Source organism: Oncorhynchus mykiss, chromosome 28 (assembly GCF_013265735.2).
Source record: "Oncorhynchus mykiss isolate Arlee chromosome 28, USDA_OmykA_1.1, whole genome shotgun sequence".
Classification (NCBI taxonomy): Eukaryota; Metazoa; Chordata; class Actinopteri; order Salmoniformes; family Salmonidae; genus Oncorhynchus; species Oncorhynchus mykiss.
In genome coordinates, this window is record NC_048592.1 from 23023721 (window position 1) to 23143619 (window position 119899).

The following is a 119899-nucleotide window of genomic DNA, read 5'->3' on the forward strand; positions in this document are numbered from 1 at the left end:
GACTAAAGTTGCCTTGTGAACTGAACAAATATGATCATGTGTATGAGGTGTGAAATTCAGATTTTCAAGCTTTGTCTGTTCTTTCACCTGGAACTGACTTGTGTCCCTTTTTATGGTGTTATTATGCTTCGCATGGTGTTCCCCACCCAAAGTCGAACAATACCGTCCATATGTTCAAACACGAAGTGGGTGAATCATTCTTATTCTGGATTGGTAAATAACTGCCAACCCTTGAGGGGATGGAAACAAGCATTATTACTACGGTGAATGTTCTATACAAAGTGCTGTTGCTCAGGAACAAATTTACGTTTCCAAATAAACAGACTGAAGTGATGTTGGCAGATGATAGGTATTGGGTTGAACAATTTCCAGGCTGCGTGTTAAATAGGTCTTCTGACCTCAATGGGACTTCCTGGAATAAATTAAATGTTTATATAAATAAGAGGGGGGGGGGGGGGGGGGGGGGGGTTGTTGCACATGGTTTAGCTTGATTTAAGCAATCAAGTTGATCCTGATATTGAAAACCATTGCACACATTGAAGAAACTTACAGCTTTCACTGTTTGCTTGTGATCTTCAATTTTCACAGTGTTCTAGGCTATTCTGTTGTCATCATCAGCAAAACGATAACAAACCTTTTAAAGGAAATGGCAAATCATATTTTTTCTATCGTGGGGTGTTCTCTTAATTTTGCATTGTAGACATATTGAATATTATTTGTAATTATGCTTTTGATGAGAAGGTGAAAATACACAAGCATAATCCAGTTGTATTCACTATTCTAGTAACACCATTAGGATACATATTTCTGTTTAACTTTTTCTATTTAAAGTCTTCACTTATTCATGTAACATATGGGAATTAGATCTTCTAGATTCACATTTTGAAATCTTCCTTCGAGTATGTCTCGTTAATTGTGAAGCGGATGTAAACATTTCTGTAAAAATCCTGACTGAGCTTTTTCATGCTGCGTCAAACAACACTTCTCTTTATTCATGTCTTGACAATGTCCATAGCAGTGATACAGAGCCAGACATTTCCTGTGAGAGTGGGCACAGCCAGTGTATGGCCTCTGAATCACACGTGAGTAACCTTCCAGCTGTGAGACTGTCCTCCACATGCCACAGCCTGCCATGGGGAGGTGTTAAAAGAAGCTCACCTGGGGGATGTTGAGCAGAAACATCAGGTGTAGCCGGCCTGATCAGCCTGTTAGTTTGATTGTACTTATATGAGAATTTTGATCTACTTAATTCCCGTTCGATTTTCTGTGACAATGATGAGCAGTTGGATATTTCTGTGTGGACTTTCTCTTTGTACCTGGTCGTCTATCCAAGGAACCTACAGATATGGAGGATGTGAGTGTCTACTAACTTTTTACCTAATGAACAATATCAAAATCCTAAATTGTAGTTATGTCTGCATTTATAATCAGCCTTCAGCATTTTAAAATTGGTTGTTGCTTTTGAATTGGGGACATTAATTTAGAATTATTTGACCTCTTTCACACTCGGAGGATAGGAGGTAGCCGACAGAACACAATTTTAGCTAATTGGGCTACCTGCAGCAGTTGTGTTCCTGTAAATCTGTGTTTGTGTATTCTGTCTTTGTAGCTAAAGTAGAAATAAAAATTACACTTTTGATCTAAGGATATTTACCACAGGTATGCTTTTAGGGGAAAGGGGGTTTATGATTTTAAGAAACATGATTGTACTACCGAGTTACATAACTATACTACCATATTACATAACCATACTACTATATTGCTATACTATAGTCTATGAAGGTCTCCGCAGATCTTGATATTAAACTGGATGTTTACTTGTAGTACTCTTAGCAAAGATACATCCTCAACACTTTCCTTACTGTGTGGTGCGGTGGTAAATGTATCCAAAGTGACTTAGCCATGCGCCATACAAAAACTTAGCCATACAATTTACATATGGGTGGTCCCGGAAATCGAACCCACTATCCTGGTGCAAGCACTATGCTCTACCAATGGTGCTACAGAGGACCACCTGTGATAATTTGCTGAGTTTAGAATTGTAATTTTTTTTTTTTTTTTACTTTTGGACAACGATACTGACCTGGAAGGCTTGAGTCACTGCATTATTGATGGCTCTTCCCCAAATGGCAGCCTATTCCTTAGTGCACTACTCTGAGTCCCACACAGTAGTGCACTATATAGAAACAGGGTGCCATTTGGGACACAGACAATAACTCATGTCTCCTCTTAGGGCATGACGACTTGATGTTCTGAGCTCTGTACCTTTCTATATTACCCCATCGACAAAAACAGCTACAAGCTGCAGCCTGTCATTATCACAGGAACTCCTCAGAGTTATCATTTAGTGTGCGAAAGGAGAATTTGATATCCTCAGGCTAATTTATGCTTGGTAAAATGGTCATCAAATAATTGATGACAGACAGTATGTGTTGACTATGATTGTACAAAACATTACCAAAGAAAACAGACAGATATTTGCTTGATTGCAAACAGTGTGTTGCCCACAGTGGGTGTGCTTGATATCAGAGTGAGAATCTTTCGTCTCTCATCGCTTGGGAATGAGGTATTATGAGATCTGGGTCTGCTGACAGTGGTTTAAACTTCACACCACTGTGAAAAAAGACAGGCTATGCAATTCCCAACCCCTCCTTACATTGTATAAAGATAATAGCCTACATAATTATACATTTTTTCTGTGTTGACTGTCAAAGGACTATACTTAACTCTTCATGGTCAAGAAGATTTGTGAGGGGAAGACTGTTTATCCCATAGCCTGAACAAATACACCCAAATTTAATGTTTTATGATTTTAGAAGGTCAGATCTCATCTAAAACACAGTTTTCAATTCACAAATGTCCCAACAATGTATATTTCACCCCTGTAGCAGACATCTGTAAATGCAATGGAAAGTCACGTTATTGCTTGCCTGACTCTGGGGGCCTCCATTGTGTGGACTGCCAAGACAACACTGAGGGAAGGCATTGTGAGAGGTGCAAGGAGGGATTCCACCACCAGAGGGCAGGAGACAGTTGTGTGCCGTGTAACTGCAGCTCAATAGGTGAGTGAACAGAACAGGATGGAGCAAGAAATGATAACCATACCTGGGCCTGTATTCAGAAGCGTCTCCAAATATGAGTCCTGATCTAGGGACAGTTTAGCCTTTTAGATCATAATGAGTAAAATGACACGGGTAGAGGGACCTGATACTAGATCAGTAGTCCTTCTCTGAGACTCGATGAATACAACTCCTGGTATATTTGATAGTGGTTTCCCAGATGTCCAAGAGGTGAGGTGATGTATGGTGTTTCTTCCAGGTTCTGTAGGCGCACACTGTGACAGTAGAGGACGCTGCAGCTGTAGAGCGGGAACACAGGGGGAGAAATGTGACCGGTGTCAGAATGGAACACCTATCAGCTCAAATGGCTGTGCTGCTAATGGGTAAAACTTTTTATCCACACTGTGTATTCCCTTAACTAAACCTTAATGTTGAGCTTTGGATTAGACAGATGACTGACTATTAAATGTGTTCATGTATTTCTTGTGCAGTGGCCAGCTCACTGACAACTCAGTGACAGCTCAATCTCTACCTTGCTTTTGCTATGGACACTCGACGGAGTGCTCCACAGCCAAGGGATACTCCGTTCACACGGTCACCTCAACCTTTGACAATGGTAGGTTTACACCCATTCAGCTGATCAGAACATAAACAGCAGTAATATAGTTCATTTGGTTTAGTATCAGTAGGTTAAATGTCTGCCAATCTTCTGTTTTTCAGGGCCAGAGGGGTGGCGAGCTGCCACTGTTCACGGTGTGACCCCGTCTCAAGTCCACTTCCGCTGGTCCCCCACTCATCATGACATTGAGGTCATCTCCAAAGACATCCTGCCTGTTTACCTCTATGCCCCTGGTGAGAGCTGCTCTCTCTGCTCCCTGCTCTTAATATTGATCCCTCACTGCCTTCCTTAGGAGAAACTGCACTACTTTTGACCATAGGGCTCTGGTCAAAAGTAGTGCACTATATTGAAAATAGGGTGCCATTTGGACGCACCCTATGCTTTTTCCCAACAAACAAAAAAACAAAGGGTGCAGGTATGAAAGTATGCAATATTATAGTGAGTACTGGATGTGTTACACCACACGCCTCACCATACAGTCACCATTCATCTATTAATAATCTGGTTTTCTGTCTTATTTTGTGATGACTAGACTCTTACCTGGGCAACCAGGAGCTGAGCTACGGTCAGAACCTGTCCTTCTCCCTGAGGCTGGACCGAGGGATTCGCCATCCGTCCATGGCTGATGTGGTGCTGGAGGGATCTGGGCTGAGCGTGGCAGCTTCCCTGGGAGACCTGAGGACCATCGTTCCCAGTGGACAGAAGATTACTTACACATTCAGGTTGGAATCAGCCAGAGCACTGTGCTAGACAGATAAGCTTGATTTTAGCTTTAGGCAAAATGTAACGTTATAAACCTTTTTTAAACTATTGTTCCCTGAAGGAAGGAAACAAGATAAAACACACAGCTATGGGGTCTCGCGAGAGCGATAGCGTATTCCCGTAGCTGTGTATTCCCGTAGCTGTGTATCCCCGTAGCTATGGGTTGTACCAAGTGTACTGACAGTCTCAGGGCAGGTACAAACATAATTTAATCTGCGGGAGATAAGTATGCAGGTGTGGTGGATAGTGAGATGGATGCCAAAGACATAAAAATTGAGAAACATTAGAGACGATTTCACATCGTGGATGTGAAGGGGTCACTGTTTATCTCACTCAGCTGGATGTAAACGCTTAATAACAGTTAGTAAGCCAGAGGGTCATCTGCTTGTCTGATTCAAATTAATTCAAATTAAGTGGAAAATGGCTAGTTGCCAAGCAGTTTATCTCTAAATGGTCAGATCCAATCCTGTCTAATACAACAAACTGTACTATACCATTACTGGGGTCAATTCGAGTTGAATGCAGTAATTTCCGAAAGTGATTTCAATTGAACAAAAACTAAAAATGTAAAAATGTTTTAAATAAATAGATTATACTCCTCAGTTTATTGAGAAGTCATCGACCATACACCACATTATTGTGACCAATATAGTAGCCTAATGCACACTGTGTTTTGTTTCCATATTTATTCTCATATTCATCATATCTACATAATAATTGCAGGAATAATTACACCGTAGCAAGGACAAGGTGGTGTAAAGTGTGACTGTGAAATACATAAGTATAATACTCATGTTTCCTCAGGCTTTGTGAATCTGTGCACATCTTCGGTAAACATGCTGTGTCTTTCATTCTCAGACTGGATGAGCAACAGGGCAGTGAATGGAGGCCCCACCTTTCATCTTTCCAGTTTCAAACACTCCTCCACAATCTGACTGACATTAAAATCCGTGGGACATTTGGAGAAAATGGTAAGTACTTAATTTTGTATCCCTCAGACTATAAGATTGGTTACTGTGTACATCAACAGATCCTTGGTGTTACTTCTTCTCCTGCATATGTTGTAAATAAGTACTTTGGAACCGGTTTAAATCTCATTTATTTTAGTTTTTTTTTTATGTGATCTTTATAAATAAGTAGTACACATTGTCATCACATTGCCTTGTCTTCATCTTTTGTCAGTCATTCAATGAAAAGCAATGCCTTACTGTCCTCTAGGGCGTGGTTACCTTGACGACGTGCGCATGGAGTCTGCCCGTCGAGGTGCCGGGTCCCCAGCTGCATGGGTACAGAAATGTAGCTGCCCAGTGGGATATGAGGGCCAGTTTTGTGAGAAGTGTGCTGCAGGGTATAAAAGAAGTTTGCCAAGCAAAGGTCCATACAGCTCCTGTGAGCCCTGCAGCTGTAGAGGAGGAAGCTGTGACTCTGAAACAGGTCGGTGACATTTGAACTTTGTCCAAGTGTTACTGTATGTTTGTCTTAATAGATTTAGTTATTTTGTTGTTAATGATGAGATTTGGGACAGACCTCATTTTGCAATATGCACTTCCCTGGATAAATTATAGTTATAGACATGTTCAAATCAATTATTGAAATATAATGTTCATTCGTTGTGAAAATGAATTTGAACATGCCCAAAAATATGTGATTTTGTGTTGTTGTTCCACAGGAGACTGTTACTCTGCAGATGAGACCCCTGGTCGCCAGATCTGCCCACCAGGGTACTATAATGATCCTGCCCAGCCACAGTCTTGTCAGAAGTGTCCCTGTCCCAATGGAGGTGCCTGCTCTGTGAGCCCAGGTTCCCTGGAGGTCAAGTGTGACCTCTGTCCACCTGGCACCACTGGTGAGTCATAGTCACAAATGGCATCCTATTCCCTAGATTGTCCACTTGGGTCCTGGTCAAAAGTAGTGCACTATATAGGGAATAGGGTACTATTTGGGACACAACCACTGTCACAGACCATGTCTGTTAGATGGGATAGACTATTAGGGCACTGATCTTTTAATGACAGCTATTTGCATATTTTATATATATACTGCATATACAGTACCAGTCAAAAGTTTGGAAACACCTACTCATTCCAAAATAGGCAAATCTGGGTCTTTCTTTCCTGTTGTGGTCCTCATGAGAGCCAGTTTCATCATAGTGCTTGATGGGTTTTGCAACTGCACTTGAAGAGACTTTCAAAGTTCTTGAAATGTTCCTCAGACTGACCTTCATGTCTTAAAGTAATGATGGACTGTCGTTTCTCTTTGCTTATTTGAGCTGTTCTTGCCATGATATGGACTTGGTCTTTTACCAAATAGGGCTATCTTCTTTATACCACCCCTACCTTGTCACAACACAGCTGATTGGCTCAAATGCATTAAGAAGGAAATAAATTCTACAAATTAACTTTTAACAAGCCTCATGAAGCCGGTTGAGAGAATTCAAGAGTGTGCAAAGCTGTCGTCAAGGCAAAGGGTGGCTACTTTGAGGAAACTCAAATATAGAATATATTTTTATTTGTTTAACACTTTGTTGGGGTACTACATGATTCCATATGTGTTATTTCATAGTTTTGATGTTGTCACTATTATTCTACAATGTAGAAAATAGTAAAAATAAAGAAAATCCCTTGAATGAGTGGATGTGTCCTAACTTTTGACTGGCACTGTGTGTGTGTGTGTGTGTGTGTGTGTGTGTGTGTGTGTGTGTGTGTGTGTGTGTGTGTGTGTGTGTGTGTGTGTGTGTGTGTGTGTGCGCGCGTATATATTTATTATATATATTTTTTTTCATGTTGTACCTACCTCTTCCTCCCTCCTCACTCTCAACAGGCTCACATTGCCACACCTGCCAGGATGGTTTCTATGGCGATCCCTTGGGTGAAGATGGTATCCAGAGGCCTTGTCGGCGCTGCCAGTGCAACGGACACATGGACCCGAACACTGTCCGTAGTTGTGACCCACAGACAGGGCAGTGCCTGAAATGCCTAAAGCATACCACTGGCTTCTTCTGTGAGAGCTGTCTGGAGGGCTATCACCACAGCATGCCATCAGAGGCATGCAAACGTAAGGACAGCACCTTGTTCGCACCCCATATCCAGCTCCTTCACACTTAGACACGTGACACATAGCTCCTCCTTTAGATTCCAACAGTTAAATATTGTCTACAATTTTATATACATTTTAACAATTGTTTTCATTTTGCATTCTAGCTTGTGGCTGCAATTCTCAGGGCTCTCTGTACAACAAATGCAGTGACCAGGGCCAGTGTTCTTGCAGAGAAGGCTTTGAGGGTCTGAAGTGCCAGCGTTCCGCGTGTCCCTCCTGCTTCAACCTTGTCAAGACTGAGGTAAAACCCACTGGGATTATTTGATCAATGCCTCGTCTTTCCATTGAGGTCAAACATGTCACAGTGCTCTCTCCAATGCTTAAATGGCAGCGCTTGGTGTTCATCCCTAATGGCACCCTAATCCCTATATACAGGCCTTGGGAATAGGATGCTGTTTGAGACGCAGACACAATAACTGGACCAGAAATTAGGCTACAGCAGGCATATTTGTCCTGGCTCACCCAGTCGCTGATTCAACATCCTTATACAGTAGCTTAGTGGGTTAACGAAGGAATAGTTGGAATTTTGTTACGAAAGGAAGAGGTTTACAGAGTTGTGATCTTGCATCAGTATTTCTTACAAGATTCCTCTCAGTACATGTAGCCTACTACCACCTGGGAGGGGAAAGTACTTACCAGATAAATGAAAGAGTTGTGTTGGTGTGCAAATGCCACGTAATCTGGAGCTGCTGGCTTTGCTTCCCAAATGGCACCCTATTCCATATATAGTGCACTACTTTTGACCAGAACCCTACTAAATAGGGAATAGGGTGACATTTGGGGTGCCCCCTATCCTCAGGATGTAGTGTGGGAGGAGGAATTACTAGGAGCACTATGTGAAGCATTGAAACACAATAGTTAACCTTTGAAGTTATGTCATTATCATAACGAAAACCTTGCAGGGTTTGAATTTACTGCTCCATCTCACAAATCAAAATCAAATCAAATGTATTTATATAGCCCTTCGTACATCAGCTGATATCTCAAAGTGCTGTACAGAAACCCAGCCTAAAACACCAAACAGCAAGCAATGCAGGTGTAGAAGCACGGTGGCTAGGAAAAACTCCCTAGAAAGGCCAAAACCTAGGAAGAAACCTAGAGAGGAACCAGGCTATGTGGGGTGGCCAGTCCTCTTCTGGCTGTGCCGGGTGGAGATTATAACAGAACATGGCCAAGATGTTCAAATGTTCATAAATGACTAGCATGGTCAAATAATAATAATCACAGTCAGAACAGTTGAGACTGGAGCAGCAGCACAGCCAGGTGGACTGGGGACAGCAAGGAGTCATCATGCCAGGTAGTCCTGAGGCATGGTCCGAGGGCTCAGGTCCTCCGAGAGAGAGAAAGAAAGAGAGAATTAGAGAGAGCATACTTAAATTCACACAGGACACCGAATAGGACAGGAGAAGTACTCCAGATATAACAAACTGACCCTAGCCCCCCAACGCATAAATACTGGAGGCTGAGACAGGAGGGGTCAGGAGACACTGTGGCCCCATCCGATGATACCCCCGGACAGGGCCAAACAGGAAGGATATAACCCCATCCACTTTGCCAAAGCACAGCCCCCACACCACTAGAGGGATATCTCACACTTGCTTCTAATTACACATTCTGAATGTACTATCTTGTCCTACGGTATTAGTAATGCAGAGGTGTGCGTGTGTGTGTGTATATATACAGTGCCTTTCGAAAGTATTCGGCCCCCTTGAACTTTGCGACCTTTTGCCACATTTCAGGCTTCAAACATAAAGATATAAAACTGTATTTTTTTGTGAAGAATCAACAACAAGTGGGACACAATCATGAAGTGGAACGACATTTATTGGATATTTCAAACTTTTTTAACAAATCAAAAACTGAAAAATTGGGCGTGCAAAATTATTCAGCCCCCTTAAGTTAATACTTTGTAGCGCCACCTTTTGCTGCGATTACAGCTGTAAGTCGCTTGGGGTATGTCTCTATCAGTTTTGCACATCGAGAGACTGACATTTTTTCCCATTCCTCCTTGCAAAACAGCTCGAGCTCAGTGAGGTTGGATGGAGAGCATTTGTGAACAGCAGTTTTCAGTTCTTTCCACAGATTCTCGATTGGATTCAGGTCTGGACTTTGACTTGGCCATTGTAACACCTGGATATGTTTATTTTTGAACCATTCCATTGTAGATTTTGCTTTATGTTTTGGATCATTGTCTTGTTGGAAGACAAATCTCCGTCCCAGTCTCAGGTCTTTTGCAGACTCCATCAGGTTTTCTTCCAGAATGGTCCTGTATTTGGCTCCATCCATCTTCCCAACAATTTTAACCATCTTCCCTGTCCCTGCTGAAGAAAAGCAGGCCCAAACCATGATGCTGCCACCACCATGTTTGACAGTGGGGATGGTGTGTTCAGGGTGATGAGCTGTGTTGCTTTTACGCCAAACATAACGTTTTGCATTGTTGCCAAAAAGTTCAATTTTGGTTTCATCTGACCAGAGCACCTTCTTCCACATGTTTGGTGTGTCTCCCAAGTAGCTTGTGGCAAACTTTAAACGACACTTTGTATGGATATCTTTAAGAAATGGCTTTCTTCTTGCCACTCTTCCATAAAGGCCAGATTTGTGCAATATACGACTGATTGTTGTCCTATGGACAGAGTCTCCCACCTCAGCTGTAGATCTCTGCAGTTCATCCAGAGTGATCATGGGCCTCTTGGCTGCATCTCTGATCAGTCTTCTCCTTGTATGAGCTGAAAGTTTAGAGGGACGGCCAGGTCTTGGTAGATTTGCAGTGGTCTGATACTCCTTCCATTTCAATACTATCGCTTGCACAGTGCTCCTTGGGATGTTTAAAGCTTGGGAAATATTTTTGTATCCAAATCCGGCTTTAAACTTCTTCACAACAGTATCTCGGACCTGTCTGGTGTGTTCCTTGTTCTTCATGATGCTCTCTGCGCTTTTGACGGACCTCTGAGACTATCACAGTGCAGGTGCATTTATACGGAGACTTGATTACACACAGGTGGATTGTATTTATCATCATTAGTCATTTAGGTCAACATTGGATCATTCAGAGATCCTCACTGAACTTCTGGAGAGAGTTTGCTGCACTGAAAGTAAAGGGGCTGAATAATTTTGCACGCCCAATTTTTCAGTTTTTGATTTGTTAAAAAAGTTTGAAATATTCAATAAATGTCGTTCCACTTCATGATTGTGTCCCACTTGTTGTTGATTCTTCACAAAAAAATACAGTTTTATATCTTTATGTTTGAAGCCTGAAATGTGGCAAAAGGTCGCAAAGTTCAAGTGGGCCGAATACTTTCGCAAGGCACTGTATATATATATATATATGTGTGTGTGTGTGTGTGTGTATGTATATATATATATATATATTTATTTATATATATATATATATATATATATATATATATATATATATATATATATATATATATTTATATATTTATTTATTTATTTATTTATTTATTTATTTATTTATATATATATATATATATTTATATATATTTATTTATATATATTTATTTATATATATTTATTTATATATATATATATTTATTTATATTTATTTATATATATTTATTTATATATATATATATATATATTTATTTTATATATATATATATATATTATTATTATTATTATTATTATTATTTTTATTTTTTTGTCAATCTTTAATTAATGTCGCTAACCCAGAGCCAAATCTTTTGTGAATGCTGGCCTCCAGCCAGCTAACTTTTTGAGGACTCCCTAAAAACACAGCACTTCAATACAGCTATGACCGGAAGTGACTTTTCATAGCAGGTTAGGAAATCATTTTTGCTAACCCTAGCCCTTTTTCTAACTTTAACCTAATTCTCCTAACCTGCTAAGTTAATTCTCCTAACCTGCTGCGTAAGTTATCCTAACGGGAAAAATCACTTCCGGTCGTAGCTGTATCAAAGTGCCATGTTATTGGGGAATGTCATATTTTTGTTTATCACCAGAGATGAACCTTTCATAAGCTCTTTTTAAAGCTTTCCTATCCCGTTGGTTCATGTGTTGCAGATGGAGGGGTATAGTCGTAAACTACGAGAGATAGAAACTCTGTTTACGGGCATGGAGAGTGGCAGTCTACCAGTTAACGATGCCCAGATGGAGAAAGCCATCAGAACAGCAGAGGACATAGTCACAGACCTGCAGAGAAATGCACAGACACTCTCTGGTAAGTCATTCATAACTGGTTATACAACATAGATAGTGTCAGAGGATCACTCATTTGCTAATGAATCAACATATATTAAAACAATTCAGGATGGTTATCAGGCATCTGAAACATGGTGAAGCAATGTCCATGCACTGTATCTCTGTCATACCCCAATGTATCACACTCAGTTTGTGAAGCAATTGGTTTAGAAAGTGCAATGCAGATCTCATGTTGGTGGTTTGTTTTGTTCTATTGAATAGAATCAGAGAAAGACTTACAGGCCCGGCTCTCAGACATCAGTGCAACCCAGCTGAGTGAAGGCAGAGACATCCAGGCGATCTCCAACACCGTTGACAACATCAAGCTGCAGGACCAGAAGTACCAACGACAGGTATCTGATGTCCAGACACTCATCAGTGATGTGCGGCGCAAACTTGAAGAGGCAAGATTCAACATCAAACAAGCTGTGAGTAGTGCAGTAGTATTCTACTCTGTAGTATTCTACTTTTGTCACTGATGTCATTGTCATCAAATAAGGAGAGAGTAAAGGACAGATGAATATATCCAAATGTATGCTTGTTAATAATCCATTTCATTAGTGTTTACCTTCCACCCCCATGTTAGGAATTCCCCTTAGGTGATGCAGGGGTGGGCACGGACACCCTCTCTTCTCTGGTTCAGAGAGCAACAGACCTGGCTGAAAAGTTAGTACTGCACCCCTCCATGTCACATTTATACAGACTGGAATATCCCATGTTAGAAAATGACTTGTGGTGCTCTGAATAACTATGTTGTGACTGTTTATTAGACAGCAGAGCAAATCGGAGACAGTGGAGAAGACAGCTAACGGTGCCCTTGCAAAGTCAGAGAAGTCCCTGGCACTCATGAGATCGGTCATGACAGGGGAAAACAAGATCAAGGAGCTTATCAGTGATCTTAAAACCAAGTAAGAAACTCATGTCTTCGTACATTAAGATACCCATGATCTCCTGTGAAAATACAGTAGACGATATATCCTCTACTAACAGCCATGTAATGATCTGCATAATAACATAGTTGATGAACCGTTGTTGTTAGATTGATGAGATGAACCCTTGAATTTTTCTCTGGTCAGATATGATGAGAACTCAGCCCAGGTGAAGGCCATGGAGAGCCTGGCTACTCGCCTGAGCAGCTCTGCCCGAGATGAGAGCAGGATGGCAACTGACACTCTGGAGCAGATAGCCTCCCTGGAGCCAGGAATCCCTCGTCCTCTCAAGGTACTGAGCAGAGCAGGCCTCTCATCAGGCTCATTTCTCTCTGGTCTCTATTTGGTGACCACTTTCAGGTCAAGTCTTCTGAGATACCTTAATCATAATAAACATACATTGATAGTTAGTGTCTGGGTCCTGGAAATGAAGGAGATAAAGACATTCAATTTCAACACCTTTCACTATGAACGCCTTTCACTATGAACAACTATTGGCAGCTGAACCTGTCTCAAGGCATGTCTGTCAAGCTAGATCTCTAAATCGTTTCCTTGCTAAGCTACATTTAAACACAACAAAGGAATTAATGATCAAGAACATGAGTCAGCAAAAAATGCATGGTGGGACGACCTAATTAAAACCTGGCTGGTGAGGAATCTAGGGCAGTTCCCCACAGATTTGTGAGCATATGTAATTACACTTGCACAACACACTGAGTCTGACTGAGCTTATTTTTCTGGCAGAAGGACATTGACAGTGTGTTGGCTAAATTGGATGGCCTGAGAGAACGGGTGGAGAAGAACCTAACAGCGTACCAGGCACTGCAAGAGGACACCCAGGAGGACAAAGCCGCAGTAGAGGATCTTCTGGCCCAGGGGAAGGCAGCTCAACAGGTACACTAGAGGCCTTTCACTACTAACTTGTCATCATTTAGACATCTTTCTGTGTAGGATTGGTAGTATATTAAATAGTATTACTTATATTCCAACCTCAAAGGTTTCTGAGAACTGTTGTCATGTAACCTCTGAAATTCACTGTTAGATTATCCAACTGAACTATTTCAAAAGTGTCACTAATGACTTCACTAAACCTTATGAATGGTAATAACTGACACAATGTTGATTGTTGGTGTTTCTCCCCTACAGAAATATGACCAGCTTCTTGGCAGAGCAAATCATGCGAAGGCTGACACAGAACTGGCCCTGAAGGATATCACAGATAATATTGATGGGGTGGATAATGTACTGGAGATGCTAAGAGGTATGAAAAGCCTTTCATATTTCTATAGGTATCATTCCCACTACAGCACAGTATAAATAGGAAAAAACTATCAGCATTATATCTGACAAGGCTGGCCCATATATTAGAAAAGCACAGTCACACAGCAACTGTAATTATGTCTGAGCTTTTACTATTGAGTGTACAAAACATGAAGGACACCTGCTCTTTCCATGATATAGACTGACCAAGTGAATCCAGTTGAAAGCTATAATCCATTATGGATGTCACTTGTTAAATCCACTTCAACCAGTGTAGATGAAGGGAGGACATAAACATTCAAACATAAAGATATAAAACTGTATTTTTTTGTGAAGAATCAACAACAAGTGGGACACAATCATGAAGTGGAACGACATTTATTGGATATTTCAAACTTTTTTAACAAATCAAAAACTGAAAAATTGGGCGTGCAAAATTATTCAGCCCCCTTAAGTTAATACTTTGTAGTGCCACCTTTTGCTGCGATTACAGCTGTAAGTCGCTTGGGGTATGTCTCTATCAGCTTTGCACATCGAGAGACTGACATTTTTTCCCATTCCTCCTTGCAAAACAGCTCGAGCTCAGTGAGGTTGGATGGAGAGCATTTGTGAACAGCAGTTTTCAGTTCTTTCCACAGATTCTCGATTGGATTCAGGTCTGGACTTTGACTTGGCCATTCTAACACCTGGATATGTTTATTTTTGAACCATTCCATTGTAGATTTTGCTTTATGTTTTGGATCATTGTCTTGTTGGAAGACAAATCTCCGTCCCAGTCTCAGGTCTTTTGCAGAATCCATCAGGTTTTCTTCCAGAATGGTCCTGTATTTGGCTCCATCCATCTTCCCATCAATTTTAACCATCTTCCCTGTCCCTGCTGAAGAAAAGCAGGCCCAAACCATGATGCTGCCACCACCATGTTTGACAGTGGGGATGGTGTGTTCAGCTGTGTTGCTTTTACGCCAAACATAACGTTTTGCATTGTTGCCAAAAAGTTCAATTTTGGTTTAATCTGACCAGAGCACCTTCTTCCACATGTTTGGTGTGTCTCCCAGGTGGCTTGTGGCAAACTTTAAACAACACTTTTTATGGATATCTTTAAGAAATGGCTTTCTTCTTGCCACTCTTCCATAAAGGCCAGATTTGTGCAATATACGACTGATTGTTGTCCTATGGACAGAGTCTCCCACCTCAGCTGTAGATCTCTGCAGTTCATCCAGAGTGATCATGGGCCTCTTGGCTGCATCACTGATCAGTCTTCTCCTTGTATGAGCTGAAAGTTTAGAGGGACGGCCAGGTCTTGGTAGATTTGCAGTGGTCTGATACTCCTTCCATTTCAATATTATCGCTTGCACAGTGCTCCTTGGGATGTTTAAAGCTTGGGAAATCTTTTTGTATCCAAATCCGGCTTTAAACTTCTTCACAACAGTATCTCGGACCTGCCTGGTGTGTTCCTTGTTCTTCATGATGCTCTCTGCGCTTTTAACGGACCTCTGAGACTATCACAGTGCAGGTGCATTTATACGGAGACTTGATTACACACAGGTGGATTGTATTTATCATCATTAGTCATTTAGGTCAACATTGGATCATTCAGAGATCCTCACTGAACTTCTGGAGAGAGTTTGCTGCACTGAAAGTAAAGGGGCTGAATAATTTTGCACGCCCAATTTTTCAGTTTTTGATTTGTTAAAATAGTTTGAAATATCCAATAAATGTCGTTCCACTTCATGATTGTGTCCCACCTGTTGTTGATTCTTCACAAAAAATACAGTTTTATATCTTTATGTTTGAAGCCTGAAATGTGGCAAAAGGTCGCAAAGTTCAAGTGGGCCGAATACTTTCGCAAGGCACTGTAAGTGCCTTTGAACGGGTTACGGTAGTAGGTGCCAGGTCAAGTGCACTAGTTTGTGTCAAAAACTACAACACTGCTGGGTTTTTTCACGCTCAACATTTTCCCAAGTGTATTAAGAATGGTTCACCACCCAAACGACATCCAGCCAATTTGACACAACTGTGGGAAGCATTGGAGTCAACATGGGCCAGCATCCCTGTGCAGCGCTTTTGACTCCTTGTAGAGTCCATGCCCCGACAAATTGAGGCTGTTCTGAGGGCAAAAGGGGGTGCACCTCAATATTAGTAAGGTGTCCTTTATTTTTTGTGCACTCACTGTATTTCTCAGTTTAATTAATAATGATTTACTTCAGCACTACCGGCAGTTACAGTAGGTGAAAATGAATCATTCAAATTTTGTTTTACTTTTCACCAAATACAATGATTCTCTCATCTAGAAAGCATTTAACATATTTATGACATACTATCTACGACATAGCAGGGTAGATATATTTAAATAATCATTGTAAATAATGATACACTATTCATAGGTTGCACCTCCGTCACATCATTTCATTGCTATGAATGTTCTCCGAGCTGCGCTCTACCGGCGATGCAATAGTGGCGCCCTAAAGTCGTGATATGCCCAGTCATTCTGGATGGAAGCTAACGACTGTTTAGTCTAAATTACCATTACAATTGCCTGGAAATACGATGACATTGTTTAAGTAGTCAAATGTTTACTAGGAAACAACATTACCAGCAATATCATGTTGTCAAATTTACTTTAGACAGATGGCAATGTTGTTATTAACTAGCAAAGTTTGTAAAAAAAAAAAAAAGCTAGCAATACTAATGTTAGTTAGCTAAAATCCTCCCCTCAATCTTAGCTAACTAGCTGCATCTATACTGCGTCTAAAGTCAATCTGGTGACGTCAAAAGGTTGTCGTTCTAATTATTTGCTTCCTTTTGAATGGAATTGTATTTCCAAGGCACTGTAATGCACTTTTGCTGATGTCTCCATCAGCACTCATTGACAATGCATTGAGTAGAATTCATCAGTAGAAGGCATCAGTCCAAAACGAACGTTCAAAACAATATTGTGACGAAACATGTAACCCTTGAATAGACACACATGCCAGAAATCACTGATGCTTATGTCTGAGTCTCTTGTAATTATGCAGGGTTTGATGGCCAGATCAACAAGAACAAGGCATTGGCTGACGAGGCCATAAAGAAACTCCCTGGCATCAACGCCACCATTCATCAAGCTGTTGGCAACAACTCAGAGACCCTATTCATCATAGGCAGTGTGTCTGGAGACTACAATGATGCACTGGGCACTGTCAGCAGCCTGGAAGCTGTGGTCTCTCGACTGGAGGTACCTTAACCGACCCCTTCCTTTCAATAGAAATATCCAACTGGGGTTCATATGCTAATCCACAGCTTGTGCCTTTAGCTAGAAGCTCTAGAAGGAGAATGTAAGTTGGGCAAAACAATGAGGTTAATGTCTCGAGTCACTTACGCTTATGAGTCGATTTGATTCCAGACATGGCCTATTCACAACCAACATTTTAAGCTACCAGGCGTGATTCCAAATGTATTTTGCCAAGCATGCATGGAAACTTCGAGATGAGCTCATTTTACTTTGTTGATCTCCACAGGGAATGTCCGGCTCTTTACCAGTTCCTCCTGCTGGTCTGTTGAAGGACGCCACCAAGCTGAAAGAGGACATGCAGGGTCTGCAGAAGCAGGCAGTGGCCACTGTGGCCAAAGTGGCCGCAGAGAAGGCTAACGCTGAGATACAGAAAGACAGAGCAGCAGAGGTCCGTTTCAGTGCGATGCTCTCAGACATGACATGTTAAACCTAAACAAACCTGGGTCAATGTAAAGGATTGACGTGAAACACTCCAGTACACCAGTTCAGCACACACACATGGTTCTTAAAATAAATATATTTTTCCCAATTAAAGGTCTGTAATGCTTTGTAATGTTCTTTCCTCCTCAGGCTTCAATTGGAGCAACTGGTGCTTACAACAATGCCAAGCACACCAGAGACGCTGTGGGAGAAACACTCCTGGTCATCAATAACCTTCTGAGCATGATCGGTATGTTCCACTAACAACTACAAACAGCTAACTCGCACCAAACAAAATCACATGTTTTTTGTCTTATTGCCGCACCATCCCATCTTCATATGACCACTGTTTTATGACATTATTATGATGTTTGTTGGTGCTGACAATTGGTACTCTCCTAAAAGGTAAACCTGGCAGTGTGGACGAGGAGAGGCTAGGGGAGTTGGAGCAGTCCATCAACAGCGCTCGTGGCCAGGTCAACCTACAGCTCCAGCCTCGACTGCAGGACCTAGAAGGGAAGGAGGCCAGCCAGAGGACCAGGTTGACTGGCCTCAACCTAGATATCGATATGATCCTGGACGACATCAGGAACTTAGAGGACATACACGCGAACATCCCTAAGGGCTGCTTCAACTCCCCACCTATTGAGAGACCTTAATCCCCACTTATTGAGAGATCTAAGTTTACGTCCCAAATGGTACCCTATTCCCTATATAATGCACAACTTTTGACCAAGGTCCATAAGACTAGTCAAAAAAATAGGGCACAATATAGGGAATAGTGTTCCATTTGGGACTCAAATATATAGGGAATAAGGTGCCATTTGGGACACAGATTTAGTGTCTGAATGTAACATGGTATTATGTAAGAGAAAAGGAGTGTTTAACTAAATGTATGCATAACTGCCTGCAACAACAAAAAAATCTGTGAAATGTTCAAATACAAGGAGCAATATTTTGTCAATGGTAATGCGATATTTTCAGTGATCTACTAAGTGTTAAAAACAATGTATTTTCTGTTGTATTCTGTCAAATAAACTTCAATATTTATTCCTTAACAACACAAACCAGGTGCTACTAAATGCAACACACAATGTGGATGTGTTTCACGTGAGAGAAAAAAGCTATCCTTTTGCTTTTCAACTGAGGAAATGACTAATCATGTAAGCAACTACAACATATCTATTGTTACACACTTGGTTTATTATGGAGGTATTGAGAGACTGAGGATGTTATATTGTGTCAGCCAGTCAGTCCACAGTCTAAGATGCCAAAATACAAATCATTTCCAACCCAGATCTGAAAGTGGAATTGTAGCTCATTTTACATAGGATTCCAAAAAATGTATGTTTTCAGGACTCCTTACCAAATAATTCAATGAACAGAATCAAATATAAATCAAACATCTCTTCATATTATATCTATAAATCATCTACTCATACAATCTCCTCAGGTTCTATGAGACCTTCTCTCCCACTGGGCAAACACTGGTTTAATCAAGGTTGTTTCCACATCAGTTCAACAACACAAAATCAATGTGATGACGTTGAATCAACGTGGAAAAAATATTGGATTTGCAGAAAGTCATCAACGTATTGGAATTTAGTATTTTTTTCACCCAACTTTTCACCTAAATTTAATGACATGGAGATTTAGATTTTTTTTACATTTCGTGTTGAATTCACGTTAGTTGACAACTCAACCAAATTTAAATCCAAACTAGATGTTGAAATATCTTTGCCCAGTGGGCTGAGACTATTATACTAAACATTGCCCTATTACTAGGACCACGACGATGCTTATTTTATCAGATTTTCCACATCTTGTTTATCTAAACCAGTCTTTAAAGAATACCAAATAACTGATGTCGTGTATTTGATAGAAAGACTCTAGGGATGCATGTATAAAGACCATCTGCTTGAAGGGATATTGGACCCAGTACAGTTTGTTCATTACACTCGGATGACACATAAAGAAGCAATATTGTTTGTCTAGAACATCTTACACACAGTGTACTATTGATAGTCTTGCCAGGCTTATACAACGCTACAATATTGACAACTAGTAGCACTTGTGTGTCCATTTCTTATAAATGATGAACTGTGAGATTGCAGGAAGCAGTGGAATGTATTTAGCTTCATCTGATATTAAGATTGAATAACCTAATATTCTTAGCCAAATTGACACTTGTAAAGCTATATATGAATGCAAGTTGCTTTGGTAACATTTAGACACTAATTAAACCAAATAATCGTCATTATTTTGCATTGACCAATTGGGCACAATGTGCACCACAGGAGGCTGCTGAGGGGACGACAGCTCATAATTGCAGGAACGGAGCGAAAGGAATGGCATGGAAACCATGTGTTTGATGTATTTAATACCATTCCACTTATTCCGCTCCAGCCATTACCAAGAGCCCGTACTCTCCAACTAAGGTGCAACCAATGTCCTGTATACACCAATACTGTATACACCCTATTACCCTGTGAAATCATTACTGCACAAATTAATGGTTATACTCAATGCCCATTAAACTGAACTGTCTAAAGAGTCCTGGCACTGAGCATGAGAAGCTTCCTTAAGAAACTATTGATCAAAGGCTATGTCCCCACTTCCTTTGCAGAACAACATTAGAGCTCATTTTATATCAGGTTGATAATATTATGACAGTGTTGAGTGCAAGGGAGCGGGAGACTTATATCTGTGAATTCATCCCCAGGCACATGGAATGCACTTCTGTAGTTTGTGCTGTTGTTTTTTCCACTATACACATTTTTGTAAGAATCTCAAGTAACTAGCTACATAGCACATAGTAAGAAAGAGGTTCATTGCATTTGCTTTGGGAGTCGCGGTAATTTGCTTAGTGACAAGCAGGAGAAATGTGCAAAATCCTTTGCACACAAAAATAAATCAATGCACAAATCATTGTCTTATGTGCAAACAAATCTACATTTTGCACGAATGCCCACTGAAGACAAAACATTTAGGCATTGATATGCAATCACAGATACATCAATACAGATACTTCTGTACATACAGTAGAATTATAGTGAATAGAAAATGAAGTGAGAGGTGGGTACCCACTATGTTTGTCTTTTTGCAAACACTTTCACAACATATATCTACGAAGTGAATAAGTACTCATGCCAAAACAAAAAAAACGTTCTAAGCATGCAGTCTAAGAATCGACAGATTTAAATCAAGCAGCAAAGGTCAACATTCATCAGGTAACAATCTCTGCACCCTCTCTTCATGACACCAAGGTTGCATCCCAAATGGCACCATATTGAATAAAAAGTGCACTATTTTTTACCAGAGCCCTATAGGCCCTGGTTAAAAGTAGTGCACTATATAGGGATTAGGGTGCCATTTGGGACAGACAGAAACACTATCCCATGCAGCCTACACAAAGTCAGTTGTGAAGGTGGTCCACTGTACACACAGCTCTTAAGCACCTCGCTGTACAGTACATCCACAGGTCCGATGAGTCATTATGATACAGTAAGAAGGGAAATGCATATCTAATGCTCCTTCGAATGGAAAAGCAGTAGCTCAAGAGGAGTATACATTTTACATGAGAGACAGACAGGGACAATTTGACAGTAGGCCGGAGCAGTAGTTTCTATCCAGAGGCATTGATGTAGAGCTGACTCTGCAGGATGTAGTCGATGACTGTCTGGTTCAGGTAGTCCACCACATGACCGTCCCCGTGCTGCAGGGCCAGTCTGATAGAAGGGACATAGAATTAGAATGTGATATGGGAACAGCTTAGTTCAACTAGAGCTGGTTTCCCAGGAGTAGACAAAGCCTAGTCCTGGACAAAACAGTAAGCTTAATGGAGAATTTCCATTGAAAAAGCTTTTTAGTCTAGAACTATGCTTAATCTGTTTCCGGAAAACAGCCTCCTGATGTTTAGCAAATGTTTTGGTTAGACCGAAGAGCCACTAAACAGCTACTGAAGTGGTACATTAAAGGGAAAATCCACTCAAAAACTATCTTTTGGTATTTTGCATCATCATGATGACGTGGCAAGTGACACTTTGCTTTTTGAAAGTCCAATATCTTGAAATCTTGAGCGCTGACATGCAAAACATTTTGGAATTGTATCAACATTGGACTATTGAAAAAAATAGCTAAAGATTGTTTTTGAGTGGATTTTCCCTTTGACAGATACGTCTTTGTGAAAAAGAACCAATCTTTACCTGAGTCCACAGTGAATAAAAGACAGCAGATTCTATAATTATGTATTATTATTTATTAAATAGGCCTAATGGAGGCCCAAAATAGGATGGTTGCTAACTTATAATTCACATTTACCTGCTCTTGGTTGAGCTGACAATGGACATAGGGTGGTTGGCATCATCTTTTACTACTGTGATGTTATCCTGGAAAAAACACACATAGAGAAAGTTTTACGTTAAAAAATGTATCAATGGATATTTATCATTTTTTTATGGTACAGAGTTGGTACCATGTTAAGACATGAACATAATAAGCTTTAACAGATTACATTATCAAGCGTATTGGGTTTCCACTTTTAACCAAGCTCATGACTCATATAGGCTCATAATGCAGATACTACCTTGTTCTTGCGCAGCACAGAGGAATGGTTCATTATCCTCTCTGTATCAACTCCATCCCGAGGCACAACAACAATCCCAAAGTCTCCCACAATCACCTCCATCTGCAAACCATTTGTATGACACATTGCAGTATTGCCTTATAATTCTGATTAAATGGGTCACTGTAATAGTTATGGTAAAGTGTCTCGGATACAACATTATGCATATTAGGATATTAAATCATTATCATTCATGTCCCTACGTGGAGACTATATAGATTAAAATGTCAACATTATTCAAAACTATTAGTCTTCCAGTGTCCCCTTCGGCCTCTTTAGAGGCCTTACTATGTCTGCTTAGAACTCCAGGGCAAGCCATTAGGACAAGTATGTACTGTATACTATGTAAAGTATGAAAATAACTAGAAAAAAAACAAAAGTGTTAATATTTTCTGTGAGAATGACAGTCTTACAACAGACTTAAGAAGACAGGGAAGTGAAAGAGTGAGAGGGTCTACTTACATCACTGTCTTTCCATAAGCCAGGGATGCAGAATGACTCCAGGAGATCACTGCCACACAGAAGCAAGATGCGCAACTCTGGACAATAGACATGAAGACAGAAATTAGACACCCAATAAACAAAAAGTACATGGATAACATCCTGTTCAATTATTCGATAATGAAGAAAGTTATTTTGGTTTGTGAAGGGAAAATATAATGACCCAAGTTAAAAGCTTTTGTATTCTGACAATATATAGTCGGTATGCAATATTGGTAGTACATCAATCTTATGGAGACATACAAAAGAGTGTTAACTCACCAATTTCCTCATATCGCATTGCAGGGCCAAGGTTGGCATTTTCATCTTTTGATATAAAAGAAATAAAGATAAAATAAAGGGTTATTAATCAATCATTGTGAACTTACTGTACCATACAATTACAAATGTATGATTTTCAGGAAGTTGCTTGTGTAGCATACTACTTACCCACAAAGGTAAAACGATCAATGTGGGGGCGAACACAGCAAATTTTGCCCAAGCTCTCACTCATCTTCCCCCAAAGCTTAACTGTTTAGGTATGAGGAAGCAAACATCAGACATTTTCTAGTAACAAATTACATCCCTTGGATAAGTTATAGAAAGCAGACAATCCATTTCTTAGTACATTACAACAACCTTTCCTCCTTCTCATCAATCATAAATTATATTTCAGATTCTGAGCTCTTTATTGTTAACCTAATGAAAATGGCACGAATGAGATCTGAAAGACATTTGTGTAGCATATATGTACATAATCCCTCACTGGCAGTGGGCTTGTTGTTCATTGTGTTGTGGTTCTGATAGATGGCAGTCTGAGTCTCATTCTGTGGTTGGCCGATCACTGGAGTTGTAGACGGTGTGTTCACATTGGACAGAATGCACCCTGTGACTCTCTGTGGACAGGAAAAATAAAAAATAAACATAAAACTATTTTTTTAACCTTTATTTAACTAGGCAAAATACCATGATTGGCACCTTCAGTCCCGTTAAATGGCATTTGATCCAGCTTAGGTCAGCACCACAAATAGATTGCCCACATTCTGATGGAAGGATTTGTCACATATTACAGCAGTGTTTTGATATACTGTAGTGTTCTAAATACGGTAATGTTTTGTTGCCATGGAAACAATTGCAGCATACAGTAATGTTATAGGCTATTATTAAAAACAGTTAAATTTGCCCTGTCTTTATTAATATTTAGTGGGCCGTGCATGAATGTATCATCTATGAATAAGTTCCATACACCGTAGCTAATTCTGTTGCATCCAATGTAGGCTACCTTGAACTCTCCTCTCTGAACTACCACAATTTTATCTTGATATTATCCTTCACTGCTAAATGTACAGCTCATACAATGTACAAAGCCGCAGGAAGTAGAGGTGCTGAGGGTTCCCCTGATAAATAAAAAAATATACAGTACCAGTCAAAAGTTTGGACCCACCTATTCATTCAAGGGCTTTTCTTTATTTTTACTTTTTAATAATAGTGGATAATAGTGAACACATCAAACTACGAAATAACACACATGGAATCATGTAGTAACCAAAAAAGTGTTAAACAAATCAAAATATATTTTAGATTTTAGATTCTTCAAAGTAGCCACCCTTTGCCAGCTTTGCACACTCTTGGTATTCTCTCAACCAGCTACACCTGGAATGCTTTTCCAACAGTCTTGAAGGTTTTCCCACATATGCGTAACTCTTGTTGGCTGCTTTTCCTTCACTCTGCGGTCCAACTCATCCCAAACTATCTCAGTTTGGTTGAAGTAGGGTGATTGTGGAGGCCAGGTCATCTGATGCAGCACTCCATCACTCTCCTTCTTGGTCCAATAGCCCTTACACAGCCTGGAGGTGTGTTGGGTCATTGTCTTGTTGAAAAACAAATTATTGTCCCACTAAGCGCAAACCAGATGGGATGGCATATCGCTGCAGAATGCTGTGGTATCCATGCTGGTTAAGTGTGCCTTGAATTCTAAATAAATCACTGACAGCGTCACCAGCAAAGCACCCCCACACCATCACACCTCCTCCTCCATGCTTCACGGTGGGAACCACAAATGCGGAGATATTCTGTTCACCTACTCTGCGTCTCACAAAGACACGGCGGTTGGAACCAAAAATCTCAAATTTGGACTCATCAGACCAAAGGACAGATTTCCACCAGTCTAATGTCCATTGCTTGGGTTTCTTGGCCCAAGCAAGTCTCTTCTTCTTATTGGTGTCCTTTTAGTAGTGGTTTCTTTGCAGCAATTCGACAATGATGGCCTGATTCAGGCAGTCTCCTCTGAATAGTTGATGTTGAGATGTGTCTGTTACTTGAACTCTATGAAGCATTTGGGCTGCAATTTCTGAGGCTGGCAACTCTAATGAACTTATCCTCTGCAGCAGAGGTAACTCTGGGTGTTCCTTTCCTGTGGCGGTCCTCATGAGAGCCAGTTTCATCATAGTGCTTGATGGTTTTTGCGGCTGTACTCGAAGAAACTTTAAAAGTTCTTGAAATTTTCCGGTTTGGCTGACCTTCATGTCTTAAAGTAATGATGGACTGTCATTTGTCTTTGCTTATCTGAGCTGTTCTTGCAATAATATGGACTTGGTATTTTACCAAATAGGGCTATCTTCTGTATACAATGGTATCAGGTGTGCGCCATACCTTGTCACTGTAACGATGTGCGCTGAGAGTCGGCAAGCAAGTTCAGGGAGTGAGTGTTTTAATAAATAAATGCAACGTAATACAAAACAAGAAACACAAACAACGCACAGGCATGAAACAGAAAGAATGACGCCTGGGGAAGGAACCAAAGGGAGTGACATATATAGGGCAGGTAATCAAGGAAGTGATGGAGTCCAGGTGAGTGATGATGCGCAGGTGCGTGTAACAATGGTATCAGGTGTGCGCCATCACGTGCAGCCTGGTGACCTAGAGGCCGGGGAGGGAGCACATGTGACAGTCACAACACAACTGATTGGCTCAAACATATTAAGAAGGAAAGAAATTCCACAAATGTACTTTAAATGTACACCTGTTAATTGAAATGCACTCCAGGTGACTACCTCATGAAACTGGTTGAGAGAATACCAAGAGTGTGCAAAGCTGTCATCAAGACAAAGGGTGGCTACTTTCTCAAATATAAAATTGTGTTTGACATTTTTTGGGTTAATACATGATTCCATATGTGTTATTTCATAGATTTGATGTCTTCACTATTATTCTACAATGTAGAAAATAGTACAAATAAAGAAAAACCCTTGAATGAATAGGTGTGTCCAAACTTTTGACTGGTGCTGTATAGATATATTTAAAAAAAGATATACATACTTTTACCTGGTCACAAAATGAGTGAACTAGGCCTTCATTAGTCCTGTACTAGTGGAGAAAAATACTCCCCAGCCTGAACCCTCCGCCCCCCAACCCCGGCTTACCTTCATGAGGTCACGATGATGCTCCAGCACGCTGCATGTAGTCTGCCATGTGTCCTGGTAGCACTCCCAGGGATCCACTCTGCATGAAAATAGCACATGATAGATGAACAGCTGTGTACTTCTGGGCCCCTATTTATAAAGCGTCTCAGAGTAGGAGTACTGGTATAGGAGCAGGTCCCTCCTGTAGATTCATCATAACCTAAATGGCAAAACTGATCCTAGAACAGCACTCCTACTCACGCATTATGAATACGTGCCCTGATCTCTATCCTTTTCCCTATATAGTGCACAATGGAAGTGGTCAGATGACGCGGATACTACACTACAGGACTGTTTTGGAAGCACAGACTGGAATGTGTTCCAGGATTCATCCAATGGCATTGAGGAGTACACCACCTCAGTCATCAGCTTCATCAATAAGTGCATCGACAACGTTGTCCCCACAGTGACTACACGTACATACTGTATCCCAACCAGAAGCCATGGATTACAGGCAACATTTGCATCGAGCTAAAGGCTAGAGCTGCCACTTTCAAGGAGTGGGAGGCTAATCCGGGCGCTTATAACAAATCCCGCTATGCCCTGCTACAAACCATCAAACAGGCAAAGTGTCAATACAGGATTAATACTGAATCCTACTACACCAACTCTGACGCTCGTCGGATGTGGCAGGGCTTGAAAACTATTACAGACTACAACGGGAGATCCAGACGTGAGCTGCCCAGTGACATGAGCTTAACAGACGAGCTAAATGCCTTTTATGCACGCTTTGAGGCAAGCAACACTTAAGCATGCATGAGAGCACCAGCTGTTGTGGATGACTGTGTGATAATCCTCTCGGTAGCCGATGTGAACAAAACCTTTAAACAGGTCAACATTCACAAAACCGTTGGGCAGACAGATTACCAGGACGTGTACTCAAAGCATGCGGACCAACTGTCAAGTGTCTTCACTGACATTTTCAACCTCACCTATGTGAGAATGCTGTTCTTTGACTTCAGCTCAGTGTTCAACACCATAGTGCCCTCGAAGCTCATCACTAAGCTAAGGACTCTGGGACTAAACACCTCCCTCTGCAACTGGATTCTAGACTTTCTGACGGTCCGCCCACAGGTGGTAAGAGTAGACAACAACACGTCTGCCACGCTGATCCTTAACACTGGGGCCCCTCAGGGGTGTGTACTTAGTCCCTTCCTGTATTCCCTGTTCACCCATGACTGTGTGGCAAAACACGACTCCAACACCATCATTAAGTTTGCTGACGACACAACAGTGGTAGGCCTGATCACCCACAACGATGAGACAGCCTATAGGGAAGAGGTCAGAGAACTGGCAGTGTGGTGCCAGGACAACAACCTCTCCCTCAATTTGAGCAAGACTAAGGAGCTCATTGTGGACTACAGGAAAAGGCGGGACGAACAGGCCCCTATTAACATCGATGGGGCTGTAGTGGAGCGGGTCGAGAGTTTCAAGTTCCTTGGTGTCCACATCACCAACGAACTATCATGGCAAGCGGTACCGGAGCGCCAAGTCTAGGACCAAGAGGCTCCTCAACAGCTTCTACCCCCAAGCCATAAGACTGCTGAACAATTAATAAAATCGCCACCAGACAATTTATATTGACCCACCCCCCCACCCGTTCCCTTGTGTACACTGCTGTTACTCGCTGTTTATTATCTATGCATAGACACTTCACCTCCACCTACATGTACAGTGCAAAGTACCTCAACTACACTGACTCGGTACCAGTGCCCTCTGTATATAACCTCATTATTGTTATTCTTATTGTGTTACTTTTTTATTATTACTTTTTATTTTAGTCTACTTAGTAAATAGTTTCTTAACTCTTCTTGAACTGCACTGTTGCTTAAGGGCTTAAGCATTTCATGGTAAAGTCTACACTTATTGTGTTCGGCGCATGTGACAAATAATGTTTGATTTGATTTGAACAAAAGCAGTGCAAAATGTAGGGAATAGGGTGCCATTTGGGACGCAACCTTGTTGTTCTGGGCAGATAGCCACTGACTCACCTGATCCAGTCGGATGACTGGACTGCCAGTTGACACATGGTGAGACGATGTCTGCTGGGGACGAGGCCCTGTGAACACATGGTGGGATTGATAAAGCTTTCAAGCAGTCATTGTGTTCATTGTGTGTGTCACATTGTGTGCACCCTATTCCCTATATAGCGCACTATATCTGGTCAAAAGTAGTGCACTATGTTGGGAATAGGGTGCCATTTACAACTCATACATTGTGTTTATTCAATTTATTGTATGTCTCTGCATGGTAATCCACTGGTTTGACATGTTTTATTTGTGAGGAATATAAAATGCACATAAGATTCATGATATGACTGAAAAGGCATTTCTCGTACATTTATTATTCATGTTTTCTGTTTCTTATAGAGAGAGAAACTGGGAAAAGCTTTTCATTCATTCCAGAAACGTCTCGGGAGAATAGATGACGATAGTATTAGAGGTGCTTTATGTAATCTGAATGCAACATGAACACTTACACAGGAGGACCACACAAAAAGGTCACACAAAAAGGTCACATTCATAAAAATAACCACAAGCTATCACTCATGTGCTTCATTACTGTAATTATACTCATGTCAGTCAAATAAGAAATGGGGATTCTTTGTTAGTTACTCGAACTTCATAGATACCAAACAAAGCCGTCTGTGAATATACTGTTAAAGAAGTTCTTACCGGTTTGCCATAGGAGTCATGTACAGGTGAAATGATACCCCCAATCACAATGAACTTCCCTGTTTTGTGCAGGTATTCTCTGGCTTTTTCTGTAAAAGCAAATACAGTATGTAACTGTCAACATACTTATCATGGTTCATAGTGTGCATAATATTACAGTTTTAATCAGGTAACCTGTTTGCCATCACCAAACCCCAAAATAAATTAACCCTGGCTTGCCAGTATACATGCAAATGAATTTGTACATAATATCTCCAGGGAGACCAATAAAATAATTCCAGAAGCCATGCTTTAGTTTAAGCTACAACTTAAGTCTATAATAACAGTTGTTTTCAATTGGAAGTTGATTGATGAGAACTTTTTGTTTCAACCACAGGGCAAGAATTAATCTATTCATCTATTCACTCTATTGTTGTGGAGTAACGTTACTGCCTGCATGCCACCAATAGAGAAACTCATGATATGAGTCCTCTTCAAGCAAGCCTGTCTGTGGAAACTTACTGAAGACTATATGTTGCAAGTATACCAGCTCAAAGTGTATGATCTACAATGCCTGTGCAAATTGAGCAGAGCCACTACAGATAGAGTCATATACATGAATATGATTAGAGAATGTATTATTAATGCAATAAGACGTTGTATGAGAGAGGAAAGTAAGAAAGCTATGTTTTGAGTTGAATGTTAATGAGAAAGTCAGAAATCTGGGGTTGCCCTCCAAATCAGATGGATTGAGGCAACAAAACAAAAACAAAAACAAGGCAGCATCCTAAATAGTACCCTATTCTCTATGTAGTGTGCTACTTTTGACCAGGGACCATAGGCCTCTGGTCAAAAGTAGTGCACTATATAGGAGTGCCATTTGCAACACAGACAAGGGTTCTAGTGAAGACATACAACTATTGAATGAGGTGATAATGAGCTACAAGCGTCTCACCCTTACATTCTCAAGAGAATCACAATTCTTCTCAACAAGGACTTGAAAAATAGATTAAACTGAATCACTATTGAAATGCATGATCTGACACCATCCAAAAGTCCTAGTCCTTGGTATATGCATGTATTTGCTTCATCACTTTCTGTTCTTTCATGTAATCCTACTGTGAGTCAGAAGGGCTCACTGGGGAGTTTCCATTGCTCCCTATGAGCCACTACAGTACTTTCATTTTTCCAGAACTGCCACTCCAAGACATGCAGAGAGGTGGTGTGAAAAATAGGTCATGGAAACATGGATGCTTTCCTCCTCTGCCCCATAATATTCCAGGTTCACTTACTACTGCTGCAGCAGAATGATTTCACTCAAGCTATTCTTATGACTATCTCTTAGGATTTAGTTATTTGTCAGGGTACTAGCCTATGGTGTACCCTAATTTTGTATGACAGTCATTTAACTATCTTTTATGATAACGGTTTGTATTATAAAATAGAGTACTTTACTAGTTCTTCTGTGATTGTTTACATCAATATACTGATGCATCTGGCTGGCTGTTGAAATGTGAAATATCCCTAACTGTGGCACTGTGCCATTACTGAATTGTGTGTACTGGATCAGTAGCCTAATATTTAAAGCAACAAGAAAACCATGATGAAATAGTCCACAGATATTTAATTGACGAAATGTTCGTTGAAACTGATAACAGGTAAGGCAAAGACAATAACGCAATTGTCTCTATGGATCAATCAAATTGCAAGTCTGCAGTCACAGAACATGAAAAAGAAAGGATATACAGGACCACACATGTCAAAAATGAGAAAATATTTAGTAAGAGATTTAGATTTGCCATTTGTGTTGGCTTGATATTTTACTGCATTTCCATGAATTGGTGAATACCTGTTGTGTTTAGCCGATTGTTTTACATTATTGCTCAGCTTCACAGTAAGATTGATTGTATGCTATCATGATTTGAGATACGATTTCTCATTCGTTATGAGTGACGCAGTATGTGCAATCAGGCAACCAATGCCCAAACATGCTCAAGATGCCCCCTGTGTCCAGTGGCTCAACATCCGTATGCTGCAATACATTCTCAAAATAGCCTAGCCTACTTTATCAAAATCCATTTGCTATTGTTTTTAGGGCTGGTCGGGCTATGCAGCATACACCAACGTAGACGACACTGAAATGATACTGTGCGCTCAATATAGTAATAATAACCTGTAGATGGAATGGTTCTGGTGTTAATTAATGTAATTATTTTAAACATACGTGGTGTTTTAAAACACACAGCAAAATAAAAAACCCCGCGTGAAATTCAATGATAAGACTTTAACTTAATTGACATAATCATATTTCCGTCACTGAGGCCGTCGCCCATTTCAGCACCCCCCTCGTGGACAGCGAATACCATAAAGGTCTATGGCAAAACGCCTACCCAACATCACCCAATTCTGACATTATAATACTGATATATAGGTTAATTGCCATAGTAATGTAGACCCCTGAACGCCTTCTCATTCTTAAACTAATATCCTACCCACAACATCTGGGGCACCAAACACCCCTTCAAAATATACAGAAGAACGCATAGGTAATGCTTACCAAACATATGAATGTGTCCTTTAGTGATGGGGTTAAAACTTCCACATGACAGCAAAATAACGTGCGTTTTAGTGTTGTCCGTCATGATATGATTGGATATGAGTCTCTTTTTCTGCAACTACCGATTTGTTCTTCTTTGTTTTGCTGTTAGCGACCGCAGAGAGGCGAGGTTAATTTGGATGCGGCAGTGTCCAAGTCTCCTCGCAGGATACAGAGCGTCACTACACTCTATATTAAAGGCACAGGACCAAAGGCACTCACAGCACTGGACATTTGAAAATGTTTGATTTTACAATACAATTTAAAACAATAGGTAGGCTACATTAGCTTTTATTATAGACTTAGTGTGGCCTCTGGCAAATTTGCCACATAATGGGGCATGCCACTGATCGAAATGTTTCTTCCGTTTTTCAATTAGACCTACTACTCCAGTATTACTTTGCTTCTGACTTGAGTTTAATTAAGTGAGAACACTGAACTAACTGTTGTTAAAAGGGCTGATGGCCTTAGTCTTATAGGCTTACCTTATGTGAAAACTCCACTCAAAAACTATATATTTATATATGTTTTATTAGTCCACTGTTAATACAGTCCCAAAATGTTTTGAATGTCAGCAGTCAAGTTTTCAAGATATTGGACATTCAAGAAGAAAAGTGTCACTTTGTCACAAAATGCATAATTTGATGTGGCAAGTGGGTTTTCCTTTAATGTAAAGAACATTCCATCCTTTCTGCGCTGGCACTATACCCTCAAGTTGCATTTACGGTTTGTGTGGCCCATGGACAATTTACCATTATAATCATAATAATTAGGCCTATACATTTGCTGTGATAGCTTGACATAATATACAGTATATCATGCATTTAATAATTCAACAAATAATTGAGTTTATGTTAATTGGTTATATAGTGAAATTAAACGTATTTTCCTCATAGACTCCATGTTATCTTTAAAATTGGTCTGGTCTTGGGCTCCCTGGTGCTATGCTCGCCCCATAACAGCAGGGTCGCTGGTTCAAGCCCCATTCTGGCTGTTCCGAATTTGATTTGTCTTTTAATCACTACATTGGTGGCAGAGGTGGGATAATTCTGCTGCCTTTTTAAGGTTGTGATCCCCTGTTGTGTTCCCCTGTTTGCATTGGGGTTGGCTGTGTGCAGTATTGCAACCTCCCTGTTGTGAACGAGCATAGACCTAATATATCTGCCAAGAGGTCAGGACCCTTATGGCAAAGTTGACTCGACTTGTGATGTGAAAAAGGCAATCGAACTGTAAATGTCTGGGTGATTCCATTCTAGTATAGCCTATAATTAACCTCTTAGTTAACCTAGGTGAACCTAGTTAGCCTAGGTACATGTTGATAATTTTCCTAATTCCGCCCAAGGCAATTGAGGTCAGAATTGATATATTATTGTAGGTCAGTGTGACCGCGAGGCAGGCCCACTGGCTTGAAACAAAACTTGACCATACCTTGTGCCGCTCAGAATTTGCATGGTGTACATTTACCACGTTCACAACAGCTTGGAACTCGGACATTCCGACTTGGAAACTCGTAGAAAGATTTGGTCAGAGTTTCCCACTCGGAATGTATCAGAATCAACCAATAGGAAGCTCTACACAAAAACCCTACGCAAATTTTTAACTCAGAGGTTTTTGAGTTTCAGAGTTGTCAAGAACGCAGCAACTGGGCCGGTGGCTCTGTTAGTGACAGAGTGACGAACAATATGGCGCCGGGAGTAGCGCTTGCTTTTGGACCACTCGTTGTCTAAAGACCGGTGATCGGACAGGATGAACCTCTGCGCCCAATATTTACGGTAAATTTGAAATTCTACATTTTATAAGTTTTTTTCCCTTCTCACCTACTGCTTAATCTTATTTGCGCTATCGTCACAAATGTCCGTTCTGTCTAGCTAATTAGCCAGCAGCGTTAGCTAGCAACGCACAACACAGGAAAACGCGTTATTTGAGCTAGCAGCTAATGTTACCTATTTGAACGCAATTTCACTAAAGGTGCCATCCTTGTTGTTTATTCGTGTTAAAAACGTATGTGACTGTGAGTAGGGTCAGTTATTAGCTATGGGTGTTACTGCTAGCATGTTAGTGAGCTAAAGTACACAGTTTTCTAGCTCGCTAGTAACGTTAGGGTGACTAGCTAGTTAACGTTAGCTTGCTCGGTCGATACGATAACACGTTAGCCAAGTTTTTACTAACCATTATGGTTATTTCCATAGCAAATGAATGGAAGTAGTATGTTTCGTAAGGAAAATTAATAGCTAGCTAACGTTACTAAGTTAATTCTCGAGCGCGTTACTTAGCGAACGGATAACTAGTTTAATCATAGGCAGCCGTTAGCTAGCTAACCTAGTAGCGCCCCTGCCCTTGTTTGGTAGTTAGCTAACGTTAGCCTGCTGGGCATGTCGTTTTTAGCTTGGTAGCTAGTTAGCTAATGGATGTCAACCTGAGTCCGGATGTCTACCATTTATCTAGCTAAACTGGATTAGTTAGCTAACGTTAGTCACTGCAGTGTACCTTTTATATCCACATTTATTACTAACAATATATATATATTTAAATGGCTGGCTACATGGGCCTTGGCTTTAGCAGAACGTTACCTAGCAGCTCAGACCAGTGTCAGTGACATTGGATTATCCAGGCAAGGATGTTGTAAATCAAACGCCAAGTAAAGTCAGCAAGCCAAATGTAACCATAGATTCATCCACTATAAGCAATCTAAAGTCGTAGCCAGCCAGCGACTGGTGACAGTCTTTGGCTAACGCTAGATTAAATTTGGTATACATGCATTCCAGTTTGGCCTGTTTGAGTGCGAGTTTGCTGGATTGACAATTCACTGTGCCTGTCTCACGAAATGAAACCAATAATTTGCTGTTTTTATGAAAATATACAGGTCCTTTGTTATAACAGAGAGCAATTGGCTATTATTTGGTTGACAGATATTGGGATGTTAGAGCAAATCGTGCTTTAAGAAATACAGGAGCAGAAACACTTCACCCCCTACATTGGCAGCGCGAGCCCTGTATATTAGTATTCTTCATCCCTAGCCCGACCATTGAGCTACACGGTGAAGGATAATAACAACAGTATATGGCCAATCCTGCTTAGTTTACGAGATACCAGTAGTATTGTATCATTTGAATCCATAGTAATCCAAAAATGTATTATATTGGCGATGGAAAGATGTGATCATGAGAAGTAGTCTATTACGTAAGACGAAAACATATGTTTCCTCCTGTTGTCTGGCAAATAGTGCTTAGTTTCCATTGAAACTAGTAGTATCTGTAGTTTTTAGCCTATCCCTTTCCAGCATGTCAAACCACATACAATCTCCTGTTACATGTTGGATTGAGTTTAGGAATTAGTGGCAGAGGACTAGCACACCCTGTCGTTAATCCCCATAGTTTTAATGTTAATCTTTTTAAATATCCAATACACGGATCTTAATTCATTATGGTTTATACTAGGTAGCGTCGTAAAATGTGGTTCTCAGTGGGTCTGTATTGATTGACTTAGCTTGCCGCCTCTTTTGTTTGTTTACAACCGAGCAGGCAGGCAGAGGCCCTGAAGGCTGACATGACAGGTATGTTCACACCTCAAATTTGGGCTTGCTTTGTTTTAATCATCAACCCCTGCATATAGAGTATGAATTGCAGACAGTATTGCTTTTGATTATATCTTCTCTTAATGTTGAAATTTTTGTTCTTGAAAGCTTTTATACTTGTCTGTTTTTGGATGTTGATAATCCCCACAGCCGGGACAGGGATTGCATATTAATTTGTCATATTCTGCATATGTATCCCATGGTATCTCTGAATAGTCTCACTGTTGAAGTCCTATTTGATGAATGATGTTTAGCCTATAGAAATATAATCTCTTTCTAGTGGTTTAGTATCCATCTGAAGTGTATAAAAGATCAGTGAGTGTCATCTTTTCCCCTAGATTTTAAGCTTGGTGCAGCAGAGGTCTGGACTTCAAGGCAAGTGCTTCAGGACTTGTACCAGAAGATGCTGGTGACTGATCTGGAGTATGCTTTGGACAAGAAAGTGGAGCAAGATCTGTAAGCCCCAGTTTACATTATATTGATTATGTTATGAAACTGATTAGTCTGCCTACTACTATCAATTATCTTGCTAGGTCTAGGGATCTTAGTCTTGCTTCCTAACAATTAGATAGTCCTCAATTATACAATTATATTTGTAAGATTGCAAGACAACAAGAAAGACGGTAGATATATTTAGTGAGTCAGCTTGCGTTCAAGCACAATACAACTGTTGTATTGTTGGAATTAGATTGATTATCATCAGCTGTTTGATTAAACTAAAAGGTATTTAATTTCCTCTTTTTTTCAGCTGGAACCATGCTTTTAAAAATCAAATAACAACACTACAGAGTCAAGCCAAGAACCGAGCCAACCCCAATAGAAGTGAGGTGCAGGCCAATCTGTCCCTATTTCTCGAAGCAGCTAGTGGATTCTACACACAAGTAAGTTGCAACTAAAACGTAGCCTAACTAGGGCTGGCACAATTGCCATATAACTGCGTAACCGATGTTTATGGATGAAGACAGTCATGAAAATAAAATGTCATAACCATAAAAACAAGTGTGTGTGTGTACACGTACACACAGTATATTCAGACCCCTTTACTTTTTCCACATTTGTTACATTATAGCCTAATTGATGAAATTGTTTTCTCCCCTCATCAATCAACACACAACACCCCATAATGACAAAGCAATAAACAAACCCAAAAAATATATGTGTGTTTATATAAAAAAAAGTGCTGCGGAGATGGTTGTCCTTCTGGAAGGTTCTCCCATCTCCACAGAGGAGCTCTGTCAGTGACCATCGGATTCTTGGTCACATCCCTGACCAAGGCCCTTCTCCACCGATCGCTCAGTTTGGCCAGCTCTAGAAGAGTCTTGGTGGTTCCAAATGTATTTAATTTAAATACAGGCCACTGTGTTCTTGGGTACCTTCAATGCTCCAGAAATGTCACTTTGTCATTTTGGGGTATTGTGTGTAGATTGAGAATTTTTAAACATTTTAATACAATTTAGAATAAGACTAACGTAACAAAATTTGGAGAATGCCAAAGGGTCTGAATACTTTCCGAATGCACTGGATAGTGTATGTTCATCAGAAATTAAAATGATGCTTGAAATGTATTTATTACGTTTTTTTGATTAGGGAACAATGTACAACAGAAGTTACAAGCTTGATGTATTCATTGCGTGCTATGAATATGGGATCAAATACTCACTCTTTTTACTACTTTAATACACAAGTGAATTTGTCCCTTACAATGAGGGGACTATGTACAAAAAGTGCTGTAATTTCTAAATGATTCATTTAATAACAAAAGTCAGGACAGTTTCAACTGGTGTCAACACATTACACATAAAATTATATTTGAAGATCTACAATGTGAAAATGAGGCAGAACTCGGCTGCTCTTAATAATAGTTGATCCTGGCCTCTAACAGTTACTACAGGAGCTGTGTACCGTGTTCAACGTGGACTTGCCTTGCCGTGTGAAGTCATCTCAGCTTGGAATTATCAGCAATAAACAGACCAACACCAGCGCCATTGTAAAACCCCAACCCAGCTCTTGCTCTTATATCTGCCAGCATTGTCTCGTCCACCTCGGAGACATCGGTGAGTGTTGTCACATTATCGCTACAAAATAATTTAACTGTGCAGACCATTTTGTGGTCAAAGCAATGCTTTGAGGAGTTTTTCTTACACGCTACCCCCCCCCCCCCCCCCCCCTTCCAGCACGATATCGCAACCAAACCAGCCAAGCGGAGTCCTATTACAGACACGCAGCTCAACTTGTCCCTTCAAATGGTAAGTACTTTATACAGAAGTTTTCCTGTACAGTATTTGTTTACTGACACACGCAACATTAATGTGCTTTTTCTTTTACCTGACAAGGAAATCATTTCCGTATACGGAGTCTTCTGTTGATCTGTCAATGTCTCTCCTCCAACAGGTCAGCCTTACAATCAGCTGGCCATCCTGGCCTCCTCTAAAGGGGACCACCTCACAACGATATTCTACTACTGCAGGAGCATTGCCGTCAAGTTCCCTTTCCCTGCAGCCTCCACCAACCTGCAGAAAGCTCTCGCTAAAGCTGTTGAAAGGTATCATTGAGCATTTTTATTGTAGCCTCATTTCAATTGCTCTTTTGAAGATGTTTAGCTTTATTTATTTTCCCACCTTTATCAACCATCATTTGGGATGGGACTAATGAGCATTTTGATTTCCATCTTAACTGGTGTTGATATCACCCAGCTGGTTTACAGTGTATGGAGTTAAAGTTGTTCCATGTATACTTAATCCCTGTCTCGTCCTCAGCCGCGATGAGGTCAAAACAAAGTGGAGTGTGTCAGATTTCATCAAGGCCTTCATCAAGTTCCATGGTCACGTTTACCTGAGCAAGAGCCTGGAGAAGCTTAACAACCTGAGAGAAAAGCTGGAAGAACAGTTTCAGGTAATGTTTTAAAGTAAAGTTTAAATCCTTGCATACTTTGTGAAGGGGAACTAAGGATATATACCTTTCAAACCAAGACGTGTTTCCACCAACTTCAGCATCCTGTCAACTTTTTGCCTACTTTTCTTTATAGATGAAAGGTATTACTGGCGACAAAGCCTCTATTTTATTTCTGCCTGATGACCTGGTCATGATTGCGGTAATGTTCTGCTTACGGTTTAGTATGAAATGTATCTGTAATGCTGAGGCAGCATTGGCACGCACACTATGCTCTTAAGGTCTTGGATGGTTGCTAGGCAGCGCCCGTTACTACTATCCTCCTGGCAGTTCTAAACTTTGCAAGGCATGTCCCTTCACCCATGTTTTCTCATAGCCCACTCATGCACTGTTTTCTTAATCTCAACAAGATGGATCCATATATAATTCCTGTTCCTGTTGCTGCTGCTGCTGAGGACTATTTATGTCTGTAATAAAGCCCTTTTTGTTGGGGGGAAAACTTAATCTGATTGGCTGTGCCTGGCTCCCCAGTGGGTGGGCCTATGCCCTCCCAGGCCCACCCATGGCTAAGCTCCTGCCCAGTCGTGAAATCAATAGATTAGGGCCTAATGAATTTATTTCAATTGACTGATTTCCTTATATAAACCCTGTTCAGCTAAATCTTTTAAATTGTTGCGTTTTTATATTTTAGTTCCATATAATTTAACAAGTGGATTATTTTGCTCTTCAGTCGCTTAGTAGACTAGGCCTACTCCTGACCAAATGCCTGTGACTTAATCAATCAGTGTGATTTTGTTTCACTGAATCTGTCTGTAAATTTGGTTAATTCTCTGGCTGGGCAAATATGTGAAGGTGGTAAAGCGCATCTATTTGTTTCCTCATCTATCACTGACCAGAAACATTTAGCATGCAATAATGTAGCCTAAATCAAGAGCAGCCTATTATTTTGCTCTATCACGTATAGGCAACTGTCTAAAAGCCCACGGAGGCTGTGAAATATGAACATGATACTCGCATGCTTTTGGAAAATATAGATTGCTATTATTTTCTATCGGTATCATGATGAGTATACTCAATGTAAGACCCTGCTCCCTAACAAAGTGGAGTGAGGGTAGGAAAAAGATGAAACAGGGATCAGAAAAGCTTGGGCTCTGTTTATAAATTATTACCTTTTTTTATGACAGCGGTTCCACACGTTGCCGTGACTCAAGTAGTGTGGTTAAAAAATATTATTTGTATTTTGTGTTATATTTCATTTATATTCATAGCCTTCTATAAAATCTGTGACTGTGATCAGGGTAGCCTAAGTGTGTCTTGTCTGTTTAATTAACTATTGATTTCCTCAGGCTGCACAGACTAATAACATAGTTTATTCAATGGATTTATTAAAATAGACACAGGCTCATATCTACTCCAACTTGCCGTGCACTGGCGATTAGAAAAGCTTATCCCGGCAAGAATCTGGCAAAAAAAAGACTGAATTGGTTTTGAAACAAATATTAGCAGATCTTAAAAATCTACTAAAAAAAAAATGTAATAGGCAACATACTGTGAAGTCTTGTCTGTAAGCGTAGATAATAGTGGTCTTGGATATGTACCATTCTACGAAAGTCTTTGGGCCGGTTTCCCGGACACTGATTAAGCCTAGTCCTGGACTTAATTATTCTCATTGGAGAATATTCTTTGAAAGTACTTTTTAGTTCAGGACTAGGCTTAATCTGTATCCAGGAAACTGCCCGAAGATGTCTGAAGCTACCCCAATTCCATATGAAAGTAGCGTAAACATCCTTGTTTTTTTGTAGCGGCTGATTCTGCAGAAAGCCTTCAGCTCCCAGCAGCTGGTCCACATAACAATTATCAACATGTTTGAGCTGCACCATCTGAGGGACTTCGGCAATGAAACAGACGACCAGAGCTTCAGCTCCGAGGAGCAAATCGGCTGGTTCCAACTTCTCGGTCTCTTCAGTATGTCCCCAACTCCAATTGTCTCTCAATATGCACGATACATCTTACTTTGTGAATGACATGGCTGTTCATGGTTATGCAACTGCTGTTTTTAGATTTGGAGTTTTACTTGCTTTTTAAAAAATAATCTGGAAGTACTTATCGATGTTACCAAATCAGTTATCTTAGATTGAACTGTGTCAACTGCAGGGTGCTTTCTCACGGCCCCACTATCAGATGACCTGTTTCTCTTTCCTCGACCTCACTCTCTGTGGAATTGGAATGATTCAAGGAGCCAGGTTGTTGTTGGTGTTTTAAGGCCCTCTTCCTTTCCCACAGTGTCATTTCTTGGTGTCATGTGTAGCCGAGCACTGCTGAACAAGAACCGAGGAGAGGAGATCATGGGAGAATGTCCATTGCCAGCCATCAAGGTGTCCCTGGACTGGCTCAAACTACGACCTACCGTTTTTCAGGACGGTGCTGTGGACAGACGACAGTAGTATGTGTATCTTTTCTCTTTCAATGTCACTGTTTTCCCTCTAGGTGTTTAGATACATTCTGCCTGTCTGGTGTTGTAGCGTGTTTATTTGTTTTGGACTTTTTTCTTTTAGATCTTAGTAATAGCAGTAATACTTTTGAATGTGGTTTTGTATGGTCTACATTTAGTTAAACAATATTTTGCTCTTATTTCACCTTAGTGTTTGGCCTTGGCTGGTGTCCATTCTGAACAGTTTCCAGCCAAAGGAAGAGGATGTTTCCTGTGCATCAAGTAATGGCCATTCGATATCTCTGCTTTTGATATACAAATTTGTTTAACTTTTTGTTGATTGTCTCTAAATAATGTCCCTTACCTCTCTCTTCCAGTGACTCCACTTCCAGAGGAGTTTGAACTGCAGGGGTTTTTGGCTCTCAGGCCAGCGCTACGGTACATACAGTACATCCCCTTTTGGCTCAGCCTCTCTTCCATATAGAATGTGTCGTTGTGTGCATACCATGTTTTAGTGTATTAACCATGGTCTGCCACCCATTTTGGTGTACTCCTTTTCCAGGACCCTTGACTTCACTAAAGGCCACCAGGGTGTTGCTGTGGACAAGGAGGGTCTGCCAGTCCGTGCCCGTCATCAGAGGCTCATCAGCCTGGGGAAATGGGTGGCAGACAACCAGCCAGGGTGTGTCTTCCTCTCTACCCATTACTGTTTTGAACTACCACATCCATAACAACAATATAAAAGCAGTTTCCATCTTTGAATAATTGCTTTCTTTTAATAGATGCAACAGTATTTCACACGGCCTGTGTATTTTGGAGGGGTTGGAATAAAGCAGAAGACAAGTTTGCTTTGGACTCCCATGTACATTGGATAATAAAATAATCTTGTGTGTGCTATGTTTCAGGCTGATTCAGTACAAAGTCAGCGACGGCCTGCTGCTGTTCATCACCGACATCGAGGAATTGGCCATCGAGGAGCCCCAGGAGAAAGATGCCCCTGTGCTCCAGGAGTCCTCCAACAGTGAGCAGACCCCCAACGAGGGCAACATGGGCCTGAAGTCAGTCCTGTCCATGGGAAAGACCCAGAACAGCGTGTTGGAGATTGGCGAGAGGCCCGTGGTGACCTTCAAGGAGAACATCAAGCCCCGGGAGCAGAGCAGGGAGTCCAGCCGCAATCACCACCAGAAGGAGGCAGGGAAGGAACGAAGGGACTTCGGCAAAGGCAACGGGGTGCCGGGAAAAGGAGAGCAGAAGAGGGATGGCAAGAGGAAGAGTGAGGTGAAGAAGAACAGCCATGAGAAAGCTGCAGACGCAGGGAAACAGGTCAAATAAATAAACTGTTTTTCTTTAAGTTGGGATATATCCTGTGATTGTATGTATGCATCCCACAAAGCACCCTACCCCCTATGGAATGCATTACTTTTGACCAGGGCCCACTGAGTGCCCTTTGGGATTCAGACATGTTTATTGTGGTTGAAGGCTTAAGTACTTTACTGACTGAGTTTGTGTGTCTTCATGCAGGTGAAAGCCCAGTCGGATATGAGGAAGACGCCAGTGTCTGAGGCCAGGAAGACTCCAGTCACTCAGACCCAGACTACCTGCTCCTCCCAGTTCATCCCCATCCACCACCCGGGAGCCTTCCCTCCACTGCCCAGCCGACAAGGTACTAGCACTACCTCTCACAGTGCCTAGATTGAAAAGTTTTACACTTAAAAGATTTTTAGATCTAAGAGTAGTGAATAACCTTCTCTGTTTTATGTTGAAACTGTTTGCAGTTCAATTGTATTCTGCCATGTGAATAAATTAAATTAACTTGATCTTTCCAGGTTTCCCCCCTCCGGCCTATGTGATCCCTCCTCCTGTGGCGTTCTCCATGAATCCGGGCTTTACCTTCTCTACGGGCATGTCTGTCCCCGGGCCGTTCCTGCAGTCGGCCTCCCACCCTCAGCAGCCCGGTGCCCAGCAGGTAAAGGGAGACATGCTCAACTCTAAGGGCCAGAATAGCGGACACAGATTAAGCCTAATCCTGGATTTAAAAGGACTTTTAATGTAGAATCTCCATTGAAAATTACTTTTAGTCCAGGGCTATGTTTAATTTGGAAAACCACCCCCTGATCCTCTTGTGCAAACATATTCAAATGTGCTTAGAACCAAACAACGATACCATAACGAAGTCTTTTTCATGGCATCCAGCAGGTGCAGGTTCAGACTGGGAAGCCGTCGCACATTCCATACAGCCAGCAGAGGCCGTCAGTGCCAGGGGCGATGAACCAAGGGGCCCCCCAGGGCCAGCCCCAGCAACAGCCTTCTCAGACCATGCAGCAGGTGCAGCTCCAGGTCCAGGCTCTTGTCCAACAGCAGCAGTCACCCACCAAGCCTGTGCAGCCAGTACAGCTGGGCAAAAGCCCACCTCACCATCCAGGGATGCAGCAGGTAAATTATAGATCACAATGGTTCTGGTCTGGTAAGATACTAATAGATAACATCAGTCCAGTCTGTTGAAAGACAGAATGGTTATTTACAGGATAGAGCATTGGACTTGTAACCGAAAGGTTGCAAGATCGAATACCTGACCTGACAAGGTAAAAGGTCTGTTGTTCTGCCCCTGAACAGGCAGTTAGCCCACTGTTCCTAGGCCGTCATTGAAAATAAGAATGTGTTCTAAACTGACTTGCCTAGTTAAATAAAGATAAAAAATAAATAAATAAACGTTTTCTGCCGTAATTAATGAGCTTGTCTGTTAGAGGCAGTTTTACTGTTTTGCGCTGCAACTTGAAATGTATGATGGGCGTCATGTTTTTCCTGCATTGATGGACTGTTTTAGTGTGTTGTGCTGCAGGGATTTTTTTTTGACAAGTGTCCTGTTTTCCTCCTGACCAACAGTACATGCAAGTAGATCAGGCTGGACAGATGTGGGGCCAGCAGCACCAGACCCAGCCCACCATGCAGAAGATGCAGGCCATGCAGATGCCTGTCAAGCAGCCCTACTACATGGGAAGCCCCCAGGACCCCCTCAAGCTCTTTGAGCAACAGCAGTACGCCATGCAGACGGTGCCCCAGCAGAACAGCATGGACAAGAAGATGAAGTACCCGGATGTGAAAATACAGGATTTTTACTGGGACCCTTCCTACCGTATGGGGGATAACAGACCGATGGTGGGGGAGAGGATAGGCAAGCGGCTGCCCCCCGGGGCCTTCCACCCAGACCAGGACAACACACCCAGAGGGCCTCCTTTTGAGGTGAGTCTTGGTGTACTCCTCAACCACCTAGACAGACCTAAGTTGCATCCCAAATGGCACTCTATTCCTTATTTAGTGCCCTACTTTTGACCAGGTTCCATTTGAGACTAAACACTGCAAATTAGGGAATGGAGAGTTTAAGGAGAAGGAAGGGTTGTGGAATAGGTTTGGTCTTATGCTCTTTCTTTTCTATAACCAGTTCCAGCCAATCAATCAATCAATCAAATGTATTTTATATAGCCCTTCGTACATCAGCTGATATCTCAAAGTGCTGTACAGAAACCCAGCCTAAAACCCCAAACAGCAAGCAATGCAGGTGAAGAAGCACGGTGGCTAGGAAAAACTCCCTAGAAAGGCCAAAACCTAGGAAGAAACCTAGAGAGGAACCAGGCTATGTGGGGTGGCCAGTCCTCTTCTGGCTGTGCCGGGTGGAGATTATAACAAAACATGGTCAAGATGTTCAAATGTTCATAAATGACCAGCATGGTCGAATAATAATAAGGCAGAATAGTTGAAACTGGAGCAGCAGCACAGTCAGGTGGACTGGGGACAGCAAGGAGTCATCATGTCAGGTATTCCTGGGGCATGGTCCTAGGGCTCAGGTCCTCCGAGAGAGAGAAAGAGAGAATTAGAGAGAGCATATGTGGGATGGCCAGTCCTCTTCTGGCTGTGCCGGGTGGAGATTATAACAGAACATGGCCAAGATGTTCAAATGTTCATAAATGATCAGCATGGTCGAATAATAATAAGGCAGAACAGTTGAAACTGGAGCAGCAGCACAGCCAGGTGGACTGGGGACAGCAAGGAGTCATCATGTCAGGTAGTCCTGGGGCATGGTCCTAGGGCTCAGGTCCTCCGAGAGAGAGAAAGAGAGAAGGAGAGAATTAGAGAACGCACACTTAGATTCACACAGGACACCGAATAGGACAGGAGAAGTACTCCAGATATAACAAACTGACCCTAGCCCCCCGACACATAAACTACTGCAGCATAAATACTGGAGGCTGAGACAGGAGGGACAACCTTTTTTATGTGAGTAAAGTATATGGCGGATAAAAGTCATGACAGTCCTGATGGAAACACAACATTTGCCTGTAAACTTTCCAAATGTCGTCAAAACAAAATACGCTAGACGAGGTGGGATTTTTTTGTTAAAATTAATTATGTGCGATATGATGATGATGATTATTAAATCAATATTTGAAGTAAACTTGGAGTCATGCGAGGATGTGGTCCTCCCACTACTTCGGGAAAGTATGCAGTTTATTAGACTACAGATGAAATAAGTTGTGAAAGTACAAGGTGATGAGCTTGATGCTTCATTCCAATAAATATCGAGGGTCTTATTCTGGTGACATGATCATCGCTGCTTGCTTGGCTGTCATTTGACAAATAAAAATGATCTTGCTCTTTTCTTCACAATAATCTCATGTTGGTTAAAGGCCTATCCCCACTGTATCTGCGAGCTGTTGGCTAGAGCGCACTTGCCAATACCAGAGTGGACACACTTGCTATCTAACGCAACATTTTTTGTGCGAAAATCATCCGAGTTGAAAATGCAACGGACACCCGATTAACTTGTTTTTTTTATTTCATACATGGGAATTTAACAGAGCACATAAAAATACCTTCTACTATGTCATCACACACAACCTTTTATCCTCAACAAGTCTATTTGATGGAAACGCATCTGTGGTGGTAAAATGCGCATGTTTTTAATGCGGATTTTAGAATATTCACATGAAAATCATCTGTCGCCAATTGGATGGAACCCTAGTTTATGTTTATTTATTTGTAAAACAATATTTACAATTCTTTAGTGTGTTTTACGATTTGGTGTATTTATGGTGTTACTGTTGTAACAAAGTGCTGAGAGGATGCGTATTGGGCTATATGATGCCTATGCTGAAGGGTACATTATTAGCCTACTCAACACTAAATGTTGGATTTGAGTCCATTGGCTCTCGCTGGACTCATTTATTGGCCTGGTGTATGCTTCGGAAATCCTGTCCTGGACCCACAGGAAATATGTCCAGCGTGTAGGTTTTAAAGATCTGCTACTGGACTGACCATACTTGTTGATTGTTTGTGCAACCGATTGGGAGCTACAGTTGAAGTCGGAAGTTTACATACACCTTAGCCAAATACATTTAAACTCAGTTTTTCACAATTCCTGACATTTAATCCTAGTAAAAATTCCCTGTCTTAGGTCAGTTAGGATCACCACTTTATTTTAAGAATGTGAAATGTCAGAATAATAGAAAATTATTTATTTTAGCTTTCATTTCTTTCATCACATTCCCAGTTGGTCAGAAGTTGACATACACTCAATTAGTATTTGGTAACATTTCCTTTAAATTGTTTAACTTGGGTCAAGCATTTCAGGTAGCCTTCCACAAGCTTCCCAAAATAAGTTTGGTGAATTTTGGCCCATTCCTCCTGACAGAGCTGGTGTAACTGAGTCAGGTTTGTAGGCCTCCTTGCTCGCACATGCTTTTTCAGTTCTGCCCACAAATTTTCTATAGGTTTGAGGTCAGGGCTTTGTGATGGCCATTCTAATACCTTGGCTTTGTTGTCTTTAAGCCATTTTTTCACAACTTTGGATGTATGCTTGGGGTCATTGTCCATTTGGAAGCCCCATTTGCGACCAAGCTTTAACTTCCTGACCAATGTCTTGAGATGTTGCTTTTAATATATCCACATAATTGTCCATCCTCACGATGCCATCTATTTTGTGAAGTGCACCAGTCCCTCCTGCAGCAAAGCACCCCCACAACATGATGCTGCCTCTCCCGTGCTTCACGGTTGGGATGGTGTTCTTCAGCTTGCAAGCTTCCCCCTTTTTACTCCAAACATAACGATGGTCATTATGGCCAAACAGTTCTATATTTGTTTCATCAGACCAGAGTACATTTCTCCGAAAAGTACAATCTTTGTCTTCATGTGCCGTTGCAAACCATAGTCTGCCTTTTTTATGGCAGTTTTGGAGCAGTGGCTTCTTCCTTGCTGAGCGGCCTTTCAGGTTATGTCGATATAGGACGTGTTTTACTGTGGATATAGATACTTTTTTCCTCCAGCATCTTCACTAGGTCCTTTGCTGCTGTTCTGGGATAGATTTGCACTTTTCGCACCAACGTACGTTCATCTCTAGGAGACAGAACGCTTCTCCTTCCTGAGCGGTATGACGGCTGCGTGGTCCCATAGTGTTTATACTCGCGTATTATTGTTTGTACAGATGAACGTGGTACCTTCAGGCGTTTGGAAATTGCTCCAACGGATGAACCAGACGTGTGGAGGTCTACAATTTCTAGGTCTTGGCTGATTTCTTTTGATTTTCCCATGATGTCAAGCACAGAGGCACTGAGTTTGAAGGTAGGCCTTGAAATACATCCACAGGGACACAGGTACACCTCCACAGGACATCATTTTCTGGAATTTTCCAAGCTGTTTAAAGGCACAGTCAACTTAGTGTATGTAAACTTCTGACCCACTGGACATGTGATACAGGGAAATAATCTGTCTAAACAATTGTTGGAAAAATTACTTGTCATGCACAAAGTAGATGTCCTAACCGACTTTCCAAAACTAGTTTGTTAACAAGAAATGTGTGGAGTGGTTGAAAAATGAGTTTTAATGACTCCAACCTAAGTGTATGTAACCTCCGATTTCAACTGTATGTTGTTCTTATGTAGTGCTTGCAGGTTCCTCCCACTTCTGTTTTGGCCTCATTTTCATTTTTTTCTAAGGTGTTCGACTTGACTAGGAAGGAATTTGAAAGTTGTAATACTATCTGGTTGTATGATTAATCTCCAGCATCTTACATTGGTGTCAAATTGTTATGCTTGAACAACTCCAACTGCAATGTATGGGTTTATATAATACCTTTGGTAAATTAGACTCATAAACCCAGTGTATATCTGGAAAACTAGGCCTGTCTTTTTTCTACCTTTTTACTGGCTTCTCCACATCTTTGGGTAACTTATCCCTTTGCCAACCTATTTCTTACTGGCTTACCTTTTCTGTTTCTTTTTTCCTTCCATTCTTTTTTGCTTCATTCTCTCACTAGGACAAGAGCTCCCCTCTTCTGCCTCCAGACCTGTTAAAAAGTATATCAGATTTTGAGGAGGAGGAAGAGCTGGCCTTTACTAAGCCTCATGGTTTCTACCAGGCCTTGGCTGGCCCTCTTAGTACTGCTCCAGGACGAAATATATTTGTACGTAGTTAATTTCTCTTAATGTAATCCCCCTGGCTTAACCAGCATGTTAAACATCAGGACACGTATTCATAAAGCATGCTGATCTAGGATCAGTTTTAGAACATAATGAGTAAGATTACATGTAGGGGGGGGGGGGGGGGGGGGGGGCTGATTCAGGGTCAGTACTCATGAGGCGCTTTATGAATACAGGCCCAGATTCACCTTTACAACTAGTTTTAAGAAGCATTGTCTGGGATGTGAGTAGAATACTTAAGTGGGAGGGATATGGCTCATTTAAATACTGTAAGGCTTATATGTTAAATAAGAGTTCAGAATCTGTACGTGTGTTTTTCCAGGCTAGTGTTTATATGATTGTGTGGTTTTGTTCCTTATTCTATGTTAACAGAAATACACCCAGTACTTCTGAGCAGTCACTGTGCATTTTTGGAGGATTAGGCTAAATGTTGTCTATGCAGAATTCCTGTAAAATGTTGTAGGCATGCCTACATTATCCACAATGAGAGAAACAGACATTTTGTACTTGATCAGGTTGAACAAACTGTAACTGGGATTACATGTTGTGTAAATTTCAACCCTGTCAGTATTAATAGCAAACATACAAACACCTGCAGCGTCGACTTGGGAGAATGTGCTGATGGAATAAATTACATTCATCAGAAGCTATTAGTTAACACATCTGATACTGTAACTGTTTTCCCCAACTCTCTCCTATAGTTGCCAAGTCAGTCAAGAATGGAAAGTGGCTCTGAGGTGATGGGCCAGTCATCTTCTCTCATGCCCTTATCTGGGTTCCCAATTCAGGTCCGTATGTATGCATGGGAAAAGCTCCGCCCTGCCCCTATACTTGTTTTGACTGCTGTTTGTTGAAAAGGAAAATGTCTGCAGCATCTCACATGCAGTGGTTTAAGGTCACTCTGAGCCAGATTTGTAAATGAAGTCTCACTGAGCTTCTTTTTAAGTATGTTTGCTCTGAAATACCAGTTGAGTTTTAAATGCCATGTTTAATGTTAACTAAAGGGGTATGTATGACTGGCATTTGATCGTATGACAAAGGCCTAATTGTGTATTTTTGTTCTTGGTTTAGGAGAGTTCCTATCAAAACAACAGCATTTTCAGCCAGGCCTATGGGAAGAACATGGCTCCCAACCCCAAGCCCGACACTCCCATGCTTCACCAGGAACCTTCTCTCTACTCCCTGTTTGAAGGAACTCCATGGTCCCCGTCCCTTCCTGCCAGCTCAGGTACCTGCCGCCGCTCTCCCCCCCCCCCTTTCACACCAAGCTGTCCATAACATCACAACAGCACCCCTGTTAGTGTTAATTAACACGCTTGGGCCAGTCAAAATTGATAAACTGTTTTAATGGCTTTTTCCCCTAGAAAAGTGAGGCGAGGGGAAAATAAAACATTAAGTGGATAAGGAATAACAGTACTTTACCACATTGTCCTGGGCAGTTTGTACAGGCTCTGGGCAGAATGTGAGCTTCAATAGCTATATTATTCCATGTGAAAACTTACACTGTTTTTCTTAAAAATAATGCAGATGTTAGTGTTATAATCATGAGAAATTAAATACAATGAGAACTATAACTTTTCTTTATTCCTGATAGAAAATTAAAAGAACTCAAAATCAAGAACATCTTCACAGTAGATCACCTACTGGGTGTCAACAAACCATGGCGATTCAACATGTAGACTCATCTGGAAATAAAAAATTACCTACTATGTTCTGTGGTCAGAGGCAATAGCACAATCACCTGCTGCTTTTTACTGTTCAACAGCACGGTCTGCTTTGTGCTTTATTTCATGTTTTTTCTGGTCTCTAGCATGTTCATTTATTTTTATTTATTTATTGGAGCTCTCTTAATGAACTGCTTTCCTTCTTGCTTACACACTTGGCTCATTGGCCTGACATGTTGGAATTCTTGTTTGAGCCTCACAACCTCTTTCCCCCTCAAGAACATCTAGACATCCACAATGGACACACATCTGGGAATGACACTGATTGTTGAATAATACTGCGTCTCCACTTGCATTGCACAGGTTAGCCCCTTGAAAGCAACTATCTGCTCATGATATGGATTGTCTTCTTTGAAAATCTTTGAACCACTTGTAAAAAATGTCTCATCCCGAATGCGTTGGATTGCTTTCTATTCTTTAGACAGCCATACAAGCACCTTGGGTTCTCACATTCAACACAGTTGATGGTTGCTCTCACCTTTGCACTGACCATGGCAGCACTCCTCTTAACATTTTCTATATTTGGTGTCAGAGAAGGAATATCCTTTTCAGTGGTGTCCAGGCTGTACAGATCGTCACATGTCTGGTGCTCACGTTTGTCCACTGTCAATGTTGGATCAGGCACAAACCTTCAGTTCTTAAATTGTTCTTCTGGCAAATGTGGAGGACATCTTGAAATGACTGTCCTGGAATTGCTTGTTGTACTGTTCCTTGTCTAGGCCTTTTCCGCTGAGGTCATGCATCATGTCAACTTCTGTATCAATGATGTTGAATGGTTGAATTTTGGCAATTTCTTCCTGTGTTGTGTGCTGATGTACTTCTATGTGTGTTCCTCTCCAGGCGCTCAAACCGACCAATCACAAGAGCTGCAACAGGATGCACACGCTTTTCAAAAGCCTCTTTCAGGTCTGGTTGTTTGGTGGCTCTTTCACTTAGACTTGTCATTGTTGCTACTCTTCTTCACGTGCTTCTCATTTGATTCTTCCATCTTCTCCCTGGGGTTAGGGTAGCCAGGGCTGTTCCCCGAAGCCCCAAGTTTAGAAGGGAATTAACTCTCTCGGCAGGCTTGTCCCAGCTGTTTACCTGGTGCTGTTCTACAGGCGATAAGCATGTCAAGATCCAGTTAAACAAACAGGAGTGTGTGGCATGCTTGAACAGAGGCATATGTGGTTCTGTGGTCTGACCCACCATCAGATTGAGTGATCAAGATGGACTTGTTGGGAGAGACATCTGCGCACTGTAGTTTTCTCCTCTGAGGATGCTGAGATTTTGAACTGTGTGTCAAAAGGGGGCTGGTTGACTGGAAAACCTTGTCATTGACATGAACTAGATGGAGATGCTGGAATGTCTGGGATCAACATGACAGATAGTACAAGTCCACTCGTGGTAATCATGGTCTGCAGCTGCTAGAACTGTCCCACTAACAGGAGCAGTGCTTGGATGTCTGCCTGTTACAGGTCCCTATAGGCTGGCCAGGTTCTCCGACAGGGATGGTTGCCTTATCATCCACACAACATTTCACAGTCCTTCTGCCACATGCAGGCAAACTGCTTAATGTAGTTCCACTGTACTGCAACAAACTTTTTCTTGATATCCCTTATCACCTGAGACTGGGCCATGAACTTGAGGTCAAACCTTCCTGTGTACTGGAGAGCAGACACGGACCATGGATTCTTGGGTGTGAACTACAGTCTTTGCCACTGAATTGAGGGGATTTTAGTTTCTGGTGGAAGACGCTTTTCCGCTGTCACACAAGTCTTCAACTGAGATAGCAAAAGGTAAGTACAAGTACTCAACATGTCTGCAATCGCTAACATGAGCTGTGTATTTGTTAAAATACTTTGGTACTTCTTTCCAAAAGGATTGTGGTTTGCCATTCAGCTTCTTTAAATCCATTATCAGGTCTGGGTCATCACCATCAAGGAGGAACAAGGATACTCTCTCATTAAGTAGGCCCTGTTTACCATTGTTTGCTTATCTCTTGTCTGTCAAACTGATACATTTCTCTCAGGAAGTAGCAGTTCACTTTTGCAGCATGTGCGTATTTGTTCAGGAATGCTTTTTGCATTGCTCTGGTGTGGTATGTTGGTATTTATTTTCTCAGGGTGGAGATGACTGAATCTTGCCTGGTCTGATGAACACTATTGTTGTGTGAGGATACCTTCCATATGAATGTCAGAGTGCCTAGGTAGTCACAACAGGCATACTTAAAAAGTACAGTCTATGGAAGTTGTCAGTCCATTTCCTTCACTCATGAAGATGGATTACAGAGAGAAGTCCAGTGGGGTGGTATTGGGGCACTTTCTCCAAAGCTTGCAATAGAGTTGTACTGGGGGCTGACCCATCCGCATGATGCTCTCTGTGTAGCATAAAACATCAGACTCTGGTGTACGTAGGGGAGTGGACTGTTGGTGACTTCTGGTCATTGCGTGATTCACCTTCTCCAAGTGGGATCCATAAGCTGTTATGGACTCTTTTTAAAAAAAAAATACAAATATATATATATATATATATATATATATATATATATATATATATATATATATATATATATATATATATATATATATATATATATATTTATATTTCACCTTTATTTAACCAGGTAGGCTAGTTGAGAACAAGTTCTCATTTACAACTGCGACCTGGCCAAGATAAAGCAAAGCAGTGCGACAGAAACAACAACTCAGTTACATATGGAATAAACAAGCGTACAGTCTAACACAATATAAAAAAAGAGTCTATATACAGTGTGTGCAAATGTCACGAGGAGGAAAGGCAACAAATGGGCCATAGTAGCAAAATAATTACAATTTAGTAGATTAACATTGGAGTGATAGATGAGCAGATGATGGTGTGTAAGTAGTGATAATTCTATTTTGTAGATGACATCGTCGAGGATCGGTAGGATAATCAGTTTTACGAGGGTAAGTTTGGCGGCGTGAGTGAAGGAGGCTTTGTTGCGGAATAGAACGCCGATTTGATATTGGATTGGAGATGTTTTGATATGATTCTGGAAGGAGAGTTTACAGTCTAGCCAGGCACCTAGGTATTTGGGGCGGCAGGGTAGCCTAGTGGTTAGAGCGTTAGACTAGTAACCAAAAAGTTGCAAGTTCAAACCCCCGAGCTGACAAGCGGGCGGACTTGGGCAGCGAACGGTTGAAGAGCATGCATTTGGTTTTGCTAGCGTTTAAGAGCAGTTGGAGGCCACGGAAGGAGTGTTGTATGGCATTGAAGCTCGTTTGGAGGTTAGTTAAGTGTCCAAAGAAGGGCCAGATGTATACAGAATGGTGTCATCTGCGTAGAGGTGGATCAAAGAATCACCCGCAGCAAGAACTACATCATTGATATATATACAGAGAAAAGAGTCATCCCGAGAATTGAACCCTGTGGTACCCCCATAGAGACAGCCAGACATCCGGACAACAGGCCCTCCGATTTGACACACTGAACTCTATCTGAGAAGTAGTTGGTGAACCAAGCGAGGCAGTTGTTAGAGAAACCAAGGATATTGAGTCTGCCAATAAGAATGTTGTGATTGACAGATTCGAAAGCCTTGGCCAGGTCGGTGAAGACGGCTGCACAGTTCTGTCTTTTATCAATGGCGATTATGATATCGTTTAGTACCTTGAGCGTGGCTGAGGTGCACTCTTGACCGGCTCGGAAACCGGATTGTACAGCGGAGAAGGTACGCTGAAATTCGAAATGGTCAGTGATCTGTTTATTAACTTGGCTTTCAAAGACTTGGCGGGATAGATAGGCCTGGCAGGATAGATCTAGGTCTATAGCAGTTTGGGTCTAGAGTGTAACCCCCTTTGAAGAGGGGGATAACCGCGGCAGCTTTCCAATCTTTAGGGATCTTGGACAATACAAAAGAGGCTGAACAGGCTGGTAATAGGGGTTGCAACTATGGCAGCGGATTGATTTAGAAGAGAGGGTCCAGATTGTCTAGCCCAGCTGATATGTGCGGGTCCAGGTTTTGCAGCTCTTTCAGAACATCTGCTATCTGGATTTGGGTCAAGGAGAAGCTGGGGAGGCTCGGGTGAGTAGCTGCGGGGTGGGGGTGGAGCTGTTGGCCGGGGTTGGAGTAGCCAAGAGGAAGGCATGTCCAGCGGTAGAGATGCTTATTGAAATTTTTGAATTTCATGGATTTATCGGTGGTGACCGTGTTACCTAGCCTCAGTGCAGTGGGCAGCTGGGAGGAGGTGCTCTTGTTCTCCATCGACTTTACAGTGTCCCAAAACTGCTTGAAAAAGCTAGCCTTTGCTTTCCTGACTGACTGCGTGTAGGACATCTGGGTTGGCAGAGTGTGCTAAAACAGTGAGTAAAACAAACTTAGGGAGGAGGCTTCTGATGTTGACATGCATGAATCCGAGGCTTTTTCGATGACAGAAGTCAACAAATGAGGATGCCCGGGGACACGCAGGGCCTGGGTTTACCTCCACATCACCCGAGGAACAGAGGAGGAGTAGGATTAGGGTACGGCTAAAGGCTATCAAAACTGGTCGTCTAGAGCGTAGGGCACAATGAATCAAAGGAGCAGATTTCTGGGCGTGGTAGAATAGATTCAGGGCATAATGTGCAGACGGGAATGGTGGGGTGCGGGTACAGCGGAGGTAGGCCCAGGCACTGAGTGATAAGAGAGGTTGCATCTCTGGACATGCTGGTTATACTGGGTGAGGTCACCGTATGTGTGGGAGGTGGGATAAAGGAGGTCTCAGAGGTATGATGAGTGGAACTAGGGGTTTCATTGTAACTAAAACCATGATAGCTAACCTAAACAACAGGTTACAAGGCATATTGACATTTGAGAGAGACATAAAGCGAGGCATAAAGCAATCACAGGTGTTGATTGGGAGAGCTAGCTAAGACAACGGGTAAGACAACAACCGCTAATCGGTTAAGACAACAACAACCGGTAAAATGGCAATGAATGGGCAGAGAGGGTCGGTTATCTACACATAGGGCCTGAGTCCGGGGCTGGGGCCGACAGATGAAAAGAATGGAGTAGCGTGATTTAAACTCTCTGGGATCGTTCGGGACGCTAGCGTCCCACCTCGCCAACAGCCAGTGAAATTACGGGCGCCAAATTCAAAACAACAAATCTCATAATTAAAATTCCTCAACCATGCAAGTATTTTACACCATTTTAAAGAAACACTTCTCGTTAATCCAACCACCGTGCCCGATTTCAAAAAGGCTTTTCCATGAAAGCAGAACATATGTTAGGTCAGCAACTTGTCACAGAAAGCATTCAGCCATTTTCCAACCAAAGAGAGGTGTCACAAAAAGCAGAAATATAGATAAAATGAATCACTAACCTTTGACGATCTTCATCAGATGACACTCCCAGGAATCAATGTTACACAATACATATGTTTTGTTCGATCAAGTTCATTTTTATATCCATAAACCTCAGTTTACATTGGCACCATGTTCAGAAATGCCTCCAAACATCTGGAGAAATTGCAGAGAGCCACATCAAATAACAGAAATACTCATCATAAACTTTGATGAAAGATACATGTTTTACATAGAATTTAAGATTAACTTGTGCAGCCGCTGTGTCAGATTTCAAAAAAGCTTTACGGCAAAAGCACAATATTCAATAATCTGAGAACAGGTTCAGCCACAAAAGCAATACAGTTACCCACCAAATTGTGGAATCAACAGAAGTCATAAATAGCATTATAAATCTTCACTTACCTTTGCTGATATTCGTCGGAATGCACTCCCAGGACTCCCGCTTCCACAAGAAATGTTTGTTTTGTTTGATTACGTCCATATTTATGTCCAAATACCTCCGTTTTGTTCGCACGTTTAGTTCACTATTCCAAAGGCACAATGCTCGAGCGCAAAATCCAGACGAAAAGTCAAGAGTTCCATTACAGTTTGTAGAAACATGTCAAACGATGTTTACAATCAATCCTTAGGGTCTTTTTATAATAAATCTTCAATAATATTCCAACCGGAATATTCATTACAGAGGAAAAAGAAAAAACGGCGCGCCCGCTTGACCGCTCAGCAAACAACTGATTGGCCTCAGCCTAGTCCACTTGTTGAAACGGCTCTTATTCGACACCCTTCCACAATTGAAGCCTGAAACAACTTTCTAAAGACTGTTGACATCTGCTGGAAGCATTGGGAAGTGCAATCTGGCCCCATAGACACAGCATATTGGATTGGCAATCACTTAAATGAAACTACAAACACCAGTTTTCCCACTTCCTGGTTGGATTTGTCTCAGGTTTTCGCCTGCCATATGAGTTCTGTTATAGTCACAGACATCATTAAAACAGTTTTAGAAACTTCAGTGTTTTCTATCCAATACTACTAATATGCATATATTAGCATCTGGGACAGAGTAGCAGGCAATTTACTCTGGGAACCTTATTCATCCAAGCTACTCAATACTGCCCCCCAGCCATAAGAAGTTAATGTGATGTATAGAGTAGACTATTAAAAACAAACATCTAATTCATGACTTTAATTATAATCATATTAAAATGTTGTATAATAATGAGTTCATTACCTGAATGCATCTCCTATAAGGCGTTAACAAAATGTTCATACAAATATGATTAGGCCTCTCTCTTAGACTCGGCTTTGTAGAAAGGGAGTTAATCAATTTAGGTTTGACCAATTTTATGTAGCACTGGAAATACATAAATCCAGCCATAAAGTATAGCCTATCGTCAAAATAAAAATGTTTGTTTATCACATGCCCAATTAGAAGCGTCAATCTATATAGAGCAAGTTTTACTAAATTCGAGCCCAGTAACTCACCGCATCCTGCTTCAATTGTCTCGTCTGGCTGCCACGAAAAGCCCTAGCCTTGGAGACCGTCAATCATATCATTGTGGAGCTGCTGATCTGCACGAAGTGTGAGAGTGCCACTGGCGATGTACTTTGCTGGACATGCTAGCTGTTCTCGGTGGCGTATCATCACTTTGTTTCACTGTCCAATCCGAGGCTGTTTGGTCTCTTGCTCATCAACTAGGTAAAGCGTCAAGGGAGAGAGGACAGTGCATTATCAACAAAGCGCTGCATATATTGCCTGAAAAATAACATCTGATTTTTTTTTTTTATATCGATAATTAAGGGGTGGTGGAGACAATTGAGGGCCATCCATTTAAAACAGTAATTAAACTTTCTCTGGCCTTAGCATCTGAGTCAATATTTCAATATAATCTTTATTGAATAACATTTTATAAAGGCAGAAATTCTGTTAGAAATTAAGACATATTTGCATGTAATTATAATTATATTTCTCCATTTCCATAACAGACCACTCTACACCAGCAAGCCAGTCCCCCCATTCTTCCAACCCAAGCAGTTTACCTTCTTCTCCACCCACGCACAACCATGGCTCCATCCCCTTCTCTAACTTCGGCCCCATAGGAACACCCGACAACCGAGACAGGAGGATGGTTGACCGCTGGAAGGTGGAAAAGACGCGTAAGTCAACCTCATGAATCTAAATATATAAATTATATCCATCTACCCCTTATACCCACTGATATATGTAATGAATGTCATGTTTGGTATATCAACTTAGCCTTTTCCAGACATTTTGTGTTATACTTAAGTCATGGCGTTTTATATAATGAATCTCTGTTTTTGTCAAGTAGCTGTGAGTGGGTTTGGTCTGGACTACCTGCCCTCTGCGTCGTCGTCTTCAGACCACCGAACCCCTGAGAACAGCTGGCACCAGGGGAACACCCCCAGCAGCTCCTGGGCCGCCCAGGAGTTGCCAATGGAAGACTCCTCCACTGTGCTCCTGGACAGTCTGAAGGTACCACACGACACATACCTTTCTTACCTTTAGGGTTGCAAAAGTCTGGTAACTTTCCACAAATTTCCAAGTTTTCAAGAAATCCAAGTTTGAGAATTCCTGGATTACAAGATTATTCCCTAATGATTCAAGGAATATTCCAACCAAGACTTCTGGATAACATCTGAATTAAGGGGAAGTTACTGGACTAAAGTCTCCTTTAGTAATTTAGAATTAAGCGACGTCACCTGTTATTGCCACTTATATCACCCCAACTTTATTTTAGGTCCTGTCTAGGGCTGTTGCGGTGACCGTATTACAGCCACACCGACGGTTATGAGTCATGACCGCAGTAAAATTCCATGTGACTGTTGAGTCATGTTAATCTTCCTTTAGGCAGTTTGGACATGCTCTGGTAGTACCCAATTTGCTAATGATCATCAGGTCCTAATGGCCTGGTATACAGGGCTCTATTGTTCCTCCATCAGGTGCTAATGGCAGGGTACTCAGGGCTCTATTGTTCCTCCATCAGGTCCTAATGGCCTGGTATACAGGGCTCTATTGTTCCCCCAGGTCCTAATGGCCGGGTACTCAATGTTCTATTGTTCCTCCATCAGGTCCTAATAGCCTGGTACTCAGGGCTTTATTGTTCCTCCATCAGGTTCTAATGGTCTGGTACTCAGGGCTCTATTGTCCCTCTAACCAATCTGACGTCATTGCAAATTAATTTGAATATATGGATGTATATATGTCAAACATTTGGATGCCAACTCAACTCAGTTTTTTATTTTTACTCTCCTACGTTGTGGAATAATAGGGAAGACATCCAAACTATGAAATAACACATGGAATCACGTAGTAACCAAAAAAGTGTTAAACATATCAAAATATATTTGAGATTATTTAAAGTATGTCCTTTGAAACTATATAAACTAGTGACCCGCAGTGTTTGTCATTTATACCCTGATGAAGACAGCTTGTCTGTCAAAATGTTGGTTATTAGGCTATTAAATTATGGCATCTGAGCTCCTAGTGTGCGGCTCTCCTTTTTCTTTTTCAAGATTCTTCAAAGTCGCCACCCTTTGCCTTGATGACAGCTTTGCACACTCTTGGCATTCTCACTACCAGCTTCACCTGGACTGCTTTTCCAACAGACTTGACGGTGTTCCCACATATGCTGAGCACTTGTTGGCTGCTTTTCCTTCACTCCACGGTCCAACTCATCCCAAACCATCTCAATTGGGTTGAGGTCGGGCGATTGTGGAGGCCAGGTCATCTGATGCAGCACTCCATCACTCTCCTTCTTGGTCAACTAGCCCTTACACAGTCTGGAGGTGTGTTTTGGGTCATTGTCCTGTTGAAAAACAAATGAGGATCTCACTAAGCGCAAACCAGATGGGATGGCGTATCGCTGCAGAATGCTGTGATCCATGCTGGTTACGTGTGCCTTGAAATTTAAATAAATCACTGACCGTGTCACCAGCAAAGCACCATCACACCACCTCCTCCATGCTTCACAGTGGGAATCACACATGCGGAGATCATCCGTTCACCTACTCTGCATCTTGCAAAAAAACAGCTTTTGGGGGGGTGTAATACAGAAGATAGCCCTATTTGGTAAAAGACCAAGTCTATATTATGGCAAAAAGACAGCCCATCGTTACTTTAAGATATGAAAGTCAGTCAATACGGAAAATTTCAAGAACTTTTAAAGTTTTTTCAAGTGCAGTCACAAACCACCAAGCGCTATAATGAAACTGGCCCTCATGAGGACTCCCACGGGAATGGAAGACCCAGAGTTACCTTTGCTGCAGAGGATAAGTTAATTAGTTACCAGCCTCAGAAATTGCAGCCCAAATAAATACTTCAGAGTTCAAGTAACACACATCTCTAAATCATCTGTTCAGAGGAGACTGTGTGAATCAGGCCTTCATTGAAGAATTGCTGCAGGGAAACCACTACTAAAGACCTCAATGAGAAGAAGAGAATTGCCTGGGCCAGGAAACACAAGTAATGGACATTAGACCGGTGGAAATCGGTCTGATGAGACCAAATTTGAGATTTTTGGTTCCAACCGCTCTGTCTTTGTGAGACACGTGTATTTCCCACCGTAAGGCATGGAGGAGGTGGTGTGATGGTGTGGGGGTGCTTTGCTGGTGACAGTGTGATTTATTTAGAATTCAAAGCAAACTTAACCAGCATGGCTACGACAGCATGCTGTACCAATATGCCATCCCATCTGGTTTGCGCTTAGTGGGACTATTATTTGTTTTTCAATAGGACAATGACCCATCATACCTCCAGGCGGTGTAAGGGCTATTTGACCAAGAAGGAGAGTGAGGGAGTGCCTGGCCTTCACAATCCCCCAACCTCAACCCAAATGAGATGGTTTGGGATGAGTCAGACCGCAGAGTAAAGGAAAAGCAGCCAACAACTGCTCAGCATATGTGGGAACTACTTGAGGACTGTTGGAAAAGGATTCCAGGTGAAGCTGGTTGAGAGAGAACCAAGAGTGTGCAAAGCTGTCAAGGCAAAGGGAGGCTATTTGAAGAATCTCAAATATAAAATATATTTGGATGTTTAAAACTTTTTTTTGGTTACTGCATGATTTCATATGGGTTATTTCATAGTTGATGTCTTCACTATTATTCTAGAAAATGGTAAAAAGAAAAACCCTTGAATGAGTAGGTGTTCTAAACACAAAAGTATATCGTTGGTACATAATTGGTCTAGTCTAAATTCAACAAATTCAGAGTTAGCCAACAGTTATAGTGAGTTTGTATTTGATTGTGAATAGCCTAGTAATAGGGCATTTCTTATATTTTCATAATGAGTAGGATGACACATGATCTCTTAGCTACAGAATATCTCACCACCATGCATTTCCGTCTCCTCCCCTCTTTCCTTCATTCCTTTCTTTAGATTGCAGAAGGGCTGTTTAATTAAATGTTTTTTTGTTTGTTGTGAAAACATGTTACTGTTGATTTTCCCAAATAAGATTTAATTTGGTTTCTTATATTTAAGCTCTGGGTAGCTGCAGTAACAGGGTTGGAGAACATATGGCATACAGAGTTTGGGTAGAACATCACCTCTTGCACAGTTTAATAAACGGAGTAGCCTACCCGACATGACTGAAAAATGTACCAGCTGGAAAGTGGCCTCCATTCGCTATTCAAGTGCATACAGATGACATGTTTTGCCCCTGTTCCTGCCCATTTAATAATGGGCCATTCTAAATCGAAACAATTTTTGGATATTTGTAAAGATTACTGAATTGAGGATAGTCTGATGGGTGAAAATATGATCACATGATGAGAGAACAGCGTGTGGCGCCTGAGGCAAGGAACAGATCGTAAGCTTTTAGTCTCATCATGCAGCCCATATGTCTTTTGATTTCTAAGGTTTGTATAATTCACAGCTAAAGTTGCCAAATAACACAAAATCTAGTGTATAGGACCCTTTTTTAAATGATGACGTTTACTCTCAACATAGCCACTTCATATGTGCACTCTCGCTCTGGAATGGGAAAAATATCCTTTGTTTTATTCAGCTAAGTTCAATTATAATCTTCTCACGATAAAATGTAATGTAATATAAAATAATGCCACTTATTAGCATATCTTGTCAGCAAAATGATCAAGCCTACAGCCTATGGCATGGAGCATATCCAGATAACATACAGTAGGCAAACTCATACTCTGTTCTTCTGAAATACAAATTCTTCATATCATAAACTTTGTTTAGACCTGCCTAAAATATATGGATTTATTGTGATGGTGTATATTCAATTAGATTTTTATAAGACTTTTTAAAATGTAGATGTTCCAAAGCCGTGCATCAGCGACTTGTGTAGGTGGAGTCCTGGAGATGCTAAACGTGTTTGTTATTTAACTGTAAATTACCGTGAGACTGGCCATAACCGGCTTACAGAATTTCATGACTGCCACAGCCCATATTGTTAAATTCCTTTTCAATCTATCTCTGTGCTCCCCAGTCCATCTGGTCTAGCTCCATGATGCAGCCGGGGCCTTCGGCCCTGGAGCAGCTCCTCATGCAGCAGAAGCAGCAGAGGGGCCGGGGCACCATGAACCCTCCACACTGAAGGGCCTGCAGTCAGAAGCACTTGTGTGAAGAAGTAAGAAGTAAAAAAAAAAACGAGCTCCAAATCGGAATTACCGGCATATGGAGGCTGGGGAAGGTGAAACGATGACCCAACAGGCTCAAAACACCCTTCTGCTGACGAGGAGGACTGGTGCAAGTCTACTCTCCCCTCTCGCTCTCTCTGTGCCTCCCATGGCAACGAGGGCGTGCAAGCACCTCCCACACCACCTCACTGAGCACGATTCTTACATTGAGGAAACTGAAAACCTCTGACAGCCAGTCACCATGCATACCTCCTGAATTCCTCTGGAGAGTGTGGGAATAAACAACCATCCTTCAGTCCATCTCACTTGGATTCTATGTATCTGGTCTCTGAAAACTATTCTTGAGCTGCTCTTGGTGTGGATTTACTATCAGTCTTTGATTTGCCTACTGGAGAAGAGAGGAGCCTAAAGGTGGTGCGGGGTGTTTTTGGGAAGGCAAGGTGGTCCTAAAACGGTAGATGTGGTGAAAAAAAGAAAGACGGATCTTTCTGAATTCTTGACAAAATTTTCTTTATCTCGGACAGAGAGCAAGGAGGAGGGGGAGTGTGGCTCGACGTAGCCGGGTTATGAATGAACGAATGAAGGCGTTAACAGCTATATTGCCACAGTCGTTGGTAAAAAGTGGGGGGAAAGTGTGCACAGAACCGTTTGAAAATGAGATGCAGATTATGCTATAGATGCGATTTTCCAGTTTGCAGATTGTTCCTTTCTGTATAGGTTTTACAAGGAGGGAGGTGCATCTTCAGGTCAGTTGAGGATGACGGGAACGCTTCACAAACTCACCACAAAGTTCGCTCAAAAACAAAAGAATCAACAAACTGAGACGGTGATGAGAAAATAGATGTAGGGATAGTATTATTAGCTCTAATAGAGATTTGCAATTATTAGAAATACTGTATTTTGTGATTTGTTCGTAGCAGTTTTAGCTTTATGAAATACTGGGTAACTATGTCCAATAGTTTACTGCTTATGGGGAAAGTAGATATTAATATGTTATCTTTACCCATCTTTCTTTGAGTAAACATGTAACTCTAGCTTATCTGCATAATTGTTTATTTCGTTCATGGTCTGCCTTTTAAAAGTTTTAAGCAGCTTTATTGGCTCTCTTTGTGCCTGGTCAGTGTTTTTTATTTTATTATTACTATCATGATTGGCACTGTCATGTAATGGAAACAAGCAAACGGGTCCAGCAAAGCTGCTGGTTCAGCAATATGGGGCACAAGCCAAGCGAGAGACAGACCATCAGACAGACAGTTGGGCTGGGCTGTGGCTGGGGCACAGAGCAGGTGTAGTCCCTGACTCCCCTACTTGGCTTAGAACAGGAGAGAGAGACTGATTTATGCTAACCTCTTCACAACCACTACTATAATCACAACAGTTATCGAATTAACGCATATTAGGCCCTGGAGAGTTGCATGCTTGGTTTGCTTGTCTAAAGTCATAGCTCTGCTTTTTACATACCTCTGTGGTGTGTAACTAACTGAACTAATTGTTTGGTGTTAAGTTGCTGTCACTTGGGTTACGCCAATGTGAATCTATCGGAAATGCCCAAGCCAGACAATGACTTTTTCCCCAAATAATGAAATCCATGAAGCACTGAGTGACAATCAGCAGACCAAGAGAGGCTCTCCAGGAACAGGGTTAGAGGCCAGTTGAGTCTAGGGGTCACTGTTGGATAGGGTTAGAAATATGACTATATACATTGGTACCCTCTATGGTTTAGGCAGCAAAAGGCATTTTGTATTTAAAGGGTATACAGACTTAATATCTTGTATGAGGGGAAAAACATGTTTTTATTTTCATGTAGAGAACATTTTATTAAACCCAACTTTAAATGATGTCTAATTTGTGTGATTGTGCTTTTCCTGTTACATTAAAATGATATTTAAAAAGAAAAGATAAATAGATTGGACTGAATGTTGGGACATATTCAGCCAGAAGCTATTAAAAAAAAATGAATTCAGCACATAAATGCTAGAGGGGAACTGGGCTGTGAAGTTGGCCCTGTATCTGCTCATTGTAAAGGGGTTCTGATTTCAAATGTGTGTTTGGATCATGAATGGTATTTGTCAGTGTTGTTGAGCTTATCAGTTCTTGCTGTCTAGATGGGCGGAAGAGGGAGTGAGGGGTAACGTACTAGAATGTTAGAAGCGCTCTGCTCTGGGCATCCTGCCATTTACTGTATTCATGTGGAATCTCCTCTGCTGCATCCTTAATAAACTGACACATCTAAAAGTGGCTTTGGTTTTACCACGTTAAGGTTTGTGGAAAAGAACCCTGCACTTTGAGCAGTTGTAACATTCCATACTTCTAATAGTCCTGTGGGACATTACAGGCAATGACAAATGACAGACGGCTATTAACAGTTCCCTGCACAGCTGACCAACCAACATCAAGCACTGTGTCCCAGTTTAAGTTCAATATCAAGGAGAGAATCACTGAAAGTTTGAAATTGCATGAGGATTTGGAATTCTAAATGCTTTCACGGGTTATGGGGAGTGAGGTTGGAGTCCTTTTACCTGTGGGCGGGGGGTCATTCAGAAATGGGCTTGTGTTCTAAGCTTTTTGTGTTTTCGTCTTTCTCTAGACATTCAGAAATGGTGGAATCGGCTATGCCTTTAAATAAAGTAAACCATGTTCTCCCTATCTTTTCACTGGACTGTCATTTTTCTGTGACTATCATGTACTGTATGTATGGTTTCTTCACCAAGTCTACTTTCCCCACAACTCACAATTCAGGACAAAAGTGTGTACAATAGTTTTGTGTATACAATTTCCATTCATACAGTATTCTGATATTAGTATGGTTTAGAGAAAATGGCTAAATGGTAATAGACAATGAATACTTTTGACTCCGATGTTATGTAGCCTTATTGTCAAGGTGATCAAGAGGAACTGAGCAAGAATTTATTACTAGAAAATGTTTTTCACACGGGCTGTCACCCTCCCTCCCCACCACACACTCAGGAAATCCTAGGGGGCCATACTTGTGAATGTTAAGTTTCAACTTAAACTTTTTCTTTCTCAAAATCCATTGACCTAGTTGCACGTGGTCACAGCCTGCCACACTTAGCCCTATACTAACCTCACCAGCTGGCAGTGATTCTTTCTCGTAACATTCTGCATCAGCCAATTACGAATGTTGATGTTGGAAATGATCAAACATTGGCCTTTTCTCAATTTGATTTGCTCAACTCCTGCATTCTCCCCTCTCCGTCCTTTTCTCACCACCTTTTGAAAAAGGTCCAACGTAATCGAGGAAAGGCGGCGAGGAGTGTGAACGTGGACGAAAATGCGCTATAATGAAATGAGAAGCTCCTCCACTTGCACATCATCAAGCAAACTACGTTTACAGGGGTGGATCCCAAAACAAATGTACAAAGTGATAACCAAGTTAGTTGTGGAATACATTTTATAGATCAAAGGATAGGTAGCATATTGTTTTTAAATGTGTGCATTCTTGTCTCTGACAATACATCTGATTTCAAAGGGGGGTCTGGCAGATGTCAACTCTTCCGCGGTAGGATAGATGCACGCAAATACAGTACAGTGTGTTTAGAACAGGGATCATCAACTACATTCCTCTGCATTCCTAATTCTGCTTCCTCGCCAAAAGGAGGCTATTGAGGAGGGGAGGACCGTTTTCCAATTGCCTGTTAGAGAATTTACACACTCCTAGACCACACAACCACTTATCGGTTTCCGGAGGATGGACGACTGAAGGTCACGGTGTCACATTGCTGACAAACCTGCTAATGTCACACCCACTACAGAGGTTGCATTGCATCACTCTGGTATCCTAAAAACATTGAGTGTATCTGATATAAAATTGTAGTGTGGAAACGGTTTCTGACAAGGTAGAAGGATAACATTGTCTAGGTTTTTTGTACAGCATCTCAGAAAAATGTAAGCACTGCATGCTTTCCCAAAAGCACAGTATTCGAGAGCTGTGTCTGCCAGGGTTAGATGTTTTATGACCAGTTCAGACGCTATATGTTGGGAATTTATAGAGGAATGTTCACTACTGGCACTTAATGTGGCACCTTAACCATTAGAAACTGAGGTGCCTTGTTAGGATACTGCTGGTACCAATAATTATATGAGAGGAAGGTGTTAGGACATAAACACATTATCCAGGATACACTTACATATGCCTGGTTGATAAGCTCATCAGGTGCAGCCAATTAGGGTGATCAGCAGTCATAGTACCAGCTTGCAAGCTGTGAGGCTGCTGGGGGCCATGAGTACTTTCAATTGTTTTTTTAGCAATTTATTTTTAGGTATGCCTTTTTGTGGTTTCCTTTGTAGTTTCCCCCATTGCGACGTCCCTCTAAGGCCCTTCTGCTAACTTGCTAGCCCCAGCCTGCTAAATGTCTGAATCGCCGTGTCTCCAGCCAACCCAACCACTCACTGGACCCATACGATTCACTTGGCTGCGCTTGCCTCTCCCTAATATCAATATGCCTTGTCCATTACTGTCCTGGTTAGTGATTACTGTCTTATTTCACTGTAGTGCCTCTTGCCCTGCTCAATATGCCTTAACCAAACATGTTGTTCCACCTCCCACATATGCGATGACATCACCTGGTTTAAACGTCTCTAGAGACTAAATCTCTTTCATCATTACTCAATGCCTTTAATGTGCTTCCTTCCTACCATACCTTTGTCTGTACATTATGCCTTGAATCTATGCTATCGTGACCAGAAACCTGCTCCTTATACTCTCTGTTCCGAACGTGCTAAACGGCCAGTTCTTATAGCCTTTAGCCGTACCCTTATCCGACTTCTCCTCTGTTCCTCTGGTGATGTAGAGGTTAATCCAGGACCTGCAGTGCCTAGCTCCACACCTACTCCCAGGTGCTCTCATTTGTTGACTTCTTTAACCGTAAAAGCCTTGGTTTCATGCATGTTAACATTAGAAGCCTACTCCCTAAATTTGCTTTATTCACTGCTTTAGCACATTCTGCCAACCCAGATGTCTTAGCCGTGTCTGAATCCTGGCTTAGGAAAACCACCAAAAACCCTGAAATGTTCATCCCTAACTATAACATTTTCCGCCAAGATAGAACTACCAAAGGGGGTGGCGTTGCAATCTACTGCAGAGATAGCCTGCAAAGTTCTGTCTTACTATCCAGGTCTGTACCAAAACAATTTGAGCTTCTACTTCTAAAAATGCACCTTTCCAGAAACAAGTCTCTCACCTTTGCTGCTTGCTGTAGACCACCCTCTGCCCCCAGCTGTGCCCTGGACACCATAGGTGAATTGATTGCCCCCCCATCTATCTTCTGAGCTCGTGCTGCTAGGTGACCTAAACAGGGACATGCTTAACACCCCGGCCATCCTACAATCTAAGCTTGATGCCCTCAATCTCACACAGATGATCAATGAACCTACCAGGTACAACCCCAAATCCGTAAACACGGGCACCCTCATATACAGTATAAATAATGTATGAAATTAAAACGGGTAGTATTATACTGAAACCTTTGTAGAAAAAGGATGGGAGCAAACGCAGTAAACGAATAAGGAAAATAGTATTATCATGCCATAACGAAATACAGCAAGAATCAGTCAATTCCTCAGCCTGGGTTCCATGCCTGCTACTATGAGTTGGGTGGGAGAAGAGTGAAACCATTGATGTACAGAAGGCTACGTGCCATGATGCAACTATGAAATCCTTGTCTCTTTTTGGGCCTTGTCAAACATTGAGAAGCTTGTGACTGTCTGAACAACACTACCCTTTTGTATTTTGTGCAGGGACTGAATCTCCTGTTGTCACAGGGCCTCGGAGCACAGTAGTAGATAGCAGTCAGACAGCTGCAGCCTCTGGATCGTCAAGGGGATGGAGCTGAATGTGCCTGGAATCAAACCTCTTGAACTCATCGCTATTGCTCTTCTGAATAACAATCCTTTCTAACGCTCTGAGACAGCTTCTTTCCCCTGGCCATAAGACTGTTTAATAGCTCACTGTGCTCCCAAAGACTCTCCACACTGCCTACCTGCACTGAATCATCCACAGCTTTCTACCCACTCAGACACACACACCAACAGACACTTATCACACGCATACACACACAGTACTTACAGTGCCTTGCGAAAGTATTCGGCCCCCTTGAACTTTGCGACCTTTTGCCACATTTCAGGCTTCAAACATAAAGATATAAAACTGTATTTTTTTGTGAAGAATCAACAACAAGTGGGACACAATCATGAAGTGGAACAACATTTATTGGATGTTTCAAACTTTTTTAACAAATCAAAAACTGAAAAATTGGGCGTGCAAAATTATTCAGCCCCTTTACTTTCAGTGCAGCAAACTCTCTCCAGAAGTTCAGTGAGGATCTCTGAATGATCCAATGTTGACCTAAATGACTAATGATAAATACAATCCACCTGTGTGTAATCAAGTCTCCGTATAAATGCACCTGCACTGTGATAGTCTCAGAGGTCCGTTAAAAGCGCAGAGAGCATCATGAAGAACAAGGAACACACCAGGCAGGTCCGAGATACTGTTGTGAAGAAGTTTAAAGCCTGATTTGGATACAAAAAGATTTCCCAAGCTTTAAACATCCCAAGGAGCACTGTGCAAGCGATAATATTGAAATGGAAGGAGTATCAGACCACTGCAAATCTACCAAGACCTGGCCGTCCCTCTAAACTTTCAGCTCATACAAGGAGAAGACTGATCAGAGATGCAGCCAAGAGGCCCATGATCACTCTGGATGAACTGCAGATCTACAGCTGAGGTGGAAGACTCTGTCCATAGGACAACAATCAGTCGTATATTGCACAAATCTGGTCTTTATGGAAGAGTGGCAAGAAAAAAGGCATTTCTTAAAGATATCCATAAAAAGTGTCGGTTAAAGTTTGCCACAAGCCACCTGGGAGACACACCAAACATGTGGAAGAAGGTGCTCTGGTCAGATGAAACCAAAATTGAACTTTTTAGCAGCAATGCAAAACGTTATGTTTGGCGTAAAAGCAACACAGCTGAACACACCATCCCCACTGTCAAACATGGTGGTGGCAGCATCATGGTTTGGGCCTGCTTTTCTTCAGCAGGGACAGGGAAGATGGTTACAATTGATGGGATGATGGATGGAGCCAAATACAGGACCATTCTGGAAGAAAACCTGATGGAGTCTGCAAAAGACCTGAGACTGGGACTGAGATTTGTCTTCCAACAAGACAATGATCCAAAACATAAAGCAAAATCTACAATGGAATGGTTAAAAAATAAACATATCCAGGTGTTAGAATGGCCAAGAATGGCCAATTTTTCAGTTTTTGATTTGTTAAAAAAGTTTGAAATATCCAATAAATGTCGTTCCACTTCATGATTGTGTCCCACTTGTTGTTGATTCTTCACAAAAAAATACAGTTTTATATCTTTATGTTTGAAGCCTGAAATGTGGCAAAAGGTCGCAAAGTTCAAGGGGGCCGAATACTTTTGCAAGGAACTGTACATGCCCTCGCACACACACTACTGATGCCACATACATACTTACACCTACTCACAACATAAGCTGCTGATATACTGATGATTACTATTACCATTACGCTGATGCTCTATTGATTATCCTGTTCAACCCTGACACCCTATGGTGGCATTTTCTAAACTACGCATAATATTGTATGCTACCCTCAAAGTACATTTTGGTTTCAAAACTAAGACCTACAAACACATGCTTAGTACTGTTAAAAATTCAAAACTGCGGGACTATTACAGAGATACAAGATACAGCAGGCCGCCAAAAACTGAAGTGTACACATTTACATTTTTATTTCACCTTTATTTAACCAGGTAGGCCAGTTGAGGACAAGTTCTCATTTACAACTGCGACCTGGCCAAGATAAAGCAAAGCAGTGCGACAAAAACAACAACAGAGTTACACAAACAAATGTACAGTCAATAACACAATAGAAAATAAATATATAAAAATCTATATACAGTGTGTGCAGGGAGGTAAGGCAATGAATAGGCCATAAAGGAGAAAATAATTACAATTTAGCATTAATACTGGAGTGATAGATGTGCAGATGATTTGCAAGTAGAGATACTGGGGTGCAAAAGAGCAAGAGGGTAAGTAATAATATGGGGATGAGTTGGGTGTGCTATTTACAGATTGGCTGTGTACAGGTACAGTGATCGGAAAGCTGCTCTGACAGCTGATGCTTAAAGGTAGAGAGGGAGATATAAATCTCCAGCTTCAGAGATTTTTGCAATTCGTTCCAGTCATTATCAGCATAGAACTGGAAGGAAAGGGGGCCAAAGTAAGTATTGGCTTTGGGGATGACCAGTGAAATATACCTGCTTGAGCGCGTGCTACGGGTGGGTGTTGCTATGGTGACCAGTGAGCTGAGATAAGGCGGGGCTTTACCGAGCAAAGACTTATAGATGACCTGGAGCCAGTGGGTTTGGCGACGAATATGTAGTGAGGGCCAACCAACGAGAGCATACAGGTCGCAGTGGTAGGTAGTATATGGGGCTTTGGTGACAAAACGGTTGGCACAGTGATAGACTACATCCAGTTTGCTGAGTAGAGTGTTGGGGGCTATTTTGTAAATGACATCGCAGAAGACAAGGATCGGTAGGATAGTAAGATTTAGGAGGGTATGTTTGGCAGCATGAGTGAAGGAGGCTGTGTTGCAAAATAGATTTACATTTGGATTGGAGATGTTTAATGTGAGTCTGGAAGGAGAGTTTACAGTCTAACCAGACACCTAGGTCTTTGTAGTTGTCCACATATTCTAGGTCAGAAACCATCCAGAGTCGTGATGCTAGTCAGGCGGAAGGGTGCGGGCAGCGATCGGTTGAAGAGCATGCTCATAGGAGTGTTGCATGGCGTTGAAGCTCGTTTGGAGGTTTGTTAGTACAGTGTCCAAAGAAGGGCCAGATGTATACAGAATGGTGTCGTCTGTTTAGAGGTGGATCAGAGAATCACCAGCAGCAAGAGCGATATCATTGAAAAATACAGAGAAAAGAGTCGGCCCAAGAATTGAACCCTGTGGCAACCCCATAGACTGCCAGAGGTTCGGCAGTCTATGGGGCGATTTGACACACTGAACTCTATCTGAGAAGTAGTTGGTGAACCAGGCGAGGCAGTCATTTGAGAAGCCAAGGCTATTGAGTCTGCCGATAAGAATGCGGTGAATGACAGAGTTGAAAGCCTTGGCCAGGTTGATGAAGATGGCTGCACAGTACTGTATTTTATCGATGCCGGTTATAATATAATTTAGGACCTTGAGCGTGGCTGATTAATTTATTGATTGTCAAATGTTTTCAGATTTGAAAGTCTAGGTTTGACAAAAACATTTTATTTTTAAATGAAAAAAATAAATAATCTGATCTTACCTAATATTGTTGCTCTAAACATGCTCAAATTCCCATAAGAACACATCCATTTTAAAAGCGCAGGGCTTGTGAAACGTCATTTTTTGTGTTACAGGAATAATTTTGTTTTACAGGACTGATATACATATCAGGAGAAAGCTGAAGTCTCTACCTATCAACCGATATACAGTGCATTCTGAAAGTATTCAGACCCCTTGACTTTTTCCACTTTGTTAGGTTACAGCCTTATTCTAAAATGGATTAAATCAGTTTCCCCTCCTTAATCTACACACAATACTCCATAATGACAAAGAAAAAACAGGTTTAGAAATGTTTTGCTAATTTATAAAAAACAGAAATACTCAATACTTTGTTGAAGCCCCTTTGGCAGTGATTACAGCCTCAAGTCTTCTTGAATATGACGCTACAAGTTTGGTACACCTGTATTTGGGGAGTTTCTCCTATTCTTCTCTGCAGATCCTCTTAAACTCTGTCAGGTTGGATGGGGAGTGTTGCTACAAATACATTTTCAGGTCTCTCCAGAGATGTTTGACCGGGTTCAAGTCCGGGCCGCTCAAGGACATTCAGAGACTTGTCCCGAAGCCACTCCTGCAGTGTCTTGGCTGTGTGCTTAGGGTCATTGTCCTGTTGGAAGGTGAACCTTCGCCTCAGTCTGAGGTCCTGAGCGCTCTGGAGCATGTTTTCATCAATGATTTCTCTGTACTTTACTCTGTTCATCTTTCCCTCAATCCTGACTAGTCTCCCAGTCCCTGCTGCTGAAAAACATCCCCACAGCATGATGCTGCCACCACCATGCTTCACCGTAGTGATGGTGCCAGGTTTCCTCCAGACGTGGCGCTTGGCACTCAGAGGCCAAAGAGCTTGATCTTGGTTTCATCAGACCAGAGAATCTTGTCTCTCATGGTCTGAGAGTCCTTTAGGTGTCTTTGGCAAACTTCAAGCAGGCTGTCTTTTACTAAGGAGTGGCTTCCGTCTGGCCACTCTACCATAAAGGCCTGATTGGTGGAGTGCTGCAGAGATGGTTGTCCTTCTGGAAGATCCTCCCATCTCCACAGAGGAACTCTGGAGCTCTGTCAGAGTGACCATTGGGTTCTTGTTCACCTCCCTGACCGAGGCCTTTTCCTCCCCAATTGCTCAGTTTGGCCGGGCGGCCAGCTGTAGGAGTCTTGGTGGTTCCAAACTTCTTCCGTTTAAGAATGATGGAGGCCACTGTGTTGTTGGGGTCCTTCAATGCTGCAGACATTTTTTCGTACCATTTCCAGATCTGTGCCTCGAAACAATCCTGTCTCAGAGCTCAACAAACAATTCCTTCAACATCACGGCTTGGTTTTTGCTCTGACATGCACTGGCAACTGTGGATCCTTATATAGACAGGTATGTGTCTTTCCAAATAATGTCCAATCCAGTTATAAATACATATGAAGGATGATCAATGGAAACAGGATGCACCTGAGCTCAATAATGATTCTTATAGTAAAGTGTCTGAATACTTATGTAAATAAGGTATGTTTTTTAATTTTATAATACATTTGCAAAAATGTCTAAACCAGTTTACTCTTTGTCATTACTTGGGTGCCAGGCCCACCCACTGGGGCGCCAAGCTCAGCCATTAGTTTTTCCCCACAAAATGGCTTTATTACAGAAAGATATACAATTTTAGAGAAATAAGGCTTTTGTGCGTATAGAAAAGTTATGGGATTTTTTTATTTCAGCTCATGAAACATGGGGCCAACACTTTACTTGGTGTGTTTATAGTTTTGCTCCAGTGTACATTCCTATACAATGACCACCAGGGTGTACCCTTTCCATGCAAACAAAATGTTTGCACTTTTTGGTGACTTGACCTACATTGCATACTTTATGGAGTGGGGGGGATTCTTATGACATTGCCAGCAGTAAGATTTGAGATCAATTTCCAAAAAGAAGAGGGCTGTAGCATTCAAATGATGTCACTTTCCCCACAAACTCGCCGGACCCAGTACAATGTACAAAACAACCGCCCAGACACTTTATGCCTTTGTTTACATGTATACACACACACACACACACACACACACACACACACACACACCATTCAAAAGTTTGGGGTCAGTTAGAAATGTCCTTGTTTTGAAAGAAAAACACATTTTTGTCCATTTAAAATCAAATGGATAAATACAGTGTAGACATTGTTAATGTTGTAAATGACTATTGTCACTGGAAACAGCTGATTTTTACATACGCGTACAGAGGCCCATTATCAGCAACCATCAATCCTGTGTTCCAATAGCACGTTGTGTAAGCTAATCCAAGTGTACCATTTAAAAGGCTAATTGATCATTATAAAACCCTTTTGCAATTATGTTAGCACAGCTGAAAAGTGTTGTTCTGATTAAAGAAGCAATAAACCTGGCCTTCTTTAGACTAGTTGAGTATCTGGAGCATCAAATCAAATTTATTTGTCACATACACATGGTTAGCAGATGTTAATGTGAGTGTAGCGAAATGCTTGTGCTTCTAGTTCCAACAATGCAGCAATAACCAAAGAGTAATCTAACCTAACAATTCCAAAACTACTACCTTATACACACAAGTGTAAAGGGATAAAGAATATGTACATAAAGATATATGAATGAGTGATGGTACAGAACGGCATAGGCAAAATGCAGTAGATGGTATCGAGTACAGTATATACATATGAGATGAGTAATGTAGGGTATATAAACAAAGTGGCATAGTTTAAAGTGGCTAGTGATACATGTATTACATAAAGATGCAGTAGATGATATAGAGTAGAGTACACATCAGCATTTGTGGGATCGATTACAGGCTCAAAATGACTAGAAACAAAGAACTTTCTTCTGAAACTCATCAGTCTATTCTTGTTCTGAGAAATGAAGGCTATTCCATGTGACTAATTGCCAAGAAACTGAAGATCTTGTACAACGCTGTGTACTACTCCCTTCACAGAATAGAGCAAACTGGCTCTAACCAGAATAGAAAGAGAAGTCGGACGCCCCGGTGCACAACTGAGCAAGAGGAGAAGTACAATAGAGCCGAAGAACACCATCCCAACCGTGAAGCACGGGGGTGGCAGCATCATGTTGTGGGGGTGCTTTGCTGTAGGAGGGACTGGTGCACTTCACAAAATAGATGGCATCATGAGGGAGGGAAATTAGGTGGATATATTGAAGCAACATCTCAAGACATCAGTCAGGAAGTTAAAGCTTGGTCGCAAATGGGTCTTCCAAATGGACAATGACCCCAAGCATACTTCCAAAGTTGTGGAAAAATGGCTTAAGGACAACAAAGCCAAGGTATTGGAGAGGCCACCACAAAGCTCTGACCTCAATCTTATAGAAAATTTGTGGGCAGAACTGAAAAAGCGTGTGCGAGCATGGAGGCCTACAAACCTGACCAGCTCTGTCAGGAGGAATGGGCCAAAATTCACCCAACTTATTGTGGAAAGCTTGTGGAAGGCTACCCAACACGTTTGACCCAAGTTTAACAATTTAAAGGCAACTCTACCAAATACTAATTGAGTGTATGTAAACTTCTGACCCACTGGAAATGTGATGAAAGAAATACAAGCGGAAATAAATAATTCTCTCAACTATTATTCTGACATTTCACATTAAAATAAAGTGGTGATGCTAACTGACCTAAATCAGGGATTTTTTTCTAGGATTAAATGTCAGGAATTGTGAAAAACTGAGTTTAAATGTATTTGGCTAAGGTGTATGTAAACTTCTGACTTCAACTGTATATACATACACAAAAGTTGACACACCTACTCATTCAAGGGTTTTTTTATTTATTTTGCTATTGTCTACATTGTAGAATAATAGTTCAGACATTACAACTATGAAATAACACATATGGAATCATGTAGTAACCAAAAAGTGTTAAATAAATCAAAATATATTTTAGATTTTAGATTCTTCAAAGTAGCCACTCTTTGCACACTCTTGGCATTCTCTCAGCCAGCTTAATGTGGTAGTCACCTGGAATACATTTCAATTAACAGGTGTGCCTTGTTAAAAGTTAATTTGTGGATTTTTTTCCCTTCTTAATGCGTTTGAGCCAATCAGTTGTGACAAGGTAGGGTTGGTATACAGAAGATAGGCCTATTTGGTAAAAAAACAAGTCCATATTATGGCAAGAACAACTCAAATAAGCAAAGAGAAATTACAGTCCATCACTTTGACTGACCTTCATGTCTTAATCTGGAACACTTAGAACTTTGAATGTTTCTTCAGGTGCAGTTGCAAAAACCATCAAGCGTTATGATGAAACTGGCTCCTTTGAGGACTGCCAAAGGAAAGGAAGACCCAGCGTTACCTCTGCTGCAGAGGATAAGTTCATTAGTTACCCGCCTCAAATCGCAGCCCAAATGTATGCTTCACAGTGTTCAAGTAACAGACACATCTCAACATCAACTATTCAAAGGAGCTTGAATCAGGACTTCATGGTTGAATTGCTGCAAAGAAAAAGATTCCACACCTAAAGGAAACCAATAATAAGATAAGACTTGCTTGGGCCAAGAAACACGAGCAATGGACATTTGGTCCCAACCGCTGTGTCTTTGTGAGACGGGTAGGTGAGTGGATGATCTCCGCATGTGTGGTTCCCACCGTGAAGCATGGAGGAGGAGCTGTGATAGTGTGGGGTTGCTTTGCTTGTGACTTAACCAGCATGGCTACCACAGCATTCTGCAGCGATACGCCATCCCATCTGGTTTGCGCCTAGTGGGACTATAATTTGCTTTCAACAGGACAATGGCCCAACATACCTCCAGGCAGTGTAAGGGCTATTTTATCAAGAAGGAGAGTGATAACCCAATTGAGATGGTTTGGGATAAGTTGGACTGCAGAGTGAAGGAAAAGCATCCAACAAGTGCTCAGCATATGTGGGAACTCCTTCAAGACTGTTGGAAAAGCATTCCAGGTGAAGCTGGTTGAGAGAATGCAAAGAGTGTGCAAAGCTGTCATCAAGGCAAAGGTTGGCTACTTTGAATAATCTCAAATATAAATATTTTGATTTGTTTAACACTTTTTTGGTTACTACATGATTCCATATGTGTTATTTAATAGTTATGTCTTCACTATTATTCTACCATGTAAAAATAAAGAAAAAGCCTTGAATTAGCCAGCAGCATATTACCCTGCATCCCACTGCTGGCTTTCTTCTAAAAGCTAAGCAGGGTTGGTCCTGGTTGGTCCCTGGATGGGAGACCAGATGCTACTGGAAGTGGTGTGGCAGTAGGCGGCCCCCTTTCCTATGGTCTAAAAAAATATCCCAATTTCCCACCACTTCCCACCACTTGATTGGGGATGTTTCCCTGTGTACGGTGCCGTCTTTCGGATGGGACGTTAAACTGGTGTCCTGATTCTGTGGTCACTGAAGATCCCATGGCACTTATCGTAAGAGTAGGGGTGTTAAACCCGGTGTCCTGGCTAAATTCCCAATCTGTCCTTCATACCATCACAGTCACCTAATCATCCCCAGTTTACAATTGGCTCATTCATCCCTCTCCTCTCCCCTGTAACTATTCCCCAGGTCTTTGCTGTAAATGAGAATGTGTTCTCAGTCAACTTACCTGGTAAAATAAGGGTTAAATAAAATAAATGAATGAATAGGTGTTCATACTTTTGACTGGTACTGTATATACACACAAAAGTGTGTGGACACCCCTTCAAATTAGTGGATTCGGCTATTTTAGCCACACCAGTTGCTGACAGGTCTATAAAATCTAACACACAACCATGCAATCTCCGTAGACATAATATTGGCAGTAGAATGGCATTACTGAGGAGCTCAGTTTGTCAAATTTCTGCCCTGCTCCGGTGAACTCTTAAGTGCTGTTATTGTGAAGTGGAAACGTCTAGGAGCAACAATGGCTGAGCCATGAAGTGGTAGGCCACACAAGATCATAGAACGGGACTGCCGAGTGATGAAGCATGTAACACATAAAAATTGTCTGTCCTCGGTTGCAACCCTCGCTACCGAGTTCCAAACTGCCTCTGTAAGCAACATCAGCACAATAAGTGTTCATCGGGAGCTTCATGAAATGGGGTTTCCATGTCTGAGCAGCCGCACACAAGCTTAAGGTCATCATAAACAATGCTAAGCGTCGGCTGGAGAGTTGCAAAACTCGTCGCCATTGACCTTTGGGAGCAGTGGAAATGCATTCTCTGGAGTATTTAATCATGCTTCGCCATCTGGCAGTCCAATGGACGAATCTGGGTTTGGTGGATGCCAATAGAACGCTACCTGCCCGAATGCATAGCGCCAACAGTAAAGTTTTGTGGTGGAGGAATAATGGTCTAGGGCTGTTTTTCATGGGTCGGGCTAGGCCTCTTAGTTTCAGGGAAATATTAACGCTACAGCCTACAATGACATTCTAGATGTTTCTGTGCTTCCAACTTTGTGATAGAAGTTTGGGCAAGGCCCTTTCCTGTTTCAGAATGACAAAGCCCCTCTGCACAAAGCGAGGTCCATACAGAAATGGTTTGTCGAGATCGGTGTGGAAGAACTTAACTGACCTGTACAGAGCCCTGACCTCAACCCCATTGAACACCTTTGGGATGAATTTGAATGCTGACGGTGAGCCAGGCCTTTTCATCCAACATCAGTGCCCGACCTCACTAATGCGCGTGGCTGAATGGAAGCGTCCCCGCAGCAATGTTCCAACATCTAGTGGAAAACCTTCCCAGAAGAATGGAGGCTGTTATAGCATCAAAAGGGAGTCCAACTCCATATTAATGCCTATGATTTTGGAATGATGTTTGACAAGCAGGTGTCTAAATACTGTTGGTCATGTCGTGTACCTACCATGATCACTTCAGTAGCCCTGCACATCGTAATATAATGGTACTGGAATTGACCTGTACATAACTTGCATTCTCGTCGGTTTTTTAATTCTCATTTCTTGTTTTTCTGTAATCTGTATCACATTTATTCTGCATTGTTGGGAAAGAGCTCGCAAGTAAGCATTTCACTGTACTGTTTTACACCTGCTGTATCCTGTGCATGTGACAAAACGTGGACATACTGAGGAGAGTCCCTTGTGAATTGGATGTACCAGAAGAGATTAGGAGATGCTGGTAGTGTAGTTACAGCTGAAAGTTACGTAATCCTTCAAGGGCAGTAACATGTCCACTGCTGGTCAGCTGTCTCTTCACCTCTCCAATTTGAAAAAGTAATCGTTTTTATTACTAATGAAATTGTATAACTAATAGGTAACATCCAGACAAAAAAGAATAAGGAAACACTAGGTCCTATACCATAGCAAAATAGCATTCAGCAAGGATCCTCGAGTCAATGTGCCATTATGGTTAATGTATAGAAGAATAGACTTATAGACTTTATGTTCCATCCATTGTAGCTAAGAAGTCTCATAACTGGGGCTCTACGCTAAGGGAGGAGCTTAAGGAATAATCAATTGTTTAGTTGAACTGGTAGATGGACTCCTTGTGAAATATGGCCCTTGTCTGGTTGATTTTGTTTGATATTTGGAACTATAAAATAATAGATATTTTACAGAGTGTTGTCTTTTCCAAATAATTTCTAAATTATACTTTGGCAGAAATATGTTAAGCTCATCTGACAAATAAACTCAGATGTGTGGATATTATTTTATCTGAAAGAAAGGCACAGACCAGTAGCCTATGGAGTAGTCCAGCATACACCTGGCCTATGCTGCTCAAAGCCACAGAGTTATCTTTACTATGCATTTAAAACAGTAGTCAAGTCAACTGATTTGTTTTATGATTTAAGCCAATGATTGACACGGGATGCAACCATGATCATCAACCCTGTCATGGCAGCGCACATTAACGTAAAATATGGTCAGTGGCATCACAATGTGGCTAGCTTATTACGCATGGGTTGTAGTCTCTAGATTTGGTCCATAAAATAAATGTCTCAGTACTGCCTGGAGTTAATCAAGTAGAAAACTGCCTGGCTCATGCTTTTCCTAATGTGGTGTTTCACTATCTCGTGAAGGTGAACCTCTGAGGGCGCACGGCACTGTGTCATATTAAACAGTCACAGGACAAGTGTAACATCAAGATTTAGTAAAGCGGCAGGCAGAAACCAGGGCAAGAACAACTGACTCAACAGGACTGCGCACACAGAACGCTGTAGTGGCGAGACCTTCACAAAGATCCAGCGCTTGGACGCAAAAGGATGGATTCTTTCAGACCGGGCTCCAGCATAGGACTGTCTCCCTCTCCAAGAGACCGACAATCACCCATCCGTTTTGATCGGGAGCACTCACAACCGGGAACAATGGCCGGATGTCGGGCGGGAACACTTGGCTTCCCATCCGAATCGTTGTGCGTAAAGTACGGGGAATTTTTAAAGAACACCGCCGCAGCAGCGGAGAGCAGTGGTGGGGAGCAGAGTCAGGATGATGACAGTGATGGCATTGGTCGGAGTGACATGGTGCTTTTTCCAGAGGAAAGGCTCATGGCATCAATGGCCAAATGTGACGCAGCAGGTAAGAAACACAAAGAGCAGAAGGTGTTGAGGCTCAACATTAACGCCCGAGAGAGGAGGAGGATGCACGACCTGAACGACGCGCTCGATGAACTGCGGTCGGTGATCCCCTACGCGCACAGCCCATCCGTACGGAAGTTATCAAAAATAGCCACTTTGCTCCTCGCCAAAAACTATATCCTCATGCAGGCACAAGCACTTGAAGAGATGAGAAGACTTGTTAGTTATCTTAACCATGGACCTGGCGTTACTGCTGCGAATACTGCTGGTGCACCCGGATTAGGGCGGTATGACCAGCAGACAGGATACCCGTTCTCTGCTGGGGTTCCGGACCCTTTCAATAGCAATGCAAATCTCTTCAATAAATAAAAATGTCAACAATAAACCTTGAACAGTTGTGTCCGACACTAACAGGGGACTTCAAGCTTCGTGAGCACAACTGAATTGACGGGATCAGCGTGACTGACAGAAGTAGTCACATATTACGAGAACATGGAGTCCTATAATATATGACTCTGTTCTGCATGGTGATTGCGTTTCGAAAATAGTTTTACAAAATCTAACTAATCTAATTAAATGACAGCTAACATGGTCAAAATGGTTAGCCTTTTAACAAATTATGTTTAGTCTTATTTAACCATTATGTCCTACGGTACATTTTCTTCAGTTTGATTAGATGATGTTCGATGGATAAATTGTATTGGTGACATAAGATGTTATGGTCTGTTTTCCAGTAGCCTATACCTCAATGCATGAGCTATGTACAATCAAACCCAAATTAGTTACAAAGAGCAATTGTGAATATTGGGTGAATTAATAGGTAGCCCATAGGCCTAAGTTTGATAATGATATCAATCAATTATAGTTTTTACCGTCAAGGACTACATTGGAAGTGTTTTAATGAATCTTTTTAAGTGCTATTGTACATTTTGTTTTAGGCTATATATCTTTTACCCAAATAAATACAATACAAATATTTTCATACATGTAATTTGGTCATTAATTGTGTAATTTACGTTTCCCTAAATACTATTTAATAATGCAGGCATTTGACAAACATGAATGGAATCATTTTATTACCAGGGACAGCATTAATGACAAACAACGATCAGAACGCTGTACTCACAGAAGAGAGTTGGTCAAACAAAATAATTCCTCTGAGCATATAGTTAATAACCTTGCAGATTCACTGGATCAATTAAGAGAATAGGTCACTATTGGAAAAAAATGAAGGAACAAAACTACTGCCACATGCAGAACTGATTTGTCCAGTTTTAATTTATTTCATGAATTGTAAATACTCTGTAGGACTCTTGAAATAGGAAAGACATTTGAATGTATAACTTAAATGGTTGGTTAATGTTATAGAAAAATTAAACTAATAAATCAGTCATGTTTTAGGGACACCACCATATTTACAACATAAAGCTTTTATCACATTGTCCTTTTACCCTGTAATATAGTTCAACTATTTGATTCAACTACTGTTGTACAGTATAGATCAGGGATGGGCAACTTTGACAGTGAAAAAATGTTAAATAATTTGAGTTAATTTCCTGCAATTCTACACATTTTGTCATGGGGTGGAGAGAAATGTTTGCCGTTTTTAATATGATATCTGAGTGAGAGTGAATAACAAAATCAATGGGGGCCCCGGTAGGTAATTCAACCACGATTACTATAGGTCAAGATAGCTGGCTAGACTAACTTACCAATCAAAAAAATGTATTGCTGACATGAGCTAATTGAGTGACTGACATAACAGGTGAACTGCTGATGCACAAACACATTTTGAAATTGCACCTTGTGTATTCTAATATTCTAACTCAACAGGAAGTTGAGACCCTGACAGTTCCTATTTCAAAAAATATATATAAATGAAATATTATTTCATTTTGCGACATTAATCCAGGGCCCATATATACCCTGGTATATATGGTTTTATAATGCAAGGCATAATAAACAAACATATTTTTAGTATTCAAATAAAATACTATCTGTTATAAACAGCAAAAACTGTTAACAATTAATGGATCATTCTGTCCTATGGAATAAAACACCAAAGGTCCCTAGCTAGCAGATTCGCCAATCCTGCCCACTGTTAGTCTGTCCTAATATAATACATTGACAAATTAGCAATGCATTGCTGTTCAGTCAATAGCTACTTGTGTGAATAATAATCCATGTGTGTCCCAAATGGCACCCTATTGCCAATATAGTGCAGTACTTTTGACAAAAGCCCTATGGTTCCTGGTCTAAAGTAGTGCACTATGTAGGGAATAAATAGGGTACCATTTGGGAAGCATCCGATGAGAAATCAAATCCATCAGCCACACAGGGCTCAGCCCTCTAGTGTTTGTTCATATACAGATGTCCTCCTCCTCTCAGGATCGACGTAGCCTGTAGCGGATCTGGACGTCACTGGTAGGGAGCAGGATGCCCAGGCCAGCACGGCTGGGGTCCAGGGTACACGGCTTCTGCCCCTCCAACACCTCCATGTCAAAGTAGAATAGCAGCAGAGAGAGGAACTGCTTTATCTCATTCACCGCAAAGTGCCTTCCCGGGCACTTAGTGGAGCCCGAGCCGAAAGACATCCGGTAGTACTTCAGCTTCTGGCCGTCCTTATAGAAGTCTGTCTTTTCCTTTCCGTTTTCGATGTATCGGTCAAACTTGTAGATCTATCAGAGGGGTAATATAAATAAGTGTGTAAAGCTTTATTTTTCAGCGCCTTAAATAATAAAGGTTAATATTCCATCTTATTGCATATTCCAGGAATGTTTCCATTTTGCTTAGTCACAGATCATGGCAAGGTTATCACCAGTCACACCCAGATTACATTAGCATGCATGCAGTGACCTTCTGAAGGCCAGTGGGTGGATTCAATCTTTCACAGTCCATGCATTCTGCTCATTAATCTAACCTGTGGACACACACACCAGGTGGTGTGGGAAGGCAATTCAGCAGAACAACAAAACCCCCAGACCAGACACAGTGAAGGCGAGAGAGCCTACAGCCATTCTAGGACGCCCACAGAATCTGAACGACTGGTCTTCTTTACCTCTGGATTCTCGTAGATCCCGGGGTCCATGTGCATGCTCTGGGGATACAGGGAGATGAGATCTCCCTTCCTCACTCCAATGGAGCGCTCTCCCTCCAGCCGCAAGCTGAAGTCCTCCTGGGCCATGCGGATGTTCATGGAGGCTGAAGACAGCCGCAGACTTTCATTTATGGAGCTCTCTGAGAACACAACAGAACAGTTCAGTTAGTCACCAGAGGTATTTTGTTCTGGCCTATCTGAGGTACTTTTTTAAAATTTTATTTTTTTAACCTTGAGTGGCCCAGTACTGACTCACTACTGTACATACACATACTCACACAGGAGGGAAAGCTTTGAGACTTGAAGGGCTATTCGTTAGAAACATGAACTGCTCTAGCAAAATGGATAAAACACAAGCTGAATAATCATAAGTCATACATAGCTTTATTTACACATGCATACATAAAGGTATCTTGACTAGCAGTGTTTTTCATTAAAACCAATTACAATCTTAAGAGATAACACCATAGAAGAGAGAATAATACAAAACGTAGCCGAGTACCCCCTATCACTGATAAGAACAAACAGATGTGGAACAGATATTCCACTGTCTTCCCCTAAGGGAGATGACATCGTTAGTAGTGTGAGAGAGAGGGAGCCACAGAGAATCTACACCAGTGGCATTTGTCCCTGAGCATGCAGTTGTCAGAAGAGATGAGGCTACAGTCCACATGGTGGGTGCAGCAGTGTGATTTAATGTGACAGGTACAGAGCCTGGAGGGATTCTTTTGGGGGGTGGGGACAGGAAGATGTGCCCTAAAATGTACACACAGAGCACCTGTCACTACAGAGTAGGAGTGTAATAAGAAGCCCTCTGTTTGTTTGTATAGTCAGACATACAAAGGATTGGAAGGCCCTCTCGAAGCCACACTATCATTGACTCAACTGAACCCTGTGTGCTTGGGGCTGAGACCATTTAACACAATCAGGAGAGAAAATTATATGAAAAATGCAAAGGGAAATTTGGACACTGCAGACAAACCTAATCTCTTATGACAGTAGAGTAGCTGATTTGGTTCTGGGTGCTGCGATTAAGACCAACTTAACAATAATACATCATAACAATAACCTACCCAGATTCAGTAGGCTGTCCAGCTGTTCTCTGGTGAAGGTGAGGTCTCTGTTGTGGTGTGTTTCTATTCCTGAGACCTGCAGGACACCATGGATCTCCTCACGCACGACTGCAAGGGCCTCTGGGTGCGTCAGCAGGTAATACATGGCCCAGAAGGTGGCTGGGACTGTGTTTCCCACCGACGCCCATAGAATGGCAAAATGATGAGCTGGGGCAGGTAAAGGTAAGAAAGAGATATTTTAATTAAATTAAAGTTTACAGATGTTAACAAAGGTGCAGTGAAATGCTTGAGTTTCTAGCTCTCACAGTGTAGTAATACATACATAATCCCAAAAAATGCTTGAAGAAAGAAATTAAGAAATATTAGCACAAGCAATGTCAGTCTGGCACAAGAAAAAAATATATACACTACTGTTCAAAGTTTTGGGGTCTCTTAGAAATGTCCTTGTTTAAAATAACATCAAATTGATCAGAAATACAGTGTATACATTGTTAATGTTGTAAATGACTACTGTAGCTGGAAACGGCTGATTTTTAATGGAATATCTACATAGGCCCATTATCAGCAAACATCCCTCCTGTGTTCCAATAGCACATTGTGTTAGGTAATCTAAGTTTATCGTTTTAAAAGGCTAATTGATCATTAGAAAACCCTTGCAATTATGTTAGCACAGCAGAAAACTGTTGTTCTGATTAAATAAGCAATACAACTGGTCTTCTTTAGACTAGTTGAGTATTTTTGAGCATCAGCATTTGTGGGTTCGATTACAGGCTCAAAATGGCCAGAAACAAATACCTTCCTTCTGAAACTCGTCAGTCTATTCTTGTTCTAAGAAATTAAGGCTATTCCATGCGAGAAATTGCCAAGAAACTGAAGATCTCGTACAACGCTGTGTACTACTCCCTTCACAGAACAGCGCAAACTGGCTCTAACCAGAATAGAAAGAGGATTGGGAGGCCCCGGTGCACAACTGAACAAGAGGACAAGTACATTAGAGTGTCTAGTTTAAGAAACAGACTAGAGGTCGACCGATTATGATTTTTCAACGCCGATACCGATTATTGGAGGACCAAAAAGTCGATACCAATTAATCGGACGATTTTTAAAATAGATTTGTAATAAATGACAATTACAACAATACTGAATGAACACTTATTTTAACTTAATATAATACATCAATAACATAAATTTAGCCTCAAGTAAATAATGAAACATGTTCAATTTGGTTTAAATAATGCAAAAACAAAGTGTTGGAGAAGAAAGTAAAAGTGCAATATGTGCTATGTAACAAAGCTAACGTTTCAGTTCCTTGCTCAGAACATGAGAACATATGAAAGCTGGTGGTTCCTTTTAACATGAGTCTTCAATATTCCCAGGTAAGAAGTTTTAGGTTGTAGTTACTATAGGAATTATAGGACTATTTCCCTCTATACCATTTGTATTTCATTAACCTTTGACTATTGGATGTTCTTATAGGCACTTTAGTATTGCCAGTGTAACAGTATAGCTTCCGTCCCTCTCCTCGCTCCTCCCTGGGCTCGAACCAGCAACACAACAACAACAGCCACCATCGAAGCAGCGTTACCCATGCAGAGCAAGGGGAACAACTACTAGAAGGCTCAGAGCGAGTGACGTTTGAAACGCTATTAGCGCGCGCTAACTTGCTAGCCATTTCACTTCAGTTACACAAGCCTCATCCCGGGAGTTGATAGGCTTGAAGTCATAAACAGTGCAATGCTTGACGCACAACGAAGAGCCGCTGGCAAAACACACGACAGTGCTGTTTGAATGAATGTTTACATGCCTGCTTCTGCCTACCACCGCTCAGTCAGATTATATGCAACGCAGGACACGCTAGATAATATCTAGTAATATCATCAACCATGTGTAGTTAACTAGTGATTATGATTGATTGTTTTTTATAAAGATAAGTTTAATGCTAGCTAGCAACTTACCTTGGCTTACTGCATTCGCGTAACAGGCAGTCTCCTTGTGGAGTGCAACGAGAGAGAGGCAGGTCGTTATTGCGTTGGACTAGTTAACTGTAAGGTTGCAAGATTGGATCCCCCGAGCTGACAAGGTGAAAATCTGTCGTTCTGCCCCTGAACAAGGCAGTTAACCCACCGTTCCTAGGCAGTCATTGAAAATAAGCATGTGTTCTTAACTGACTTGCCTAGTTAAATTAAGAAAAAAAAAATATACAAAAAAATACCCCAAAAAAATCGGCGCCCAAAAATACCAATTTCCGATTGTTATGAAAACTTGAAATTGGCCCTGATTAAATTGGCCATTCCGATTAATCGGTCGACCTCTAAAACAGACACCTCACAAGTCCTAAACTGGCAGCTTCATTAAATAGTACCCGCAAAACACCAGTTTCAACGTCAAGTGAGGAAGCGACTCCGGGATGCTGGCCTTCTAGGCAGCATTGCAAAGAAAAAGCCACATCTCAGACTGGACAATAAAAATAAAAGTTTAAGATGGGCAAAATAACAGAGACACTGGACAGAAGAACTCTGCCTAGAAGGCCAGCATCCCGGAGTCGCCTCTTCACTGTTGACATTAAGACTAAGGTACCACGTTCATCTGTACAAACAATAGTAGGCACTGCTCCAAAACCGCCATTAAAAAAAGCCAGATTACGGTTTGCAACTACACATGGGGACAAAGATCGGTCAGGAAGTTAAAGCTTGGTTGCAAATGGGTCTTCCAAATGGACAATGACCCCAAGCATACTTCCAAAGTTGTGGCAAAATGGCTTAAGGACAACAAAGTCAAGGTATTGGAGTGGCCATCACAAAGCCCTGACCTCAATCCTATAGAACATTTGTGGGCAGAACTGAAAAAGCGTGTGCGAGCATGGAGGCCTACAAACCTGACTCAGTTACACCAGCTCCGTCAGGAGGAATGGGCCAAAACTCACCCAATTTATTGTGGGAAGCTTATGGAAGGCTACCCGAAACGTTTGACCAAAGTTAAACAATTTAAAGGCAATGCTACCAAATACTAATTGAGTGTATGTAAACTTCTGATCCACTGGGAATGTGATGAAATAAATAAAAGCTAAAATAAATCTCTACTATTATTCTGACATTTCACATTCTTAAAATAAAGTGGTGATCCTAACTGACCTGAGACGGGGGATTTTTACTCGGATTAAATGTCAGGAATTGTGAAAAACTGAGATTAAATGTATTTGGCTAAGGTGTATGTAAACTTCCGACTTCAACTGTACATAGGGCAGCAGTCTCCAAGGTGCAGGGTACAGTACCCGGGTGGTAGCCGGCTAGCAACAGTGACTCAGGGCAGGGTATTGGGTGAGAGATACCCAGAGTTACTCGGTAGGAGTTACAACTGAGGTTTGGAATGTCCTTGTTGAAGTCAAAATAGAACATTTTATGTTGTAGGTGTATACAGAGAGAAAAGCATCTGTGTTTACCTGCTTTATCGACATCTCCCAAGGAGTCATACTGTTCAAGCACTGCTGCTCTTTCCTTTATGAACCCTGAGGTGTTGGACCATCCAGACATTCTCTGAGGGTGGAAGTAGTTGATCAGTTTATCCCGAGTGGCCTTGGTTCCTCCCAGCAGAGAGATAGGGATCCTGGCGATGAGGAGGGGAAACATGGTGTCGAACTTGACAAAGTCCTCTCGAAGCGTCACCATTCCGCTGTGTCTGCTGGAATGGGCAGGCTTGCCAAACAGGGTCAGGAAAGTAGCCTCAAACATGATTGAATTGCAGAGTTGGTACACACTTTCAGTCCTCCACTCGCTCTCCCCAGTAAGGTAGTCTTGTCGGAACACAAACATGAGATTTCCCATCAAGCTTTCTGTCAGGTTATTGAGGTTGTCGCCCTGTAGAAGGTGGAAGGACCTCTGGATGTGCTCGCTCATACCGGGGAACTTTCCGCTCCCGACAGGGGGGTAGCCGAACGTCAAGGGGGCCACTTGGTCAGAAAACTCATGGAAGTCCAGCTGTTTTTTATGTTTGATGACATACGGATACAGCAACGGATTCATTATGAAGGTCATGTATTTGCCTGAAGGGGAAATGTGAGAACAGGATTGTATTTCAGGCATGAAACGTGTGTAATATACTGTCTAATCATATTGTTAGTAACTTTACTGTTTTTAAAGACCATTTAAAGAGGATTATTTCGTAAGAAGCACAATACATATACATTTCATCAAACATTTCATCAAAATTCCTTTTTTAACCATACTATGATAAAATGTATACATTAAACACTACTATTACCCACCAGCAATCAGCACAGTAAATACATCTCCATGTTTCTCCTTATGTGCTGCCAGAAACCTATGTGCATTCTTCCCAAACTCCAAAGCCTTTCCAAGGAATGGGATCCAACCATTTATAAGTGGAGGCTCCCCATCTCTCCTATAATAGAGAAGAACATAGGAAATGTGTATTTTACATTAGGTAAAAACAGATATACAGTATGTCATATCAACAAATATATCCATCAAAAATCTTTCAGATGAAATAAGAGAAAACATAGATCTGACTGATTCAAATACAATATAAATGCAAGCCTAAGTGATTCGAACTTAAGGACAAAGAAACTACGAACATCTTTGCAATATTCATGAGACAAGGCGTACCATGTGATCAGGGGTCTCCCAAAACTTCAAGGTGGATTGGTAGCAGCTACAACTCTCCTTTACCACATACAGTGTAACAAAAAAAAAAATACAGCAGCTACTGGTCAGCAAGGTATACTGAAGAAATCATTTAAAACCTGAAAACACAGACATGACACAGAGCATCATCTCAGGCCGAATTAGCTGACAGAGTAGGAATCACTCCAGGTTTACAAACAGTATCCAGCTCAAACAGCTTTCAACAGCTGTATCTTAAGTGAATGCAGATGGGAAACAATTACAAAGGCAACATAGGAGTGAGTCCTGCATAGCAATGTCATAGCTCAGAGCGATTCCAGGAAGAGTTAGCTGATTATTTTCCCAAGGAAATGTAACATGGGCGGCAGGGTAGCCTAGTGGTTAGAGCGTTGGACTAGTGACCGGAAGGTTGCAAGTTCAAATCCCTGAGCTGACGAGGTACAAATCTGTCTTCTGCCCCTGAACAGGCAGTTAACCCACTGTTCCTATGCCGTCATTGAAAATAAGAATTTGTTAAAGGTAAAATAAAAATAATAATCTTTCACTCTATCCTATGGTTCAAATTAAATATTCTCTTCCTATCCGTATGTAGCTCATCACATCTAATGTTACTATGGTTTATTTTATTTTCAAATCAACAAGCTTTGACAAACATTTGCCGTTTAAGGCTATCAGAATCAGAGGCAACAAAAATATGTTTCTGTCCCTAGGCCAAGGAATGTCATGATGGGCTATTAATAACTGTGGTGTTGGCGGGTGCAGTAACAACCATGCATTAGATTTGGCCTAAAGAAATGCTGGGAGCAATTTGTTGATCCTGTCAACAGGACTTAACACACACACACACACACACACACACACGACAGGCCTAATATTTACTCCACTTTAAAGCTAGGCTTAAGCACAGAACATTATTTCTCCTTTATTGTGGATGATCTTGCAGAAGTGGCCAGAAAACTAATACAAAACTAGCTGCTTCAAAAAGCTATTATCAAATATTTTGCTAACACTTTATGTAGAGGGGTGATATGTAGCATTCATAACGCTTTTATATGCATGACATAGAATCATAATGCCCTTCATATTATGATCTTTGAAGCTTAGGGATATGTTTACCAATCAGGATTCATTTGACCAGTTAGGAGGTAGAGCTGGTGAGACATTTGCTTATATATTCTATAGCCACAGGGTGTGTACACTAGACTATTAGCATACAGTGGCTGACCTAGGGGCACAATGTTACCCGTCATCTTATCCCATCTTTGCCCTATAGACACACAATGTCAGTGGGTTATCATACTGATGAAATTGAGGCAACATTGTAAGGTGCATTATCCTACAAAGCATTGTGCCATTGAAAACAAATAGATAGGCTAACTGTTACATCATCCTTCCTTTGCTGTGTATTTGTTTTTGGAAACACGTCTTATGCAAGGAAGTATCTGTGTATCTGGAGCTGACTTGGTGCAGCACAGATCAGTCTTCTTTGCCACAAAACAATGCATGAGATCAACAAAACAATACTAATCTGTGCAACGTCAGTGCTAAACTAATATGTGTGCTTATCCATCCCAGGGCTAGTGTGGAGAGAGCGGGTCATGAGACGATCTGCTATCTGTGAGACCTCAAGCTGACAAGTCTCAGCCCAGGCTTACTTGTTGTTGCTATGCTTGTGCCCCCCACCTAGTCCACACTACTGCCTGCCAGCCACTTGTCAGAAGCAATCAGGGAGTCTGATAGTGTCTGCCAGCAGTGAGCACATTTGGAGAGGCCAGCATCAGAATAAGGACCCCATGCATCAGTAACAATATTAGAACAGATGTCCACATAGCAGTGTATCAATTAGACCGCTTCTTCTTCATTCGGCTCATAACGCGGCTCGAACCCAGGACATCTGCCTTGCTCGTACACCTGACTAGGGCTTTTACAGTGACCGTATTACCGCCACACCTGCAGTCAAATTCCACCCTGATCGTTTAGTCACGGTTATTAGGCTTCTCCAAGCTATGATGCTGCTGATCATTAGTAGCCTACCAAACTCGCTAACTGCCTGGTACTCAGCACTCTATTGTCCCTCTAATCACTCTGACATCAAGCAAAATCTAATCAAACATTTCATGAGAGCCCATGTTGCACAACATTTCTATAGGCTATGCAAAACAAAATCTAATCAAAAAAAGAGCATCCTATCCGCTTTCTATAGGCTAGGTCTACTATATATTTTTCTCAACATTCCTAATATTAAGCACATTGCTTCTCTTTACAACTGGAGTATAGCCTACCTGGCTGGCATGAAAATAAACCACGGGGAAAAGCCTCCTCCATTCGCTATTTAAGTACATAGATGACGTATCGTTTTCCCCCTACCCCCTGCTTCGAGACAGGTGCATGATAATGGCCCATTGTAAATCCCAAAAAATTCACACATATTATTTAGTATATGTAAAGACAAGATGAAATGAAGAATAGTCTGATGGGTGACAATATTAGCCTATCACTTGTGAATGATGCTCCAGCTTGTGTGCAGTAAGGCAAGAAACGGCACATGCCTTTTTTTGGGTACTTTTTCAAATCATAGTCCCACACCTCAATGTGGAAAGTTGTATAATTATTTGAGGTTTTATCAAGTACTTGTCAAATTGTGAATAAGAGACTGATGAAGTGTGTACAGCCAGCACAAAAAGACAAAAGCAGAGCTCATGCCTTTCATGCAACTTATTTCAAATCATTAGTCGCATCATGCAGCCTTACAATGTATTAAAAATCAAAACATATAGCCCAACGTATGTATCACAACTAAAGTTGGATAAATAACTAAATTAAGTATATAGGAGGACCTGTTTCTTTCTCTTAGGGATAGCCCCCCTTTTACATTTTTTATTCTAAATGTCATACCCAAATCTAACTGCCTGTAGCTCAAGTCCTATGTGGACAACTACAAATACCGAGGTGTCTGGTTAGACTGAACTCTCCTTCCAGGCTCACGTTAAGCATCTCCAATCCAAAATCTAGAATCGGCTTCCTATTTCGCAACAAAGCATCCTTCACTAATGCTGCCAAACATACCCTAGTAAAACTGACCATCCTACCGATCCTGGACTTCAGCGATGTAATTTACAAAATAGCCTCCAACACTACTCAGCAAATTGGATGTAGTCTATCACAGTGCCATCTGTTTTGCCACCAAAGCCATATATACTACCCACCACTGTGACCTGTACGCTCTCGTTGGCTGGCCCTCGCTTAATATTCGTCTCCAAACCCACTGGCTCCAAGTCATTACTAGGTAAAGCAGCGCCTTATCTCAGCTCACCTGTCACCATAGCAGCACCCACCCGTAGCACGCGCTCCAGCAGGTATATTTCACTGATCACCCCCAAAGGCAACTCTTACTTTGGCCGCCTTTCCTTCCAGTGCTCTGCTGCCAATGACTGGAACGAATTGCAAAAATCAATGAAGCTGGAGATTTATATCTCCCTCACTAACTTTAAGCATCAGCTGTCAGAGCAGCTTACCGATCATGGCACCTGTACATAGCCCATCTGTAAAGAGCCCACCCAACTACCTCATCCCCATATTGTTTTTTTTGTTGCACCCCAGTATCTCTACTTGCACATTCATCTTCTGCCCATCTATCACTCGAGTGTTTAATTGCTAAATTGTAATTATTTCGCCGCTATGGCCTATTTATTGCTTTACCTCCCTAATCTGACTACATTTTAGATGTCGACAATTAATCGGAATGGCCCATTAATTAGGGCTGATTTCAAGTTTTCATAACAATAGGTAATCGGCATTTTTGGACACAGATCATGGCCGATTACATTGCATTCCACGAGGAGACTGCGTGGCAGGCTGACTACCTGTTATGCGAGTGCAGCAAGGAGCCAAGGTAAGGTGCTAGCTAGCATTAAACACATGTTATAAAAAACAATCATTCTTAACATAATTACTAGTTAACTACACATGGTTAATGTTGATGATATTCCTAGTTTATCTAGCTTGTCCTGCGTTGCATATAATCGATGCGGTGCCTGTTAATTTATCATTGAATCACAGCCTACTTTGCCAAACGGTGATTTAACAAGCGCATTCGCAATTCACTGTTGTTGCACCAATGTGTACCTAACCATAAACATCAACGCCTTTCTTAAAAATCAATACACAAGTATAATATATATATATATATATATATATATATATATATATATATATATATATATATATATATATATATATATATATATATATATATATATATATATGCAGCAGTTTGGGCCGCCTGGCTCGTTGCGAACTGTGTTTAGACCATTTCTTCCTAACAAAGACAGCCAACTTTGCCAAATGGGGGATGATTTAACAAAAGAGCATTTGCGAAAAAAGCACAATCGTTGCACGAATGTACCTAACCATAAACATCAATGCTTTCCTTAAAATCAATACACAGAAGTATATTTTTTTAAACCTGCATATTTAGTTAGAAGAAATTCATGTTAGCAGGCAATATTAAACTAGGGAAATTGTCTTGCATTCATTGCATGCAGAGTCAGGTTATATGCAACAGTTTGGGCCGCCTGGCTCGTTGCGAACTAATTTGCCAGAAATCTACGTAAGTATGACATAACATTGAAGGTTGTGCAATGTAACAGCAATATTTAGACTTATGGATGCCACCCATTAGATAAAATACGGAACGGTTCCGTATTTCCGGATTTGACCATATTAATGACCTATGGCTCGTATTTCTGTGTGTTATTATATTATAATTAAGTCTATGATTTGATAGAGCAGTCTGACCGAGCAGTGGTAGGCAGCAGCAGGCTCGTAAGCATTCATTCAAACAGCACTTTCCTGCGTTTGCCAGCAGCTCTTCGCAATGCTCCAAGCATTGCGCTGTTTATGACTTCAAGCCTATCAACTCTCGAGATTAGGCTGGCAATACTAAAGTACCTATTAGAACATCCAATAGTCAAAAGGTATATGAAATACAAATGGTATAGAGAGAAATAGTCCTATAATAACTACAACCTAAAACTTCTTACCTGGGAATATTGAAGACTCGTGTTAAAAGGAACCACCAGCTTTCATATGTTCTCATGTTCTGAGCAAGGAACTTAAACATTAGCTTTTTTACAAGGCACATATTGCACTTTTACTTTCTTCTCCAACACTTTGTTTTTGCATTATTTAAACCAAATTGAACATGTTTCATTATTTATTTGAGACTAAATTGATTTTATTGATGTATTATATTAAGTTAAAATAAGGTTCATTGTTCATTCAGCATTTTTGTAATTGTCATTATTACAAATATATATTTTTTTTAAATTATAATAATATAATTTTTATTTTATTTTTTAAAATTTAGCAGTACCGGCTTTTTTTGGTCCTCCAATAATCAGTATCGGCGTTGAAAAATCATAATCGGTCGACCTCTACTACATTTGCACACACTGTATATAGACTTTTCTGTTGTGTTATTGACTGTACGTTTGTTTATCCTATGTGTAACTCTTTGTTGTTTGTGTCGCACTGCTTTGCTCTATCTTGGCCAGTTCGCAGTTGTAAATGAGAACTTGTTCTCAACTAGCCTACCTTGTTAAATAAAGGTGAAATCATAAAAAATATAAATAAAAACATTTAATGGTCCCAAAACTGTAAGTTTTGAGAACAAAGAGTTACACATTACACCTATCTGGTACTCCATGCAGTCTACTCTAGACTATAGAGCAAACGCTTAAAGTATTATAAATAGTTCAAATGGTATTTTAACCCACCAGGTCTGATCCTCAAATCAAATCCTGTGTCTCTGCTAAATGACTCAAATTTACAAAATGTAAGACATTCATTAACTACAACCCACTGTATTATAAAGAGGAAATAATACAGGTCTTTAAGATTATGCAAACTATGGTCAAAGAGCAAACTCAGTGGTGTACATAGGCTGATGCCATAGAATATTTACATTGTTACAATACTATCTATATCCCTCAAATTCAGGTCTAGAACTTAAAGCCCATTGTTTCCATCTAATCAGGGACTGTGAACTTGTCTAAAATGTACACACAGATGAGTGTGCCGAATTTGAAAAAGGCTTCTCATGTTCTTACACAAGTCTGATGCTTTGTCACAATAATCGATTGCTTGATATTAGTCACATAAAGAACTTGTTTTAAAAAAAACTTGGCCAGGATTCTCCAACAAATATGTTGATCAACTTCAAGGGTTTAGACAAAAGTTTAATTCCTAGCATACAGCAACCAACGCGAACACCAACAAAATTGAAATAAACTATGAATTCATCCACCACTTGCCTTGTTCTCCTGAATCGCACGCTGAGTAAGTAGAGCGCCAAAAAGCCAAGAAACAATGGTAAAACAAACTCTAACATTTCGTTTGGGAATGATCAGACACTCCACAATAAATAAAGCCTCGGAAAGTTGTAATCGACAGCTGAAATCAACCGGTCTCAGTCCTACTGGTCAATTTGTTGCTGAAAGTTGTTAAATGACGCTATGAAGTTATGACGTGATGACGTCGTTGCGTAATAACGTAAAACTGCGTCATTACGTAAAATACACACTAATGTTACTCAAATTGACTGGCCATCTCGGCGAAAAATATGATTTGACATTTGTTAGTTTAGATTTATTTGTTTATTATCATATATTTATATTTGTAAAAGTAATATAAACACAACGCATTTTATATGATCACATTTTTTTTTTTTAAATACAACACATTGAATTATTGAGCAATTACACATTATTGAACAATTACATTTTATTTATTTTCTTTTTAACTACGAAACCTACACATTCTGAACAATTATAGTTTTAAGCAGTGTATTGGTAGTTAGTTAACATGCTACCTAACTGATCAACAATTATAGGTACAGGCTAATAACAAGCTACAGTATATACAGTGGGGCAAAAAAGTATTTAGTCAGCCACCAATTGTGCAAGTTCTCCCACTTAAAAAGATGAGAGAGGCCTGTAATTTTCATCATAGGTACACTTAAACTATGACAGACAAAATGAGGGGAAAAAAATCCAGAAAATCACATTGTAGGATTTTTAATGAATTTATTTGCAAATTATGGTGGAAAATAAGTATTTGGTCAATATCAAAAGTTTATCTCAATACTTTGTTATATACCCTTTGTTGGCAATGACAGAAGTCAAACGTTTTCTGTAAGTCTTCACAAGGATTTCACACACTGTTGCTGGTATTTTGGCCCATTCCTCCATGCAGATCTCCTCTAGAGCAGTGACGTTTTGGGGCTGTTGCTGGGCAACACAGACTTTCAACTCCCTCCAAAGATTTTCTATGGGGTTGAGATACACCTCTAAATGACGTTTATATCTGTTTTACGAGTGGAGGCAGGCGTTAGATTACGAGCGTTTTCAAATGCAACGTTAAAAACGATGGTTTTGGGAAACGGCTCTGAAGATTTAACGACGCTCCTACTAAGGTTCTAACGATGAATTTTAAGCCTTAAAATGGGCCCTGACCACTAGGCTATCTAACAAAGACCTGTGTTAGGCGGGACAATGTATCCTTTATTAGGCTACAGGAAGTCAGTAGAAGGCCTAAATTCACAGAGTTGATGAAAGAAGCCTTGTCTATGTGTAGCAATGCGATAGTGTTGAGCTCAATACATGTTTTTCTGTTGGATTTTGTCTGCGATCTAGTCTGTTGCCATGTTCAAAACACCTAGGAACTCGGGGGAAACGAGCTCTGACTGGGAAGACCCAAACTCGTAATTCCAAATCGGAAACATCGGCATCTTTCTAGAGTTACGACTTTCCGACCTGAAGATCACTGTCATTATTTGACCTTGTTTATTCCCCCTAGTTCCCAGTTTTCTTGAAAGCACCATATATCCTCTCTAGAACATGGTCTAATTTTTTTATTTAACCTTTATTTAACTAGGCAAGTCAGTTAAGTAAAAAAATCTTATTTACAATGATGGCCTACCAAAAGGCAAAAGGCTTCCTACGGGGATGGGGGCTGGGATAAAAAATTTAAAATATAGGACAAAACACACATCATGACAAGAGAGACCTAAAACAACAACATAGCATGGCAGCAACACATGAAAACATGAAAATGTTTGAACAACACATGAAAAAATCCTACAATGCATGAACTCCTGTCTTGTTGCTGCATGTGCACAAACAGCTAAATAACTGAGGCATAGGGCGTAGCCTACCAGCCTTCCTGCCTTACCTACTACTGTAAACAAAGAACAATGGCATATAATTACATTAATTTATCAACTGGGTGGTTCGAGCCCTGAATGCTGATTGGCTGATAGCCATGGTATATCAGATCATGTACCACGGGTATGACAAAATGTTTATTTTTTACTGCTCAAATTACATTGGTAACCAGTTAATAATAGCAATAAGGCACCTCGGGAGTTTGTGATATATGGCCAATATACCACGGCTAAGAACTGTGTCCAGGCACTCCGCTTTGCGTAGTGCATAAGAACAGCCCTTAGCCGTGGTATATTAACCATATAATGACACCCCCTCGGGCCTTATTGTTTAAGTATACAACGGGTGGGTCTAATCCTTAATGCTGATAGGTTAAAAGCGCATTCCATTCGGTGTCTATTCCACAAGTTACAAATGGCTAAATCTATGACATTAAAATGCCTATTTACTCTGTTCCATCTGAGCAATCCACTGTCTCATCAGCCCAGGCACGGAAGTTAGAAACTTGATCTCCACTATAAAAAGCATCTAGACATGATCTCACATTTCTTTTAGACTAACATTTAGTTTTCAACAGTGGAGATATGTATAAACCTTGCTCTTTGTCTCTGACATTTTCAACATTGTTTAAATTTTCAAATTCGATCTCCAACTGTCCCATAGTAATGAACGTGTAAGGGTCGGGAGTCGGGATGAGAGAGGCAGGCAGCGTTTCTCAGCCAGTCGAAATCATGAATCAGCTGGCATCATTTTAATAAAAACAAAGAAATGTCAATTGAAAAAAGGTCAAATGAAACAAAGTGCAGCTCGTTTGCAGTCTTTCCAGCTTCAGTTTGAAGTTATTTTGTGTTATCTGTGTTGTTGGCTAGCTCCTCTGAACAACAGTTTCCTAACGAGAGAGCACATGTTCTATGCCAGGCGAAATCGTGCCTCATTAGCTTATTGTTATGGACGTATCCAAATTAATGTCACTAGGAAACAGCTTAAACAAATGCAGCTACTGTTGTTATTCTGTCTGCACTGTTTGATGTGACTATAAGTTAGCCGTAGTTAGCTAGCTAGCAAGCAAGTACCCCTATATAGTGTTGTTATTTTTATTTCATTGTGTTACTATTTTTCCTTTAGTTTATTTAGTTTTTAAAAAACTTTTTTCAACTCTGCATTGAGGTTAATAAGGGCTCGTAAGTAAGCATTTCACTGTTGTATTCGGTACATGTGACAAATAGATTTTGATTTGATGATGTGATACTGCACAGTATGTGAATAAATAATACTGTTGAAGGTTCTAACCCTGTATAATCTCTCGTGGACAGATCTGACCAAATGACGCAATATTTTTGTTCTGGCCTAACCGAGATTAGCCTGTCTAAAGTTGAGATACAGCAAAATCCAAATGGAAGGGATTTTTTTATCAGAAAGAAACCCTCCAGCAACTGCATGCATTGATGATGACATGTCCTTGATTTAAGTGATAATGCCCGAGAAGACGGTTTTTCGTGGACATATTGGCACAGGTGTTGTTAGGCCCAAGATGAAGTCGAAGGTTACCAACATATTCAAATAATGATTGACATATTTTAATTGAAAACTTTATTTTGATGAATTTATTCATACTATTTCATCCTTCCACAAGCCATAGTCCCGAAACAAATTTTGGGTTGCTACCCAAGCCAGCTGATTGTTTGTTCCATTGGCTTGGTTGCCAGAGACGCGACCCAGTAGTTAATGTCTTTTTGTTCTGTATCTATGGACGCGACCCAGTCGTTCGTTCCAAATGTTCCATTGCCATACTGGCTGGCAACGTTCTTATCCCTTGGTAAAGAGTCAATGTGTAGGGGTATGCAAGGGTTAGTCGAGGTGATTGAGGTAATATGTATGTGTAGATAGGGGTAAAGGGACTATGCATATATAATAAACAGAGCTGCAGCAGCATATGTGAAGAGTGTGAAGGAATGTAAATGCATATGTGTGTGTGTGTGTGTGGGGCGTCAATATGCATGTTTTGGAGTTTCAGTGTAGTATGTGTGAGTGTGTGGTTAGAGTCCAGTAAGTGTACATCGAGCCTGTGCAAGAGAGTCAGTGCAAAAAATAAGAATAATAAGAATAAATACAAATAAAATAAGAGGGTCAATGCAAATAGTCAGGATAGCCATTTTATTAAATGTTCAGCAGTCTCATGGCTTGGGGGTAGAAGCTGTTAAGTAGAGCTTTGGTCCCAGACCTGGCACTCCTGTACCACTTGCTTTTTGAGGATCTGAGGACCCATGCCAAATGTTTTCAAGAACAGGTGTTGTCGTGCCTTCTTCACAACTGTCTTGGTGTGTTTGGACAATGATAGGTCCTCAGTGATGTGGACACCAAGGAACTTGAAGCTCTCGACCGTCTCCAATATAGCCTTGTTGATGTGAATGGGGGCATGCCCTGCCCTCCTTTTCCTGTAGTCCACGATCAGCTCCTTTGTCTTGCTCATGTTGAGGAAAAGATTGTTGTACTGGCACCACACTGCCAGGTCTCTGACCTCCCCATAGGCTGTCTCATCGTTGTCAGTGATCAGGCCTACCACATTTGCATCGTCAGCAAACTTAATGATGATGTTGGAGTCAAGCGTGGCCACGCAGTCATGGGTGAACAGGCAGTACAGGAGGAGATGTTCAGTCCCAGGCTCCTTAGCTTAGTGATGAGCTTGGAAGGCACTATGGTGTTGAACACTGAGCTGAACAATGAACAGCATTCTCACATAGGTGTTACTTTTATCCAGGTGGGAAAGGGCAGTGCGGAGTGCAATAGAGATTGTGCCATCTGTGGATTTGTTGGGGCAGTTTGCGAATTGGAGTGGGTCCAGGGTTTCTTCGATGATGACGTTGATGTGAGCCATGACCAGCCTTTCAAAGCATTTCATGGCTACAGATGTGAGTGCTACAGGGCGGTAGTCATTTAGGCAGGTTACCTTGGCATTCTTTGCCACAGGGATTATGGTGGTCTGCTTGAAACATGTAGGTATTACAGACGGGGTCAGGGAGAGGTTGGAAATGTCATTGAAGACACTTGCCAGCTGGTCAGCGCATGCTCTGAGTACGCGTCCTGGTAATCCGTCTGGCCCTGCGGCTTTGTGAATGTTAACTAGTTTAAAGATCTTAATCACATCGGCTACGGAGAGCACGATCACACAGTCATCCGGAAAAGCTGGTGTTATCATACATGGTTCAGTGTTGCTTGCCTCAAAGCGAGAATAGAAGGCATTTAACTCGTCTGGTTGGCTCGCGTCACTAGGCAGCTTGAGGCTCGGTTTCCCTTTGTAGTCCGTTATAGTTTGCAAGCCCTGCCACATCCGACAAGTGTCAGAGCCGGTGTAGTAGGATTTGATCCTAGTCCTGTATTGAAATTTTGCCTGTTTGATGGTTCGTCGGGGTGCGTAGCAGGATTTCTTATAAGCGTCTGCATTAGTGTCCCACTCCTTGAAAGCGTCAGCTTTAGCCTTTCGCTAAGTGTGAATGTTGCCTGTTGCATGGCTTCTGGTTGGGATGTGTATGTACAGCACAGGAGTATGCTGACAAGAGATCGGTTCATAATAATGGCCGGAACGGAGCAAATGGAATGGCATCAAACACCTGGAAACAATGTTGTAGGAGCCAAATAGGTCATGTTGTATATTTGCATGTTTCCAAATCATGATACATTTCTGTTGTATGTTTGTTTACCATTAATCCCCTGTCAAGTGTGTGTACCCCCTCTACAGGCCAATGGAGAATACAGTTAAAAGGCATACATGCTCAAAGGCCTACTTGGAGTCCTGGAATGGCAGCACAGTCTTTTGACCATACCATACATTGTTTACCATGCAGTTTGTTTCTTTAGTTTATTGATCAGAATTCGTTTTGGTAGGGATTGGATACATTTTTGTATCCAGAAGAGTGACAAATAAATGTAAATGTTTTGGGATTTGTATGCATCAAGACTAACATTTCACCACTCTCCATTGTGGCTAAAGGACCATTATATTGGACAATTTAGCCACTACACATGTGTTTGATGTATTTATCTCAGCTCACTGGTCACCATAGCAGCACCCACCCATAGCACGCGCTCCAGCAGGTATATTTCACTGGTCACCCCCAAAGCCAATTCCTCCTTTGGCCGCCTTTCCTTCCAGTTCTCTGCTGCCAACGACTGGAACGAACTGAAAAAATCACTGAAGCTGGAGACGCATAACTCCCTCACTAACTTTAAGCAGCAGCTGTCAGAGCAGCTCACAAATCACTGCACCTGTACATTGCCCATCTGTAAATAGCCCATCCAACTACCTCATCCCCATACTGTTATTTTTTTATTTATTTTGCTCCTTTGCACCCCAGTATCTCTACTTAAACATTCATCTTCTGCACATCTATCACTCCAGTGTTTAATTGCTATATTGTAAATATTTCGCCACTATGGCCTATTTATTGCCTTACCTCCCTTACCTACCTCATTTGCACACACTGTATATATACTTTTTCTATTGTATTATTGACTGTATGTTTGTTTATTCCATGTGTAACTCTGGGTTGTTGTTTGTGTCGCACTGCTTTGCTTTTTTCTTGGCCAGGTCGCAGTTGTAAATGAGAACTTGTTCACATCTAGCCTACCTGGTTAAATAAAGGTGAAAAAATGTGAAACCAATACGCTCCTTCTGCTCCAGTCATTACCACGAGCCCGTTCTCCCCAATTACGGTGCCACCAACCTCCTGGGATGTACGGTCACTGTGGGAACGACGTTGAAAAATGCACTCATACACAAGCTGTGTGGGAGAGTTTTCCAGTCATCTGCTGATTCTCAGTAACTATACTGATATAAGTTTAAATATTAGACATGTGTTAACAGAATGAATGCTGAGCCCATGTGAGTGTTCAAAGCTGGATCAACATCGAGACAACTATTAGACATGTAAAAAACAGAATGTAACCATTCTGTGGGATGAGGCAAGGTAGACCAACAAGACGTGACTGGTCTGGGCCATATCGGAACTTGTGAAGGCTACTGGACACGCACATGGGTTAATCATACATAGACAACATCAGCCTGAACTTGTGAAGACCTTTGGACAGGAACATTAGCTAATCAGTGATAGGCACCAGTAGGAGTATATATGTCATGCCACCAATATAATCTATGCCCCAAAGGCTGAGCCAATAAGAGAATGGAAACGCAGTAAGACAACAAGATTCGTAAAATGGAGTGACAGTGTTATGTAAGGGTAAGACTGTATAAAAGCCAAGTACTAAGAATGAAGATTCAGTTCTTCCATGGAATTGCTCGGCTGTGTTACTGTTTGTAATAAAGTCTAATTTAATTTACAAGCTCCGGTATCTGAGAAGTATTTGATTTAATATTTTCCACAGCTGGTGACTGATGTGGAATACTCCTCAATGCCATCGGATGAATCCCGGAACATATTTCAGTCTGTGCTTGTGAAACAGTCCTCAAGCTTAGCATCCGCTTCCTCGGACCACTTCCGTATTGAGCGCATCACTGGTACTTCCTGTTCGAGTTTTTGCTTGTAAGCAGGTTTCAGGAGGATAGAGTTATGGTCAGATTTTCCAAATAGAGGGCGAGGGAGAGCTTTGTATACATCTCTGTGTGTGGTATAAAAGTGATCTAGAGTTTTTTTCCCATCTAATTGCACATGTGACATACTGCTAAAAATTAGGTAAAACAGATTTCAGTTTTCCTACATTAATGTCCCTGGCCACGGAGATATCATGGATATCTAAACAGGTTGTGTTGTGCTGCATGTAAAATTGAATATCCATTTTTAGATGAAGAATGAATTACAGAGAATACAGAAGTAAGACAATATGAAAGAGAGGTTAAACAGGCTAGTAATAGGGGTTGCAACAATTTCGGGGGGTAATTTTAGAAGAGAGGGTTCAGATTGTCCAGCTGATTTGTCACAGGATGTTTTTGTGCTGTTCAAGGGCAGTCAAGTCTGGGGTGAACCAAGGGCTCTGTCTGTTCTTAGTTCTACATTTTTTGAAAGGGGCATGCTTGTTTATGATGGTGAGGAAAGCACTTTTAAAGAGCAACCAGGGATCCTCTACTGATGGGATGAGGTCAATATCCTTCCAGGGCCAGGTTGATTAGAAAGGCCTGCTCGCTGAAGTGTTTTAGGGAGCGTTTGACAGTGATGAGGGGTGGTCGTTTGAACGCGGACCCATTATGGATGCAGGCAATTAGGCAGTGATTGCTGAGACCCTGGTTGAAGACAGCAGAGGTGTATTTAGAGGTCAAGTTCGTCAGGATGATATCTAAGAGGGTGCCCATGGTTAACGATTTAGGGTTGTACCTGGTAGTTTCCTTGATAATTTGTGTGAGATTGAGGGCATTTAGTTTAGATTGTAGGACGGCCGGAGTGTTAAGCATATCCCAGTTTAGATCACCTAACAGTGCGAACTCTGAAGATAGATGGTGGGCAATCAATTCACATATGGTGTCCAGGGCACACCTGGGGGCTGATGGGGGTCTATAACAAGCGGCAACGGTGAGAGACTTGTTTCTCAAAAGGTGGATTTTTAAAAGTAGAAGCTCGAATTGTTTGGGCACAGACCTAGATAGTAAGACAGAACTCTGCAGGCCCTCTCTGCAGTAGATTGCAACTCCGCCCCCCTTGGCAGCTCTATCTTGTCGGAAAATGTTGTAGTTGGGGATGGGAAATTTAAGGATTTTTGGTGGCCTTCCTAAGCCAAGATTCAGACACGGCTAGGACATCAGGGTTGGTGGAGTGTGCTAAAGCAGTGAATAAAACAAACTTAGGGAGGAGGCTTCTAATGTTAACATGCATGAAACCAAGGCTTTTACAGTTACAGAAGTCAACAAATGAGAGTGCCTTGGGAATGGGAGTGGTGCTGTGGGCTGGGTTAACCTCTACATCACCAAAGGATGTAGGAGAAGGAGGAGAAGGATAAGGGTACGGCTAAAGGCTATAAGAACTGGTCGTCTATTTCGTTCGGAACAGAGAGTAAAAGGAGAAGATTTCTGGGAGAGGAAGAATAGATTCAGGGCATAATGCAGAGTTGAAGTCGGAAGTTTACATACATTTAAGTTGGAGTCATTAAAACTAGTTTTTCAACCACTCCACAAATTTCTTGTTAAGAAACTATAGTTTTGGCAAGTTGGTTAGGACATCTACTTTGTGCATGACACAAGTAATTTTTTAATTGTTTACAGACAGATTATATCACATTTCCAGTGGGTCAGAAGTATTACATACACTAAGTTGACTGTGCCTTTAAACAGCTTGGAAAATTCCAGAAAATGATGTCATGGCTTTAGAAGCTTCTGATAGGCTAATTGACGTCATTTGAGTCAATTGGTGGTCTCCCTGTGGATGTATTTCAAGACCAACCTTCAAACTCAGTGCCTCTTTGCTTGACATCATGGGAAAATCAAAAGAAATCAGCCAAGACCTCAGAAAAAAAATTGTAGACCTCCACAAGTCTGGTTCATCCTTGGGAGCAATTTCCAAACGCCTGAAGGTACCACGTTCATCTGTACAAACAATAATACGCAGTATAAACACTATGGGACCACGCAGCCGTCAAACCGCTCAGGAAGGAGAAGCGTTCTGTCTCCTTGAGATGAACATATTTTGGTGCGGAAAGTGCAACTCAATCCCAGAACAACAGCAAAGGACCTTGTGAAGATGCTGGAGAAAAAAAAAATATTTTCCCACAGTAAAACACGTCCTATATCGACATAACCTGAAAGTCCGCTCAGCAAGGAAGAAGCCACTGCTCCAAAACTGCCATAAAAAAGGCCAGACTACGGTTTGCAACTGCACATGAGGACAAAGACTGTACTTTTCGGAGAAATGTATTCTGGTCTGATGAAACAAATATAGAACTGTTTGGCCATAAAGACCATCGTTATGTTTGGAGTAAAAAGGGGGAGGCTTGCAAGCCGAAGAACACCATCCCAACCGTGAAGCACGGGGGTGGCAGCATCATGTTGTGGGGGTGCTTTGCTGCAGGAGGGACTGGTGCACTTCACAAAATAGATGGCATCATGAGGTAGGAAAATTATGTGGATATTTTGAAGCAACATCTCAAGACATAGTTAAAGCTTGGTATCAAATGGGTTTTGCAAATGGACAATGACCCCAAGCATACTTCCAAAGTTGTGTCAAAATGGCTTAAAGGACAACAAAGTCAAGGTATTGGAGTGGCCATCACAAAACCCTGACCTCAATCCTATAGAACATTTGTGGGCGGAACTGAAAAAGCGTGTGCGAGCAAGGAGGCCTACAAACCTGACTCAGTTACACCTGCTCTGTCAGGAGGAATGGGCCAAAATTCACCCAACTTATTGTGGGAAGCTTGTGGAAGGCTACCCGAAACATTTGACCAAAGTTAAACAATTTAAAGGCAATGCTACCAATTACAAATTGAGTGTTTGTAAACTTCTGACCCACTGGGAATGTGACGAAAGAAATAAAAGCTGAAATAAATCATTCTCTCTACTATTATTCTGACATTTCACATTCTTAAAATGAAGTGGTGATCCTAACTGACCTAAGACAGGGAATTTTACTAGGATTAAATGTCATTTGGCTAAGGTGTATGTAACTTCCGACTTCAACTGTATATTCAAAGGTATGGTATGATGTGAGTACAGTGGAGGTAAGCCTAGGCATTAAGTGACGATGAGAAAGGTTTTGTCTCTAGACTCACCAATTAAGCCAGGTGAGGTCACCGCATGTGTGGGGTGTGGAACAAAAGGGCTATCTAAGGCATATTGGGCAGGGATGGGGGCTCTACAGTGAAATAAGACAATATTCATTAACCAAAACAGCAATAGACAAGGCATATTGACATTAGGGAGAGGCATGTGTAGCCGAGTGATCATAGGGTCCAATTAGTAGCAAGAGATGAGTCAAGGAGACATGGCGACAAGGCATTTCAGACAGCTAGCAGGCCGGGGCTAGCAGATGGGCCGCCGGCGACATCGCAACGGAAGAGCCTGTTGAAACCACTTCGGATGATTATGTCGGCAGACCAGTCGTTTGGGTTCGGTATGGCTCCATGTCGGCAGTAAAGGCTCCAGGCCAATTGGCAAAAGAGGTATTGTAGCCCAAGACTTGGCTGGTGGACCTCTTCGGCTAGCCGGGAGATGGGCCTAGCTCAAGGCTAACTGGTGCTTGCTTCGGGACAGAGACGTTAGCCAGGAGTAGCATCTCGGATTGCTAGCTAGCTGCAATGATCCGGTGTAAATGTTCAGAACTTGCGGTAGGAATCCAGAGATGTGGTAGAGAAAAAGCAGTCCGATATGCTCTGGGTTGATATCATGAAGAACACTCAACATGTACTGCACTGAAATAATGACTGGTGATTGGTTGAAAGAAATTGAGAAAGGCCTCCTGAGTGGAGCAGCGGTCTAAGGCACTGCATCTTTTCCAACAGTCTTGAAGGAGTTCCCACATATGCGGAGCACTTGTTGGCTGCTTTTCCTTTACTCTGCGGTCCAACTCATCCCAAACCATCTCAATTGGGTTGAGGTCGGGTGATTGTGGAGGCCAGGTCATCTGATGCAGCACTCCATCACTCTCCTTGGTCAAATAGTCATTTCAGAGCCTGGAGGTGTGTTGGGTCATTGTCCTGTTGAAAAAGGAATGATAGTCCCACTAAGCGCAAACCAGATGGGATGGTGTATTGCTGCAGAATGCTGTCATAGCCTTGCTGGTTAATTGTTCCTTGACTTCTAAATCAATCACAGACAGTATCACCAGCAAAGCACTACCCACAACCTCCAACCTCCATCACACCTCCTCCTCCATGCTTCATGGTGGGTACTACACATGCAGAGATCATCCGTTCACCTACTCTGCATCTTACAAAGACACTGTGGTTGGAACCAAAACTCAGAAATTTGGACTCATCAGACAAAAGGACAGATTTCCACCAGATTTCCACCATTGCTCGTGTTTCTTGGCCCAAGCAAGTCTCTTCTTATTATTGGTGTCCTTTAGTAGTGCTTTCTTTGCATCAATTTGACTATGGAGGCCTGATTCACACAGTCTCTTCTGAAGAGTTGATGTTGACATGTGTCTCTTACTTGAACTGTGTGAAGCATTTATTTGGGATGCAATTTCTGAGGCTGGTAACTCTAATGAACTTATCCTCTGCAGCAGAGTCTCTGGGTCTTCCTTTCCTGTGGGGGTCCTCATGAGAGCCAATTTTATCAGCTTGATGGATTTTGACGACTGCACTTGAAGAATCTTCAAGTTCAACAAAGTTCTTTAAATTTTCCATATTGACTGACCTTCATTTTATTTATACTTTTTTATTTAACTAGGCAAGTCAGTTAAGATCAAATTCTTATTTTCAATGACGGCCTAGAACAGTGGGTTAACTGCCTTGTTCAGGGGCAGAACAACAGATTTTTACCTTGTCGGCTCAGGGATTCGATCTCGCAACCTTTCGGTTACTAGTCCAACGCTCTAACCACTAGGCTACCTGCCACCCCCACTAGGCTACCTGTCGTTTCTTGGCCCAAGCAAGCAGTATGGACCCCTGCCTTGTCACAACACAACTGATTGGCTCAAACGCACTAAGGAAATCAATTCCACAAATTAACTTTGACAAGGCACACCTATTAATTAAAATGCATTCCGGGTGATTACCTCATGAAACTGGTTGAGAGAATGCCAAGAGTCTGCAAAGCTGTCATCAAGGCAAAGGGTGCCTACTTTGAAGAATCTGAAATAAAAAATATATTTTGTTTTGTTTAACACTTTTTTGGTTACTACATAATTCCATGTGTTATTTCATAGTTTTGATGTCTTCACTATTATTCTACAATGTAAAATATAGTAAAAATAAAGAAAAACCCTTGAATGAGTAGCTGTGTCCAAACTTTTTTACTGGTACTTTATATATACAAATCAAACACTGTTCATGCTGTTAGTGAGATGGTGGTAAAATGAAAGTAAAAATGGTAGTTTCCAAAGATGACCATAGATTTCAGAACATGTCACATCTTTTGTTTGGTACATTCTGTCCTTTTATCCCCCTATGTGTTGTTCACTGGGAGTGGCTTGAAAGACCTGTTCTCCAGCCAAATTCACACAATCACAGTAAAAGTGTCTAGAATCACATGAGGCTCCTGGCATCTAATGATCTACTTCAAAAGTATACCAACATTCAGAGGGGATACCATTGCTTATTTAGTATTACCTTGGGTACCTACCAATGTTTGTACATGCAGTGCTTTTGGAAAGTTATACAGACCCCTTGACTTTTTCCACATTTTGTTACGTTACAGCCTTTTTCTAAGATTTATTTTAAAAAAAAATCCTCAGCAATCAACATGGAATACCCCACAAAGCAAAAACTGGTTTTTAGAAATAGAAAACAGAAATATGTTATCTACATATGTATTCAGACCTTTGGCAATGAGACTCGAAATTGAGCTCAGGTGCATCCTGTTTCTATTGATCATCCTTGAGATGTTTCTACAACTTGATTGGAGTCCACCTGTGGTAAATTAAATTGATTGGACATGATTTGGAAACGCACACACCTGTCTGTATAATTCCCACAGTTGACAGTGCATGTGAGAGCAAAAAGCAAGCCATGAGGTCGAAGGAAATGTCCGTAGAGCTCCGAGACAGGATTGTGTCAAGGCACAGATCTATGGAAGGGTACCAAAACATTTCTGCATCATTGAAGGTTCCCATGAACACAGAAGCTCCAACATTCTTAAATGGAAGAAGTTTGGAACCCCCTAGACTCTTCCTAGAGCTGGCTGTCCGGCCAAACTGAGCAATCGGGGGAGAAGGGCCTTGGTCAGGGAGATGACCAAGAACCCGATGGTCACTCTGACAGAGCTCCAGAGTTCCTCTGTGGCGATGGGAGAACATTCCAGAAGGACAACCATCTCTGCAGCACTCCACCAATCAGGCCTTTATGGTAGAGCAGCCAGACGGAAGCCACTCCTCAGTAAAAGGCACATCACTGCCAACTTGGAGTTTGCCAAAAAGCACCTAAAGACGCTCAGACTATGACAAACAAGATTCTCTGGTCTGATGAAACCAAGATCAAACTCTTTGGCCTGAATGCCAAGTCTCACTTCTGGAGGAAACCTGGCACCATCCCTACGGTGAAGCATGCTGGTGGCAGCATCATGCTGTGGGGATGTTTTTCAGCGGCAGGGACTGGGAGACTTGTCAGGATCGAGGCAAAGACGAGTGGAGCAATGTACAGAGAGATCCTTGATGAAAACCTACTCCAGAGTGCTCAGGACCTCAGACTTGGGGCGAAGGTTCCCTTTCCATCAGGACAACGACCCTAAGCACACAGCCAAGACACCGCAGGAGTGGCTTCAGGACAAGTCTCTAAATGTCCTTGAGTGGCCCAGCCAGAACCCGGACTTGAACCCGGTCGAAAATCTCTGAAGATTCCTGAAAGTAGCTGTGCAGCGATGCTCCCCATCCAATCTGACAGTGCTTGAGAGGATCTGTAGAGAAGAATGGGAGAAACACCCCAAATATAGGTGTGCCAAGCTTGTAGTGTCATACCCAAGAAGACTCGAGGCTGTAATCGCTGCCAAAGGTGCTTCAACAAAGTACTGAGTAAAGGATCTGAATACTTATGTACAGTGCCTTGCGAAAGTATTCGGCCCCCTTGAACTTTGCGACCTTTTGCCACATTTCAGGCTTCAAACATAAAGATATAAAACTGTATTTTTTTGTGAAGAATCAACAACAAGTGGGACACAATCATGAAGTGGAACGACATTTATTGGATATTTCAAACTTTTTTAACAAATCAAAAACTGAAAAATTGGGCGTGCAAAATTATTCAGCCCCCTTAAGTTAATACTTTGTAGCGCCACCTTTTGCTGCGATTACAGCTGTAAGTCGCTTGGGGTATGTCTCTATCAGTTTTGCACATTGAGAGACTGACATTTTTTCCCATTCCTCCTAGCAAAACAGCTCGAGCTCAGTGAGGTTGGATGGAGAGCATTTGTGAACAGCAGTTTTCAGTTCTTTCCACAGATTCTCGATTGGATTCAGGTCTGGACTTTGACTTGGCCATTCTAACACCTGGATATGTTTATTTTTGAACCATTCCATTGTAGATTTTGCTTTATGTTTTGGATCATTGTCTTGTTGGAAGACAAATCTCCGTCCCAGTCTCAGGTCTTTTGCAGACTCCATCAGGTTTTCTTCCAGAATGGTCCTGTATTTGGCTCCATCCATCTTCCCATCAATTTTAACCATCTTCCCTGTCCCTGCTGAAGAAAAGCAGGCCCAAACCATGATGCTGCCACCACCATGTTTGACAGTGGGGATGGTGTGTTCAGCTGTGTTGCTTTTACGCCAAACATAACGTTTTGCATTGTTGCTAAAAAGTTAAATTTTGGTTTCATCTGACCAGAGCACCTTCTTCCACATGTTTGGTGTGTCTCCCAGGTGGCTTGTGGCAAACTTTAAACAACACTTTTTATGGATATCTTTAAGAAATGGCTTTCTTCTTGCCACTCTTCCATAAAGGCCAGATTTGTGCAATATACGACTGATTGTTGTCCTATGGACAGAGTCTCCCACCTCAGCTGTAGATCTCTGCAGTTCATCCAGAGTGATCATGGGCCTCCTGGCTGCATCTCTGATCAGTCTTCTGCTTGTATGAGCTGAAAGTTTAGAGGGACGGCCAGGTCTTGGTAGATTTGCAGTGGTCTGATACTCCTTCCATTTCAATATTATCGCTTGCACAGTGCTACTTGGGATGTTTAAAGCTTGGGAAATATTTTTGTATCCAAATCCGGCTTTAAACTTCTTCACAACAGTATCTCGGACCTGCCTGGTGTGTTCCTTGTTCTTCATGATGCTCTCTGCGCTTTTAACGGACCTCTGAGACTATCACAGTGCAGGTGCATTTATACAGAGACTTGATTACACACAGGTGGATTGTATTTATCATCATTAGTCATTTAGGTCAACATTGGATCATTCAGAGATCCTCACTGAACTTCTGGAGAGAGTTTGCTGCACTGAAAGTAAAGGGGCTGAATAATTTTGCACGCCCAATTTTTCAGTTTTTGATTTGTTAAAAAAGTTTGAAATATCCAATAAATGTCGTTCCACTTCATGATTGTGTCCCATTTGTTGTTTATTCTTCACAAAAAAATACAGTTTTATATCTTTATGTTTGAAGCCTGAAATGTGGCAAAAGGTCGCAAAGTTCAAGGGGGCCGAATACTTTCGCAAGGCACTGTATATGTGATATTTCAGTTTTTTTGCTTTGTCATTATGGGATATTGTGTGTAGATTGATCAGGGAAAAAAACAATTTACTCAAAGGCTGTAACCTAACAAAATGTGGAAAAGGTCAAGGGTTCTGAATACTTTCTGAAGGCACTGTAGATAAACCAACCAATAAATTGATATGATCTCATTAACAGAATATCTGAAATCAAACATAATTTGCTCCTCACATCTTCGAGCATAATTGAAAGCTACATGAAGATTACAGTTTTACACCAGAAGTCAGATTATTCTGTTTATTAACCTACAGTCGATTTACCGGTGCGTCAATCTAAATTACATAACAAAAAAATCCCCATGAAAATACATCAGTTTAAACTAGAGATATCATGTTTTTTCCAATTGATGGGTCTCAATCCACCGCATCCGACAGTATCGCATATAAACAATATATATATATCCTAGATTTAAGAGAGACACTTCAAAACCTTGTTTCTTTTTTAATGTGTCATTAATGCGTTTCTATGGGATTTAGTAGTAAATGCTAAAATCAATATTTTATAAGAAAATACATAAAGGTATCCTAAAATGTCACGCTCTGACCTTAGATATCCTTATTTATTCTCTATGTTTGGTTAGGTCAGGGTGTGACTCGGGTGGGAAAATCTATGTTTTCTATTTCTTTGTTGTTTTGCGGAGTGTGGTTCCCAATCAGAGGCAGCTGTCTATCGTTGTCTCTGACTGGGGATCATATATAAATTGTGATTTTCCATTTGGGTTTTGTGGGGTGTTCGCTTTCGTTTTTTGGGGGGGGGGGGGGGGGGGGATTTGTTATTTTTGTTTGAGTGTTTCTTGAAAATAAATATCATTAACACTTTCCACGCTGCGCTTTGGTCCACTCTTCCTTCCCACGACGAGTGCCGTTACATAAAATTCTAAATCAAATAGCTAAATGATCCATAGTATGACCATCTTAAAACAATTCCATATGTCAGCTTAACACCCTCATTCCCCCAATGTCTTAGACTCTAAAGAATTAAAACATTTCACTCAGTGCTATGTTGATCACACATTGCACCAACAATTCCTTCTACAAGAAAGAAAACCGAGTTGTCTTTTGATGGGGCCTGGTGCCCGTGATTCCAATCAGAGTTTAATGAAGGTGAATTTGGTCTTCTTGGTGGGGCCACGAGCAGCAGCCTAGCCATCTGTCAACGTGATTGCATGGCGGCTGGTATCTCTGGAGAGTCATGATGGTACAGATTGGGCGCTGGCCTCCAGTCGGACCACATGCACAGAGCCAGATGGTGGTAGGCGCGCACACACACACACACACACACACACACACACACACACACACACACACACACACACACACACACACACACACACACACACACACACACACACACACACACACACACACACACACACACACACACACTTATTACGAGTCCTTATCTCAGTGCAGGAGTGTAACCATTAGGAGTGTACAACCATTCCCCTCAGGAGCCTCACTCCTCCGTACACCCAAGCTGTTCCTCCTCTTCCTACATACACAGACAGATAGGCCCCGTAGCTGGCATGGGTTATGCCAAGAAAGATGATTCACACATCGCTATAATCAACGTTGTTGTTTGGTTTGCATTTCTCTCAAGGCCTAGATGTTCTGAAAATGAATGTGCTGTTTATTCAATATGGTATTCAAACAATTGTAAATAATTGTGACATTTTGTATTATTTTCGGTCCTATCCTAGAATCATGTGTCTGGGATGGAAAAAGACCTAGATTTTCATATTTCAACATCCAGCTTCTGCACACAGTTATTTAATGATTCAAGTTTTATTGTCACATGCACAGGATACAGCAGGTGTAAAACAGTACAGTGAAATAAAAACGTACAGTGACATGCTTAACTTGCGAGCGGTTTTCCAACAATGTACAATAAAGGTAGTAATTTAGATAAGAAATAAAACATGTGAAATGCAAGAAAAGAAAAAAAGAAAAAAAGAATCAAGGTCAGTTAGTGCAGTGACGTCACCATTATTACAGTGTGCAGAGGTACTGCAGGGATTTACGAAGGAACACACATATAAATGGGTTAAAGTGGCTGGTAGCAGGACAAATACAAATAAACTCAGCAAAAAAAGGAAACATCCTCTCACTGTCAACTGCGTTTATTTTCAGCAAACTTAACATGTAAATGTAAATATTTGTACACATGACAAGATTCAACAACTGAGACATAAACTGAACAAGTTCCACAGACATGTGACTAACAGAAATTGAATAATGTGTCCCTGAACAAAGGGGGATTAAAATCAAAAGTAACAGTCAGTATCTGGTGTGGCCACCAGCTGCATTAAGTACTGCAGTGCATCTCCTCCTCATGGACTGGACCAGATTTCCCAGTTCTTGCTGTGAGATGTTACCCCACTCTTCCACCAAGGCACATGCAAATTCCGGACATTTCTAGGGGGAATGGCCCTAGCCCTCAACCTTTGATCCAACAGATCCCAGACGTGCTCAATGGGATTGAGATCCGGGCTCTACACTGGCCATGGCAGAACCCTGACAATCCTGTCTTGCAACAAATCACGCACAGAACGAGCAGTATGGCTGGAGGCATTGTCATGCTGGAGGGTCATGTCAGGATGAGCCTGCAGGAAGGGTACAACATGGGGGAGGAGGATGTCTTCCCTGTAATGCACAGCGTTGAGAGTGCCTGCAATGACAACAAGCTCAGTCCGATGATGCTGTGACACACCGCCCCAGATCATGACGGACCCTTCACCTCCAAATCGATCCCACTCCAGAGTACAGGCCTCGGTGTAACGCTCATTCCTTTGACGATAAACTCGAATCTGGCCATCACCCCTGGTGAGACAAAACCATGACTAGTCAGTGAAGACCAGTCCTGTCTGGTCCAGCAAAGGTGGATTTGTGCCCATAGGTGACTTTGTTGCCGGTGATGTCTGGTGAGGACCTGCCTTACAACAGGCCTACAAGCCCTCAGTCCAGCCTCTCTCAGCCTATTGCGGACAGTCTGAGCACTGATGGAGGGATTGTGCGTTCCTGGTGTAACTTGGGCAATTGTTGTTGCCATCCTGTACCTGTCCCACAGGTCTGATGTTCGGATGTACCGATCCTGTGCAGGCGATCAGCTGTCCATCCTGTCTCCCTGTAGCGCTGTCTTAGGCGTCTCACAGTATGAACAATTTTTGGCCCTGGCCACATCTGCAGTCATGCCTCCTTGCAGCAAGCTTAAGGCACATTCACCCAGATGAGCAGGGACCCTGGGCATCTTTCTTTTGGTGTTTTTCAGAGTCAGTAGAAAGGCCTCTTTAGTGTCCTAAGTTTTAATAATTGTGACCTTAATTGCCTACTGTTCTTAAGCTGTTAGTGTCTTAATGACCGTTCCACAGGTGCATGTTCATTAATTGTTTATGGTTCATTGAACAAGCATGGGAAACAGTGTTTAAACCCTTTACAATGAAGATCTGTGAAGTTATTTGGATTTTTACGAATTATCTTTGAAAGACAGGGTCCTGCAAAAGGGACGTTTCTTTTTTTGCTGAGTTTAGTAATAATAATCATATTGAACATTACAGGAACATCGAATGGTCATATGAATTACTATAATCAATCAATCAATCAATTATGGCGGCAGTGTATGTGGTACTTGCATGGTAATGAGTGAGTGTGAGTGTGAGTGTGTGTGATGTGTCAGTGAGTGTGCGAGCATAGGTGCCTTAGTGTGTGCGTATGTGGGTGTGTATACGTGAATGTGAAGAGTGTCAATGTAGGTGTGTGTGGCTATGGTATTGGAGACCTGAGGATGAGCAGGTAGTCAGTTGTGATAGTCTGTGGGAGAGAGGGAGGGCAGTGGTAGTTATCTATTCAACAATCTTACGGCCTGAGGAAAGAAGAGCTTTCAGAGCCTGTTGGTTTGCGACCAGATGCTCCGATACCCTCTGCTGGACGGGAGCAGAGAGAACAGCCCATGGCTCGGGCAGCTGTATTCCTTAGCAGTTTTTCAGGCCTTACTCAGACAACAACTGGCATGAATGTCTTGGATGGCTGGGAGCTCACCCTCAGTGATGCGCTGGGCCGTCCGCACCACCTACTGTAGGGCCTTGCGGTCACCGGTGGAGAAATTGCCATACTAGGCGGTGATACAGCCAGCCACGATGGTACATTTGATTTTGTCAGCCAAACATATTAGTTATTGTTCTGCTATGTGAGTCATGTTGACATTGACCAAGAAAAGATACAGAAATCCTGGAAACGTGTCAGAAAACCCTTTATTTACTCCTCTATTAGTACCAGCAAACAGCTGGCCATCACTGACAATAACTGCTTTCCAGTGGCTCACACCCAAAAATACATCTTGGCTTGGCTCAGGTCCCATGACAATTATGGCCAAATTGATGAGGTTGAGAGGTATAACAATTCTGGCCTTCAACAAAATGGCCATGAGGGGTGGCTAGCTCTTGGAACAGCATTTAATTTAATTCAAGCAATACAATGTAATGCAACACTTTACAGACCATCTGCAGATACAGTATTGGCATTCCATTCCACTCTGGGGATATTAAATCATCGGCTTGACTAAGGCTATTCTAAAATCACCAGTCTGTCGACTGCAAACCGCCTGGCGGATGGATATATAGTATAAACCTTTTCAACGGCTTTTTGAGGTCTATAGACAGCTCATACTATCGCCACAGTCTATTGATGACCTGGGTCCTTTGGTTCGTACACAGTAATGACTACTGTAAATAATCACACACACTCCGCAGGGCCAGTATGGTAATCAATCAGGTGCATGTGTGTTTGTGCCTGTTCCATGCATGTTGCAGTGTTTTGACACCACACATAGAGAGCCAGGCTGGGTGTGGGAGGAGCACCATATGGGCTGGGACTTCATGGTCTGATCTATCTCTGCTTCTTCTCCATAGGCTCCCTCCCTTGAATAGGAAACCGAGCATGAATGACCTTCAATGTGCCATGATCCTTTGTTTACAACATTAGCCTCCAACTGACAGAAACATCAAAAAATACCTGTATGTAAATGTAGATGTCTGACCAAGATGATAGAGGCCAGTGTTCAGTAAACAATCCCAACCAGTTCAACCCATTATGTTTGGATGTATTTACTTGCTTTGATTCACCTCCAACACCACTCACTCTTGAAGTTTAGAGGAGATGGTACAGTATCAAATGTTGATCGTATAATTCAGATCTGGATGAGTATTGTAAAGAATCCATTTCAGATGGAAACAGTGGTGGAAAAAGTCCCCAACTGCCATACTTGAGTAAAAGTAAAGATATCATCATAAAAAATAACTCCATTAAAAGTGAAAGTCATCCAGTAAAATACTACTTAAGCCAAAGTTTAAAAGTATTTGATTTTAAATATACTTAAGTATCAAAAGTAATGGTAATTTCAAAAATATACTTAAGTATCACAAGTAAAAGTATAAGTCATTTAAAATGACTTACATTAGGCAAACCAGACGGCACAATTTTCTGTTTATTTTTTATTTTTCTGACATTCAGGGGCACACTCCAACACTCCAACACTCCAACACTCCAACACTCCAACACTCAGAAATCATTTTCAAATTTGTGTTTAGTGAATCTGCCAGATCAGAGACAGTAGAGATGACCAGGGAGGTTCTCTTGATAAGTGTGTGAATTTGACAATTTTCCTGTCCTGTTATGCATTCATAATGTAACAAGTACTTTTGGGTGTCAGGGAGAATGTATGGAGTAAAAAGTATGTCATTTTTCTTTGGGAATGTAGTGGAGTAAAAGTAAAAGTTGTCAAAAATAGAAATAGTAAAGTAAATTACAGATACCCCCCAAAAATACTTAAATAGTACTTTAAAGTATTTGTACACCACTTGATGGAAAGATGTAATAATCTGAAAAACTCACAACTCCTAAAAATATAGAATCTAGAGAGCGGGAGATTCAACACAGCTAATGAGCCATTCATTTCACAAATAGGGATAATTACTTAATTACCTCAACTAATGATAATGACTTTAATGATTCAGCATTTTGGTTAATTGATCTTGATTGATTGCACACCACCAAACAGGGAAAGAGGATAAACAAGGTAATTTCCTATTCAGCGTCTTTGATCTTATCTGTATAATAAATAGTGCTATATAAATTAAATTGATTATTATTCATGACAATGCTAAAACATATATATTTCACATGTGAAACTACTCCACCGCCCCTCTCATACTTTCATTGAGCTGTATTATTCGGACATTCTGAGCTATGTGGTCCCCATACTCTAGTCTAACCCCTCGTGAAGGACACAATTGCTGTGAAAGCAACAAATCATCTACAACCTCTAATGAAATATCATTAAGGCCATTATCATTTCATAATCATGTGCTTGTTCCACCCACATCAAAGGCAGTCAGGCTCTGATAAGAGTTAATAAATAATGTATTACCAAGTGGTTCTCATTCAAAACAATGTTGCATGCCCTTACCTTAAGCCCTATTCTATTTAACAAAGCTACAATATATCGACCTCCTGTAGCCTCTATCATGCCACCTCCTTGTTGTCTGTAAAGAAAAACCTGGCTGCGATAGTTTGTGTGCTGCTAAGTAAATATGTCTCAGTAGGTCCTGGCACAGGTCTCTCTCATGCCCCTCTGATGACACTTCTTCCCCTCTGAACACAGAGTACTAAGAAGAAGGCTAATACACAACATTCATGCACACAACATGTATTGTATTGTATGGGAATAGCTATTGGCCGGGTGTAAATGATCTCATTTTACATAGCTCTGCCCATTTCTTTCTGCTCTTTATATTGTACTATTAGATAAGATCAATTAAAGTATTATGCATGTCTTTTTTTTATCGCTTTTCCTATGAAAAGTATTAACATTACAAGATCAGAAAGTGTATGTATAGTGGACATGAGCCAGGCTCGTGGTCGCATAATGAGGTACAGTAGCCCTGCCTGCGACTTCAAAATCAGTGTCCCCCTCGGCCCATAGGGAATTTCGACTTGGTCTAACGGTCAACACTTTGGTATCTTTAGTGAGAGGTCAGGGTTCAGACCCGCTGTGATATATGCCCCCTCTACAACACATTAAGAACACCTGCTCTTTCCATGAAATAGACTGACCAAGCTATGATCCCTTTTTAATGTCACTTGTTAAATCTACTTCAATCAATGTAGATGAAGGGGAGGAGACAGGTTAAAGAATAATGTTTAAGCCTTGAGAGAATTGAGACATAGATTTGGTTTGTGTGCATTCAGAGGGTGAATGAGCAAGAAAAATATTAGGAAGGTGTTCCTAATGTTTGGTATACTCAGTGTATATGAGAAATACACTGCTCAAAAAAATAAAGGGAACACTTAAACAACACAATGTAACTCCAAGTCAATCACACTTCTGTGAAATCAAACTGTCCACTTAGGAAGCAACACTGATTGACAATACATTTCACATGCTGTTGTGCAAATGGAATAGACAACAGGTGGAAATTATAGGCAATTAGCAAGACACCCCCAATAAACTTCTCAGTTCCTATGCTTCCTGGCTGATGTTTTGGTCACTTTTGAATGCTGGCGGTGCTTTCACTCTAGTGGTAGCATGAGACGGAGTCTACAACCCACACAAGTATCTCAGGTAGTGCAGCTCATCCAGGATGACACATCAATGCGAGCTGTGGCAAGAAGGTTTGCTGTGTCTGTCAGCGTAGTGTCCAGAGCATGGAGGCGCTACCAGGAGACAGGCCAGTACATCAGGAGACGTGGAGGAGGCCGTAGGAGGGCAACAACCTAGCAGCAGGACCCCTACCTCCACCTTTGTGCAAGGAGGAGCAGGAGTAGCACTGCCAGAGCCCTGCAAAATGACCTCCAGCAGGCCACAAATGTGCATGTGTCTGCTCAAACGGTCAGAAACAGACTCCATGAGGGTGGTATGAGGGCCCGACGTCCACAGGTGGGGGTTGTGCTTACAGCCCAACACCGTGCAGGACATTTGGCATTTGCCAGAGAACACCAAGATTGGCAAATTCGCCACTGGCGCCCTGTGCTCTTCACAGATTAAAGCAGGTTCACACTGAGCACATGTGACAGACGTGACAGTCTGGAGACGCCATGGAGAACGTTCTGCTGCCTGCAACATCCTCCAGCATGACCGGTTTGGCGGTGGTTCAGTCATGGTGTGGGGTGGCATTTCCTTGGGGGGCCGCACAGCCCTCCATGTGCTCGCCAGAGGTAGCCTGACTGCCATTAGGTACCAAGATGAGATCCTCAGACCCCTTGTGAGACCATATGCTGGTGCGGTTGGCCCTGGGTTCCTCCTAATGCAAGACAATGCTAGACCTCATGTGGCTGGAGTGTGTCAGCAGTTCCTGCAAGAGGAAGGCATTGATGCTATGGACTGGCCCGCCCGTTCCCCAGACCTGAATCCAATTGAGCACATCTGGGACATCATGTCTCGCTCCATTGCACCACAGACTGTCCAGGAGTTGGCGGATGCTTTAGTCCAGGTCTGGGAGGAGATCCCTCAGGAGACCATCCGCCACCTCATCAGGAGCATGCCCAGGCGTTGTAGGGAGGTCATACAGGCACGTGGAGGCCACACACACTACTGAGCCTCATTTTGACTTGTTTTAAGGACATTACATCAAAGTTGGATCAGCCTGTAGTGTGGTTTTCCACTTTAATTTTGAGTGTGACTCCAAATCCAGACCTCCATGGGTTGATAAATTTGATTTCCATTGATAATTGTGTGATTTTGTTGTCAGCACATTCAACTATGTAAAGAAAAAATGATTTAATAAGAATATTTCATTCATTCAGATCTAGGATGTGTTATTTTAGTGTTCCCTTTATTTTTTTGAGCAGTGTATATAAATCCAGCAACTTGGTGGATTGACAACTACACAATGATGATGCAATACTGACACCCTATGTCTACTGTATTGTACTGCAACATACGTCAATATTTTACTCTCATTTGATTATTTAAAGAAAACTGCTGACTAAGTCACTCTGGAATGCAAGCAATATTTGGTAGCGTAGAGTTTGATATTCAGACAGAGGTAAGCTCCTGAATATAAGGCGGAAAAGTAGAGGCTTCCTTTTTTATTGTTCTTACAGTATGCATGGAGTGTGCTGCTGAATGCAGTTTGCCCATTGTTGCATTGTGAATAAAAGGCAGCGATGATGATGATAGCGGGCAGATTCCCAAAGGGAATTCCATTGATGCTTCTCTGCTGAGGTCACATGGGGCTTTGCTTCCTCTGCATTTTCATTGGGATTGTCAGTCAGTCACACAGT

General features: G+C 41.5%; 5 protein-coding genes across 9 annotated transcripts; 3 read left to right on the top strand and 2 right to left on the bottom strand.

The window, feature by feature from the left end:
• The first annotated feature begins 1052 nt into the window (after positions 1-1052).
• Positions 1053-18692, top strand: lamc2 (laminin, gamma 2). Its single transcript, XM_021589535.2, has 22 exons — positions 1053-1354; positions 2889-3062; positions 3319-3442; positions 3551-3675; positions 3780-3911; positions 4211-4400; positions 5299-5411; positions 5659-5874; positions 6110-6286; positions 7261-7494; positions 7641-7777; positions 11578-11734; positions 11977-12182; positions 12341-12420; positions 12525-12662; positions 12831-12975; positions 13428-13577; positions 13830-13944; positions 16961-17157; positions 17441-17602; positions 17785-17884; positions 18040-18692. Exons 1-22 carry the CDS (start codon positions 1228-1230, stop codon positions 18291-18293), a joined length of 3453 nt encoding a protein of 1150 aa, XP_021445210.2. The 5' UTR covers positions 1053-1227; the 3' UTR covers positions 18294-18692.
• Positions 18693-18817: 125 nt separating this feature from the next.
• nmnat2 (nicotinamide nucleotide adenylyltransferase 2) lies at positions 18818-31626 on the bottom strand. The gene is made up of 11 exons (XM_021589537.2): positions 31411-31626; positions 28875-28963; positions 28191-28258; positions 26161-26239; positions 23505-23634; positions 23189-23269; positions 23021-23065; positions 22721-22797; positions 22220-22321; positions 21955-22022; positions 18818-21362 (listed from the first exon to the last, which is right to left on the bottom strand). Exons 1-11 carry the CDS (start codon positions 31493-31495, stop codon positions 21260-21262), a joined length of 927 nt encoding a protein of 308 aa, XP_021445212.1. The 5' UTR covers positions 31496-31626; the 3' UTR covers positions 18818-21259.
• Positions 31627-33057: 1431 nt separating this feature from the next.
• On the top strand, positions 33058-64101 carry smg7 (SMG7 nonsense mediated mRNA decay factor). 4 transcript variants are annotated; one of them, XM_021589538.2, is made up of 24 exons: positions 33059-33221; positions 34971-35002; positions 35362-35479; positions 35772-35904; positions 36906-37077; positions 37198-37269; positions 37415-37565; positions 37780-37915; positions 39715-39877; positions 40196-40355; positions 40555-40625; positions 40721-40781; positions 40906-41025; positions 41249-41666; positions 41865-42006; positions 42170-42309; positions 42537-42776; positions 43227-43583; positions 47650-47796; positions 48514-48600; positions 48884-49040; positions 56824-56994; positions 57168-57331; positions 61305-64101. In XM_021589538.2, the coding sequence occupies exons 1-24, from the start codon at positions 33196-33198 to the stop codon at positions 61410-61412; spliced, it is 3546 nt and encodes a 1181-aa protein (XP_021445213.2). In that variant the 5' UTR covers positions 33059-33195; the 3' UTR covers positions 61413-64101. The 4 variants fall into 4 exon arrangements, with proteins under 4 accessions (XP_036823028.1, XP_021445213.2, XP_021445215.2 ...); XM_021589540.2 differs by having other exon boundaries at positions 42540-42776; XM_021589541.2 differs by lacking the exon at positions 47650-47796 and having other exon boundaries at positions 33060-33221.
• Positions 64102-78773: 14672 nt separating this feature from the next.
• LOC110508761 (class E basic helix-loop-helix protein 22-like) lies at positions 78774-80267 on the top strand. The gene has a single exon (XM_021589544.2). The coding sequence runs from the start codon at positions 78980-78982 to the stop codon at positions 79658-79660; it is 681 nt and encodes a 226-aa protein (XP_021445219.1). The 5' UTR covers positions 78774-78979; the 3' UTR covers positions 79661-80267.
• An 83-nt stretch (positions 80268-80350) lies between these two features.
• Positions 80351-94603, bottom strand: LOC110508760 (cytochrome P450 7B1). Of its 2 annotated transcripts, XM_036966220.1 has the most exons (7): positions 94416-94535; positions 88084-88140; positions 87723-87859; positions 86901-87500; positions 83462-83668; positions 82350-82528; positions 80351-81969 (listed from the first exon to the last, which is right to left on the bottom strand). In XM_036966220.1, exons 4-7 carry the CDS (start codon positions 87490-87492, stop codon positions 81676-81678), a joined length of 1272 nt encoding a protein of 423 aa, XP_036822115.1. In that variant the 5' UTR covers positions 87493-87500; positions 87723-87859; positions 88084-88140; positions 94416-94535; the 3' UTR covers positions 80351-81675. The 2 variants fall into 2 exon arrangements, with proteins under 2 accessions (XP_036822115.1, XP_021445217.2); XM_021589542.2 differs by lacking the exon at positions 88084-88140 and having other exon boundaries at positions 94416-94603.
• Between the last annotated feature and the right edge of the window lie 25296 nt (positions 94604-119899).

What these genes read in the sequence shown, in the direction of transcription:
- lamc2 (XM_021589535.2), top strand. Translation starts at nt 1,228, where the DNA reads ATGAGAATTTTGATCTACTTAATTCCCGTTCGATTTTCTGTGACAATG. An exon ending in CTGTCCACCTGGCACCACTG is followed by an intron (nt 6,287 to 7,260) that starts GTGAGTCATAGT and finishes CACTCTCAACAG; the next exon opens with GCTCACATTGCCACACCTGC. An exon ending in GATTCAACATCAAACAAGCT is followed by an intron (nt 12,183 to 12,340) that starts GTGAGTAGTGCA and finishes CCCCCATGTTAG; the next exon opens with GAATTCCCCTTAGGTGATGC.
- nmnat2 (XM_021589537.2), bottom strand. Translation starts at nt 31,495, where the DNA reads ATGACGGACAACACTAAAACGCACGTTATTTTGCTGTCATGTGGAAGT. An exon ending in TGATCGTTTTACCTTTGTGG is followed by an intron (nt 23,066 to 23,188) that starts GTAAGTAGTATG and finishes TTATATCAAAAG; the next exon opens with ATGAAAATGCCAACCTTGGC. An exon ending in GTCAGCTCAACCAAGAGCAG is followed by an intron (nt 21,363 to 21,954) that starts GTAAATGTGAAT and finishes CCCTTCTATCAG; the next exon opens with ACTGGCCCTGCAGCACGGGG.
- smg7 (XM_021589538.2), top strand. Translation starts at nt 33,196, where the DNA reads ATGAACCTCTGCGCCCAATATTTACG. An exon ending in CCAACTTCTCGGTCTCTTCA is followed by an intron (nt 39,878 to 40,195) that starts GTATGTCCCCAA and finishes CCTTTCCCACAG; the next exon opens with TGTCATTTCTTGGTGTCATG. An exon ending in CTCCAGGACGAAATATATTT is followed by an intron (nt 47,797 to 48,513) that starts GTACGTAGTTAA and finishes TCTCTCCTATAG; the next exon opens with TTGCCAAGTCAGTCAAGAAT.
- LOC110508761 (XM_021589544.2), top strand. Translation starts at nt 78,980, where the DNA reads ATGGATTCTTTCAGACCGGGCTCCAGCATAGGACTGTCTCCCTCTCCA.
- LOC110508760 (XM_021589542.2), bottom strand. Translation starts at nt 94,492, where the DNA reads ATGTTAGAGTTTGTTTTACCATTGTTTCTTGGCTTTTTGGCGCTCTAC. An exon ending in GGGAGATGTCGATAAAGCAG is followed by an intron (nt 83,669 to 86,900) that starts GTAAACACAGAT and finishes TACCTGCCCCAG; the next exon opens with CTCATCATTTTGCCATTCTA. An exon ending in GGATCTACGAGAATCCAGAG is followed by an intron (nt 81,970 to 82,349) that starts GTAAAGAAGACC and finishes CCCCTCTGATAG; the next exon opens with ATCTACAAGTTTGACCGATA.